Source organism: Danio rerio, chromosome 4 (assembly GCF_049306965.1).
Source record: "Danio rerio strain Tuebingen ecotype United States chromosome 4, GRCz12tu, whole genome shotgun sequence".
NCBI lineage: Eukaryota > Metazoa > Chordata > Actinopteri > Cypriniformes > Danionidae > Danio > Danio rerio.
In genome coordinates, this window is record NC_133179.1 from 35,469,240 (window position 1) to 35,613,418 (window position 144,179).

General features: G+C 38.0%; 5 protein-coding genes, 1 long non-coding RNA gene, 8 other non-coding genes and 1 pseudogene across 18 annotated transcripts; 6 read left to right on the forward strand and 9 right to left on the reverse strand.

The window, feature by feature from the left end:
• Positions 1–14,156: 14,156 nt before the first annotated feature.
• On the reverse strand, positions 14,157–21,255 carry LOC110439402 (uncharacterized). The gene is made up of 8 exons (XM_073947456.1): positions 21,117–21,255; positions 20,673–20,756; positions 19,687–20,170; positions 19,197–19,522; positions 18,278–19,079; positions 17,972–18,181; positions 17,110–17,507; positions 14,157–16,933 (listed from the first exon to the last, which is right to left on the reverse strand). Exons 4-8 carry the CDS (start codon positions 19,212–19,214, stop codon positions 15,716–15,718), a joined length of 2,646 nt encoding a protein of 881 aa, XP_073803557.1. The 5' UTR covers positions 19,215–19,522; positions 19,687–20,170; positions 20,673–20,756; positions 21,117–21,255; the 3' UTR covers positions 14,157–15,715.
• A 1,929-nt stretch (positions 21,256–23,184) lies between these two features.
• trnal-uag (transfer RNA leucine (anticodon UAG)) lies at positions 23,185–23,266 on the forward strand. The gene has a single exon. It is a non-coding gene; the product is annotated as a tRNA-Leu (tRNA).
• Positions 23,267–23,689: 423 nt separating this feature from the next.
• On the forward strand, positions 23,690–23,772 carry trnal-uag (transfer RNA leucine (anticodon UAG)). Its single transcript has one exon. It is a non-coding gene; the product is annotated as a tRNA-Leu (tRNA).
• Positions 23,773–42,305: 18,533 nt separating this feature from the next.
• On the forward strand, positions 42,306–46,441 carry LOC108184004 (uncharacterized; annotated as a pseudogene).
• Positions 46,442–53,645: 7,204 nt separating this feature from the next.
• Positions 53,646–53,718, reverse strand: trnak-uuu (transfer RNA lysine (anticodon UUU)). The gene has a single exon. It is a non-coding gene; the product is annotated as a tRNA-Lys (tRNA).
• Positions 53,719–54,219: 501 nt separating this feature from the next.
• On the reverse strand, positions 54,220–54,291 carry trnah-gug (transfer RNA histidin (anticodon GUG)). Its single transcript has one exon. It is a non-coding gene; the product is annotated as a tRNA-His (tRNA).
• A 155-nt stretch (positions 54,292–54,446) lies between these two features.
• Positions 54,447–54,528, reverse strand: trnas-uga (transfer RNA serine (anticodon UGA)). Its single transcript has one exon. It is a non-coding gene; the product is annotated as a tRNA-Ser (tRNA).
• Positions 54,529–55,156: 628 nt separating this feature from the next.
• Positions 55,157–55,238, reverse strand: trnas-uga (transfer RNA serine (anticodon UGA)). The gene has a single exon. It is a non-coding gene; the product is annotated as a tRNA-Ser (tRNA).
• A 2,774-nt stretch (positions 55,239–58,012) lies between these two features.
• Positions 58,013–58,084, forward strand: trnae-uuc (transfer RNA glutamic acid (anticodon UUC)). Its single transcript has one exon. It is a non-coding gene; the product is annotated as a tRNA-Glu (tRNA).
• Positions 58,085–58,172: 88 nt separating this feature from the next.
• Positions 58,173–58,258, forward strand: trnay-gua (transfer RNA tyrosine (anticodon GUA)). The gene is given in 2 exon segments: positions 58,173–58,209; positions 58,224–58,258. It is a non-coding gene; the product is annotated as a tRNA-Tyr (tRNA).
• Positions 58,259–62,852: 4,594 nt separating this feature from the next.
• On the reverse strand, positions 62,853–76,483 carry LOC110439401 (uncharacterized). 4 transcript variants are annotated; one of them, XM_073947825.1, is made up of 3 exons: positions 76,454–76,483; positions 75,448–75,597; positions 62,853–65,209 (listed from the first exon to the last, which is right to left on the reverse strand). In XM_073947825.1, the coding sequence occupies exons 2-3, from the start codon at positions 75,530–75,532 to the stop codon at positions 64,236–64,238; spliced, it is 1,059 nt and encodes a 352-aa protein (XP_073803926.1). In that variant the 5' UTR covers positions 75,533–75,597; positions 76,454–76,483; the 3' UTR covers positions 62,853–64,235. The 4 variants fall into 4 exon arrangements, with proteins under 4 accessions (XP_073803926.1, XP_073803928.1, XP_073803927.1 ...); XM_073947827.1 differs by having other exon boundaries at positions 75,448–75,629; XM_073947826.1 differs by having other exon boundaries at positions 75,448–75,791; positions 76,084–76,483.
• A 4,865-nt stretch (positions 76,484–81,348) lies between these two features.
• On the forward strand, positions 81,349–90,924 carry LOC108184001 (uncharacterized). The gene is made up of 3 exons (XM_021475732.3): positions 81,349–81,404; positions 81,949–82,098; positions 88,797–90,924. Exons 2-3 carry the CDS (start codon positions 82,014–82,016, stop codon positions 89,888–89,890), a joined length of 1,179 nt encoding a protein of 392 aa, XP_021331407.2. The 5' UTR covers positions 81,349–81,404; positions 81,949–82,013; the 3' UTR covers positions 89,891–90,924.
• Positions 81,949–84,460, reverse strand: LOC141381761 (uncharacterized). Its single transcript, XR_012402414.1, has 3 exons — positions 82,720–84,460; positions 82,169–82,379; positions 81,949–82,123 (listed from the first exon to the last, which is right to left on the reverse strand). It is a non-coding gene; the product is annotated as an uncharacterized lncRNA (long non-coding RNA).
• Positions 90,925–102,798: 11,874 nt separating the features above from the next.
• LOC110439608 (uncharacterized) lies at positions 102,799–121,401 on the reverse strand. The gene is given in 6 exon segments (XM_073948051.1): positions 102,799–102,933; positions 102,935–102,986; positions 102,989–103,935; positions 109,959–110,577; positions 119,616–119,763; positions 121,362–121,401. Coding segments are annotated over 5 exon segments (1,785 nt in total). The 5' UTR covers positions 119,701–119,763; positions 121,362–121,401; the 3' UTR covers positions 102,799–102,851.
• Positions 121,402–136,923: 15,522 nt separating this feature from the next.
• LOC141381668 (uncharacterized) lies at positions 136,924–142,161 on the reverse strand. Of its 2 annotated transcripts, none has more exons than XM_073947726.1 (6): positions 140,481–142,161; positions 140,073–140,284; positions 139,609–139,922; positions 139,249–139,511; positions 137,997–138,288; positions 136,924–137,889 (listed from the first exon to the last, which is right to left on the reverse strand). In XM_073947726.1, the coding sequence occupies exons 1-4, from the start codon at positions 140,939–140,941 to the stop codon at positions 139,293–139,295; spliced, it is 1,206 nt and encodes a 401-aa protein (XP_073803827.1). In that variant the 5' UTR covers positions 140,942–142,161; the 3' UTR covers positions 136,924–137,889; positions 137,997–138,288; positions 139,249–139,292. The 2 variants fall into 2 exon arrangements, with proteins under 2 accessions (XP_073803827.1, XP_073803828.1); XM_073947727.1 differs by having other exon boundaries at positions 137,997–138,709.
• Positions 142,162–144,179: the final 2,018 nt, after the last annotated feature.

Genomic DNA, 144,179 nt, shown 5'->3' on the forward strand with positions numbered 1-144,179 from the left:
CTTGCAGAAAAAGAATAGACACCTAATTGATTAAAATGAAATAGGTGTTATGACATTTCCATGGAAATAGATTTAAAGGAAGTAAAAATTATAGGTGATTAGATGACACACCTCAATATTAGGAAAAGTCAGATCACTAAATAAATAAGCCATTTCAAATAACTGTAAACTGGTGAATGTATAACACATGGTAATTAGACTAATATGAATTATAGACTTTAATTATATTTAGAGATATCAGAAACTGCAAGAGAAGAATGAGGGTGAGGTTATAATTGATTATCTAGATAAGGGAGAACAGGTGAATAAAAATATATCTGCTAGTCATGATTAACAGCTATAATGAATGGCTGGAGGAGTGGCCAGCAAGCAAGGAGGACAGTCAGACAGTAATGAAGTGTTTAATGAAAGACGATTTAGAAACAAATACATGTTGAGTAAGAATTAGATTGGATAATGATAAACACTGAAATAATGAATATTTGAAATTGCAGCAAGTAATGGGCCGGAAGCATGAATTTAGGGATGATGTAAGACTAATAATTACAGGGAAAGGTAGAGAAAATTGATACAAATTTAAACACAATTGGCAAAATTCTGTGCACAGACCAAACTGAATTGGATAAAAATCATGTTGAGGGGTATTAGTTTGTTATGGAACAAAACAATGGAATTAATGACTTTTGCATTGTTTACAGGACTGCAGTTTTGGGGACCTGGTGCAGCTTGGACGTGCAGTAGCTTACTTATGTAGAGATTAGAATATGACAAATTAACAACTTTACTTCAGACTTTTCTTTTTTTTTTTTTTTTTTTTTTTTTTTTTTTTTTATTGGAAGAATATGTACAATTACAGAATGTTTGCAAATATATAAAAAAAGATCCTCCACATTTTACTTATGCAAAAAATAAATAAAAAAAATTTAAAAGAAATTATAACAAAAAATTTCCTTCTATAATTATTGGGTACAAGTGATTATATTACAACTACATGTCCGTATGTATATATACACACACATACACATATATACACACACACATACAATTTTCCCCCTTGGTCTACTAACACAATTTACAGAGTCTACATATGAATATGTAAACCATTATCTGAATTGACGGAGGAAAAAACTTATCATTACAGAAGGAAAAAACGAACAAAATATATATGCACTCAAACAAAATAGATCACAGTATGCAAACGAAAATAATACCCTATAATACCCCCCCACCCCCACCCCCCGTCAGTTTCCGTCTGTAGTGCACACCCTTAAGAAAGATTACTGAAAATGGGAGCTGCCATATGATTTAACAATATCCCCATCAAACAACTGTTCCATTTCTCCCTTCCAAGTACCTTATGAAAGGTTCCCATATTTTTAAAAAATTAGGCTTTTTATTCTGTAAATGGTACCGTATTCTTTCTAAATGGAGTGTGTTTGTGAGTTCACTGAGCCATAATTTGAAAGAGGGAGGAAGTTTATTTTTCCAGAATGTCAGAATAAGTTTTTTGGCTGTTAAAAGGCCATAAGAAATTATTTGTTGCTGAGACTTGGACAATCCAAGCTCGTGCTTTGAAACCCCAAACACAATTAAAAATTCATCTGGATCAATAGTTTGCCCTGTGATTTCAGAAAAAACTTTAAATATTTTGCACCAAAAGTCCTGTAAGCTAGAACATAAGGCATAACTATGAAGCAGCGATGCGTCAGATATTTTGCATTTGTCACATTTTGGAGAGATGCTTTGAAAAATTTTAGAAAGCTTTGTTTTTGAGTAGTGCAATCTATGTAGAATTTTGAATTGGATAAGTTGGTGTCTGGAGTTTATGGAGCAGTTATGTATTTCTTCCAGACACTCTGTCCATGTTTTATTAGGAATCTCTGATCCTAGCTCGTCTTCCCAAAGTTTTTTGATCGTGGATGTTGTGGGCGATTGGTGCGTTTGAAGGGTGTTATATATGCGGGAAATCATTTTCTCCATACCAAAATGGTCCTTCAGACAAATGTCAAGACAGGAAGGATTGATTGTTGTGGATTTCAAGTAAGAGTGTACATAGTTCCTGACTTGCAAGAACCTAAAAAAATTACTTCTGTGAAGCTTATATTTTTCTTGGATTTCTTGAAAGGTGGCGAAAGCACCATTCTGGTAAAGATCACTAACTGTGTAAATTCCTGCATCTTTCCATTGTGAAAACCCTTTATCTAGTGTAGAAGGTATAAAGGAGGGGTTACCGGCTATTGGCATTGATAAAGATAGTGGTTCCACCTTAAAATGAGATTGGATTTGTCTCCAGGTGCGAATAACACTGTTAATAACAGGGTTGTTTCTATAAATTTCTTTTTTAGATCTTATTGGTGAAAGAATGACAGCACCAAGATCGTAAGGGGTACATTCATCCTGTTCTATCCCGAGCCAATCCAGCTGTCTAGAGTTATCATGTAGTATTATTGATATAACTCTGAGATTAGCTGCCCAGTAATAACAGCGGAAGTTTGGGAAGGCCAGACCCCCCACATTTCTAGCTTTGGAAAGGTGCACTTGTTTAATTCTGTGATTTTTGTAATTCCAAATAAAGGGCAAAGTAATTTTGTCAAGTTGTATAAAAAAAGATTTAGGGATAAACACTGGTATGTTTTGAAACAAATATAGTAGTTGTGGCAGGAAAATCATCTTAATGGCATTTATTTTACCTATTAATGAGAGGGGGAGGGTCCTCCAGAACTGAATATTTGATTTTAATTTTTCTAAGAGAGGAGTAAAGTTAGCTTCTTTTAAAAAGCTAAACTTCTTTGTCACGGTTATTCCTAAATAAGTAATTCTATCGATGGCTAATTTAAAACGAAGTGGGTAGATTTGTGAGAGGTCCTTAAGACCGACTGGCATGAGTTCACTTTTATTTAAATTAATTTTATAACCTGAGAATGAGCCAAATTCTTCAATAACTTTTAGTAAAGTTGGAATACTATTTGCAGGTTTTGTTACATATAAAAGAACATCATCAGCATACAATGAGATTTTGTTCGTTGTGTTTTTAGTGTTAAGTCCATAAATTCTCTCGTTCGTTCGAATTCTTTCCGCTAGGGGTTCAATGGCCAGGGCAAAAAGAAGCGGGGAGAGTGGGCAGCCTTGACGTGTACCCCTAAATAAATCAAAAGGATGCGACAAAGTTCTGTTTGTGAGTATTCGTGCCCTAGAGTTTTTATATAAAGTTTTTAGCCAAGAAATGAATCTTTCCCCCAGTTGAAATTTATGTAAAAGGGCAAATAGGTAAGGCCATTCTACCCGGTCAAAGGCCTTTTCGGCATCTAAGGACAAGATCACTAGGTCAGACCGGTCTGTTTGGGAGGAGTATAGTATATTAAACAATCGACGTAGATTGTTAAAAGAGTTACGGCCTGGGACAAAGCCAGTCTGGTCAGGTTTCACTAGTTTTCCTACCAATGTGTTCATTCTGATAGCTATTGTTTTGGCTAATATTTTTTGATCCACATTAATGAGGGATATTGGCCTATACCCCTCAACCTCTTCAGGATCTTTTCCTTTTTTAGGTATAACTGTAATTACTGCTTCATTAAATGACTGGGGTAGTTGTCCCTCCTCCAGAGCTGAGGAAAACATATCAAGCATATAAGGTGTTAACAAATTGTTTAATAATTTATATACCTCACAAGGGATTCCATCAGGGCCGGGGGCTTTACCTCCTTTAAGTGACTTTATTGTATTCTTTATTTCATCTAAAGTAAAATCTGCTTCTAGAAATTCTCTATCCTTTTGATCTAGCGTTGGTAAATTACAGCTGTTTAAGAATGTTTCTACAGCCTTGGGATCCTTGTAATCACTTGAATATAGAGATTCATAATATTGTTTAAAACGATTATTAATGTCTTTGGGGGATAATGCGTAAGTCCCAGATTTTGATTTAATTCGATGTATTGCACGGTCATTTTCAAGCTTTCGTAGCTGTCTAGATAACAATTTATGTGGCTTATCACCAAACTCAAAAAATTTTTGTCTCATAAACATTATAGAATTTGAAAGCTTTTCAGATATTAATTTGTTATAGTGATATCTCAGTTTTAATATTTCTTTATATAGATCTAAAGAAGGCGTAATAGCATTCTGCTCATCCAGTTGTTTAATTTGTTTTTCCAAATCTATTAAGGTAGCTTTGTTTTTCTTATTCTTTGCCCCTTTAAATGATATAAAACAGCCTCTTAGATATGCTTTAAAAGTGTCCCACAGAAGTGAAGGAGAGATGTTTGGTTGGTTATTAGTTTCGAAAAATATTTTAAGTTGTGTTTGTAAATACTCACAGAATTTTTCATCCTTAAGTAGATAGGGGTCTGCCCGCCACAATGGTTGAGTATTACCAATTTCTGACAATTTCAGGGCAAATGTAATTGGGCTATGATCTGAGATCAGAATATTATGATAGGTGGCCTTAAAAGTGAACGGAATTAGTTTTAAATCTACCAAAAAATAGTCTATTCGGGTGTAAACATTATGAACTTGTGAGTGGAAGGAGTAATCTCTTCCAGTTGGGTTTGCTAACCTCCACACATCATTGATATTATAATTTTTAATATATGTTTTGAGCAGTTCTCTAGATTTGGATGGGGGAGCACGCTGAGTTGACGATCTGTCTAAATATGGATCTAAAACACAATTGAAATCTCCCCCTATAATTAAATTTGTGGATGAGATATCAGTGATGCGAGAAAACACATTTTGAAAGAAGCACGGATTATCAAAATTTGGTCCATAAATGTTAACCAAGGTTATTGGTGTTGAGAATATTTCTCCTGTAACAATGATAAATCTTCCCTCCTTATCAGTAATTGTGGATCTATGTTTAAATGGAACCCCCTTTCTTATTAAGATTGCAGTACCCCTGGCCTTAGATGAAAAGGAAGAAAAAAAAGACTGACTTATCCACCTGGCTCTTAGCATCGGATGTAGATCCTTTTTAAAATGTGTCTCTTGTAGGAATATAATGTCTGTGTTCATAGATTTTAAATGACAAAGCACTTTACTACGTTTAATAGGATTATTTAAGCCCTTAACGTTCCAGGAGGCAAAATTCAGAGCTCCCACTCCCTTATCTGGCTTCATACTCAGAGCAGCTGCCATCCCATCAAGTATCTATTATTGTACCTATTTCCCCAAGTATGCACTCCCAGACGGAACCCGATTTGCCATCCCCTCCCAAAGAGAACACTTAAAATAATATAAAAAAACAAAACAAGAACATACCTGAAAATCCAGGTTTGAGTATACATCAAACAGAATTTAGTAAAATAAACTTGGTATAAGACACGCCCAACTGGCCTTAGCTGACTAACAGGAGCTTAAGTGAACAGTTCCTTTGGTTATAATAAATGTTCGTCTGCACACGCAAACAGCTCGATTTTTAAAAGTCCATAAAGCGAAGCGTATAAACCTTGTGAAAAAAGATTGCGTATATAAAGTATGTTAAAGGTAGAAAAGTACAGCGTTATCGATCAGCCTTGCACTGATTGCACAGTCTCCAAGGATGTTACGGTACGTTACCCTCACCAAAATGCCGTTCTGCGTATTCAATCGCTTTGGCAGGGTCGGTAAAGTGTTTTTCTTCTCCATTGTGTGTGACCCGTAGTTTCGCTGGGTACAGAAATCCGAAACGGACGCCTGGTTGATCTCGCAGTAAATTTTTCGCTTTGTTGAAACGGGCACGCTGTTTCAGTATGGCTGGTGGGAGGTCAGGAAATATTAGAAGCTTTTCTCCCCTGAAAGTGATGATTTTTAGCTGTGCTGCTTTTCGGATGATGTCTTGCCATTCGTGACAATAATGCATCTTGACGACAAATGCCCGGGGATATGGAGTGTTATCGGAGCGATTCCTCAGGGATCTGTGAGCACGGTCGATCAAAGGCAGAGTTTCCAGAGAGAGCGCGTTCTTCAACAGGTGCGCGATAAAGTCCGTTGTTTTGTGCCCATCCTCTTCTCCTTCTTTAACATTAAGGATTCGCAAATTTTGCCTTCTACTGCGACTTTCCAGATCCGTACATTTTTCCGTAAGCTGTGTCAAGCTGCTTGTTAACCTTTCGACCTCTTTTTGTAATTGGGAAACCGCGTCGGAAGAAAAAGTTGCGCTGTGTTCAAGTTCAGCGATTGTTTTAGCTTGCTCGCTCATAGTATCTTTCATGGTGGAGATTGAGACATCCACTTCTTTCTTTATAGCCGTCAATTCTGCTCTGATAGAGATCGAGAACTGATCGATTTTTTTGTCGATAGCCTCGACTATTTCTGACTTGAATAGTACGAAGTTTGATTGTAGCTTAGCAATCCCTTCTAGAACTGCGTTGTTAGCCTCGGTGCTAATCTCATCGCTGCGATGAACTTGTATGTCCCTCGGGGTTTCGGTCGTCTGCTCTGTATTTTTTTTATTCCTGTTTGGCATCTTAGTCGAATATATCAAACACAGCTGTGTTGCAATAAAGTATTAGATAGTTTAGCTCGCAAATATCTTAAAAGTTGTGGAGCTGTTTTCACATGCGTCTTGCACTCACATGGCGTCACCCGGAAGTCTACTTCAGACTTTTCTAAACAGGTTGCTGAAGGTGTGAGGCTGGCCGGAGTAACTTGAAAGTTAACATAGGGGTGTAAAAACGGCCTGGAGCTAGGCCCAGGCCGAAAGGGGGATAAAACACAAAAAGGGGATATCTGATATCTAATTGGAGTGTGTAAGCATGTATTGGTGTGGGAGCTGAACACGCTGCACCACCAATGCATGAGGCCAACTGTATATTAGATACAGGCCAACACAAAAAGGGGAACCGAAAACCACATTAAATTCTAAAATAGAAAGAGAAAATAAGACTGATTTACTAGCATATGACAATCTGACAGAAAGTGTGTGATTAAGTGTGTATGGATGTTTCCCAGAGATGGGTTGCAGCTGGAAGGGCATCCGCTGTGTAAAACATATGTTGGATAAGTTGGCGGTTCATTTCACTGACAGTGGGGACCCCAAATTAATAAAGGGACTAAGCTTTAAAAAAAAATTAATGAATGAATGAATTGGACAAATTAGACTGGAGAAATTTTTGAAAAATTTAATAAAACACAATCACATTTTAAAATTATTTTATTTTACACACATTAGTTTTTTGATTTTTAAAAAAAATATATTTTTATACACACATTATTTTTTTATCTTCTATGTGAAGACATTTTTAATGATTTTTTATCTTTTATTTTAAGAAATTTTTATGCTTTTTATCTTTTATTTTAATGCCTTTCTAATGCTTTTTAAATCTCTTATTTTAAGACATTTGTATGTTTTTTCATAATCTTTTATTCTAAGACATTCAATGTTTTTTTTAATCTTTTATTTTAAGAGGCTTTTTGAATCTTTTATTTTAAGACATTTTAACGATTATTTAGTTTTAAACACATCATTATGAGTTTAAGATTCTTTTATTTGAAGACAATTTTAGGATTTTTTATTTGAACACATTTTTGAAGATTATTTTAGTTTAAGCTATTGTTGTTTTTAAATATTTCATTTAAAGACATTTTAAGATTTTTATTTTCAGCCATGGTTGTTTTTGAACCTTTTATTTAAAGAGATTCTTAAGATTTTTATTTTATTTTAATCACATTGTTGTGTTTTTGATTTTGCCATTTTAAGACATTGAGAGAAAAAAATATGTTTGAATTTTGGTTTTAATAATTTGGTGACAAGTTTGAGTTAATTTAATAACATTGTTACGATTAAGCTCTGAATCTTTCATTTTAATAATTGTTTAGTTTAATCCTACTTTGAAGCTGTTTTCATCCTAAATCTCAATTGTAATTTTGGTTCGATAATGAATTTAAAATGTTGAAATTCAGTTTGAACTATTCATGGGGATTATAATTTTGTATTAGTGAATTTCTAATTCCAATCACAAGTGTTTTCACAAGTTTTGATCTTTGATCTTATTATACAGAGGGATTTTTAATTAGAGCATATCTTTATGGGTGTGAATTTTCTTTTAATCAGATTTTTGTTTTTTTTTATGTTGGAGTTTTAAAATTTTATTTACATTTTTATTATTGTGATTCTTATTCTAATTTTGGTGGGGAAGAAGAAAACAAATTACCTTTATTGATAAAGTATATAAGAATGGAAAATTTTAATTATGGGATAATTGGAAGTTAATAAGAGTATTGGGAGTATAAGCCTGAATATAGCAAGTATAATCCTTATTAAAAGAAGATATCGGAGTGACTTCAAGAGGGAAGAGACTGCACCACCGAAGAGGAGAACCAAGAGTGTGAAAATTATAAACTGAATCCAGAAAAGTTAAAGAAATTGAGTTAAAAGGGGTTTTGGGCATTATCTAACATAATGAATAAGCACTATGATGTTAATGATTATTTTGAATGAGAGGGAAAACCAAGATTTAGGAAAACGCCTGTTGTAATGACAATTGGAATTTTTTGTGGGGATTTGATTATCTGTTTTTGTCTGCTCCAGAGAGGAGCAGAAAAGGGGAATTGTTGGAGAAAAATAATTTATTTTCATTACTTTTGTGTTTTTTATTAGGAAAATGTTTAGACTAACAACAGATTAATCAATCTTTTCTATTGTATTATAAAACATCTTGACCAGACAAACTTCCTCTTTTTTACTGTGCTGCATACTTTTTAGAAGAACTGCTGACAAGTGGAAACAGCAGAATAAGAATAAATTTAGGTTTGTTCCAGAAGTCTAGACATGTCACAAGTTGTCATGATGCTTGATCAAAAGTACTGTCTTAGAATGACATGTAGTGGAATGTCCTGGGATGCCGTTGATTTTTAAGGCAATGGGATTCGCAGGACTTTTCGTCAAATCCTCGCACAACGTTAATTCATGACATTTGACAGATCCACGCCGAACGTCAAGCGACAACGTGATAGGAATGGGAGCATCTTAACATCATTGCTTCAGACTCAGGAAATGTTCTTGGAACTTCACACAGCCAGGCCTCCAGAGGAGCTATAGCTTTTTTTGCCCCGGGGAAGCATGATCCACACGGAAGGGAATAAGAAATGCTGCCCAGTCATCTAAGCGCTTCCAAGTGCCAAAAGGTAGCACTTTGCCCCCTCTGAGGCTCAAACGCACAACCTGCAGATTATTAGACTGACGCGCTGCCTACGGCGCCAACGAGGCAGACTGATGGACCTGGGCAAACTGTGAAATACCAGCTTCCATGTCACGGTGCTTCGGTGTGGATACTAGGAGACAGCCCGGGATAAGCAGAGATGTCAGGATGACCAAGCGGTCTAAGGTGCTGCGTACAGATCGCAGTCTCCCCTGGAGGCGTGGGTTCAAATCTCACTTTCGACAAACCTAATCTTTGGCTATGAGTTCAGGCTAAAGTCTTTAACTCTCTGCCACCTTGTCAGAGTGATACAGTAACACTGACAAAGCACCGCTTCAATCTCTTTGCGCCAAAGTTTATGCAGCCTAGCAGTGTCCCTGGCAGCCTTAATGGGCTCTTTAGACTGTAGGTTTAAAGGCGTTTGCGATCAAGGTATTGTCCACAAAAACTCGGAAAAGCATGTGAACAAAACAATGGACGAGGGCTTTAATGCAAGTGAACCAAAAGGGGATCAAAAGTACTGTCTTGGAATGCCATGTAGTGGAATGTCCTTGGATGCCGTTAATATCTAAGGCAATGGGATTCGCAGGACTTTTCGTCAAATCCTCGTACAACGTTAATTTATGACATTTGACAGATCCACGCCGAACGTCAAGCGACAACGTGATAGGAAAGGGAGCATCTTACCATCATTGCTTCAGACTCAGGAAATGTTCTTGGAACTTCACACCGCCAGGCCTCCAGAGGAGCTGTAGCTTTTTTTGCCCCGGGGAAGCATGATCCACACGGAAGGGAATAAAAAATGCTGCCCAGTCATCTAAGCGCTTCCAAGTGCCAAAAAGTAGCACCTTGCCCCGTGTGAGGCTCGAATTCACAACCTTCAGATTATGAGACTAACGCGCTGCCTAATGCGCCAACGAGGCAGACTATTGGACCTGGGCAAACTGTGAAAGACCAGCTTTCATGTCACGGTGCTTCGGTGTGGATGCTAGAAGACAGCTCAGGTTGAGCAGCGATGTCAGGATGGCCAAGCAGTCTAAGGCGTTGCATTCAGGTCGCAGTCTCCCCTGGAGGCGTGGGTTTGAATCCCACTTCTGACAAACCTAATCTTTAGCTACGCGTTCAGGCTAAAGTCTTTAACTCTCTGCCACCTTGTCAGAGTGATACAGTAACTCTGACAAAGCACCGCATCAATCTCTTTGCGCCAAAGTTTATGCACCCTAGCAGTGTCCCTGGCAGACTTAATGGGCTCTTTAGACTGTAGGTTTTAAGGCGTTTGCGATCAAGGTATTGTCCACAAAAACTCGGAAAAGCATGTGAACAAAACAATGGACGAGGGCTTTAATGCAAGTGAACCAAAAGGGGATCAAAAGTACTGTCTTAGAATGACATGTAGTGGAATGTCCTGGGATGCCGTTGATTTTTAAGGCAATGGGATTCGCAGGACTTTTCGTCAAATCCTCGCACAACGTTAATTCATGACATTTGACAGATCCACGCCGAACGTCAAGCGACAACGTGATAGGAATGGGAGCATCTTACCATCATTGCTTTAGACTCAGGAAATGTTCTTGGAACTTCACACTGCCAGGCCTCCAGAGGAGCTGTAGCTTTTTAGCCCCGGGGAAGCATGATCCACACGGAAGGGAATAAAAAATGCTGCCCAGTCATCTAAGCACTTCCAAGTGCAAAAAGGTAACACCTTGCCCCGTGTGAGGCTCGAACTCACGACCTTCAGATTATGAGACTGACGCAAAAACAGAATCAAACAAGGCAATTGAAGAACTATTATGGTTATAAACTGTATGAACTATAGACATACACATAAATAATAAACAGTTAAATAAAATGTTAACAAAATAAATTATTTTTATAAAATGTGAAATAAAATAGAAACCAACAAGTGAAATAGTATAAATTGAAGAACTATTATGGTAGTAAACTTTATACACTCTGTACACACACATATATATAAATAATACATTAAATAAAATGTTAACAAAATAAATACACTATTTAAATAAATTGCGCAATAAAATAGAAACCAACAACAAGTGAAATAGAATAAACTGTAGAACTATTATGGTTAATTACTATATAAATACACACACATATATAAATAATAAATAAGTTAAATAAAATGTTAACAAAATAAATGATTAAAAAGTAAAATGTGCAAAAAAACAACAAGTGAAATAGAATAAATTGAATTATTATGGTTATAAACTGTAAACACTATACACACACACACACACACACACACATAAATAATATAAAAGTTAAATAAAATGTCAGCAAAATAAATACACTATTTAAAGAAAATGTGAAATAAAAATATAAACTAACAGCAAGTGAAATTGAATGAACTGAAGAACTATTACACTATATACATACCAGAGGTGGGACCAAGTCATTGTTTGGCAAGTCACAAGTAAGTCTCAATTCATTGCCCTCAAGTCCCGAGTCAAGACAGGCAAGTCCCGAGTCAAGTCCCAAGTCAAAGGCAACAAGTCTCAAGTCAAGTCCAAAGTCCTATAGTTTGATTTTCGAGTCTTTTCGAGTCTTTTTAACAGAAAAATAAAATTTAAACAGATTATGTATGGCTGTAAGATCTGTATTTATTAAACAAACCTTTTTTTTTAATGAAAGAACATTGCTTAGATATATAAAGATACAAATGTAATTTTCTGAAAAAGTGCTAAACAGTGCTGCGTCTCGTCTACACAGCCTATTGCACAAGAACGAGTTCCACCAAAAAAAGAGTCCATTTTGCCTCACATCACACAGAAATTGCAGGTCTACTGCTGTCTAGTTCATTAAGTTTAGTTGTGCTATGTTATGTCTTCAGTGATCAACTTGTGATTAACTAAAACTACATAAACAACCTCAATGAGGCAGCAGTAGACCAACAACTCCTGTATGCTGCAAAGTAAAATTGAGTGAAATTGGTATTTTGTCAATTGAATCTCGTGTGTGCTAAAGAGATGGAGATGCAAATCTGTCTAGCAGCAATGTAAAATGGTAGCACATATTCTAAATGAAGTAGGCTACTTTATACAAACAATAACGTTGTTTTCTTCACATAACGTTGAAGAACTTTGCTCTCTACCTTGTGTGACGCTCGTGCACCGATTTCCTCTGTGGACAAAACTGCTTGCGAGCTCTCAAATATACGCTGCTCACGCGCAAATTTTCTCTTGCTCTCAAATATGCACTGCTCACGCACACATTTTCCTGCGTGCTCTCAGAAATTATATATAGAATTTGTGTCTTGTGTTACCTCTTCCTTTTGTGCTTTTTGATATGATTTATATTGAGGCACTATTTATTAACAATAACCAGAATACTAAAATAGACTTACATATTAATTTTTTTATCTAATAAACCATAACATTTTGGCTGTATGTTTTATGATGAGATATTTCCAGTTTTAAACACTTAAAGACACAGAGAATAGAGGTTGGATGTAAAGAATGCATTTTGTTTTACAAACATTTATTAAACATCCAAAAGGTTCACCATACTAATCAAATAAAAACATTTAAACAAAAATATAACTAACGCAAGCAGAAATGTAACTGTGATAAAAATAAGGAAAAACATGATTAGGTATTATAGCCTACTGTACTATTCACTCTTTAAATAAATCTCACTATCAATCCCATTTTATCATGGCAACTAAAATAAAGTGAACTAGTCTCTGCTGTCTTCCACATTATTGATGAGATTGTGGAGGACATTTTCCATGTCATCCTCTTCATTTTGAGGAAAAGCTGTTCCACAGGTTCCCTGAACACATCTATTGGCATGGACAGTGTTTTGAACAGTACTATAGTAAAGTACTTTAATTGTTCTGTTGGGGTGATATTATAGTTGCTATGGTAACACAAGTGTAATATAAACAAATGACCCAGTGCTGTAGTTTTTTTACAGTATTGGGTATATTATACTACAATTCACCACACTTTACTGTAGTAAAACTACACTCTGTATTTCATTTTATTACTTCACTATTCTCAATACTACAGTATGCTGAAGCATTCATTAACAACTTGTAAATAATACTAGGCTTAAACATAGGCAGTATACCTAACTCTCAAAAACACTAGTATTTATTATAGAATTTACCTTAACCACATAGTTTTTCGTGTATTGTTACTAAATAGTTTAGCAATATATAAACCATATCAACATTCTGGAATAATCAATTTATCAGGAGGATCTCTGGAGAGCAAAAGCAGGAAAATTATGAAGCGCCAGTGTGGACAAAACTCAAGCAAACGCCGAGAGACTGACTATGCGCGTGAGAGACCAGCAAATCAGATTGAAGTACCTGCCCACTGGTAAAAGTAATGTCAGAGCCAATCAGATTTTTCTTTCTTTTCATAAAGAACAGGGTTCGAATCCCACTTAGGCACTTGTAAACAATCATTTTAGAACATTTTGTCAAAAATCCCTACTGAAAAAACAGCTTAAACCAGCCTAGGCTGGTTGGCTGGTTTTAGAGGGGTTTTGGCCATTTCCAGGCTGGTTTCCAGCCATTTCCAGCCTGGTCTTAGCTGGTCAGGCTGGGAGATGACCAGCTAAAACCAGCTATGTCCAGCTTAAACCAGGCTGGTCAAGCTGGTTTTAGCTGGATTTTGCTGGTCAGTTTCCAGCCTGACCAGCTAAGACCAGGCTGGAAATGGCTGGAAACCAGCCTGGAAATGACCAAAACCCCTCTAAAACCAGCCTGGTCGACCAGCTAAAACCAGCTTACCAGCCTAGGCTGGTTGTAGCTGGATTTTTCTGCTGGGATATTGTTATGTTTAACCATTTATTAGAGCCACAAAGTGTCTAAAACTTGTTTTCATGTTTGAATAGCCAATAAATGTGCTAAATAAATTAAAATAGAAATACCCACAGTGAAACAGTTATATAAATTTAAATATTAGTTTAAATACATTCATAGTGGTTTTAAATATCTTTTAATATGTAAAGTAGAAAAGTTCACATTCAACAAACTGAATAAAACATATCTTCGTTTTTAGTTTATTTAAAAACAATTACAAATGGAGTAATTCAACTCACAATTACATGATCTCATTGAGTGATGGAATAATAAAGGTAAAACTTTAATTGAATGATCAGTCAAGTGTTTCCAAATGAAATCTGTTAAAATAAGAGTCCTACAAAACAGGAACAAAGACACTCATAAAACAAAATGTGATTGTTAATTGTATTTTTTATTAGATGGTTGGTTTTAAGTACTTTAAAAATAGTAGATAATCCTAAAATATAGAGTGGGAAATACAGAAAAACAAACAAACAGAAATTCAACATGCATTTATAATATATAAATATATGCATTACATTACATTCTCGCAATAAAAAATTTAATTAAAAACCATATAGAGGACTAAAATATTGCTAAGAGGCATAACATCAACAATAATAAAAATACCTTTAAGGTTTTAAATACTAAATAAAATTAATAGAATTAATCCAAAATATGAAAAAGGTAACACTTTACAATAAGGTTGTATTAATTAATTAAGTTTATGCATGTACTAATGTGAACAAACAATGCAGTGCAGTTCATTACAGTATTCATTATTTTATGCTTTAATTAATGGAAATAAAATTATTGGTTAATTCTTGTTAACTCACAGTGCATTAACATTAATGTTAACAAGCATAACTTTAAATTGTAATAATGCAATAGTAAATGTTAAACTATAATTAATAAAGGTTTAGAAGTATAGTTCATTATTAGTTCATGTTAGTACATAGATTAACTAAAGAAACCTTATTGCAAAATGTCACCAGAAAATAACAAAAAACTTTTTTTTTTACAGTTTTAAGAGCTTTAAAAATAAATTATATATCTAGTTATTATGGCATGTAATCAATGTTACTACTAATTAAATAGTTAGAAAATACTGTCAGAGGATGGGCAAAACACAAAGATAAAACATAATATGCGCATTGACACAAACGACCAAGTGCAAAAACATAAATTACAGCCATGTTCATTCATAATTATATGATATAAATCACGAGAGGGTAAATTTGGTTTAAAAAAACTGAAGTTCATTGACTTATACACAACAGTAAAACAATGCTTTTGCACAACAGTAACACATTGCGAGTAGTAAAGTCTCTTACCTTTGACAGATGTTGTAAATCCGCTGAATAAAACAAAAGGAGCAGATCGCGGATGTGTTTATTTCACTCTCCGAGTCAGAATGAAAATGGCATCTTCAAATTTCCCGCTGGTGCAAAAACACGGAAGTGCGCCACAAAGCGCTAGTGGTCGAAAGTATGCGTGCATGCTCTCTGTCACACACGCACACACACGCAGAGATAGAGCTTTCTGTGTGTCAACATACTTTTTATCTTTGGGCTTTTTATAGAAAGTAGCAAGTCTTTACAAGTCAATAGGCGCAAGTCCAAGTGAAAGTCTGAGTCATTTATGTTCAAGTCCAAGTCGAGTTGCAAGTCTTTTTATATTTTGTCAAGTCGAGTCTGAAGTCATCAAATTCATGACTCGAGTCTGACTCGAGTCCAAGTCACATGACTTGAGTCCACACCTCTGATACATACACAAACAAACAAACACATTATTTTGGATTGGTCCTTTTCATTTCCTCTAGCCACTCTTCTTTAGTTAAAGTTTCAGTCTGTGGGCAGTACACCCTGCCCCTGAGTTGGCTATGGCCTGTGGCATTTGTTTTGAACTGCCCACACTTTTTACAAGTGTTCGCTTGAACAGTTCTCCGGTACGGTCTTTTGGGAATGGCTCCAGATGTGGACGGTGATGCAGCAGGCTGTGAGCTGGTACTGGACATTGTTGGCTGAAGGGGTGGCTGTCTGAGTGGCATCCCCTGCACCATTGGGATACCCTGGGCCATCTGCACTCCTTGCATCATCGGGATACCCTGGGCCATAGGGATTCCCTGGACCATTGGCACAGCCTGGAACATTGGTACACCCTGAAACATCGGCATACCCTGGTACCCTGGTGTAGCTGGGATGTATATGTTGGGTACCATCTGCAGCGATGCTCCAGGTGCTGGTGGTGTAAATATGACCTGGGTCTGTACTGGTGCCTTGGGTCTAAGTGGGGGTCGTCCAACAGATGTCTGCCTCTGCCTTGCCTGACCTGCTGTGCTCTCTGGCAACACATACTGGTGCTGCTCTCCTGGTTGGTCTGGCTCTGTCCGAAGACTTTTGGCAACTGGGAGAGGTTCCTGGGCTTCTGGGAGGGGTTGAGGCAACTGAATACCCTGAACCAGCACAGACAGCTCCTGCTTCTTCTGTCTGTTATTAAACCACTGAATCAGGGTATTCTGGTTTACCTCAACCAGCTGCATGGATGTACCTCCCATTACCAAGCTGTTGCCCAGTACGAGTTGCCTAATCCTGCGGTAGTCTTGCAGGATCAGAGACCATCTTGAAAGGGTTCCCTTGCCTTTTCGCTTGGGACTAGGGTGGATGGTACAAAGCCTAATAAAGATGGTCTCCACAAGACGGCAACAGTCAGGCCACTGAGCAGGAGCACTGCTTGCACCCAGCACACATCTGGTAGTGCTCTCCACGCCAGGGGTGTGAGTGGGCTTCTTGGGTGTTTTAAATCGCCCACTCAGCAGTCGCTTCTGGTGTCGAGCTGCATACACCACCCGCTTCTTGTCTTGGTCATGCAGGCTTTGCCAAAGACCAATAATCTCGTTGGCCTCCTGGCTGGTGAGGCTAAGGCTTTTGTGGGTCCGGAGCTCAACCAGATATTCAGCCAGCCTGTCCACATGCTGGAAGGCCGGAATATTTTGGTAGTCAACAGCCTAATGAAAGCACAACAAAAAAAAAATAGCACATTAAATTGTTCAATGCATAATTCCATAATTGATTCTGTTATCATGTTGAAGCTGCACTACGGAAATAAACCTGATGCGTGTTTGACACTTTATTTTTTAAATTATTCTACATCATTGTAAAGACAGAAATTAGTGGGACTTACAGTCTCTTCATCACCATCATCATCGTCGTCATCATAATTATCTTCGTCATCATCTTCCGTAGCCTCTTCTGGCTCTAAGGGCACAGGTGAAATTGGTTCTTCAGGCTGCACAGGTGGGTCAGGGACCAGTGCAGGGCATGTGGAGACTGGCAAAGAAGCGACACTGCTGGTGACTGCAGTGGAGGAACCCGATCTCAATGTGGAGGAGGATGGTGACAGAGCAGCCTCCGGATCAACAATAGTGTGATCCTCACTGATGTCACAGAAGCCCTCATCTTCTTCTCGCTCATCCACATTGAGATCCTCAATGAGCTCAGCAGTCTGCTCACAGTCTGGGTTCATGTTCTGCAGTGCCTGACCAGTCTGCTGGAACAGATACTGCACTCCAATGAGCTCACCTGAAAAAAATAAATGAAACATAAATAAACAAATTTTAAGAGCCATGTTTGATTGGGTGTTGAAGTAGCAAGTAGTTTTAAAAGCTCAACGTCAAGGAAGAAACAAACAAAAACATACATTTTAATCAGAGATCCAAAACATAATAAATATTCTGGACAAAACATCTAATGAAATGCAATGGAAATACAACGAAGACAGAGAAATGTACAAATAAATTTCCCTCAAAGCTTGTAGCATTATGTTTGATAATGACATGTAATAATAATGTAATGATAACTTTGTATCTTGCTTTACTTTAGTAAATAGTCATGAAACAATACATTTGTTCTTACAAATATTTAAAGACAAGCAAAGATTTCACAGCACAAAGCTCATGAACATTGACCTACTGTATCAAACTGGATACAGTAGATGGAGAGAACACAGAAATTGCAGGTTTATTAACAATAGCAAAATCTCTTACCAGTGTAACGCGCAGGCGGACAAAAGTTGGGCACCACTTTTCTCCCAAACAGCTTTTCAAAGTTGCAGTTTACACAGTGAACAAGTTCTCCTGTGTAGCTGCGTAAAGCTGATGGTTCAGATGCCAAGGAAGCAGCCTCCCGGTCCTGGTTCCACCTGTTTAGTCCCTCCAGCAAATAAATCTGAAAGTTCAGACTATTTGCGCTGTACCCTGTAAATATTAAAAACAATGTTTAGGACTTAATTAAAAAACAAACACACAAAGACATTTAATGCGTTTTTACACAATGTTTGTGCAGAATCATACCTGGGATGAAACGATTGAGGTGTAAATGAAAGGACTCGAGAGACGTGGAGCCCCTGGCACATCTGTAGGTCCGTAGCAGAACACCTCCCTTGGTTATGCTCCCCGTTTCAGTATAGAGCACGACACCAGGGGGATCCTGAATGCATTTGATATGCTTTTTTTGGACACTCCAGATGTGCTCCATCCTTTCCTTGTCTAAAAGAGGAATGCCCAGCGAGTCATTGCCCTTGTTGCTCATGAGCTCAGTAAGAAACTGTTCAAGTAGAAGGATGGTAGTCTCCTCCCCACGGGTCCTCCTCCGGCAATGGAGAGCCAGCTCCTCCCTGGTGAGATGCTTGTTGACATCAGCATCTGTCAACGCAGGCCAACCTTGGGACATCAACAGTGCTCGCTTTGCTAGGCGTAGCAAAGAAACATCAGCCGCATCCCATTCAAAAATGCACGCAGAGATCCGTGACATGAAGATGGGATACAGTTGATGAGCATCAGTTGTACATCCCACGGCAATCCTGCGCATAAAGTGCCAGATGTCCAATTTCACAGTCAACTCCGGCCATCCTCTGAACCTGGCTTTGAGTTTGGTCTTACCCACATCAGCGCAGCACCCACAGTCCACATACAAAACAGCAGGTGGATCCACATCAGCCTGCTGGTATCTTCTGACCAGCCCATCCACCATCCTGTCCAGTCCTGCTCCTTCCTGGGCAGTGAGCACACTTATCAGCACCTGACCAAACTCATTGCCAACAGAGGTGAGCCAGAGTCCTGTTCCTCTTGCTGTCCCAGCCAGCTTTTTTGTGATCTAGATTAGACAAGAGAAGAACCATGGTGTATCGTCAGATCAAGCAGACTACACAAAGGGTTTTTACCAATGCTGGAATATAATAAAGAAATTATAAATTGATGAATATCCACTAACCTTTTTAGTTGAATCCATCTTCAAGATGGACCCATGGGTTGATGTTATCCTGGCATGGATTTCATTCAACCTTGTCAAGATGTCCTGGCTGTAGACAGTGAGGAGCCACTTGCAGCTTGGCACAACTGTAGGTGCTGGGGGCTCCTGGAAGGTGATCGGCAACACCCCAGGTCCACTGAGGAAATCCACACACAGTGGTGTAGCGGGCCAGACGCTGGAGCCACTCTTCACTGTGGTTTTCCTTCAGTTGTTTGATGACCCTTGTGGGGCTGTTGCCTAGTCCACGCTCACGCAGTAGGCGAATGACTCTTATATCACAGGCGTACCTTAGGAACAGAAGAATATTAATATAAATAAATATATATATATATATATATATATATATATATATATATATATATATATATATATATAATTTGTAAAGTATTTTTATATATCTGTGATGATAGGTTAACAACTGCACGAGGAATAAAGGTGTTCAATTACTCACTTCTGTGTGAGAATGACCCGAAACTCTGAGCGATGGCCAAGATCCAGCTGCTGCAAGACAGTCTGACTCCAGGACACATGCGAGGCTTTGCACTTGGTACAGATGAGGGTTTCTGTAACCATGTTGTACATCCTGTCAATGTCCAGAACCTGCCGTGCCCTTTTGTGCAGACCTCCACCTGTCAGCTGATGCTGTCCACATGCAGGATTAGGACTTTGACCCTCCACAGCTTGTATGGCATCCACAGCAAAAGTGAATGACAGAAAAATTTGTCTGGAGCTGGAGCCTGATTGTATGTAAGTGCAGGCTGTGGAGGGTAATACCAGAGCTGGAGGTTGTCTTGAAGCTCTGGCTTTCCTTTGGACCCCATTTTAAAAAGCCTGCTGGCAATCCACTTGTGGTCCTCTGGTGGCAAGGTTTCAGCCCAAAGGCGCGGAAGTGGAACAGCTGATGGAGCTTGCAACAATGACCCAGAAGGTGCAGTCTGTGAAGGAAAATAGATAAAACCTTTAGTCTGGTAATGTAAATGCACCTTACATATTTGAGTGAGTACCCTCACATGATATCATGATTATAATCTAAATACCTTTGATTTTAAGTGATTGTTTTTAAATACCTTATTATGTATTTCAATTCCAAAAATCATTAATAGAATTTCACCAATAAACATTTTCTTTAAAGAAGCAAAAGTATTTTCCAATACAGTTATTTCTCTTTTTCCTTTCTACTTCTTTTCCATCCATTTTCTTTTCTTTTACTACTGTGAACATAAAATATCAACAGCAGAAGGCGTCATTTTTGTGATTCTTTGCTTTATTTTTTCCTCTCTTTATTTTGTTAACATTTATACATATATCAAGCTTAGTTAATTAACATCAAGTCAATTTAATTGGCTGGTCTTAAAACCACTTTGTGTGAATTCAGCTGGGGCAGCAAATATGCAAACCAAATTACTTTTTTTGGACAGAAAATATGAAATTACTTACTGAGACAATGCCGGACGGCTCTGTGGAACTGGTCACTGCCGTAGTGGATGTGAGGACGGGGGCAGAAACTTGAAGGTCCTGTGTCTGTACAAACAAGCAGTATAACAAAGTGCATTTTGTAATTATATATCTATAAGTAACATTAACTAATCAGAATTTTTTGCAACCATTACTTTATTTGAACATTAATGTATAAAATACATTGGGAATGAATGATTGCTGCTAAACTGTAAAATTTTGTCACAGCGCTTCTATGCAGAACAAAAAGTTTAAAGAATGGTGCTTATTTTTAATATATATGTTTTTATGCACTAAAAGAATACTACAGAGATGTTTTATTGAGATTTAATGTGACTGTACTTAACAAAAATACGAATTTACGTATAAAAAAAATGCTTATACCTAATTCTCTAAGAAAGCTATGTGGATTATGACAATACTTACAGCCGTGCTTGGTGTAGAAGCACTACACACTGCTGAACTGGGCTGAACGTCAACCTGTGATGGTCTTCTAGCCACACTAAGATTTGGCTTTGCTGCAGCAATGTGGGATCTGGAAAATCTTGGTTTGGTGAACTCAAAAAGGGCAAGACAAAAAGCATTTAATTAAAAACACTGTGTTCACAATGGCGAAATGTACACTACTGTTCAAAGGTTTGCGATCTGCTCAATGTATTTTTTTAATGTTTTAAATATGTTTATCAAGGCTACATTTATTTGATCTAATATTTAGTAAAAACTGGAATAATGTGAAATAATAATATAGGCAAATTAAATAAATAAAGAATAATTTATTCAAACAATTCAAATCAAATAAAATCGATTTAATTTATGAGCAAATCAAACACAATAGAATTCTTGTTATATATGATTAATATTAAGCTTTTATATTTTAACAATAATAATTTTTTTGAACATTAGTGTATATCACATTAAATTTCAAGCAATTAGAAACTACCACCTAATTTAAACTAATTTACTCAATTTATTTTAAGCAGGTCTCTAGCAACACCTCAACTTTTTTATTGCTTTTTGTTCTTTTCTCTCCTATGTTTGAACTTTGAACTGAACTTTGAACACCTTGAACACTTGAAACACTGAAATTGTCATTTCTTTTGATTTTTAAAAAAATGTACCATTGACAATTGCGGTGAAATTTTTGATGCCACTGGTGGAGTAGATGGGGGCTGGGGCTGGGCCTCAAGTTTTCTCGTCTCCATCACCTCCTGAGCAGGTACAGTAGGGGCAGGTTGTTGCACCATTTGTGCAGGAGCAGCAGAAGCAGTATTCTGCTAAAAATAATCACAAAAATACATATAATCACAAAAAGGACAGCCATTCTAGTAAATAAAAATAAACACATATTGATTCAAAAATTTACCTTTTGAGTGTGAAAACCACATGTGCATTTCAGCACACCTCCAACCAAGGTCCTCTGCCCACGAGATTGCAATGGACATTTCTCAATCTGAAAAAATCATGAAAAATATAATAAATAATTTTACAAAATACAAAAAACTTTTATAACTAAACAAGAATTTTAACTCAATGACTCCCTTAATGAAGCACACAATAGCTCTGTAAATTAATTTATCACTGTTTTTAGGGTGTGCAATATTTATTTATTATGTAATTGTACAGTTTGTATCTCTAAAAACGAAAAGAAGAATAAGAGGAATGCTGTGTACTGTACACTCATAATTCATTCCCTCACCTGTTCAGATCTCTTTCATAAACGGTCAAACTTACTAAATTATTCGACGTAAATCTCAAAATACATGAAATTTAAAACACTTTAATATTTAAAAACAAGTATGACATATTTTACACAGATACTTTACTGAATGTACTGAAGCCTAACAAGTTAACGTAACTCTGTTAAGCAAATTTCAACAAACGTTATATCATGTAAACGAAATACACACCCTTTGATAAATCTCATGCCACTTTCTTTGTTGAGGAGCTGGCCTGTTGCCCTCATTTGATGGCCAAACTCCTGTGCTTGCAAACTTTTTCAGACGTGAAATCCAGTCAGCGTCTGACATAGCTTTATGAGATTTTTCAGACATTTTTGCTCCTATAAATAAAAGGTTTTGAATTAAAGTATTCAAATTTGAAATACAACACACTAAAACATTAACAGTTACCTTGTAATCAGGTGCAAGAATGACCTCTTCACTAGGAAGCTCGGCGTCCTCGCTGCTTCCGTAAAGTTGGGCAGAAAAGGGACCACTGCACGGAGGGATTTTAAGCGCTGGATTTAGGCTCCAGTCTCTTTGTGGGTGTGTGTTCGAATCCCACCACTGCCAGGCAGTCCTTTTAGGATGCTTGAGAATGACCTCTCTGCTTGAGCAAACAGACTTGCAAAGTGATACTGTACACATCAGCTCACATCCAAATGTAGACTCCTTGGCCAAAGTTTAAGGGCTTCACTAGGAAGCTCTGCGTCTTCTCTGCTGTTCTGCTTCCGTAAAATTGGGCAGAAAATGGACCACTGCATGGATACATCTAGGGTAGTGTGGCCGAGGGGTCTAAGGCATAGGATTTAGGCTCCAGTCTCTTCGGGGGCGTGGGTTCGAATCCCACTGCTGCCAGGTAATTCTGCATGCTTCCACTCACATCCAAACGTAGACTCCTTGGCCAAAGTTGAAGGGCTTCACTAGGAAGCTTGGCGTTCTCTCTGCTTCCGTAAAGTTGGGCAGAAAAGGGACCACTGCATGGAGTTATCTGGGATAGCGTAGTCAAGGGATCTTAAGCGCTGGATTTAGGCTCCAGTCTCTTTGTGGGTGTGGGTTCGAATCCCATCCGCTGCCAGGCAGTCCTTTTAGGATGCTTAAGAATGACCTCTCTGCTTGAGCAAACAGACTTGCAAAGTGATACTGTACGCTTCAGCTCACATCCAAATGTAGACTCCTTGGCCAAAGTTTAAGGGCTTCACTAGGAAGCTCTGCGTCTTCTCTGCTGTTCTGCTTCCGTAAAAATGGGCAGAAAAGGGACCACTGCATAGATACATCTAGGGTAGTGTGGCCGAGGGGGTCTAAGGCGCTGGATTTAGGCTCCAGTCTCTTCGGAGGCGTGGGTTCGAATCCCACCGCTGCCAGGCAGTCCTTTTAGGATACTTGAGAATGACCTCTCTGCTTGAGCAAACAGACTTGCAAAATGATACTGCATGCTTCTGCTCGTAGTGGTCTAAGGCGCTGGATTTAGGCTCCAGTCTCTTTGGGGGCGTGGGTTCGAATCCCACAGCTGCCAGATGTGGTTTTAAACGTGGACAAACTGTTTGAGTGTGTGTGTGAGTCTCAGTGAATGCTGGAAATGAGAGAGTACATTTAAGTTGGCAACTAGTCAGAATAATGTGTGCTTTGAAACTCACGGCAGACTTGTTGGTGTGACAGCAACACATCCCCAAGCTCGAATCTGCTCAGGAGCAAGTGTCTTTCCCACGATTAGATTGCAGCATCTTAACAAAGTCTGCACTGGAAGTCTTTCTCTGCCATTGCTCCTTGTAGCAAGAGCACCCTGTTTAAACAGGAACAGTAAAGATTCACAATTACAGTAGTAATACAGTGGGGAATAAACTAGAGTCAAGAGATGTGTTGATTATGTGAGTTAGTGTTGGTATGACTTTCTGACACAGAAGTGAAAATAGCCTCACCATTTACTTTCCATTGTGTGGTTTGATGAGTTTCTTGATGACCTTGATGAGTTTCTTGATTCTGTTGAGGACAAAATAAGATATTGTGATAAAAATGCTGGCTTACTTTGTGTTCCAGAAGACAGGAAATGTTTAAAACCACATGATGGAGAGTAAATGGTTAGCTCATTTTAATATTTAGGGTAAACATCCATTTCATGCTTGCCACTTAAAGCCTTTATACTAAAGTTCACTTTTTTGTTCTTTTTTGAAGACCTGATAGTGCTGAAAGAAGAGACACATCAATGGAATGAAATGGAAGAGAAACAACAAGAAATAACCACTGATGAAAAACCCACACTCACTAAAAAGACTTCATCACACGGAAAACCTCGGAAATCCAAGTCTAGGTGTGATTTCAGCTGTAAACAGAGTAGAAAGAGTTTTAGTCAAAAGCCAAACCTTGACCACACTAGGGAGAAACCTTACACCTGCAAACAGTATGAAAAAAGCTTCTATAATAAAGGAAACTTAAAAGTGCACATGAGAATTCACACTGGAGAGAGGCTCTACTCTTGCCGTCAGTGTGGAAAGAGTTGTAAGCAAAATGGCAACCTTGAAGTCCACATGAGAACTCACACTGGAGAGAGAAGCTTTATTTGTACACAGTGTGGGAAAGGTTTTTCTCAAAAACAAAACCTTACCATCCACATGAGGATTCACACTGGAGAGAAACCTTACACATGCACAGAGTGTGGTAAAAGGTTCCCACATAAAGGCTCACTCAAACACCACATGATAACTCACACCGGACAGAAGCCGTTTGCATGTGCTCAGTGTGGAAAGAGCTTCACAACCAAAGAATCATGAATCACACGAATGGTCACACTGGAACCACAGTGTTTACATGTGATCATTGTGGAAAGAGTCTTTCATGCAAAGACTCCATTAAGCAACACATGAAGATTCACTCAGGCGAGCGTTTTCGATGCAGTGAGTGTGGAAAGGTCTTCAAACATAAAAGAAGCCTCGTCAATCATATGAAGCTTCACAATGGAGAGAAAAAATGAGGCCTTGTCCAGCAGAGCTTAAGGCTTTCCCGGGATAGCATGGGATAGCATCTCGGGACAAGTGTGAACTCTTGAATACATCTCAAGTTACTGGAATGAAACCCTTTGAACCTGAAGATTTAAACTCAATAACTGAAGAGAGGTGAAGATGTGCCAGGTTGTGAGAGTTTCTACAGGGCTGCAATAAAGCAAAATAACTCTATATGTGTTTCAAGTTATTATGAACTGAAAACCAAATTTTTGCACATTGCACACTACAATCAAATGGTCTGCACTCAAAAGAGAATTAGAAAGATTAGGGAGGAGAAAATGTTTAAGGAGATGCAGAGAAAACTGTCCTACACCCTTAGATTGTGTTTTTGATCATTCGCATTGTTTGATTGTCACTCCCTTGAACAAACACAGATTGCCTCCAGTTTTTGGCTTTTGTCTGCAGTGTCACAAAACTTGGTGGTGAATAAAAATCCACCTAAACTCGGCTGGTGTGAACTTGCAATGACAGTGAGAGATGGATGCAGACTCCATAAAGCCCTGATCAGACTACATAATGCCATTTGCCATTTACAACAGATCAGATTTGTGTCAGATTATGAGATTTTGACTTGATCAAATCTTGATGTGTTGTGGGTAACAAATGAAGACTTTGGTTTCAAAACACTACACATTTATTTTGATGGACTGATTTTAGAAAAGAAACTAGTTTTCTTCATGAAGACAATTAAACTTTCTGTAAACAACTGGTTTCCTTTGAAGAAATGTTCATGTGAAAACTCCCACATTACTACAAATAAATCTGTGTATGGGAAACCCAGTATCTCTATTGTGAATGAGAATATGAGTGATTTGTTAGCTTACATGTTAATTCCAGTACTCAACAGAGACTTCTGAAGCACTTCAGCTATCTGTTCATTCAAATTACACACACATATATATATATATATATATATATATATATATATATATATATATATATATATATATATATATATATATATATATATATATATATGTGTGTGTGTGTGTGTGTGTGTGTGTGTGTGTGTGACTACTATTACTAACAGCAATGTTAGGTGGGCAAAATAAAAACTGAAAAAATATATTTTTTTAAACTAGTATAGGTCTATTAATCTCATTGTCACCCTTTAAAAGGTTTAAAAACCAACATTTATAAATTTATCTATTTATGAATGAAGAATTTTTTGCAAAGCATAAACGGTTATTAACTACTTAATGCTGTGTACAATTTTCTTTAGTCACATTAAATTTAACTTGTTTATTGCAAAAAGGGTTTACATGGATATTGACATGAGACATGAGTATATGCAATTATAGAAAACATGCTCAGTGTTTTCAATATGACTTTCACAAAATTGACAAGATCTCCTTATTATCAACTTTTAATCTCAGGAATTCTTTTGATGGATACACATTATTAATCATTTAAACTGAAGTTCTTTAATTTTGGGGAGAATTGAATAAGAAATGTAACTTGTTGTCTTATTTTTCTAATTCCTGTGAATTAAAATCTTTAAAAAATAAATGAGGTCTGAGCTAATTAGGACGAAGCCTTTGGATAAGAATATTCCTTTAAAACTTATTATTACATTTTGGATCTCTAAAAAATAAAGATAGAAGAGAGAACATTACAGAATAGTGTGAAAGAAAACCTCTGATCAATACTGTGATGTTTTTAGGGATAATATTAATTATTGTTTTAAACTCTTTAGGGTGACAAGCAAAACCCTGTTTAAAGAATGGGTTGAATACTTTTAATATAGCAAAAAGATTGTCATTTCAAGTGGAAAAAAGTCACATGCGATTATAATCTATTTTAACAAATATCCATTTAATTTTGATGAGATGACGAGGAATCTGGACCAGCACCAAAGCCACTTCCTCCACCTGCTTCATCAATAGAATATCCACCTGTTACCTCAGATGCCACTGAACTTTTACTATAGTTCACACTATATTTGGACACAACCAGCACCAGCAGTACCACCAGCTCCACCGACAACATGTACAGAGATGCTGAAGCACTGGGAGCCACTGGACAATGTACCACATGTCCCCTTAAACTACTTAATACAGTGATCTTTTTTTTTTTTTTTTTTTTTTAGCTCTGCACAGTTGCCAGACATTCAGAATCGCTCCCCAGCAAACATCAGAAACAGGTGGGTTCAACAAAGGTTTCCACCCATGTAAAAAAAAAAAAAATGTTGTACAACAAATAGTTGTAAATACCATAATATACAGACCCAGTAAAAATGTTTGGAATATTTTATAATAAGCTTATTCTGCTCACTAAAACGTTATTGCATTTTAATGTTCTTTAAAATATAATTTATTCACGTTTAAGCCTGAATTGTACGCATGATTAGTCTTCACTGTCATGATGATGGAGGATCAGGAGTGCTAGTTAGAAAAACAAAGACTTAAATGATCAATTTAATTATTGAAGCATAAAAATGTCATAATTTTCTAGTCGGCTTAGTCTCTTTATTAATACGGGGTCGCCACAGTGGAATGAACCGCCAACTTATCCAGCAAGTTTTTACGCAGCGGATGCCCTTCCAGCTGCAACCCATCTCTGGGAAAAATCTACACACACTCATACGCTATGGACAATTTAGCCTTTACCAATTCACCTGTATCACATGTCTTTGGACTGTGGGGGAAACCGGAGCACCCGGAGGAAACCCACGCGAATGCAGGGAGAACATGCAAACTCCACAAAGAATCGCCAACTGAGCCAAGGCTCGAACCAGCGACCTTCTTGCTGTGAAGCGACAGCACAACCTACTGCGCCACTGCTTCACCCAGCATAAAAATGTACAGAAATAAATCACAATTTAAATGGACAAATAAATAGATATGTTTGAATTGTGTTTTTAAATGTCATTTAATTAAGCAATAAAATAATACTTTGCAAAAACATTTTAAATATATAAATAAATAGACACTTTTATTACTGTATTATTATTTAATCCATGTTTTAAAGGCTGATTAACCAAACAGTAAAATTTTTTATTAATAAATCACAAAACACATTTTAAACAGTTTTTTAAATAAGCATTTGGCAAATGCTTTTCTCCCTATTTGCTGTTTGGTTTTCTTTTTCTTTTGCCACATGCTTTTCTCAAATTAAAAATGAATCGAGTTAAAAAATGGCTCTGCTGTAATGAGCTATTGTATTCCTCTGTTAGGAAAAAAGACAGTTAACAGTTTTATCTAGATTAAATGACCTTGGTGATAAATATTTTCTTGGAGATATAGAACAAAATGAACTTCGTATTTTGCAATCAGAGTTGGATGATTATTATACAGAGAAAGCTAAAGGAGCTTTACAATCTAGAGTGAAATGGATAGAGGAGGGGGAGAACAATTCTTCATATTGTTTTTAAATTTAGTAAAGCATAGACAATCTTTAAAAACTATGAATAAACTTAGCATAAATAACAATGTAAGTGAAGAGAAAACTTTGATTGATGATCACATCTATTCATATTATTATATAAATCAAAATTTAATGAGAGTGATTGTGACTTTTTCTTTTCCTTTTTAAAAGATAAAGTTTCTATTATGACAGCTTCCGTGAAATGATGGAATCTGACATTGTTATCTCTGAACTTGATGTTGCTATTTCTAAAATATCCAATGGAAAATCCAGGCATACACGGAATTACAGTTGAGTTTTATAAACATATTTGGCCAGAGATTAAATTTTTAGTTTTTGAAGCACTTAAGGAAATTAAAGACAAAGCAGACTTCTATGAAGCAGAATTTAATCATTTTAGTTCCAAAGCCAAGCAAATACAAATTATTTTTAAACAATTGGAGACCCATAACTCTTTTGTCCAATGATTTTAAATTGCTCTCTCATGTATTTGCTAATAGACTCAAAAAAAAGGTATAGGCGAGATAATTAATGAAACACAATCAGCTTTCATTAAAGTGAAAAGTATTCAGACTGATAGTTGATATGCTCGATTATAGTTATTTAATTCCTCAGATAAGTTTATTTCTATTTCTAGACTTTTTCAAGGCAGTTGATACCCTTGACCATCCTTTGTTGTCTTTAGAAAGTCTTTAGAAACTTTTGGGTTTAGTCCGAGCTTTTGTAGGGTAATTTCCATGTTCTATACTGATATATTCAGTAGTAAATCCCTGAATTCAGGATCATCTCCTGGAGTTTACATCAAAAGAGGAATCCATCAAGAATGTCCCATCTCACCTTCACTGTTGTTGAATTTATGTCATTATATTTAAAAAATTCAGAGTACACTATAGGTATTGATATACTTGGTAGGACTTTTAGTTTAAGTCAGTTTGCAGATGACACTTTATTATTTCTTAAAAATAAGGAGGTTCTCCCTTTAGCTCTTGTCAAAATTTCTGTTTCCTAAAACTTCTAAATTGACCTTAAACCTAAGAAAATATTAATATTTTATAAATATTAACTATTCAGAATTGTACTTTAAGAGAGTTAGAGTGTATTCTAGTAAAAGAAGAAGTTGAATACTTGGGAGTTACCAACACCAAAAATTCTGTTCATAGAGAACGTTCAAATTTTAATATCAAAATGGAAGGGATGAAAAAATCCCTAAATCATTGGCTAGCTAGAGACCTTTTTATATAGGGTAAAATTCTTTTGACTGGGATTATCTAAAATTATATATTTAACTTATCCTTTATATACTCCTCTCAAAATAGTTAAATCTATAAATTCAATATTATTTAAATTTATTTGGAAAAATAAACACATTATTTACGTAAGAATCATATGATCAAAGAGTATGAATATGGAGGTTTAAAAGCAATCGATTTTAAATGTCTTCTTAGCACTTTTAGAGTTAAATGGTTGAAAGAGTGTTTAGCTAAGCCTTATTCAATATTGTATCATATCCCAAATAATTTGTTTAAAAAAATGGTGGCCTTGAATTTGTATTAAGATGTGATTATGATTGTTCAAAACTTCCTTTGAATCTGTCTAATTTTCATAAGCAAGCACTACTTTTTTGTAAAGTGATATTTACCCATAATTTTTCCCTCATAAATCCACTCTTTGGAATAAAAGGGCTGTTAATATTAACAGAAAATCACTGTTTAAAAGTGACTGGTACAATAAAGGCATTATATTTATTAATGATTTGTTAGACAAAAATTGACTGCTACTATCTTAAAACGGATTATTAAAAAAAAATATAGAGTTAAAATCACAGATAAAGGTTATACTGAAATTTGCGAGGCTATACCTATTGCTTTATTTAGGTTAATTCAAAGTAATTGTTTTGATCTCCCATTTATACTTATAACTTTTCTTCCATTTTTAAAAATATCAAATGTTGATATTTTCGATTGTAAATGTAACATCAAGCTTATTTACAAAGAATTTAAACGCTTATCATTGGTGATTTGAAGTGTGATCATCTAGGAGTTGTTAAACCCTTAGTAGAGGATAAAGCTTTTACCTTTTATCTTAAATATCCTGTAGCACCAAAGGTTAAGGAAACTCATTACAGAATTGTATTCAGGATATATCCTGTGAATTAGTTTATTCAAAAAAGATTTAACTTTGATGTTGACAAGTGTAGATCTGCTCCAGAAACACTCGATCACTTATTTTTTTCTTGTGAAATTACTTTTAAATTCTGGTTTAACATCCATCCTTGGCTTTCATTACAGATGATTTCAGTCCCCCCTATTGTTCTAGAAGATATTTTATTTTACAAAGCTGATTTACATTGTTCTTTCTCTGATGTTGTAAACTTTATTTTAATGGGTAAATATCAAAAGTGCTGACCCTCTTTTAGGTGTTTTCTTTCTGAGGTAGAGAAAGTGGCTCAAAGCTTCAAATACTTCAGAAATCAAAGTAAAATAACTGAAGCTCTCTGTACTTTATTTTTAAAACATTTATTGTCATAATGTTTTGTTTTTCTTTTGATGTAGATCTTTTGTTGCAGTTGTAACAAATTAAATTTTTTTAATGTATTTTAATGTTAAATATGCCTTGCGATGTCGATTGTTCCCTGTTTTGTGCTGTAAACGTTTTTGCAACAATAATTAAAAAAAACACTTAAACTTAGTGGATTAAACAAGTTTTTCAAAATTGTTTTAAAATGTTTGGATTAAAAGTTTTGATCAACTTCAAATTCTAAATGTCGATGTATATGAGAGACAGCAGCTATGTTGTGTAAAGTGGAAAACGAGGGAGAAATTGATCATGTCCTAACTGCAACAGTAAGTGGCCTGTTATATATTTACGAGGCAAACACACAGAGATGCCATCAAGCGTGCTTTACTTAGATATAAACAACGTCATCACAACAATACATCACATGGCTTAAATAGTTGTCAAGAACCAATCAATAGCGAGACCAACACCCAGATCATTACACACACACATTATCCCAATATACCACATCACCTTCCCTCTTAAGATAATCATCACATAAATCAAACATTACAAAATACAATTCAACATTACTATGTTTCCACTTAGTCTCTGAAACGTTGTGGTAACTTAATAGTTCGTTTAGATCGACGTGGCCCCACTGGGCTTGCAGGCCCCACTGGGCTTGCCGCCCCAGATACAGGAAGTCCAGATTCACATTCAACAGCTGGAGATTCCGTCAACCCTGAATTTTGGCTGCTTGAATCAGTCAACTCTTTTTCAGAACTTGGTTTCTCCAATGAGCTGTACGAACTCAACTGATCAGTTTCTGATGAAGAATGACGTGGCCTCAACTGATCACCATGCCGTCTATACATAGTGGTTGATGATGAATCACACACCTTATATGATACTGGTCCAGTCTGCTGCACCACCACTCCAGACAACCATTTTGGATCTCCTCCAGCTGTATTACGCAAGAAAACAGACTCATCAACAGCAAAGGACCTTTCCTGTGCCTTATGATCGTGTAAGTGATTTTGCAAATATTGCTTCTTGCGAACAACTTCATGAATATTTGGTTTCAGGAAATCCAACCTGGTACGGACATGTCTCCTCAAGAAAAGATCAGATGGTGATTGGCCAGTGGTACAATTAGGAGTGGTGCGATAGCGCAATAAAAATAAAGATATTTTATCTTCAATGCACATCTGCTCGTTTTTCAGTATTTTCATGCCCACCTTAAAGGTCTGGACATATCTCTCTGCCAACCCATTGGTGGCGGGATGTCTAGGTGCCCCAGTAGTATGCAAAATACCATTCCTTCTTACAAATGTCTGAAATTCATCTGAAGTAAAAGTAGTTGCATTGTCAGTCACAATCTGTTCTGGTAATCCATATGCTGAAAACAATCGCTTCAATCTGGTAATTGTAGCTTGAGATGTAATGTGTGACATTCGGAAAACTTCTAACCACTTTGAATAAGCATCCACTACAATCATAAACATATTGTTCAGGAAAGGGCCAGCAAAATCTATGTGCAGACGTTTCCAAGACTCACCCGGAAACTCCCATGGATGAAGAGGAACTTGACTGGGCACTCGTTGTTCTTGTTGACAAATTTCACACTCTTTGCAACATTTTTCCACATCCATATTAATTTTCGGCCACCACACATACTTGCGAGCCAAGGCTTTCATTTTAACAATGCCGGGGTGTCCTGCATGAAGTTCATACAACACTGATTTTCGAAGTTTGAAAGGTACAATCACCCTTGTTCCCCATAGCACACAACCCTGTTCCATCGATAACTCGTCTCTTTTAGTCTGAAACACCTCCAACTCTTCTGCCACTTCACTTGGCCAACCCTCCATTACATACTGGGCAACTTTAGACATATGTAGATCTCTTCTAGTTGCTCTAGCAATCTGTGATGCATTTATCGGGGCCTCATGTATATGATTAGATAGCAGGGTATTAATATGTGCTGACATGGCTTCTGTACCCACATCTGTAATTTCAGGCAATGGCACTCGTGACAATCCATCAGCATTTCCATGCATTTCTGCCTTGCGGTAACAAATGTGGTAATCATAGGCTGCTAAAATTATTGCCCACCTCTGGATACGGGCAGCAGCCATCATTGGGAAATGTTTATGTTCCCCAAATAAAGTCACAAGAGGTCTGTGATCAGTCATCAGCTTAAAGGATCGTCCCCACAGATATTGATGAAATTTTTTTACACCAAAAATAATGCTTAATGCTTCTTTCTCAATCTGAGAATATTTATTTTCTGCGGGTGACAAAGTGCGTGAAGCATAAGCAATAGGGCGTTCCTCACCATTTGGCATTGTATGCTGCAACACTGCTCCGATTCCATAAGCTGAAGCATCACATGCTAGTGTCACAGGTAACGTTCGAGGTTACTAAAGTAACCCTTCGTTCCCCGAGGAGGGGAACGGAAGCACTATAAGTGGATTTGATTTGTAAAATCCACGCATTGGGAGGATTCGGATCAGAAGCCGCTTGTCTGGAGAGTATTGAACGGGCCAATGAATGAAATTAATTGGCAGCGTAAGCTTGCGCAGGTGTGTGACATCTGCAATTATCTCAGCATATAAGCACACCTGAAGCCAGCAGACTTTTAAGCTGAAGTCAGCTGTCTGCTGACTTTTAAGCAGCAGACTTTTAAGCTGAAGAGACTTTCAAACAGCTAAGGGACAGTCATTATGGCGACGGAGTATAGTGCTTCCGTTCCCCTCCTCGGGGAACGAAGGGTTACTTTAGTAACCTCGAACGTTCCCCTTCGGGGGGAACTTCAGCACTATAAGTGGATTTGATTTGTAAAATCCACGCATTGGGAGCCCATTGAAAGCGCCATAATGACTGCACCTTACCAACACCCCCGATGAGGAGATAGTCAAGCAAGCGTGACGCACCCACATCATGGGGGGCGCGGTCCTCCAACGTGTCCCTGGCCCTAATTTATCCTACTTTAACAGAAGTTTTACGGATTTAGATATATTTTTTGGGAAGTCGTGAGCATCTAGATAATTCTAGGAAATACGACAGTACGTTGGGAAGCGTGCAATCCCGATAGGGAGGACGCTGCGGAGGCCATCCGTTACCCAAGGGGGGGATAGATGGCAGAATTTACATATGGACTAGCCCTAAAAAGGGGGAGTACGCATAGCAAAAGAGTGGTTAGCGGAGAGGGAAGACACGGGTCCGCCCAGGGGGGGGACTTAACCGTGGCGGAATAAGCATATGGGATCGCCTAGTGGGGATCACGCATAGCAGGCACCTATACCCAAAACGCGGGCTGACCAGCGGGCAGACCTACAACGTAGTGGGCCAGCAAGTGACTCCTCCGCTGAGTCAGTGCTGGGGGCCACGGAGGAATCTGCAGGGCTCACCTGACGGGGAACTTTACTGACAGATAAAAAAGGCGCACGTACCTCCGTGTTAGGGAGAATGGCGCAGCAAGCGTGTTTCAACACCCTACCGAGTTGTCTCCTCAATCACCAAAGGGTTACCTAATACCCTTGAGGAAACCGGCTCCACTCGCAGGTTGTAAAACCTTGCAAATGTGTTGGGTGTCGCCCAGCCCGCAGCTCTACAGATGTCTGTTAGAGAGGCGCCGCGTGCACGCGCCCAAGAGGATGCAACGCTCCGAGTGGAGTGTGCACGAACTCCCGGGGGACACGGCTGACCTCGACTCGAATAAGCGAGTGAAATGGCATCCACAATCCAGTGGGATAATCTTTGTTTCGATACGGCACTTCCCTGCTGCCGACCGCCATAACAGACAAAGAGCTGCTCAGATGATCTAAAATCCTGAGTACGGTCCACATAAATGCGCAGAGCGCGAACTGGACAAAGTAAAGAAAGGGCTGGGTCTGCCTCCTCTGGGGGCAGCGCTTGCAGGTTCACTACCTGATCTCTAAAGGGGGTGGTAGGAACCTTGGGCACATAACCGGGGCGGGGTCTCAGGATAACGTGAGAGTAATCCGGCCCGAATTCCAGGCACGAGTCACTGACCGAAAATGCCTCCAGGTCCCCGACCCTCTTGATGGAGGCCAACGCAACCAGCAGAGCTGTCTTCAGGGACAGAAATCTTAGAGATACTGATTCGAGTGGCTCAAAGGGATCGGATCGCAGACTCGTGAGAACGAGGGCGAGATCCCAAGAGGGCATGAGAGGGGGGCGAGATGGATTAATTCGCCTAGCACCCCTAAGGAACTGGATGACCAGGTTATGCTTTCCCACGGTGCCGCCAGCTACCGCGCTATGATAAGCGGAGATGGCGGCCACGTAAACCTTGAGAGTGGAGGGCGACAGCCTGCTGTCCAACTTCTCTTGAAGGAAAGAGAGCACAACACTAATCTGGCAATTTCGGGGGTCTTCTCTGCGAGAGACGCACCATTCAGTGAATAGACTCCACTTCAGGGCGTAGGCGCGCCTCGTGGAGGGGGCTCTAGCCTGAGTGATGGTATTAACCACCGCAGTCGGTAGGTTACCTAAGTCTTCCTCGCATCTAGGGACCACACGTGGAGGTTCCAAAGATCGGGGCGAGGGTGCCAGATGGTGCCCTGTCCCTGAGAGAGTAGGTCCTCTCTCAAAGGGATCCGCCAGGGGAGGGCCGTCGCGAGGAGTGAGAGCTCTGATATCCAGGTCCGGTTGGGCCAAAGGGGCGCAACTAGCAGAACCTGTTCCTCGTCCTCCCTGACCTTGCACAGAAACTGCGCGAGCAGGCTCACTGGGGGAAACGCATACTTGCGCATGATCCGAGGCCAGCTGTGGGCCAGTGCATCCGTGCCGAGAGAGCCCTCGGTCAGGGAAAAAAACAACTGGCAGTGAGCGTTCTCGGGGGAAGCAAACAGATCGATCTGGGCCTCCCCGAATCGCGCCCATATCAGCTGAACAGACTCGGGGTGGAGTCTCCATTCTCCAGGACGTAACAGCTGTCGTGAGAGCGCATCGGCTGCACGATTGAGTGTGCCTGGGACGTGAATGGCGCGCAGCGATTTCAGCCGCGGGTGACTCCAGAGGAGCAGACGGCGGGCGAGCTGAGACATGCGGCGAGAGCGCATACCCCCCATGCGGTTGATATACGCCGCCGCCGCCATACTGTCCGTCCTGACCAGCACGTGTTGCCGCTCCAGCACCGGTAAAAAGCGGTGGAGAGCGAGGAACACTGCCAACAGCTCTAGGCGATTGATATGCCAATGCAGCTGGGCACCCTTCCAGAGGCCCGCAGCCGCATGCCCGCGACACACGGCCCCCCAACCCGTGTTGGAAGCGTCTGTTGAAACAACAACATGGCTGGACGCCTGTCCTAGAGGCACACCGGCCTGTAGGAACGAGGGGTCGTTCCAAGGGCTGAGGGCGCGGCGACACAGCGCAGTAACCGAGACCCGGTGTGTGCCCGCGTGCCATGCGCGTCTGGGGACCCGATCGTGAAGCCAGTGCTGAAGTGGTCTCATATGGAGCAACCCGAGCGGCGTGACGGCGGCTGCGGATGCCATATGCCCCAGGAGCCTCTGAAAGAACTTCAGTGGGACCACTAGTTTGCTGTCGAGCTCCCTCAGACAGTTCAGCAACAGGCGAGCGCGTTCCTCGGAGAGGTGCGCTACCATGGTGATCGAGTCCAGCTCCATCCCGAGAAAAGAAATCCTCTGCACGGGGGCGAGTTTGCTCTTTTCTCGGTTGACCTGAAGCCCCAGTAGGCGGAGATGCCGAAGCACCTTGTCCCTGTGCATAATCAATTGCTCCCGCGAGTGGGCTAAAATCAGCCAGTCGTCGAGATAATTGAGTATGCGAATGCCCGCGAGCCGAAGGGGCGCTAGGGCACCCTCCGCGAGTTTGGTGAAGACCCGCGGAGACAGAGAGAGCCCGAAGGGGAGGACCTTGTACTGCCACGCTCGACCCTCGAACGCAAACCGCAGAAATTGGCGGTGGCGTGGAAGAATGGAGACATGGAAATACGCGTCCTTCAGGTCTATGGCTGCAAACCAATCCCGAGGACGAACGCATTGGAGAATGCGCCTCTGCGTGAGCATTCTGAACGGCAGCCTGTGCAGACAGCGGTTCAAAACGCGCAGATCTAGGATTGGCCGTGACCCACCGCTCTTTTTGGGTACGATGAAGTATGGGCTGTAAAACCCACTCTCCATCTCGGCTGGAGGAACCTGCTCGATTGCACCCTTCGCCAGGAGGGCAGCAATCTCCTCTCGCAAGACAGGGGCGGACAGGGGGTTGACCCTGGAGAAATACACGCCCGTAAACTTGGGGGGCCGTTTCGCGAACTGAATCGCGTAACCGAGTCTGATTGTGCGTATGAGCCACCGCGAGGGGCTGGCCCGCGCTAACCAGGCAGGCAGAGCCCTCGCTAATGGAGTCATCGCTACAATCGCTGACGTACCAGCGGTGGGGCAGCGCGGAGTGGGTGTGCTGATCCGGGAAGCACGAGGGTCCCGCGGAAGAGCTGGAGGACAGCGATTCGCTCTGGCTCCGCACCCTGACTCCGGAGAGGGGGCTGGAGGGCTGAGGGAAGGGAGACCGTCCCCCCAGCGCTCGTGAGCCACTGGCGAAGCACGTAGAGTCTGCGAGCCGGAAGGCAGCGCGTCCCGGACTGGCAGAACTCGTGCAGTCACATCCGGGGAAGGGAAAAAGTGCTCTTTTACTGATGTTTTGGTGGCACTGAAAAGTACCGTTGTTATCGGGGCCCCGCCCTCCAGCGGGGAAAGAGCAAGTTTCCTCTTCTCCGGATGGCCTGTCTCAGGGACGCTTCGCGGTCCGTTTACCGGACTTAACGGCGCCCTGGGCAGGAGGGGCTGCCTGCTTTCGAGGTGAACGCCGCGCCCGCTTGGCCGGAGGCGCAGGCGGGGGCGGGGCAGCACTCGTTGGCGGGCGCCCTCGGCGAGGAACAGCGGAGGTGGATGGCTCGGCGGGCGGAGCGGGCTTACGGCCACGCCGATAGATGACATTGCCCATCGCATCCGACTGCTCTTTCACCGCCTTGAATTCCTGGGTGAATTCACCGACGGTGTCGCCGAACAGGCCAGCCTGGGATATGGGCGAGTCAAGAAAGCGAACTTTGTCAACGTCGCGCATATCGGCCAGGTTTAGCCAGAGGTGGCGTTCCTGAACCACAAGTGTGGACATCGTCCTCCCCAGCGCACACGCGGCGGACTTAGTAGTCCGAAGAGCATAGTCGGTCGCGGTGCGCAGCTCATGTAATAAGCTTGGGTTGGACCCGCCCTCGTGCAGCTCGGCCAGCGCCTGCGCTTGGTAGCGCTGGTAGGTGGCCATCGCGTGCAAAGCAGAAGCAGCCTGGCCCGCAGCCTTATAAGCTGTGGCTCCGAGGGAGGCAGACAACCTACAGGCTTTGGACGGGAGGCGGGGCAAACCCCGCCACGTAGAGGCGCCGCGCGGACAAAGATTGACCGCGATAGCGCGCTCCACTGACGGGATCGCCTCATACCCCCTGGCAGCTCCGCCGTCAAGGGCGGTGAGGGCGGAGGCACACGCAGCACGGGCAGAGAAAGGTGCCCTCCAAGACTGCGTGAGCCTACTGTGCACTTCCGGGAAGAAGGGGACGAGAGGCTTCGAAGGCTTCGCCTTCTGGTCCTCTACGTAGCACCCATCTAGTCGGTCCGGCCGCGGAGCTGGGGGATAAACCATCTCCAACCCCACGGCCGAAGCAGCCCGGGAAAGCACGGCTAACATGTCCGCTTCAGGATCCGATTTGACAGCGCTCACCTGCCCGGAGGGGGCGAGCGGGTCCGGATCTTCGTCGGACAGTGAAAGCCCATCCTCCGATGCCGCGGAGGACATCTGATCTCCGGTGTCAGCGAGTGTGAGAGCTACCATCTGGTTAGACGGATCACTCTCACCACCCGAAGCTTGGATGGAGCGCCGTGAGGAGCGAGAGGTCCGCGAGCCCGTGGGCGGCGGATTATCTCCCGCTGAAACCCTCAGATCTGCCCGAGCGCCCGCTGCTTTTTTAGAACAGGAGGCAACTGGGGTGGCTCGCTCTCTTGCGAAAGTTAGCCGCGATCTTAGCTGTGCAACGGTCATGGCATCGCAATGACGACATGAACCGCCCGCGAGCACCGCATTAACATGCTGGACCCCCAAACATGCAATGCAGTGATCGTGTCCATCATCCGGAGCCAGGAAACCCCCGCATCCAGAAACGCACAGTCGGAGCGCCAACCTGAAAAGGACGTGCTGCACGACTGTGTTGCTCTTTTAGGAAAGTTGCAACTATACGCACCGCTCTGGAGGACCGGACCCAAAGAACCGCAGGCAAGGGAGTAACCCAGCTCGACCGTCTGCCACCGCGAAGACCCACTCTGGACCGGGAGACACACTCGTTCGCTCTGAAGTGCTGATCAGCAAGAGGAACCCTCATCGACTCACTCAGAAAGGATCTGAAGCGAAAAGGATGCTGCTTCAGGTGTGCTTATATGCTGAGATAATTGCAGATGTCACACACCTGCGCAAGCTTACGCTGCCAATTAATTTCATTCATTGGCCCGTTCAATACTCTCCAGACAAGCGGCTTCTGATCCGAATCCTCCCAATGCGTGGATTTTACAAATCAAATCCACTTATAGTGCTGAAGTTCCCCCCGAAGGGGAACTCTGGATTATAGTGTACTAACACTTTATCACTAGTCAACAGCTCTTTGCACTTCTCAAATGCACTTTGTTCTTTCTTCCCCCAATACCAGATCACTTGCTCTTTTAGAAGTCTATACAATGGAGCCAACACTGTGCTCTGATTTGGTACAAAACGTCCATAATAATTAACCAAGCCTAAAAAAGCTCGCAATTCCTTTACATTTAAAGGTGCTGGAGCATCCTGGACAGCCTTCACCTTGTCCTTCGTTGGATACACTCCTCCTCCATCCATCACATGACCCAGATATTCAATTTGAGTCTGGCCCCACTCACATTTACTTTTTTTTACTCTTAATCCAGAGTCTTGTAACCGCTGGAGAACTTGGCTAACAATTGATAGATGCTCTTGTTCATCTTTTCCCACAATCAACAAATCATCCAAGTATACCACAACTTTCAGGTCCTTCATCAAATTTTCCATAATACGTTGAAAAATAGAGGGAGCTGAACTAATGCCAAAAGCCAGACGATTATAGACATAAAGTCCCTTGTGAGTGTTGATTGTTGTGTATTTCTTTGAGTCATCATCAAGCAAAACTTGCTGGTATGCCTGAGCTAGATCAATTTTAGAAAATACTTTTCCTCCACTTAAAGTGGCCAGAACTTCTTCAATTCTTGGTAACGGGTACGTTTCGGTGTTAGCAACTTGATTTACAGTGACCTTATAGTCTCCACATAGCCGAATTGTTTTATCTTTTTTTACCACAGGGACAACTGGAGCAGCCCATTCACTGTACGTAACTGGAGATATAATATTTGCTTTCTCCAATCGCTCAATTTCCTTTTCTACCTGTTCTTTCATGGCAAAGGGTAGTGGACGACTCTTGAAAAATTTTGGCTGCACATCTGATTTTACTGAAATTGTAGCTTTAATATTCTTCAAAGTTCCCAATTCATCCCTGAAGACTTCATTGTATTTCTCAAGAACTTCTTGAATTGATGTAGGCTGTTGCATATGATTCACATAGTGAATTCCTTTCCAATTCAACTTAATTTTATGCATCCAATTCCTACCACACAAATTAGGTCCGTTACCTTCAACCACAAGCAAGGCCAACTCGTTTATTTGGTGTTCATACTGAACAGTGGCTCTGAATTGTCCCAGAACTTTAATGCTTTCACCAGTATAAGTTTTTAACTTTACTTCAGCTCTTTCCAGTGGTACATTAGCAAATGACTGTTTGTATGTTTGGTGGGAAATTATACTCACAGCAGCTCCTGTATCAACTTCCATCAGTACATCTTGCTGATTCACAGTAAAATTCACTTTAAACTTCTGTTTTTCCGAATCACTCAACAGAGAAAACATTTCCAATTCTGGCTCTTCGGCATCCATATAAGCCGTCACGTTGCTCTTTCTCTCATGCTTACTTTTATTCGGGTAAGGCTTTTCTTTTTCTCTACACGCTTTCTTTAAATGACCAAATTTTCCGCACTGATGGCATTTAGAATTCTTAAAATAGCATTCATGTGCCTTATGATTGCTACCTTTACATCGATAACATGCATACCTCTGGTGATGCGTAGTTTTCACTTTATGCACAGCCGCCGCATCCTCTGCTTTCCTCAGCTGTTGCGTATCCCGATCAGCTGTTTCCATACTGAGAGCAATTTCAAATGCTCGTGCAAACGTGAGCGCATCCTCTGAAAGCAATCTTCGTTGGCATGCTTCGCTTTGTATTCCGCTAACAAAGCGATCACGTAACGCTTCATCCAAACTTGCACCAAAATCACATTTTGACGCACATTGTTTGAGTTCGGCAACATACTGGGACACAGTTTCATGAGGCTTTTGTATGCAGTGCTGAAATCGGAAGCGCTCAGCTATTATTAGCGGTTTGGGTTCAAAGTGTGCTTGCAGGATCCCGACAATTTCTCTAAATGTCTTATCCTTCGGCTTTAAAGGTTGAACCAAGTTTCGCAATAGCCCATAAGTGGAAGCACCAACAGCACTTAGTAATGTCGCCACTTGCTTTGTATCATCCACATCATTAGCAATCATGAATAACTCCACTCGCTCAATATATGCTGACCAGGACTCATTTTCTGGTTTATACTCATCTAATCTTCCGATTTGGGCCTTATCCACACAATTTTCCTCGTCGCCAGTTTGTTATATATTTACGAGGCAAACACACAGAGATGCCATCAAGCGTGCTTTACTTAGATATAAACAACGTCATCACAACAATACATCACATGGCTTAAATAGTTGTCAAGAACCAATCAATAGCGAGACCAACACCCAGATCATTACACACACACATTATCCCAATACACCACATGGCCCAAAAAAAAATACTGAACAAAAAAGACTTTTATTTTGGCGTGGTGTGTGACGTCATTAGGCTGCGCCGCTTCCGCGCTGCAGTTCAACTGGAGGAAGGTTTGTTTCACAACTTTACACAAATATAAACCGATTGATTAAAGTTTCAGGTTTTTCTTCCAATATGACATACCTGCTGTTGACTATAATTTTAATTCTTTATACAACGAAGTACTATTTTAATAACAGTAATCGAGGGCTATTGTTTGAACAACAGAAATGTGTTTTAATGAAGGTTTTATTTATTTACTAGTATAATGTCATTCTAATATAAGTATACAATATTATATATATATATATATATATATATATATATATATATATATATATATATATATATATATATATATATATATATATATATAAATAAATGGAGAACTAGTTTTTATCAGGTCATTTGTTTGTGGATATTGTTTCTTGCTCAGACTTACCTGATTTATTTTTGTCAATCACTCTCATATAAAGAAACTGTTGAAGCAAGTGTTGAAGAGAAGTTATTTTGTTTCTGTTCATTGTTTTGTTCATTTTAAACAGAATAAAGTGTCCAAACACAGAGAAAAACTCCTGCTGAAGCAACATCTCCACACTGTTATAAAGATGGCGTTTATTAAAGAGGAGAGTGAAGATGTGAAGATTGAAGAAACAATCACAGTCAAACAGGAAGATCTGCAGGAACAAACGGGTAATTTTCATTCTCAAAACCAACTCAGTCATTTGATCCTCATTCAGATACATTTTAATAATAAGAATACTAAATTAAATCTATCTTGCAGCCCTGAGTGTGCTGCCTAGTTCTCTTAAATGCACATAAGCACTTATTGAAAGACAGGAATGAGTTTCTTTTGTTACTTGTTCTCAGGTCTTTTGTCATTATTTTATGTATTATTAGTCTCCCATTTTCTCTACCTTCTTAAGGTTGTTGCTTTTTTTGTTCTCCTACTGTTTGTAAGGTGTCCTTGAGCACTAAAAACGTCCTTGAGCACTAATGTCATTTTAAAATTATTATTGAACGAATCCTTATATTTGCGCGTCACACTCACTATACAAATTTATCAGGTCTTTGATAAAATGAAAATGGAAAGGATTGGAAGGAAATTTGCTGTGCTCTATCATTGATAGGGAAAAGGAAACTCTTTGCTAGATTGACTTTGTATCCAGAAGCATTTCCAAATTCTGAAATTATTGTAAAAACTTTTGTAATACATGTATCTGGATTCGACAGAAAAAGAAGATCATCCGCATATTATTATTAATATAGTCAGTCGTCGACTGAGGTGGGCCGGTCTAAGGCTTGAAATTCCAGAGCTAAAAAGGAGTCCCACTCCGGTCCTGTTCCCTGTCTGCTTTACACATTTTAGAAAAACATTTTGTTGTAATTATGAATATATACAAATAAAAATTCCATTTACAGCTTTCAAATCTGTCTTATTAATATGACCAAAATTACTTTTATGATCAATTATGTAAGAAAGTATGAAAACTGGACTGACACGGTTTCAATTTACTATAACTTCTATGTTAAGTGGCTTTGACACAATTTACATTGTAAAAACACTAGATAAATAAAGATGAATTGAATTGAATCTGCTTAAATGTGTACACGTTAATGGACCAAACACAATATGATCTGATTTATTTTACATTTACCATGCATCAAAATTGCAGTGTGTGTAGCCAATATTTCCAGTGTCTTTTCACTTTTCAGCTTTTGATGAGAGTTTTTAAGACTTAATGAAAACTAATGTTTTATCTATTTCAGACCTAATTGAAGAGAATGAGGGGAGTAAAGAGGAGGAACATCATGTTAAAATTGAGGGAAAAACTCATTTACAGACTGATGGTATTTTGAAAAGGGGAGACAAAAATAGTTTCACCTGCACTCAGTGTGGAAAGAGTTATGGAAGTAAAGACTATCTTAAGATTCACATGAGGATCCACACTGGAGAGAAACTATTCACATGCCCTCAGTGTGGGAAGAGTTTTGGAAGAAAAAGGGAACTTTAGATTCACAGGAGGATCCACACTGGAGAAAAACCATACACATGCACTCGGTGTGGGAAGAGTTTTAGCCAATCATCAAACTTAAATCAACACATGAGGATCCACACTGGAGAGAAACCATTCACATGCACTCAGTGTGGAAAGAGTTTCAGCCGATCATCATCCCTTAATGAACACATGATGATTCATACCGGAGAGAAACCATTCACATGCACTCAGTGTGGGAAGAGTTTTGGAAGAAATTTCGATCTTAAGATTCACATGATGATTCACACTGGAGAGAACCCATTCAGATGCACGCATTGTGGGAAGAGTTTTAGCCAATCATCATATCTTAATCAACACATGAGGATCCACACTAGAGAGAACCCATTCACATGCACTCAGTGTGGTAAGAGTTTCCACCGATCATCATCCCTTAATAATCACAAGACGATCCACACTAGAGAGAAACCCTTTACTTGCACCCAGTGTGGAAAGACCTTTAACTACTCATCACACCTTTTTGAACACATGCGGATCCACACTGGAGAGAAACCATTTACATGCACTCAGTGTGGGAAGAATTTTAACCAATCATCAAACCTTAATCGACACATGAGGATCCACACTAGAGAGAAACCATTCACATGCACTCAGTGTGGGAAGAGTTTCATCTGCTCATCATCCCTTAATCTACACATTATGAGCCACACTGGAGAGAAACTTGCACTTAAGCAGCGGTCACAATGGACTTTTTTCCCCATGGATTTCCATTCATACGCACGGGAATGTGTCAGACCGGAAACCAAGTTTGTGTGTCAAGTTTCGCAGTTCACTGCATTGCAAAGTTCAAGCTTGGTGAACTCTGACCTGCAAAATCGCATCACTTGACTGTGTGAGACCAATCAAAGATCAAAACATGACCTTTCTGGACAGAAATGTAAAATATGGACCAATAGCTCGCTTTTTATGTCTAATAATCTTGTTTAATCCCGCCGCTTTTCACAGCGCCAAACAACAGAATTTTGCATGCTCAAACTCTAGTGTGACCGCAGCTGCGGTGTGGGATGAGTTTCAGCAACTCCTCAGACCTTAATAAACACATGAAGACCCACACTGGAGATAAACTATTAAATGCACTCCGTGTGGGAAGAGTTTCAACCGATTAGCAAACCTTAATGAACACATAAAGATCCACACTGGTGTGAAAGAGTATATGTGCTTCAGTGTGAGAAGACTTTTAATTCAAAATTTAAACTGCACCAGACGTTTCACACTGGAGAGACCGTACAAGTGTTCACACTGTGACAAGAGGTTTAATCAGTAACACATCTGAAAACACAAAAGAGGATTCACACTGGAGAGAAACCGTACAGATCTGATGAGTGTCTACAGAATTGGACAAAAGTTGCACACATGAAATGAATGCAGCAAAACATTTTCTCTGTGCATAATGTTTGAAAAGGCTGAGTGACGATATACTGTTTTCCAACACTCCTACATTGCAGTAGGTGGGGTTGTAAATGTGTTGCGCTCCTCGCGTTTACCGCAAACACAATGATGGTGGCTGAGATAGGAACAGTTTCATAAACATCTGACAAACAGCATCTCAGAAGCTTAAAATCTCTCTTTGCAAGTGATTGTACAGGTGCGGATACATCTGTACTCCACTCTCCAGTGTATTCATGTAGCTAGTGTTGTTTTGGATGATGTTCTCTGTCTGACTACCTGAATGAGTAGCATCACTGGAAAGACACAAATAAATAAAGATGTATTGTATTATGAATATTTGATGATTTAGGCAGAGCGACAGGTATTAAGTTTTACAATATTAATACACTTTGATGATCCCAAGACTCCAGATTGGAGTATGTGGTAAATCCTGATTGGATGCCTGCGTTACTCATCAATGGGTATATAAAAGTTGTTGTGCTAGGCTGCTAGCTAATCCAGGACGCTGTGGCTACTCAGGAGTCCTCCTGTCAAGACCTGCCATCTCATTAAATCTTTAACCTTAAAATTTTGTTTTGCATTGCTTGTATCATGTAGCTAAACTGTTGTTGTGATTATATCCTAAGTTCTTTATCTTCATTATTATCCCTAGACATTTGCTGGTTGCTTTGATTGATGGTTTTATGAGTTACATTTTATAATAAATAATTTGCATTCAGGCTATTTTGTTGGCTCATCTCTCTTTTATGCTGCAACTCAAACAAGCAGATCATAACACTTTGTGAAATGTGTCCGGTTGTATTTAAGATCTTGTCCTTTCAGTCATGACCATAGGTGAGAGTAGGAACCTTGATTGAGCGGTAAATTGAAAAAATTGCCTTTCATCTCAGCTCGTTCACCACAACAGACAATCACATCAACTGCATTACTGCTGCCACTGCACTGATCCATCTTTTAATCTCACATTCCATTCCTCATGAAAAAAACGCAGATACTTAAGCTACATTTGAGTTAAGGACTTTCCTTCAAATTGGAGATGGCCACCTTTTTCCAGTCGAGCACCATGGTCTCTGACATAGAGGTGCTGTTTCTTTCCCTGCCATGTCACACTCAGCAGTAAACAGCAGTGGTGGGAGTAACGAATTACAACTACTCATGTTACTGTAATTAAGTACATTTTTGGGGTAATTGTACTTCCATGGGTAGAATTTTAAGCCTTTACTTTTACTTGTACATGAGTACAAATTAAGCTGAGTAATCTACTTCGTTACTTTTAAAATCACAATTCGTTACAGAGTACTGTAAATAAATTAATATTTCAAGCACGCACTGACCAGCATTTCGGTAGCCAATAAAAAAGTTCATCTTAATGGACCAATGAAAAGCCTGGTATATTATTTGAACCGAAAAACAAGTTCAGGCTACTGCAGATTTACGTGAGCTGACCGTCATCATCATACAGTCACAAAGTTATCAATTGACATATGGAGATTTAAGACAGAAGAAATGAGGAAGAAAAAGCAGAGGATGAATGCCCATGGCCACACCCGGAGGAGCTGTTCACCTACAGGTACATAGGGAAGAAAGGGGACAGCTGTGCTGATGCAGTGTGAATAGCTATGTTATCATCTAAAATGCTAATTAAATGTTTGCCCAAAACTAGAATATTGCATAAAAGACTATGCAAATAAAGCAGCGTTTCCATCCAACAAGTCAAAGAGAACAAAATCCACCTTCTGATTAACTGGAGACAAACATCAAAAGTAAAAACAGAATATGCATCGGTGGGAGCAGCTGCAGGAATATATTATCTTTATTTAATAAATGACTTGCGCCTCAGAAGGCAATCCTGACACGCAGTGAATGCGCACTGGTGTTTGAAGGCGCGAGACACGGAGTGCAAACACTCTTGACAATATTGGAGGTCATTAAAATATTAATATAATAACAATACTGAAATGGTTGAGGCGGTTTAAAATGACCAAAACAACACTTTAGATGTTTTACAATGTGCTTAGCCTGCTGTTTTGTTCATTCACACACATTTTCCAATAATATGCGCATTATAGAGTTTCCATCAACCGTTTTTATGTGCATATCCAAAAAGCGCATACAATAAGTGGATGAAACCTGCACTCTGCTGTGCCATCTGGCTTACACAGGGTTTCCGTGGGGTCTTAAAAGGTCTAAAATATAAACATCTAAATTTTAGGCCTTAAAAAGCCTTAAATGCTGTTCTAGGTCTTAAATATGTTTGCACAGGTCTTATTTTCCGATGTACATGTAACGCTACTCCTAATGCTCATTTAAATAATTTTTTGTTGTTGCTTGGTTTCGTGGTGGTGTAGTTCTTTATTTCACTAGTCCTAATGTAATTTGCGGTATTAAAACTACAAATAAGACCAGCATGCAATAGCTCAGTGCACGCGGTATATGTGACGTCATTGCCGTGTTTGCGGAGGTTCATTTTGGAAGCGCACGACATGTTTTTGGGTGAAGAGTTCATGCGGCGCCACATTTGATTTGAGTTGAATATGTCACTTTGAAGGGATTTTGTCTGAAACAGTACGACTGTACAGACATCTTAACGATCCGACCATGCATAATCACCATAGAGATAACCTGACCAATATTTCTTGGATAGAAATAGTAACAGCCGTGGAAAGGAAGTGTTTTGTTAAAAAGTTTGGAAAAACCTGGGGGATAAGTTTGTTACAACAAAAAAAGAGGCCATGGCAAAAGTGGAGACCCAGGTGGTTTTAATATTACAGAATATGTTTTTCCACCATTTGTAGGTTTTACACTGATGTATATTTTTTAAGTTAAAACAATGTAACAAAAATTAAGTAACCAATTAAGTCTTTGATAACTGGAAAAGAATATATGAACCTATCGGCTTACAGTAAACTGATGCCCAATTTCTAGGCTTTATTGGTGATGATGGACAGGATTGTTGGAACATTATTGCCTTTTCAGCTCATAAGTAGAGGACAGAAACTAGCCAGACAATAATGTGTCAATTGTTGAGTGGGCAAAATAATTAAAAGTTTCTTTTGCTATTATTCTTGCCAGAATAAAAAATATAATTGTAGAGTAACCCATGTTCTGTTGTCACTGATATTTAACTTTAATAGGTAGAACTGTCTGAGATATAAACAAAAGTGAGTGATGCATCACAGTTTGATTTAAAAAATCTTGAATAGTTATAAAACTTTATAATCATTCATTAATTTTCTTTTTGGCTTAGCTCCTTTATTAATTTGGGGTCACCACAGCGGAATGAACCGCCAATTCATCCAGCATATGTTTTACACAGCGGATGCCCTTCCAGCTGCAACCCGTTCTCATTTACAACAACAGACAATTTAGCTTACCTAATTCACCTAAAATGCATGTGAGCACGAACATGCAAACTCCATAAAGAAATTCCAACTGACCCAGCCGAGGCTCGAACCAGTGACCTTTTTGCCTTGAGTTGAGAGCGCTACCCACTGCGCCACCCCTTCACCCAACTTTGTAATCATAATAAATTATAAAAGTAATAAAAAATTATAATTTTAAAAATCTTGAACAATATTAATGATATAGTTCCGGAAACCTTCTACTTCTCTGTTCATCCATCTGACTTTATGGTGGGTTTCTTTTGACTGGCCCCTCATGTTTTAAAGAATATCACAATGACGAACGCGTCAAGTATTAAAGCCTCGTCCATTTCGTGAGGTGCGCGCACAGTCAGCGGAGGGGTGCAATGTGGAGCCAGGCGAAAGTATAAATCAGCCTCAAAAAGTTTGTTTCTTTGTTTTTTTGTTTTTTTTTTGTTCCTGCACTTCAATGGTGCATCTAAGCTGTCTTCAGTACTGTTCAATGTAAATAATTTTATTTAAAAAAAAATTTGTGTTTTTGCATTTTCTCTTGCGTGCTTTTGATATTGCAATATAGGTCTTAAATTTAATACTTTATGGTCTTAAAGAGGTCTTAAGAAGTCTTAAATTTGACATTATGATATCTGCAGAAACCCTGCTACAAGACTTCAGTCTATAATCTGAAAAAAAAACACATTATGGTAAGAAGACAAATAACTTAATTTGTGTGATATTTAATTTATTAATAATATGTTTAGGCACTTGGCAGTGTTGTTCTGTGGTTTCTGACGGTTCAGTTCACGAATTAGGTAATTAACAAAGTTTCTCCATAATTTGCAAGTGTTTTTTTTTATTTATATCATCATCTATTGATCGTACAGATAAAAGAGGCATCATTTGAAATGATAAAAAGTCGTGCATTTGTGCATATTTCTGTTGTCTTTATACTCAAAATAGCAAAACATTGTTTTTGTAAAATAATCATGGTGCGCAGTGGGTATTGCTATCGCCTCAAAGCAAAAAGTTTGTTGGTTCAAGCCCTGGCTGAGTCAGTTGGTGTTTCTGTGTGGAGCTTCCATGTTCTCCCCATGTTGGCGTGGGTTTCCTCTATAGGTGCTCTATAATTATAATCTATAATTAATGCTGTTTACACAGTTTTAAAAGTGTTTATAGCATCTTTAAATGTGTTATGTAAAATGTGTTTTACTGCCTGGATCTTGTCTGACTCTGCATTTATGGATAATTCCACCAATACCGCCAAGCTAAAAAAGTAATTTGTAATTTTGTAATTTGAGTAGTTTTTACAAAGAGTAATTTGTACTTTTACTTGAGTACTTTTTAACCAGTACTTTTACTTGTAATTGAGTACAATTTCAGCAATGTAACAGTACTTGTAATTGAGTACAATTTTTTTGTACTCTTACCACCACTGGTCCTATGTGATCTTCAGCTACTAGATTGCTGGTGATCATGACAATAGCACACACACACACACACACACACGCAAAAGAAAAGCTAAATAACAGTAGCCATCAATGTACACGGTTTACACTCACAGAAACTATGCTCTTTATTATTTTACTTTTTAATGTTTTTTCTGCACTTTAATGCTTGTAATGTTTTATGTAAAGCACTTTGAATTGTTTTGTATCATGAATTGTGCTATACAAATAAATGTGCCTTGCCCTTACATGTTTACCAGGGGACGCAGTGATAGTGTCACCATGCAGAATATGAGGGGTGAAGCGTGCTCAGTTATGTGTGATAGTGCAAGCGTAACAGTACGTTGCACACACAGAACAGGCGGAGATTTCTGGTGGCACCATAATTTTGTTTTTATTGTTGTCACGCTGCGCAATCTGTAATATGAACAAACACAGACATTGAGAAGATACTGTGAACATTGGCTGTTTCTCAATTCCAAGAACGCAGAAAACGGACTTGCGTTCTTGTGGAGACCGGTTTTGCCAGGTGTCCTCTGAAGAACGAATTTAGGAGACCGCGAGGGCAGAGAATGCGTCCTTTGAGAAATGGGATGCTGCGTTCTTCCTGATGGTCATGTGACCTTCACGCGTTTTAAATGGAAATGATTAAAATATTACAGCACTCATACAGCGATTTATTGTTTTTCCCCTTTTCAAAATATATACTTTGCATAAAAACATTATAAATATACTCTGCACAATATAAATAAAACACATTTTAATACGAATTTCAGCAAACAAACATTTTCACCGTTTCATTTTGGGAAACTCCTGAGGTAAATAAATGATATCTCTGAACTTTAATAATAAATCTAAATAAAAATGCTATGCTTCTCACCTCTAGTCACAATGACTTCTGGGACTTCCAGAGCGAGTTCGGTGCTCAAGTCTGCATCAGTGCGTCCTAGATATCAAGAACACATCCAGGAAGTTTCACGCGTCCTCCGTACTTGCGGTCTTGAGTATTGCAACTGAACTTGGGCAGCTGATGATGACGTAGCACGAGAACACGAGGACGTAAGACCGCTGAAGAACGCATATTGAGAAACAGCCAATGTTTCAGTGCTGGCAGTGTGACTTCTTCATGAATGCGTGAGACCTCCTGCGGCTCACATATTGCTCACTAATCGCCCCCTAGCGTCACTCACCAGGACATAGAGATTGAAATGATGGCCATCAACACATTATAACTAACCTGAACTTAATAAAACACTAATAATGAATGATGACTAATCAATGCATAACAGCTATAAAAAAATTAAATGAAACACGGGACTGTCATAACTCTATACTTCTATACGTATCCCAGGAAGGCCAGGAAACCCAGTACCCTGGCCAGCAGCAGCAACCCCATGGCACATGTCCCCTACCACCACACCACAGAGATGGACATGCTTCCACCCAGGTAGTGGAAGACAAAGCCCCCCGCCAGAGCCCCTCATAGCTCCATAGGGCAGGCCCCATCGGGCCGAGAATGCAACTGCCGACAACACCATGCAGCCAGCCGCCTGGGACAGGCAGAGCGTGGAGCCAAGGGCCTTACGGGCCCAAGAGCAGCCCTTCCCCCAGTGCATTTCCAGTTCCAGTTAATGCCACTTTGCTCATAAATATGCCATGTAGGATCCATATTTGTGTTCTCAGTTCAAACCCATGCCCACTTGGCCCATAAATATGCCATGCAGGACCCATATATGCATTCCCAGTTCAAACCCATGCCCACTTGGCCCATACATATGTCATGCAGGACCCATATGTGCATTCCCAGTTCAAACCCATGCCTAGTTGGCCCATGAATATGCCATGTAGGACCCATATTTGTATTCCCAGTTCAAACCCATGCCCACTTGGCCCATAAATATGCCATGCAGGGCCCATATATGCATTCCCAGTTCAAACCCATGCCCAGTTGGCCCAAAATTATGCCATGCAGCACCCATAAATGTGTTCCCAGATCAAACCTATGCCCACTTGGCTCATAAATATGCCATGCAGGACCCATATATGCATTCCCAGTTCAAACCCATGCCCACTTGGCCCATACATATGTCATGCAGGACCCATATGTGCATTCCCAGTTCAAACCCATGCCCAGTTGGCCCATGAATATGCCATGTAGGACCCATATTTGTGTTCCCAGTTCAAACCCATGCCCACTTGGCCCAAAAATATGCCATGCAGGGCCCATATATGCATTCCCAGTTCAAACCCATGCCCAGTTGGCCCAAAATTATGCCATGCAGCACCCATAAATGTGTTCCCAGATCAAACCTATGCCCACTTGGCTCATAAATATGCCATGCAGGACCCATATATGCATTCCCAGTTCAAACCCATGCCGACTTGGCCCATAAATATGCCATGCAGGACGTATATATGCATTCCCAGTTCAAACCCATGCCCCATGCCATAAATATGTCGTGCAGGACCCATATGTGGGTCCCCAGTTCAAACCCATGCTCAGTTGGCCCATGCCTGTCCCTTATGGCGCCCATGTAATTAGCTCATATGGGCTTCCTATGTGGGACTCATTCTAGAAAACCTACATGGGACCTTCTGATTTCACCCAGCCAAGGCCCATGCCCACACAGTTCCCATGGAACCCTTAGTTAGTCCATCTGGGCCCGACATATCGTTGCTGGCTGGGCACCTTCCATTAAATGGCCACAACGCAGAGTACTAACCACTATATGATCACGGCGAGCTACGGGAAAGCCGCTGGACGTTCATTCTCTGTCATATGTCTTTAAAAATGGAAAGCCCCCAGGGCAGCTAGCTGGTATCTGCTGCCGTTTTGCTTTTCCCTTCTAGCACATCCCTTTTCCCAAGAAACAATGGAATTGCAAACAATCAAGGAAGGTCGCAAACTAAGTCCTGCGCATAGCCTGGACATAGTCGGCAGGATTCAAACATGCGCAGGGAGACCCCAATGGATTTCAAGTCCATCACCTTAACCACTTAGCCACGACTAAAAGACTGCAGCCATGTCCTCATTCCCAGTACATGTGTTGTGCATCCAGATATAACTTTCAGCAAGCGATAGCTCAACGGCAAAAGCTGTGGTTCCACAAAAAGTCTTATACGCCCAAACAGGGACTTGAACCCTGGACCCTCAGATTAAAAGTCTGATGCTCTACCGACTGAGCTATCCAGGCTCCATGTCAAGGCTTTACAAGTAGGTAATGTTTATGGTTGTGGTCGGCGCAGACCTTTACGGTACAAAAAGGTTTACCGTGAGGTGGGGTTTAGGCTTATGGTTGGTGTAGATGTTGCTAAAACACAACAGATTACTGTGACGTTGGGTTTATGGTTGTTGTAGGTGTAGACATCAGTACAACACAATAGATAGGACTCCATGTCATGTAGGAGACATTAAATGGATCAATAGCAACTGCAGAAGGTCTCTCTGTTGTTGTGGCTATGAAAGGAGACTTAACAATTGAAAAGATTCCTTCCATGCCTTAGAAGCGTGACTTGATCAATGCTTATCCACACAGCACGCTGGCATCAAAGGTCCCGTTGCTCATATCGAATCCCTAGTCTTCCACACTTTAGTAAACATTCAGGACGTTCCAGTAGCACAGCCTGCACTAAAAGAAGGCTGGAGATTAAGGATGGCGACACAGAGTGCAACGCCAATGTCACCTTGAAAAACCTGCCGTGACCCGGATTCGAACCAGGGTTACTGCGGCCACAACGCAGAGTACTAACCACTATACGATCACAGCGAGCTACGGGAAAGCCACTAGAAGGTCCCCAGGGCAGCTAGCTGGCATCTGCGGCCGTTTTGCCTTTCCTTTGCAGCACATCCCTTTTCCCAAGAAACAATGGAATTGCAAACAATCATGGAAGGTCGCAAAGTAAGTCCTGCACACTGCCTGGACGTAGTCGGCAGGATTCGAACCTGCGCAGGGAGACCCCAATGGATTTCAAGTCCATCGCCTTAACCACTCGGCCACGACTACAAGACTGCCTGTACAGCCAAGTCCTCATGCCCAGTACACATGTTGTGCATCCAGATGAAACTTTCAGCAAGCGATAGCTCAACGGCAAAAGCTGTGGCTCCACGAAAAGTCCCATACGCCCAATCAGGGACTTGAACCCTGGACCCTCTGATTAAAAGTCTGATGCTTTACCGACTGAGTTATCCGGGCTCCAATGCAAGGCTTTACAAGTAGGTAATGTTAATGAATGTGTTCAGCGCAGACCTTTACGGTACACAAAAAGTTTAAAGTGAGGTGGGGTTTAGGCTTATGGTTGGTGTAGATTTTGCTAAAACACAACATATTACTGTGAGGTTGGGTTTATGGTTGTTGTAGGTGTAGACATCAGTACAACACAATAGATAGGACTCCATGTCATGTAGGAGACATTAAATGGATCAATAGCAACTGCAGAACACAGCGAGCTACGGGAAAGCCGCTGGAAGTCATCCTCTGTCATATGTCTTTAAAAATGGAAAGCCCCCAGGGCAGCTAGCTGGTATCTGCTGCCGTTTTGCTTTTCCCTTCTAGCACATCCCTTATCCCAAGAAACAATGGAATTGCAAACAATCATGGAAGGTCGCAAAGTAAGTCCTGCGCACTGCCTGGACGTAGTCGGCAGGATTCAAACCTGCGCAGTGAGACCCCAATGGATTTCAAGTCCATCACCTTAACCACTCGGCCATGACTACAAGACTGTCTACACAGCCATGTCCTCAGCTATAACAGCCATGCATCCAGCTATAACTTTAAGCAAAAGATAGCTCAACGGCAAAAGCTGTGGCTCCACAAAAAGTCTTATACGCCCAAACAGGCACTTGAACCCTGGACCCAATCATGGAAGGTCACAAACTAAGTCCTGCACACTACCTGGATGTAGACGGCAGGATTCGAACCACGAGTTGCTCTATTCTCATCCATTTCCTGTGACACCTTAGTTGTTAACTCAGGCTTTCTCCCGGTCTCTTCTCATCCAATTCTTGTGACCCGTAGTTGTTTACTCAGGCAATTTCCCCTTTCTAACTCTACATAGCACCTTAATTATTTTAATGGTATGCAAGTCTACAAGCAGACCACACACACAACCCAAATATACAGATCAACCTCACACCCCAAAGAGCACAAAATCCACCTCAATATTAAGTAAAATATTATTTACTGTCATCATGACAAAGAGAAAAGAAATCAGTTAATAGAAATAAGTTTTTAAAAGTACTATGCTTAGAAATGTGCTGAAACAATCTCCCCTCCATTAAAAAGAAATTGGGGAAAAAACTAAACAGGGGCGCTAATAATTCAGGGGGGCTAATAATTGTGACTTCAACTGTGTATATATATATATATATATATATATATATATATATATATATATATATATATATATATATATATATATATATATATAATGTATATGTATTACATTTTATGTATTACGACAGTTTAAACTATCGCGTATTGCTTCAGATCTTCTGCTATTCAAATATTTTTAGTTGCAGTAATGTTAAATACACTGGTCATTGCAGACGTTGGTCACATAAACAGCAACAAACAAAAATGATACATCTAATTAACACATTATATGTAAAAGAATTAAAGAACTGTGTCGTTTCATGAAAACATATAAATCTGGATCAATTAAATCAGGGATTGTAAATATTGCCTCAGAAATTAACAGTTTGAGTTTGAATAGATCGCCTTAGCCGTCAACAGTTTACTGCTCACTCATAATTCAAGCGATTCACTACAATGGGTGTAACTAAACACCGAATTCAATTTTCAACTATTTAGGGCTAATTTAATACAGAACTTAAATATTAACTCAGAAATTTGAAAGGCTAAACTTACCTGGTTGATCAGACATGAGACGCAAGCAGCAGCTAAAGCAGAGGTCATTAGCGATGCAAAATTCTTCAATGTCATTGGTCAGAATTTACCACATAATGAAGACGACCAAAAATACTTTATTTGATGCATGCACACACACACACAAATATATATATATATATATATATATATATATATATATATATATATATATATATATATATATATATAATGCTGCAAAATACTGTGAATTAACTACTCTATATTAACTGTAAATTACTTATCTACTAAAAAGAGATACTGTTAATTCATTTATATTTGTTATTAGCAAAACTGAAGAGGCTGATTAAATAAAAGAAAAAATCACAAAAATTATTGTTTCATTAGTATTTTAATTTAATATGTTTATTTATAAAGTACTATATAATGTTTACTGAATTTATTATATCGTAATTTGTATATGTTTATATTATAATCATTGTACTTGAAGAAAAATCATAGGTCAAAAAAACATCCTATACTATTGTGATCTAAAAAAAATATTAATTGACATAATCAAAAATATCTTATGGAAAAAAAAATTCTAATCACAGTCTAATGAATCAAAAAATCAAAATCAGATCCTAAAGACAAAGTGGAAATTCCAGTAAATTAAGTCATATTGCTCCAAAAGATTTTAAAATATAAAGGACAAAGTGAAAATCCTATAAGAAAAATTCTGAATGTCCATTATAATTTTGAAATCCATTGCAGATGCTCATTCTACTATCAGTTATGTTTGAATGTCAAATCTACCCCAATCCTTAACCCAACCTCACAGTTTCCTGCTGTGTTTTATCAACCTCCCAACCTACCCCAACTCTTAACCCAACCTCACAGTAACAAACCTCCATGTGGTTTTCATTGATTCAATGTCTCGTACATGGCACAGAATACAACCTATCGCAGTTTATTAAATTCACACCTACCCCAGCCCTAGGCCCAACCTCACGGTAACCTGTTGTTTTATTCAATTTTACTCCAACCCCAACTCTAAACACAACCTCAGAGTAACCAGTTTTTATTTTTATTTATTTTTATGAATTTCTACTACAGCTACATCAATCGCAAACCCAGTTTACGTGCGGCATAAGTGCCTACCACTTAGAGGTCATCCAGCCAACTTGCAGTGTAATCTCCTCCACTTGTAGGTCTCTGAGCTGCAGCAACACCTAAGGGCTCTGACACACAGACACAAAAAAGAAACCATTGCTTTTAACCTCCTCTTGGAGAGGAGAGAGTCTCCGACCCTGGATCTCAGGTCTTCTATGGAGGAACTGTCAGGAATCCTGTAAGAGCATCCCATCCACACAACCTCTTGCCATAAAAACAAAGCAGAATGTGTGGTGAAGGAACTCCGGGTTGACAGAGCCTTGTCCTTGCTCCAAGCAATGTGCTAACAAGGTGCTGAACAGAGTGACGGTGGCACAAAGGTTAGTGCTTATGACTACGGATCAGAAGGTTCTCGGTTACGGAAACCAAGAAACTGTGTATGAGAGAGTGCGTAAGTGTATGAGTGGCACTTGTGCAAGCGGAGCAGGGCCGTGCCAGCGATCAGAATGAACTGGAGTTTGTGCCAAGACTGGCTTTCCAAAGTGGCAGTTCCCATATGGTCTAGCGGTTAGGATTCCTGGTTTTCACCCAGGCGGCCCGGGTTCGATTCCCGGTGTGTGAAGGCTTGAGTGCTTTTGCTTCTGTCCTTTTTGCCCAGCTGTCGGACTGCAGCTACCTTATAGGATGTGGTTGTGGAAGTAACCTAGAAGCCTTCGATAGCTCAGTTGGTAGAGCGGAGGACTGTAGTTGGGATGTTGGCAATCCTTAGGTCGCTGGTTGACTCCGGCTCGAAGGACATGTTTTGCGCTCAGAGCCGCTTTCTTGCCTTTGCGAAGAGAGCTCAGCACTGCTCGAAGTTCACCATGGAGGTGAAAAGAAGACTCCCGGGCCGCAGCGGTGAGAGCGCCGAATCCTGACCACTTGACCACCAGGGAAGGTCTGGCTAATGGTTGCCCTCAAGTCTAGCTGTGGGCCTCCACCCAGGTGTGCTGCAGCTGCTCCAAAAATAACTCTAACATTTGCAACCTCCTCCTGGAGTAGAGAAAGTCTCAGAGCCTGGATCACAGTTCTTCTTGGGAGGGACTGTCACATGCTCTGTGTAAGAGCATCTTATCGACACCACAACTTGCCATGACAACAAAGCACAGCAAGCGTTGAAGGAACTCTGTTCACCGAGCCGTGTCCTCTTTCCAAGCAGCATGCTAATGAGCACTGCTGACGCAGACTGGGCCAGTGGCGTATACTGCCACCTGTAAGTCGTGGTTTTTCTTGGTTACATCGGCCAATCACGTTCCGGGTTGGAACCAAGATTTTTTTAAATTCTTGGTTACGCTGGCCAATCACGTCCCGAGCTGGAACCAAGATTCACTTTATTCTTGGTTATGGCAGCCAATCATGTTCCGAGTTACAATTAACGCTATGGCCAATCAGAGCCCTTATACCATTCATGATTTGTACTGTAATAACAGATTTTGTTGCAGATTAATTCGGACAGCAATTACAAAGTAAGTATTTTTATAACAAGTTGGTTTAAATAACCATTACAGTAACATTAATTACTACAACACGATTATTAAATGATGGTTATAGATGTTATATAATGTTATTTGGTAAGATTAACGTTAGCCGACCAAGCACACAGTACAGTTTTACTACAAACATTTTAATGCAGTTATTATACATTACAACACTCTATATTATTATTTACTACCATAGTTACAATAATGCCTGTGCATTATTCTAACACATTAATGAATCCCTTCACTAATAATAAATATAAGGCTAATTTCATCAGTCACTGATTATAGACAAACATTATATTAACGCTCACATATCACTACATCACTAATCATAAACTAATCTAATAACGCTCACGCATAATACATCCCTAATCACAAAGCAAAAAACAATATGGATCACACATGATTGCATCACTAATAATAAACCAAGAATAGAATAATGCTCACATTAATTCATCACTAATAATAAAGCTACAATATAAGGGTCACACATTAATACATCACCAATAATAAAAGAATAATATAATAATGCACACGCATTAATTCATCACTAATTATAAACCAGTAACAAAGTTAACATTAATATTCTTCTTTAATTTTCTATTTCACAGGCATAGATTAAATTTAGTGACAGACTAAAATGTAAGTAACTTCAATTTAAAGTAATAGTTTGAATGCACTGCTTTTACATGTAATAGAACAGTAGTTTTCAAAATGTAGAAAATATTTTCTTTTTGAAAATGAAAATATTGTCTTAAAAAATTGACATTACAAAGAGATAGAATTTCACTTATTCGCTGTCTCAACTAGGACAAACATTGTTATTAATGGTATAATTATTTTAATTTCTCACCACCCGTTTACTGCCACAGTATATCTTTCTCCAACTACGGCTGTAAATAGTTGGCTAAAATCTGTTTGTCTGCTGACATTGCTCCAAATATCTTCTTTGTGTTCCTCAAAACAAAGAAATTTAAATGTATTTGGTACAACTTGAGGGTGAGTCAATTTTAATATTTGTGGAACCTATGTATTACTTTAACCAATGTGTTACTAGATGGAACCTCAATTCAGGAGACGGAATGATGGCAGCCTGAATCTGACAGATACAGTGGAGGCAACAAAAGTGAAGGAAGCTAACAAAGGAAAGCCCTACAGAAAATCATTGTCCCCAGAGGCAGTACTGGACAAGGTCAAAAAAAGCTTAAATGAGCACCATGGAGATGTGACTAACAGAAAACATCTGCTGGGTTTCTTTGAAGAGGGCCCCCACAGGAGTAAGTAAAGGCTCCAAAGAACATGCCCACAATAAAGTGAGTTTTATAGAACATATTGAGCTTTTTCCTTCTCGCAGAATTGCCTTTGCCATGAAGGAAGAGCAATATGATGGGAAACCACCTAGCAGTCTGCCACGGCCTAGCACTCCGCCATGACCCAACACACTGCTCCTACCAAGCATTCTGCTCCTACCCAGCACTCTGCCCAGGGTACCCTAGGATCCTCAAAATTAAATGCAAGGTTTTTTAAGATCTTTTCAATAACATTTCAAATGAAATTTAATGCCAACTTTGTACCCATTCTGGCAAAAGTATGAGGGAAAATGTCAAATCTGTATAAAGTTTGTGTGATGTTTATGTATTTCTGTGATGATGACAATAGACTCGCATGCTGGAGGAAACATAGCTCTTTTTTATTCACTTGCACACTAACTTCCTTACATGCGCCACCTGCATGTGACATCAACTCACGTGACTTCACAGATACATCCAAATGCATATGTTACAGTTTGAACCTTAGTAAATAATTATGTACAATTGGGCTACTTGAATTAAGTAAAGCATTTTATTTCAATTTTCTGTTATATTTAATACATATGCAACAGTGTGGTCAGCACCCAGTAGTGAATATGAAGGTCCAACGGAAGGTCAAACATGACTGAAAACCCGTTGTCACATGTTGCAGTGCCCTTTTTTGGACACTTGAGGTCACTAGCTTGTTTTGTAGTTTAACTTCATTTCCTATTATCCTTTGCACTTCTGATTGTATTCTGTTACAGCTGTTTCTTGTTTGTTAATTTAGCCCTGTATTTATAAACCCTTTTGTCTTGTGTTTTAGTTGCCTTAGGATTTTGTTTATTCCTCACGTCCGGTATGTTTGTTTGGTGATCTAGTTTTGTATTGGCTTATTCTTAGATTCTTGTTTGTTTTTGTTAGCACATATACCCAGTTTTGTATTTGCTTATTTTTGTATTTTTTGTCAGTTCTTTTGTCTGGACTCATTTCTTGAAGATTCTGTGCAAGATTGGGAAACTCCTTTTGTCTTTGTCTAAATAAATTGCTGCACATGGATTTTTGTGTTTTGTGATTCTCCATCTCATGACACCCGTTGGCCTTATTGACCTGGTCAGTCAGTTCTTTAGTTATAAAAGGATCTGAATTAAGTAATATATGCAGTTTTGTTGCTTCCACTCAAAAGTGTAACTGCAACCTCAGAGTCAGAAAACATGGTTTTAAAAACCTCTGTAATGTTCTTATTCAATGTGAAAGAGTGGTGCTCAGGGATTGTTTTAAAGACCCACATCACATCTGCCTGCAGAGCTGGTGTTGAGCCAAATATATATTGTATATATATTTACAACTCTTCATTAATGAATTATACCCTAATCTAATCTCTCTCTGTCATCTTTCAATCAAGCAATTTTCTCGTGTCAGCCCAATGATTGTTTGGTGACATCACCAACCAGAGCGAGAGGTGGCAGTAATGCATCAAAAACTTTGTTATCGACCACCGTAAAACAGGAAGAAGAAACTGTCATTCTTCTAATTTAAAAATTTCTTCATTACTTAATGTTAAAGCTGTTACAGTAATCAAAGAGGTTCCCGCTGCACAGAACTGCACAACAGGTGGTTGGCACTGACAAGCAGTACTACACGCGGTGTGTTTGGCAACCCCCCATATGGGAGTCCAGGGCCGTAACACCCATTGTCGCTAACGTTAGCTTAAAAGATTTCCGGCATCAACAGCAATAGGCGTTGCGGTCATTTCCTGGCACAGGCTTAACCCAAAAGCAATTCGGATTCCTTGGCCACAGCAACACTTTCCCATTTTAGCCGACAAACTGGGCTAGCCACTATCTTGTTCTGTGCCTCACCTCAAGTAACCAAATGACGGGTGCGCACGCTTTCACGCTTTCTGCTATGACGTGGAGCGCGAGGTGCACTCAACGTTACGCTGCATGAATTTTTAATTAGCCTACATTAGTAACAGTTCATTTTGTTACGGTATGAACTTAATCTTAGGAAAGGTAAAAATAAATGAAGAAAATTAAGACCTTTGTAATGAAATTCAAGACTTTATTTACAAAATTCAAGACTATTAAGGCCTTCATTTGAAATTATGAAATTTAAGAGTTTTTCAATGCTTTTAAGACCCCACGGGTACTTTGGACATGGACCTTCAGCATGCAGTGGGACAGTTTGCTGCTAAGTGTGACATGGCAGGAAAAAAAACAGCAGCTCAGAAACCATGGTGCTTGACTGGAAAAAGGTGGCCATCTCCAGTTTGGAGGAGAGTCCTTACCCCAAATAGAGTTCAGGTATCTGCTTTTTTTTTCATGAGGAATGGAATGTGAGATTTAAAGATGTTTCAGTGCAGCAGCAGCAGTAAAGCAGTTGATGTGATTGTCTGTTGTGGTTAAGGAGCTGAGATGAAAGGCAATGTTCTCAATTTACCGCTCAGTCTAGGTTCCTACTCTTACCTATGGTCATAACTGAAAGGACAAGATCTCGGATACAACCAGACACATTTTACAAAGTGTTATGACCCGCTTGTTTGAGTTGCAACATAAAAGAGAGATGAGCCAACAAAATAGCTTGAATGCAAATGATTTATTATAAAAGTAACTCATAGAACAATCAATCAAAGCAACCAACAAATGTCTATAGATAATAATAAAGATAAAGAACTTAGGATATAATCACAACAAAACTTTAACTGCATGATATAAGTAATGCAAAACAAAACTATAAGGTTAAAGAGTCAATGAAATGGCAGGTCTTGACATGAAGACTCCCGAGTAGCATCAGCGTCCTGGGGTAGTTAACACAACAACTTTTATATACCCATTGATGAGTAATGTAGGCATTCAATCAGGATTTACCACATACTCCAATCGGAAGTCCTGGGATCATTACAGTGTAGTAATATTGTAAAACTTAATACCTGTCGCTCTGCCTAAATCATAAAATATTCATCAAGTTCGTATTCTACTCAAACAAGTAAATGTATTAAACTAGAAAAAATCTTAAACATAATAGTAAAGAAACTTTACTAATAAAAGCTGCAACACAGGACAATTGAATGGGCTTTTTAAACTTGAGGTCCTGGTATACTGCTAACTAACCGTCCTGTAGGTCCACCTTCTTTGGTGTGCGGTGTCTTTCCAGTGACTTGTTTCTTATTCAGGGAGCCAGACAGAGAATATCATCCAAAACAACACAAGCTACATGAATACACTGGAGAGTGGAGTACAGATGTATCCGCACCTGTACAATCACTTGCAAAGAGATTTTAAGCCGCAGAGGTGCTGTTTGCCAGATGTTTATGAAAGTGTTCTTCACTCAGCTGCCATCATTGTGTTTACGGTAAACACGAGGATCGCAGCACATTTACAACCCCACCTACTGCAGTGTAGGATGTTGGAACACAGTATACCATCACTCAGCCTTTTGAAACATTATTCAGACATGAAAAATCCTGTGCACATGAGAAAATGTTTTGCTGCATTCATGTCTTCTGTGCACCTTTTTGTCCATGTGTTTCTTAAGCTGTGCCGAATGAGTGAAACTCTGTAGACACTGATCAGATCTGTATGGTTTCTCACCAGTGTGAATCCTCTTTTGTGTTTTCAGATGTGTTAACTGATTAAACCTCTTGTCAATTTGAAGACTTGTATGGTCCAGTGTGAATCGTCTCGTGCAGTTTCAATTTGAGCTGTAATAAAAGTCTTCTCACACTCAAAGCACAAATACTCGTTCACACCAGTGTGGATCTTTATGTGTTCATTAAGGTTTGCTGATCTGTTGAAACTCTCCCCACACTGAGTCCATGTGATTGGTATCTCTCCAGTGTGGGTCTTCATGTGTTTATTAAGTTCTGATGAGTTGCTGAAACTCATCCCACATCGAAGCTGCAGTCACACTAGTGTTTGAGCATGAGAAATTCTGTTGTACGACGCTGCGAAAAGGAGCGGGATTAAACAAGATGATTAGACATGTATAGTTTCTCTCCAGTGTGGCTCATGATGTGTAGATTAAGGGATGATGATTGGCTGAAGCTCTTCCCACACAGAGTGCATGTGAATGGTTTCTCTCCAGTGTGGATATTCATGTGACTGTAAAGGTGTGATGATTGGTTGAAACTCCTCCCACACTGGGTGCATGTGAATGGTTTCTCTCCAGTGTGGATTTTCATGTGTTTATTAAGGGACGATGATTGGTTGAAACTCTTCTCACACTGGGTGCATGTGAATGGTTTCTCTCCAGTGTGGATCCTCATGTGTTTATTAAGGTATGTTGATTGGCTGAAACTCTTCCCACACTGAGTACAAGTGAATGGTTTCTCTCCAGTGTGGATTTTCATGTGATTGTTAAGATGTGATGATCGGTTGAAACTCTTCCCACACTGAGTGCATGTGAATGGTTTCTCTCCAGTGTGGATCCTCATGTGTAGATTAAGGGATGATGATCGGTTGAAACTCCTCCCACATTGTGTGCATGTGAATGGTTTCTCTCCAGTATGAATCCTCATGTGTAGATTAAGGTATGATAATTGGTTGAAAATCTTCCCACACTGAGTACATGTGAATGGTTTCTCTCCAGTGTGGATTTTCATGTGATTGTTAAGGTGTGATGATTGGTTGAAACTCTTCCCACATTGAGTGCATGTGAATGGTTTCTCTCCAGTGTGGATCCTCATGTGTAGATTAAGGGATGATGATCGGTCGAAACTCCTCCCACAATGAGTGCATGTGAATGGTTTCTCTCCAGTGTGGATCATCATGTGAATCTTAAGATAGCCTTTTCTTCCAAAACTCTTTCCACACTGAGTGCAGGTGAAACGATTCTTGTCTCTCCTTTTCAAAATACCATTAGTCTGTAAATGAGTTTTTTCCTCAATTTTGACATGATGTTCCTCCTCTTTTCTCCCCTCATTCTCTTTAATTCGGTCTGAAATAAATAAATAAAACATTAGTTTTCATTAAGTCTTAAAATTTCTCATTAAAAGCTGAAAAGTGAAAAGACACTGGAAACATTGGTTACACTCACTGTAATTTTGATGCACATTAAATGTAAAATAAATCAGATCATATTTAATCCAAGATGGCAGCGCGTGCACAATGCGAGGCTCAGGGTCTCTCCAGTTTCTGCATTTTTGCAGTATTATTCCTGCTCATTTCGGGTCTGTTCGTGCAGAACAGTGGTGCCTTTACATTGTATACCCAACAGGAGCTCTTGGATATTGGTTTGTGGATTCCGGACAGTTTTATTAGCAATCTTCGACTCATCCATGAGATTGCCAGAACACCCCGGGCTGGGCGCCCTGCCCGGCCGGGCGGAAGTGCTCACAGACCGCGCAGAGAACGTAAACAAAGACGGGGGAAGCGTGGCGGGCTAAGAACTAAGCTAAAGCTAACACCACACCAGCTCTCTTTACCCAGCATCTTTCTCGCCAATTTACGGTCACTGGTGAACAAAATGGATGAGATTCGACTGTGCATCAACCACAGCAAAAGATTATGGAACTGTAACATCATGATTTTCACAGAAACATGGCTAAACAGCGGGGTACCAGACAACGCTGTATCGCTAACGGAGCATCACACATTCCGAGCGGACAGAACGGCGGATGACTCCGGTAAGACCAGAGGCGGAGGATTATGCATTTATATTAACAAAGCTTGGTGCACAAACTCTATCGTCGTTGGGAGACATTGCTCTGCTAACCTGGAATTCCTAATGGTTAAATGTAGACCTTTTTACCTACCACGGGATTTCACTTCCACCATAATATCTGCTGCTTATATTCCTCCCGACGCTGATGCAAAGCTGGCTATGAACAAACTTCATGCAGCCATCAGCAAACAACAGACTGCTCACCCGGAGGCTGCTTTTATTGTTGCGGGGGATTTTAATCACTCAAACTTAAAGACAGTGCTCCCTAAATTCCATCAAAACATTCTCTGTCACAGAAGGGGAAACAAAACATTGGACCATGTTTACACAAACATAGCTGAAGCCTATGCTGTGACCTCCCTCCCCCACCTGGGTCAGTCAGATCACCTTTCTTTGTTCCTTCCCCCCAAATACTCACCCCTCATCGACCATGTGAAGCCATCAGTGAGGACCATCAAAGTGTGGCCAGCAGGGGTAGACTCCACACTCCAGGACAGGTTTCAACACACAGACTGGGGTATGTTTGCTTCCCAGGCCACACATGGCTCTCACACAGACACTGACAGTTACACTTCCTCTGTTCTGGAATATATTAACACCACCATAGACAGTGTTACAACCCAGAAACAAATCACCACATACCCAAATCAGAAGCCATGGATGAACAAGGAGGTACGCCTCCTGCTAAAGGCACACAACACTGCCTTCAGATCAGGGGATGCACAGGCCTACAGCACTTACAGGGCTAATCTGAAGAGGGGCATCAAAAAGGCCAAGCACTGCTACAAGCTTAAGCTAGAGGAGCACTTTTCCAACTCTGATCCTTGGCGCATGTGGCAGGGCATCCAGGCCATCACCAACTACAAACCCAGCCAGTCCACACCCACAGACGTCTCCTTCCTGAATGAGCTAAATGACTTTTATGCCCGCTTTGATAGAGACAATAAAGAACCCTACACCAGGATCACTTCCTCCACCAACCACTCAGCTATCACACTCACCTCCTCAGAAGTACACATCGCACTGAGTTGTATCAATGGGCGTAAGGCTGCTGGACCAGACGGTATTCCTGGGCGTGTCCTCAAAGTATGTGCAGAACAGCTCGCTGGGGCATTCACAGACATTTTCAACCTGTCGCTCAACCTAGCAGCTGTGCCAACATGCTTTAAAACCACCTCTATTGTGCCAGTGCCCAAACACTCCAGCCCAACATGCCTGAATGACTACCGCCCTGTAGCACTCACACCCATCATCATGAAGTGCTTCGAGCGGTTGGTCCTGGCACATCTAAAAGACTCTACCATTCACACTGGACCCACATCAGTTTGCTTACCGTGGCAACAGGAGCACAGATGATGCAGTCTCTATAGCACTGCACTCTGTACTCACACACCTGGACAATAAAAACACTTATGCACGAATGCTGTTTGTGGACTTCAGCTCAGCATTCAACATTGTCATACCCTCCAAGTTACTGATCAAACTCAGAGACCTGGATATCGACACATCACTCTGCAACTGGATTATGGACTTTCTGACTAACAGACCTCAGAATGTTAGATCAGGCCACATCTGCTCCACCACCGTCACACTCAACACTGGTGTACCACAGGGCTGTGTGCTGAGCCCCTTCCTCTACTCCCTTTTTACCTTTGACTGTAGGCCTGTTAATAGATCCAACACCATCATCAAATTTGCAGATGACACCACAGTGATTGGTCTAATCAGCAACAATGATGAGATTGCCTACAGGGAGGAGATACAGCATCTGGCCACTTGGTGCACCGACAATAATCTGCTCCTTAACACCAACAAGACCAAGGAGCTCATTGTGGACTTCAGAAAGGGACGAACAGGCTCACATAATCCCATCCACATCAATGGGATGGCCGTTGAGCCTGTTTCATCCTTTAAGTTCCTGGGGACCCACATCTCAAAGGACCTTTCCTGGACCACCAACACCTCTAGCCTGATCAAGAAGGCTCACCAGCGCCTATTCTTCTTAAGGCAACTGAAGAAGAACCAGCTTTCATCAGCCGTCTTGGTGAACTTCTACTGCTGCACAATAGAGAGCATCCTGACAAACTGTGTCACAGTCTGGTATGGAAGCTGCTCTGTTGCTGAGCGTAAGGCACTGCAGCTGGTGGTGAAAACTGCCCAACGCATCACAGGGACCATACTGCCAGCCATAGAGGACATCCAGAAGAAACACTATTTGCACCGAGCACGCAGTATTCTGAAGGACACCTTTCACCCCGCTCACAGACTGTTTTCTCTCCTGCCCTCCGGCAGGCGCTTCAGGCTCCCCCGGACAAAAACCAACAGACTGAGGAACAGCTTTTTCCCCAGAGCTGTCTCCCTCCTGAACTCTGCCCCACATTGACTCTTTTGCCCCCCCAATACACCCCCCACTCTCCTCTAACTTAAACTCCTCGCAATAACTGCACTGTTTAACATTTGCACATTTAAAATTTGCACATATTCACTGCACCATATTGAACTGTTTACTTATTGAACTGTACATATCCACTGCATATGGGCATTTGTAATTATGTACACACCCACCATACATATACACTTGTAATCATGCTTATTTATCTGCATACTACTGATTATTAATACCGACCTGTACATATATTCATATATTGTAACATATACACTTGTAATCATGTTCATCTATCCCTGTACATATATTCATATATTGTAACATATACACTTGTAATCATGTTCATCTATCGCTGTACATTAGAGGTGTAACGATTTATCGTTGTATGATTTATTGCGATGCAAAAATGTCACAATATGCATCGTGGCGTTATGACGATTTCATTACGATACGACGTCCGTTTTCTCTTATTAGTTGAGCTGTTTGCATGTGAGCTACGTTCCACCTGCTGTCGCACGTGAGTTCAGATTGCAGCAGCAGTAATGTGAGCAGACCAAGATGAGTGGAGCTGAAATAGAGGATGGCCCATCCTCTCAAAATCAGACGTCTGGCAACATTTCGGTTGTACAGTCATTGCTTTAGACTCGTCCGCTTTTGACACGCTTACTGGGTCAAACATCCTAAGTTTTAAAGTCTTCACAGTGATTTACATACTTTGGACAGCGACAGGGATACCTCCTAATGGTGTTGAAAGAGTCACATACTATATTTATAAGGTACAATTCACCCTAAAATATCATTGTCTTCATATAATGTTCCCGCCGCAAAATCACACATGACGTGAGCTGTTACTACAGAGGGCGGACTTTGATAGAGGCGCGCGTATGGCAAGCCGTTTTAGCATTTAAACCTTTGTTCTGACTATCCATAAATATATTTAAAGATATCTCTAATTATATTTTGACTAGTCATAATTATAATTCGACTAGTCACAATGACAATTAGAGATATCTGCAATTACAATTGTACTAGTACGAAATCAGATTGGAGATATCTGCAAATATATTATGACATATATGTCATATTCCTCCATTGACTTCCATTGAAAAATATTTGCGGATATCTCTAAATGAGTTTTGACTAGTCACAATTGTAATTAGAAATATCTCTAAATGAATTTAATTAAATATGAATTAAATACCTGGAAATGTGGATTTATTTTTGCTCACACAAAAAACACAAGTGACCAAGCAAAGCCTTAAGCTCTTACTGTTAAATTCAATTAAATAGAAAGCTTATTTTTTTGCACCTTTACTTAAATTGTTCCTTAATTTTGTCTCTGTCATTTCAATAATATTTTTAAAGAAGTTTTTAAATTGTTTTATTTTCCAGAGACAGGCCTGTTTAATTTATTTTCTTAAAGAAGGTTCAGTTTAACAAGTACAAAGAACTACAAAAAAAAATAGTTTACTTGGTAAAATTAGCATTTCAGTTTAATTTTCAATTTTTATTCCAAATATCGTGATACATACCGAATCGTGAACATTATATCGTGATACACATCGAATCGTGAGCTGAGTGTATCGTTACACCCCTACTGTACATATATTCATATACGCTTGTAATCATGTTTATTTATCTGCACACTACTGATTATTAATAGCAACCTGCACATATATTCATATATTGTAAATCTACTCATAGCTTATCCAACCTGTATAAAATTTTGATAGTACATCCATCTGTAAATATCCCCATAGTTTTTCTATAACTGCACTTTATAACTTATTCCTGTATCCTGCACTTGCTGCTATTGCACTGCTGGTCAGACCTAAACTGCATTTCGTTGCATTGTACTTGTACATGTGTAATGACAATAAAGTTGAATCTAATCTAATCAAATCTAAAAACATGTAGTATATCTTTTGTTATTAACTACAAAATGAGAAAGAAGCCTTTAATGGGGTAGAACATGTACATGTTTGCTCACCTGGGTTTAAAGGGAATTAGCCAATTCTCCTCAACGTTGCTAATAAACTAATTTCTTTCTGTATGAAACGTCAAACAGACACGGTTGCTCTTGAGTCCTGTCAAACCTCCATTAGTTTTTCCTCCATTTTGTGGGTCCAAATAAACCGAAAAAGAGCGCTTTTAACTTCTCCCCCAGCCTCCCGCTGGCCTGCAGCAGGTATACACACATGCACACACAAGTGAATGTCGCTCTCTCATTGGCTGTAGGTGATCGCCGATGTTATTTTCAGTCAAAACTCATTTCACACGGCATGATTTGAATCGCCGACAGCCCCAGATATTTAGCATGCCAAATATCTTGCGGGCATCAGCGACTCATCGGCGATTCTCTCAGATCGCGTCTTTGATAGTTCATACTGTGTGATTGTCACTCATGTGCACGAGCACCGATTTGCCTATGATTTCAGGCATTTGTCAGCGATTTCTCAAAACCTGTCGGCGAGCCAAAATCGGGGCTAAAATCACGCAGTCTGAACTAGGCATTAATGACCTCAGGACAAATCTGTTTTGCATTTTTCTATGCATTTCTAACATTACTAAACATTTGTTAACAAAATATTTGCAGAAATTTCCTGCCGCGTTTGCCAGTCATGTAGACAGAAGACACTATCCAATTGTTTCAATGAAAACTAAAAAGTCACTGTGGCCCTGTTTACGCAGGTATTCAGGTTAGTTTTCATCAATCTGATGCAACTTTTATTATTTATAAGAAAAGAAAATGCAATTAAAAGGTTTAGAATAACCTCAATTTATAAAAAGACTTGCCTATTTTATGCATTGAATAATGAAATAGATTAATTTACTAATTTACTTTATTTCCGATTAACATGCACTTTATTCAGTTTTATTTTTTTTTTTAAATATATAATTATTTTTTAGGGGTTTTCATCTTTATTTGGATAGGACAGTGGAGATTTTACAGACAGGAAAGTGTGGTAATCATAGATAGGAAACGGATCAGCAAAGGACCACAAGCCAGGAATCAAACTCGGTCGCCGTGAGCACCTTGGTGCTATGTTTCAACGCACTAACCACAAGGCTTTTGGCGCCGACAGTTTTACACTTTAAATAAGTGTACAAGCTTTTTTTAAAATAATCGTTTAACAAATATTTAGCACATTGAAAGTAATTAAATTTTCTTGTCTTTTGTTTTAAAAATGTGTGCAAAGGATCAGGAATTGATTGCACGTGCATTGCTCTCATGCCACGTTTTTAAGGATAAATTTGCGTATGTGTGCTGCTTTGAAAAGAATAAAATTATTAAAAAGCACATTATAAAATAAAACAGTCACAAAGGTGTATCTTATGGAAAAAAACACCAATTGACGGGGACTGCTTTTGGTTTTTAAAGAATCAAGCAGATTTTAAAAAAGTCTAATTTGCAGAAAAGAAATGACAAACATTTTGCAAAAGGACAAACTTAAACATATCGGCACTGTTAAAAGAACATTCTACTTTATATATTCTTTCGACTCCAATACAACAGCTAAAGCCCCGGTCAGATCACATGATTTTTACTGTCGTTTAGTCACTACGTCAGATCATGCAAATTTTTTTTTTCTTTTTAAATCTTGACTTGTCGTGGGTAGCAAATGTGCCAGACTACACGTTCCTTCACAATCAGTCATCCTGTGATGTCTACAATGATGGTTATTTCCCAAAGCAGTCACATAAGTTGCTATATATATGTGTGTGTGTATATATATATATATATATACACACACACACACACACACACACACACACACACACACACACACACACACACACAGTTGAAGTCAGAATTATTAGCCCCCTTTTAATTTTTTTTTTCTCTTTTAAATATTACCAAAATTATTTTTAACAGACAGGGGCGCCCCCAAGGGGTGGCCATGGCCACCCCACGGTAAACTCTGGCCACCCCTGTGGCCACCCAAATATAATTTTGCTGTTGACATTATTGATTTATTATTTTATTTATTATTGATAAGTAAATAAATAAATAAATAAAATGCAGCCACTAAATTATTATTGGTGTTAATGACGTAGCTCTCCCCCTCTGGTTCAATGCTGGTGAAAGCAAACTGACGCATGCGCGCAGAAAACCATTCCAGCGCGCCTCACGCACTCCTGTGTGAATCCCGATTGGTTGTTTCCATGCACGCCAATAAAATAGGCGCCGCTCATGTGCCGTGAAACCGGAGTAACAGCCTTTTGCGCAAAGATGTGTCGGTACGCAGCGAGTTTTGAAAGTCGACTAAAGTTTATATAATATGATGATTATGATGATGAAGATGTTACTTTCACTAAGCATGGCTTTAAAGCACAAAGGATGGATAATGAGTCAGGGAGGTAAGACTTCATAACATGATTTCTCAGCCATGATCTGGTCTAAGACCACAGATAATTCTTTAGAATTGTCATAATTAATTTTCATGCAAAAGGTTAAGTGATCTTGGCATATCACTCCAGCTGTTGTTTTCCAGTAATATTTGGGATTGATTTCTGTTATTTATTTAGAATAATAATTGTATAATAATATTAATTGTATTTATTTAGAATAAATATAAATAAATTGTTATGTTTATTAAATAACAAATCTAACAATTTAAGGGAGGTGGGGTAAATAGGGTGGTTTGCCAGGGTGTCATTTAAACTAGAACCGCCACTACCCTCCCCGATCGTCGTTGACAGCATGCACACACCTTCAATAGACAGCAATGGCAATTTAATATTTACCTTAAGGTACAGTATATCAATAGAAGAAGCTGCATAATAAAATGGCTCAAAAAGCAATATGGATAAATTATATTATTAGGTATAGTGAGTGTGTATATAGTAATGCCTTTTGTTCAGTTTGTTCATTTGTTTGGGTTATTAATAAACTCATTATTCTTTCATTTTCTTTTGGGCTTAGTCCCTTTATTAATCCAGGGTCGCTACAGCGGAATGAACCGCAAACTTATCCAGCACATTTTTACACAGCGGATGCCCTTCCAGCTGCAACCCATCACTGGGAATAATAAACTCATTAATCTTCATTAATTTTAGACTTGGCATATACCGTATGATGTACAATAAAAGCACGTAAAAATTATATTTATACAGTATATATATATATATATATATATATATATATATATATATATATATATATATATATATATATATATATATAAAGTGTTTTTAAACTAAACATAGAATTTTATTTGGTTTGCACATGTACTTCCTTAATAATTTTAAGGAATAAATTGCAATATTTCAAGAAGAATTAATTAAATGAATAAAAACTACATTATTACATTTACCAAAAACAAAAATATAACATTACACTGAATTCATTATTTTTTTTAGTGTGCCACCCCAAGATTTGGTGCGGCCTCTTCTGGCCACCCCTAAGAAAATTTTCTGGGGGCGCCACTGTTAACAGAGCAAGGAAATTTTCACAGTATGTCTGATAATATTTTTTCTTCTCGAGAAAGTCTTATTTGTTTTATTTCGGCTAGAATGAAAGCAATTATTAATTTTTTAAAACCCATTTTTGAGACAAAATTATTAGCCCCTTTAAGCAATTTTTTTCCCGACAATCTACAGAACAAACCATCGTTATAGAATAACTTGCCTAATTACCCTAACCTGCCTAGTTCACCTTATTAACTTAGTTAAGCCTTTAAATGTCACTTTAAGCTGTATAGAAGTATCTTGAAAAATATCAAGTAAAATATAATTTACTGTCATCATGGCAAAGATAAAATAAATCAGCTATTAAAAAATAGGTTTTTAAAACTATTATGCTAAGAAATGTGCTGAAACAATCTTCCCTCCATTACACAGAAATTGGGGAAAAAAATAAACAGGGGCGCTAATAATTCCGGGGGCTAATAATTCTGACTTCAACTGTGTGTGTGTGTGTGTGTATATATATATATATATATATATATATATATATATATATATATATATATATATATATATATATATATATATATATATAATCATCTCATTTTCAATTTGTTTGTTTTTTAAATATTATTTTAATCTCAATAAACAACTTGCAGACAATAAAAATGCATTTTATTTAAAGGCGCCTTTCATGACGCTCAAGGTCACCGTACAGGACAGCTAGAACAATCAGTTCAGGTAAAAACACAATAAAAATAATAGCAAAAACTAAACAATACAAACTTAGCAAATTTAGCATATTTAAAATTGGGGGCTTCCACGATTTTTGACATTTTAAACCAGGGTTTCTGCAGGTTTCACCAAGTTAGATTAATTAAACCTTTATGAGAAATAGAGTTAAAATGACCTTTTTGAATGAAAAGTTTAAAGTTGTATTGAGATGGATTGTTGGTGATTGTATGGGTTTTGGCCAGATTGAGTAGGAAAACATGAACAAAGAAAAATTAAGACCTTTAAAAAGAAAAGGTTTAAGACCTACAACACAACATTTCAGTAAATTTAAGACTTTTTAAGGCCTGAAATTTAGATTTTGGAATTTACAACGTTTTAAGACCCCATGGAAACCCTGTTTAAACACAATAGCCCTGGTAATTAGTTATTATAATAATGATGTAATTCTAACTCAGATACTATCTGTGAGAACTAGTAACAACTACTAAAAACAAGTTTAAACCCATAAAGTTGATGAAAAAAAGGGAATTGTGATCACAGTGACATATTAGTACAAAGTACTAAGCCAACATTATCACTGTAATAGCAGATATCTTCTATGAGAATACTGTAGGTCAAATATCGTCAGCTCAATTAAACTTCTCTAAATGTACTGTTTTTGTTTATTTTATTTAGCGCCAGTGCTCAAGGATGCTTTACAAACAAAAGGAGAACTAGAAAAGCAATAACCTTAAGAAGGTAGATAAAATGGAAGACTAATAATACATAAAAATAATGATAAAAAAACATGAGAACAAGTAACAAGAAATAAACTCATTCCTCTTTCAATGAGTGCTAATGTGCATATAAGAGAACTAGGCAGCACACTCAGGGCTGTAAGATGGATTTAATTTAGTATTCTTATTATTAATCTGAATGAGGATGAAATGACTGAGTTGGTCTTTGAGAGTGAAAATCAGTATATATCATTAAGATATCCAACCTGTTTGTTCCTGCAGATCTTCCTGTTTGACTGTGAATGTTTCTTCAATCTTCACATCTTCACTCTCCTCTTTAATAAACGCCATCTTTATAACAGTGTGGAGATCAGTCACTTTAGCAGGAGTTTTTCTCTGTGTTTGGACACTTTATCCTGTTTAAAATGAACAAAACAATAAAAATGTCCTGTTTAAAATAAATAAAACAATGAACAGAAACAAAATGACTTCTCTTCAACACTTGCTTCAACAGTTTCTTTATATGAGAGTCATTAACAAACAGAAATCAGATAAGTCTGATCAAGAAACAATAGCCACTGATCAGCTGATTAAAACTAGTACTCCATTTCTTATATATAGTGATAGAGGTAAAGTTGGTTTTATATTCGCACATTCATTCGTTCATTTAGAAGTCTCTATATTGTTTACTATGTTACTTTGAATTTTCGATTGGAATTAGCATGCAAGTTTGACTTGAAAACAACATTAACACTGTTTATTTGACTGTAAACAATGTTGTACTTTGATAGTCATTTGCTGCTAATATGATTTCACTACTTTTCCAAATAAAGAGTTTGCAAATAATACTTTTATGAAATTATATTATTAAGGAAAAAGTGCGAATATAAAACCAACTTTACCTCTATTATATAGTGATGTATATTTATAATGGAATGACATTATGCTATTCAATCAATTAAACTTTCATTAAAACACTTATTACACACTTTTACTTTATTCAAGTATCTTCTTAATTGTTTTGTTTGTTTTATTTATCTCATTGTCTGTTTATAGCACTTTTTTGCACAAGACAAATTTCCTCTCCGGAACAATAAGTTTATCCTATCTTTATTTAAAAAATAGACCTCATTACTGTAAGTTTTAGTAAATAGTACTACGTTGTATAAGGGTTAAAATAATATTGTCAACAAGTACATAATTTAGCACTGAATGAAAACACTGAAACTTTAATCAATCGCTTTATATATAGCTAAATGATTTAAAACAAACCTTTCTCCAGTTGAATCACAGCGCGAGAGCGGCGCAGGCTTATGACGTCACAAGTCACGCCAAAATAAAAGTCTTTTTTTTTCAACCTTTTTTGCCACTTACTCTTAGTCATGAGTCATGACTTATTATATATAGTTTTTCTCTGCGTTTGGGCATTTTATCCTGTTAAAAATTAACAAAGCAATAAAAATGTTCTGTTTAAAATAAATTAAACTATGAATAGTAACAAAATAACTTCTCTTCAACAGTTTCTTTATATGAGAGTAATTAACAAAAATAAATCCAGTAAGTCCGAGCAAGAAACAACAGCCACAAATGAGCTGATTAAAACTAGTACTCCATTTCTTATATAAAGTGATGTATACTTAGAATGAAGTGAAATTATATTATTTAATCAATTAAACCTTCATTAAGACACTTAATACACGTACGTTGTTCAATAGTTCTCTTTACTTTGAGTAAAATAGTATTACGTTGTATAAAGGGTTAAAATAATATTGTCAACAGCAGGTACATCATTGGATGAAAAACCTGAAACTTTAATCAATCCCTTTATATCTGTGTAAAAGCTTTAAAACAAACCTTCCTCCAGTTGATTCACTTTTTTTTTACAATTAATGCTTGAACTGACAATCAAGAACATCATAACAAAGTCAGACAGATCTTTAAAAAGAGCAATAATTTACATAGTCATAAGAAAAAATATCTAAAACCACATACAAATAATACAAGGGGAAATATAAAGGGAAAATATTAATACAATTAAAGTATTAATAATAATAATAATAATAATAATAAAATTACTAAATTAAACAAATGAATGAAATTAGAATGACACATTAACAAATAACTGTAAGGAAAGCAACTAAAATCGAGAATCTTCTTTAAATACATCTGCATAATATTTCAGGAATCTTAGATTTTTTTAATTCTTAATAAGATAAAGTGATTTTAGGAGGGAAATAAATTCTATTCTAAAATGAACAAAGGGTGGGTAATTATTTGTGAATTTTTGTTTGTGAATGTAAAATTTGCCATATAAGATAAAAAAAAAATGTATGATGTGTTCCAGATATTTAGCTTTTGGGTTATTATAATAAAAATTGTCTTTTAGATTAAAGCAATTCACAGCATTGGCAGAAGCAGATATATGAGAATTTAGAAGTGACCAAAATTGCTTGGATATTGGACAATCAAAAAACATGTAGTAGTGCAGGTGTGGCCAACCCTGTTTCTGGAGAGCCACCTTCCTGCAGATTTTAGTTGCAACCCATATCTAACACACCTGCCTGTAATTATCACGTGGTGTTTAGGTCTTAGTTAATTGCTTCAGGTGTGTTTGATTTGGGTAACACCTGAAATCTGCAGGAAGGTGGCTTTACAGGAACAGGGTTGGCCACCCCTGTAGTAGTGTTTCCTCTACTTGTTTGCAGAAAGAACAGGAGCTGTCGATGTCCAAAAAACTGTAAATACTAATTTTTACAGGTTAGATTTTATGGAAAATTTTAAAATGCATTTCTTTTGCCTTGTTGGAAAATACAATATTTCCCAGGTAAAAGCCAGTTTCTATTCCAGTCTATATCCTTAACCAAAGACCTCCAGTAAAACTTTCCTCTAGACGAAATTTTCCTTTTACATTGGAAAATTTGTCGCACAAAGCTATTGTTACGTTTCTTATCTAACAGACTAACACCTTCTAAAAGCAAATTTACAGTTAAATGTACAGTGACTTTTAACTAGGTGAACTAAACCAGGTGATATTGCCTTAACAACTTTATTAAATTCATTAGGAGGAGTTGGAAAACAGTGGTAGGTTATAAATGGTTCATGAAAGAATGTTTCCTCCATCATCAAACAAGCAAAGGATCCATTTAATATTATTTTGAAACCAACTTTGGAAAAATAATGATTTGTTTCTGATTGTATTATCTCGGTTATTCCATAAGAATAATCGGTGGGGAGAAACATTGTGAACATAACGAAGCTTCCAAGCAAGCAGACATTGCTGGTGGAATTTAGACAAAACTAAAGATGGCTTGTAGGGAAGATAATTAAATTTAAGAAGAAACAAAATACTACAGATTTTGTAAAAAAAAAAAGTAGTTGGGAATAAAAAAAACAAATAGACGTTGGATTGGTTAGGCATCTCTTTATCCAATTAATTTTAAAAATATATATGGTGTCAGAAAAATCTAATAAATTTACACCCCCTCTGCTTTACTTTTAGAAAGAACTACCTTTTTTAATTTAAGAGGTTTGTTCTAGATAAATTTCAAGAAAACAGTATTAATTTCTTTGGCCACTTTGTTTTCAACAAATAAAGATAAAGTCGGATATACAAAATGAGAAAAACCCTCTTCCATATAATGACAGGTCCCATTGTAGCCAGCAATTAAGAATATTTTTAGTTTTGCTGATCCTAGACAAAAAAAATTCAAGTGCTGTCTCACTAAAAGATTTTTAATAACATAAATAAATAACCATTTAATTGTGGATTTAACAAGGATATCTTCTATATATTCCTAACTCAAATTTTGAACAGGCATTATCTCACATTTGGAGATATTCAGCTTTAGACCAGAAACACTTGAGATATCAGAAATTAAATTTAAAACCTTTCATACGTTTGAGTCATCTTTTAGAAATAAAGTGGTGTCATCTGCCAATTGTGAAATCTTAATCTTCCATTCAAAAACAGAATTTTTTTTCAAATCTTGATTTTGCACAATGCTTAAGGACTAATAAAAACTAATAAAAATGAAAAGGAAGAGATTGGAGAATCCTGCCTAATACCACACAAAATATCAAATCCATTAGAAGTATTAAAATTAACAATCACTTAACTATTGATTCCTTAGCCATAGTGTTAACAAAAGTTTCCCTAAATCCAAATAACCTCAATGCTTTAAACAGAAACTGGTGGTCAACCGTATCAACGGCTTTATAAAAATCAAGAAAAAGAATGAGACCATCTGAATGAATAGAATCAGCATAATCGAGCAAATCCAAAACTAATGTTATGTTATTAGAAACATGGCGGCCTTTTATAAACCCAGACTGAGTTTCAGAAATAATAGAATCAAGATTTGTTTTTAATCTGTTGGCAAAGTCTTTTTTTTTTCAGTATTTTTTGCCACTCACAGTTGCAGTCATGACATGATAAATTTCTCCTTCATTTTCCACCTCACACCACATTTTGTTTTCACACCAAATTTTCACATTCACACCAAATTTTGTTTAATTTATTTAATCCACTAAGACTAAGTGTTAAAAGATTGAATCACTCCTATATGGACGTAATGCGAAATAACATTCTGATGTTTTGCAGTAATTAATAGAGTTCACATACTCTGTTAGACATATTATATTAAAATGATGGGCAAATCTGTATATTTCAATTGGGTTCCTGCCCACGTAGGTGTGGAAGGCAATGAAAAGACGGACATTCTGGCCAAACAAGCTCTCAGAATTAGTGAAGTAGATCTAGAAGTCCCATTGAGTAAAGCAGAAGCTAAAATCAAATTAAGAACAATCAGTATGGCAATTTTACTGGGATAACAATGAAACAGGCAGACATCTATAAAATATACATAAACAAGTCGTTGCTGGAAGGATGGAGAACAGAAATCATAGAGAAGTACGATTATAACTCAGATGAGAATAGGTCATACTGGACTCAACCATATTTTATATAAAATAGGGAAACACCCAACTGGGCAATGTATACACTGTAATCAACAAGAAACAATATGACATGTTTTATTCCACTGTAGTAAATATAATAAAGAACGAAACAATCTTATTCAATCAGTTAAAAAGAGCAAACTTCAGGATTTCACATTGGCTGGTTTATTAGGGAATAAATCTATTGAGGTATATGACGATATAATTAAATTTGTTTAAGAAACCCATTTAGAGAAAAGAATATAAAGATAATATAATCTAAGGAATTAATTGTTAGCCCACTCCACCCCACATTTTTTATTTATTTATTTATTTTCATTTCCTCCCCCTCTTCCCTTCCCCTCTATTTTTACACTTCAGTTATTGTTCAACCATTCCAGTCGGAGGCGGTAATGCACCTACAAGTCTGGTTGCCAACCGCCAGTAAAACCCAAAGAAAAAGAAGAAACCGATTAATTAAAGTTTTAGGTTTTTCATCTGATACTAAATTATGAACCTGCTGTTGACAATATTATTTTAACCCTTTATACAACAAAGTATTTTACTCACAGTAATGAGGACTATTGAACAACGTGTGTGTAATAAGTGTCTTACTGAAGCTTTAATTTATTAAACAGTATAATGTCATTCCATTATAAGTTTACATCACTATATATAAGAAATGGAGTACTAGTTTTAATCAGCTAATTTGTGGCTATAGTTTCTTGCTCAGACTTATCTGATTTATTTTTGTTAATTACTCTCATATAAGAAGAAGAGAAGTTATTTTCTTTCTGTTCATTGTTTTATTCATTTTACATTTTTATTGCTTTGTTAATTTTTAACAGGATAAAGTGTCCAAACGCAGAGAAAAACTATATAAGTCATGACTAGTTTGAAGAACTAAAACATAAAGTAGTAATGAATACTTTTTTACATGAAGGACACCTATTTTACCTCCTTTTCTGTAAAGTTTCAGCTCCAAACACTCATTAAATTATTTGTTATACCTGTTAGAATGTTGAGATTTTTGCTTTAAACACTTAGTCTTAGTGGATTAAAGAAGTTTTTTTAATTATTTTAAAATGTTTAGAGTAAAGGTTTTGATCAACTCCAAATACTGAATATATGTGCGTCTGTGAGAAAGTGGAAACGAAGGAGAAATGTATCAATAAGTCAAGACTGCAACAGTAAGTGGCAAAAAAGGTCTAAAAAAACTTTTATTTTGGCGTGGCGTGTGACGTCATAAGCCTGCGCCGTTCAAGCGCTGTTATTCAACTGGAGAAAGGTTTGTTTTAAAGCGTTTACACTTATATAAACCGATTGATTAAAGTTTCAGTTTTTTTTTCATTTAGTGCTAAATTATGTACCTGCTGTTGACAATATTAGTGTCAATATTAGTATAGTACAAATGTTTGAATAAAGATAGGATAAACTTTTTGTCCTCAAGAGGAAATTTGTCTTGTGCAAAAAAAGTGCTACACATTGCTGTAAGCAGACAATCAGCTAAATAAAACAAACAAAACAATTAAGAATATACATAAAAAATAAAGTTTAAAAAAAAGGTTACAGGGATGTGTGTAATAAGTTTAATAACTTAATTGAAGGTTTAATTTATTAAATAGTATATTGTCATTCCATTCTGAGTTTACAACTATATAAGAAATGGAGTAATGTTACTAGCCTTAATCAGGTCATTTGTTTGTGGCTATTGTTACTTGCTCAAACTTACCTGATTTCTTATTGTTAATCACTCTCCTATAAAGAAACTGTTGAAGTAAGTGTTAAGAAGTTATTTTGTTTCTGTTCATTGTTTTATTTATTTTAAACAGGATAAAGTGTCCAAACGCAGAGAAAAACTCCTGCTGAAGCGACTGATCTCCACACTGTTATAAAGATGGCGTTTATTAAAGAGGAGAGTGAAGATGTGAAGATTGAAGAAACATTCACAGTCAAACAAGAAGATCTGCAGGAACAAACAGGTTGGTTTTCATTCTCAAAGACCAACTGAGTCATTTAATCCTCATTCAGATATTTTAATAATAAGAATACTAAATTAAATCCATCTTGCAGCTCTGAGTGTGCTGCCTAGTTCTCCTAAATGCACACAAGCACTCATGAGCTATGTTTCCATCCAAAAATGCAAATAAACTTTATGCACAAAACTGGATTATTGCATAAAAGATATGCAAATAAAGCTCAATGATTTCCATTCAAATGAAATCAAATCACTTTTATTGTCACATCATCAGCAGCACGTGTGCTATGATGAGTGGAAAGCTTAGGTGCTGGCTCCAGACAGTACAAAATACAGACAGTACAAATACAACAACAGTGCAAAATACAGACAGTGCAAATACAATGACAGAGTCAAAGGGAACAAAATCATCACTTCCTGATTAACTGGTGCCAAATATCAACAGTAAAAATGGAATTTGCTGCGATAAGAGAAGCTGGATCAATAGCTGCGTTTCCACTATCTCGTCTAAAGCAAGCGAGACAGGGCGAGCCAAGGCCAGTCGCGTTTCCACTGTCACTTCCTGGGCCTAATCGAGCCAAAGCGGGGCTTTCTCGGGCCCAGCGGCCGGCCTTTTTTGGCCCGCCGAATACCTTGGGCCAAAGAGGGCCAGCTGGGGCTTCGGGGCGGAGTGAAAGGAGAGGCAGACACTAGTTTTCCGATCGCACACGAGTACATGCACCAAACAAATAACCAAATAAAAAAATAAGGGAAAGAAAACATCTAGCCTTTTAGTCTGGGGTCTTTTTGCGTATGATCACCCTTATGTTTCCCTTTTAAATGTAAGGCTGTTGCATAAAATAATAAAGTTTTCATTTATAAGTGACTTTGCTCCTTGATGTTTCAATAACACATAATAATATTTACACCATATTAAAGACACAACAGACAGTAAAGGTTTTTGAGAGTTTTTGTCAAGTTTAAAAGGTGTTTGTGCGTGTTTAGATGCCTGTATGTGAATGTTAGACCGAGCAAAAGAGCGCTCTCTCACAGCTCTGTTGATGCTGCGAGCGGCTTCTGTTTTTATTTATTTTGAAGATAATACACAACATAAATACAACAGAAAAACATGAAACTTTACAAATTTCGTGTCCATTTTTGTAGACTCAAAAACAATAGTGTCATATCCTAATAAAATAGCCTAAGATATATTGAAATAATTTAAATAATTACAAATATCAGATATAATAAAATCACATAAAATAAATAAACCAATATAAAACAAATAAAATCTATTTATAATAATTTAGGTAGCCTATAAACAGTACATAAATCAAACCATTTTAAAGCCATATTAAACTTTCATTTTACAAAGGCCTATCTGAAAAAAAGATTTTAGATATTTTCTAAAACAATAAACACCGGAGGAGGTTTGAAATATTATTTATAAAGTATATGGATACGATGATATTAATCAAATCATGTAAACAGAGCATTTAATGGGTGAATGAAAGCAGAAACTAGGCTACCTTTTTTTTCTTTCATGCATGCATTATCCGCCTGATTCCGGCTGAAGTGGGCGGGTTGTGTGACGTTTGATTCGGGGGAGATTCTGGGGGCGGGGTTTGCATGACACGCTGCGAGGTACTAGCCCGACAGTGGAAACGCGACATGATTTCTGCCTCACTGCTCAACCCCCCTTGCGATTGGCCCGGCCCTGCCCGATAAAAGCCCTGGCTTGCACATGCCCGACAGTGGAAATGCGGCTAATCTTTTCTTCATCTAATAATTGACTTGCGCCTCAGAGGGTAATCCTGAAACGCAGTGAACGCGCGGTGGCGTTTAAAGGTATCAGACACGAAGATGCTCTTAATTCTGGAGGTCATGAATAATATAATAACACTAATACTTAAACTGTAAGGCGTTAAAGAATGACCAAAACAAGAGTTCAGATGTTTTATAATGTACTGAGCTGGCTGGTTTGTCCATTCATACACATTTGTATCATCACATGATCTCTTATAACAAAATCACATGACCTTTTTAATGCACATACTGGAGTTTGTATCGTGTTTTCCATCGTGATTTTTCATCTTTTCTTATGGAATAAAACGTTTATCCAACTCAGTTATGCGCATACGCTTTTTTTTTTTTTTTTTTTGCATCATGGTGTTTCCATAAACCGTTTTTTTATGTGCATAAAAATAGGTGGATGGAAACATAACTATTGAAAGACAGGAATGAGTTTCTCTCTTGTTACTTGTTCTCGTGTCTTTTGTCATTATTTTATTTATTATTAGTCTCCCATTTTCTCTACCTTCTTAAGGCTATTGCTTTTCTTGTTCTCCTACTGTTTGTAAAAGTGTCCTTGAGCACCAGTGCTATATAAAATAAATAAAAACTTAAACTGAGCTGTCGATATTTGACCTACAGTATTCTCATAGAAGATATCTGCTAATACGGTGATAGTGTTGGCTTAGTACTTTCCATTTGCATATGTCACATTGATCCAAATTAACTTTTTTCATCGACCTCTTTATTGGTTCTAACTTGTTTCTAGTAGTTGTTACTAGTTCTCACAGATAGTATTAGAGTTAGAATTACATTATTATTATAATAACTAATTACCAGGCCTATTGTGTTTAATCAGGGTTTCTGCGGGGTCTTAAAATGTCTTAAATTCCAAAATCAAAATTTTCGGCCTTAAAAAGTCTTAAATTTACTGAAATGTTGTGTTGTAGGTCTTTAATCTTTTTAAACAAGTCTTCATTTTCCTTTTTTATGTTTTGCTGCTCAATCTGGCCAAAACCCACACAATCACCATCAATCCATCTCAATAAAACTTTCAACTTTTTTAATTCAAAAAGGTCATTTTAACTCTATTTGTCATAAAGGTTTAAGTATTTTCCTCACGATAACATTTGTTTAAATGTGCACCATGTATTTACTGCTGAAGACATCGAGGACAGATTGTTGTGTAGATTTAGTTTGTTATAGTTTTTAAAACATTTGTTCATTTTTAATTTTTATTTAAAGAAAGTTTATTTAGGAAAAAAGTGTGTGGATACAAGTAAAGCTTGCATGTTATTACACACAATTTAAAATCTTTTGCTAAGAAATATCTATAAGATATATTTTTTTATTAATTTATTATTGTATTATTAAATGTATTAAATTATCATTTTTTTTAATAGGGCAAATTAAAATCTTTTTCATCTGGGGTATTTGAAAAATTCATTAGCCTTTAGCCCTTTATGAGTCTAAAATTGTCATATTGGTATTAAAATTGTCTTTAAAAGTCTTACATTTAACTTGGTGAAACAAGCAGAAACTCTGGTTTAAAGTATAAAAAAACATGGATGCCCCCAATATTAAATATGCTGAATAAAATGGACACTAAAATAATTAATTATTATAAAACATTGTACAGAATTCTAAACTATATGATGTTGCTGCTGGGCGACGTGAGACTAAATGAACAAACTATTGTGGAACAATAACGTTAAACATTGCGCTGACTACAACTGGCCAACAAACTAGTCTAAAAATGACTTTTGCTGCTTAAGAAATGAATTACAGTATGCTGATGATATGCAGAGATTTGAGTGTAAAGTTTGTTAGTATTGACCATATTCTTCACGTACCAGCAGGCGCCGCCATTTGAATCTTTTTGCTCTTGACTTTTATTAAAGAATTAATTTTAGTTACTAAAAACAGTGTTGTGCTGCTGAGGCATGGGACGGTAACCATTTTCAAGGTATAACACAGTTTGAAAAAAGACAAGGTTTTAAAACCGCCAATATTTTCTGCTGTACCATTCATCGCTATATGTAAGTTTGTTTTTTTTACATTTTGTTTTAAGATTTTCAGGACAACAGTATCTCCAGCAGAAAAAGATCTCCAAAGATGCCATTTTAAATTGTAAAGAAATCTGTGTTTATGAAACAAATGAAGACAACAGAAGTCAAGTATTCAATTGAGTGATTCAGCCTGACATGTTTACTGCTCCAAAATACTTTAAAAGTTTCTCAAAAGAAAATGTTTTGTGTTCTAAGAGGAAAAAGTGTCTGTTTACCCAGACATTTAAAGGAGTAATCACAGTACTATGAAACTGTGATATTTTTTATTCAAGGTTATCATACTGTCAGAATCTTATACTGGCCCATGCCTAATGCTGCTTGTTGTAGCAAAGTCATATTTTCTGATTTTATTGTTTTTCTTTGTATGTATTGTCATGAACACACTTGTTTGCAGAGCAAGAGAGCCTGTCTCTGAAAGAGAGTTTTCTGTCGGTCTCCTCCCTTTATAAAAGATAAAGCGGTATTTCTCACTTAGCCTTACATATTCAGCCACCTATTTTTATGTGCATTTTGGATAGGCTATGAGCATAAAAAATTGGTTGATGGAAATGTCATGATGCACATAACTTTTGAAATATAAGCATAAAGACACATGCGCATAACTGAGTAGGACAAACTTTTTATTCGATAAGAGAAGATAAACTCACGTAAACAACGCAAGCACTTTTACTGAACAAATTCCAGTATGTGTGTTTAAAAAGGTTTGTTATAAGAGATCATATGATGATGAAAATGTGTGTGAATGCACAAACCAGCAGGCTGAGAACATTATAAACATCTGAAATGTTGTTTTGGTCATTCTAAAACACCTGAACCGTTTCAGTATTCATGTTATTATATTATTAATGACCTCCAGAGCATCTGTTCTCTGCGTCTCATTGCTTCAAAAGCCAACACGTGTTCATTGTGTGCCAGCATTGACCTCTGAGCTGTCATTTAAAGAAAAGATTCATGTAGCTTCTTCTACCGCAGTAAATTCTGTTTTTACTGTTCTTAATTGGGGCCTGTTAATCAGGAAGTGACGATTTTGTTCTCTTTGATTCATTGGATGGAAACGCAGCTTTATTCGCACATCTTTTATGTAACATCCCAGTTTTGCGCATAAATTTAATTCGCATTTTTGGATGGAAACATAGCTATTGTCTACATTTCAGTTACACAAAGAACAAAGTCACATAGCAGAATGGCTTGTCCTTTCTTAATGAATAATTAGCTTAAATTCACTAACCTTCAACAGACATGTACTGTAACTAGATTAATGGGATTATTACTAGTTCTAAAAAGATTTTTTTTAGTCCTGCTTACATTCTAAATGTCATTTCAACCTCTACCACTTGATAGGGCTGTGCAATTAATCGAAAATCTGGTTTCAATTTCGATTTTGGCTTCTAAAGATTATGAAAAACCATTAATCGAGATAAACGATTATTCCATCATATAGAACACACACCTAACGGCATCTTAATCTGAGCGCTTCAATGGTCAAATGCATGCAAATTTGGGTCAGAGTGCTGTGTTTAGTGAATATTCGTATTAACCCTTATTTGTGTAATAAACAAACAAGTTGAGAATCAAAAGACATGTGAAAGAGAAACCATTATTCTTAAAGTGACAGTGCGCAATATTCCTGCTGCCGACTGTTTTTAGCATTAATCAAACAACAAAAAGAGAAAATCCCTCACTGCTCTTGACTGAAAGACTTTTGTAGCTCAAATGTTTTTCTGAAATTGAAAACTCTTGAGTATTTAATCTCTCGGTAAATCAACTCAGAGTTCAAGTTTAAACTCTGAGTTGGTTGAACCTCCTTACTGAAACAGGCCCCAGGTCATCATGACATGATTGACAATTGTTGCTGTTTGTCATTATACTCTGTTTATCCTGAGAGCTGATGCTGAGTATTCTTAGGGCTTTTCAAACTTCAAATTGTTAACCCTGGGTCAATCTATACCTGGAAAAATTCTGGGTTATCTGTAGTCACCTTCCACACTGCTCATGCTATACCTGGGGTTAAAAAATAATCCTGGGTGTTCATTAACAGACAGTTCACATTCATAAACCCTGGGTTATCATTATTATTTTGTATATTTATGTTGTCACTGTCCCTGATTGGATAAACCACAAGTAACCTTTTTAGATGGCATTTCTGCATCTTGTCTGGTATATACAATGTCACCAAGTAGGTCTTCAGCCAAGCCTCAGGGCATACACAAAAGCAAGAAAACAAAGACAAAAGTACAAATAAATGAAAACAAGTAACAAAGTATGTCATCTTGCCATCTCCTCATCACTCCTAAGTTTTATACAATAATGCAAACTTGCAAATATAAGCGTGAATTATGCATACTTGCTATGGACTTGCAGGACTTGTCTCAATCGGGTCTTCCAAGCAAGCGGGAACACAACATGAGTAATCTAGAGCACTCGCATTTGATCATTTGCTTTAAAAAAAAAAAGAGCTTGGTTTTCCTCTGACCCCTAAATTAAATATTCTACAAGGTATATGATCTGATTTTGAGCTGAAACCTCAGACACATTCTTGGAACACCAAAGACTTATTTTACATCTTGTAAAAAATGGGTAATTGTAGGAACCTTTTAAAGGGATAGTTGATGCAGAAATGAAAATAGCCTCACCATTTACTCTTCCTCGTGTGGATTTAAACCTTTATGAGTTAAACACAGAAGATAAAAAAATAAAAATAAAAAAAACGCTACTGGCTTACTGTATTCCACAATAAAGGAAAGTTCGAAACCACATGATGGAGAGTAAATGGTAAGGTAATTTCATGTTAAGACATTCAACATCCATTTCTTGCTTGTCGCTTTGAGTCTTCATACTAAAGCTAACTTTTTTTTTTTTTTAGACCGGATGGTGCTGAAGGAAGAGACACATGGACAGAATGAAATAGATAAGAAACAGCAGTTTGAGAAACCACAAGAAATAACGACTGATGAAAAACCCACACTGACTAAAAAGACTTCATTACACGGAAGACCTCGGAAATCCAAATCTGGGTGTAATTTCAGCTGTAAACAGTGTAGAAAGAGTTTCAGTCAAAAGTCAAACCTTGATGTTCACATGAGAGTTCACACAGGGGAGAAACCTTACACCTGCGAACAGTGTGCACAGAGTTTTAGTCAAAAACAATGCTTAAAAACTCACATGAGAATTCACACTGGAGAGAAGCCTTTCAGCTGCAAGCAGTGTGGAAAGAGTTTTAGTCAAAAGCCAAACCTTGATATTCACATGAGAGTTCACACAGGGGAGAAACCTTACTCCTGCGAACAGTGTGGAAAGAGTTTTAGTCAAAAACAAAGCTTTAAAACCCACATGAGAATTCACACTGGAGAGAAGCCGTACACATGCCAACAGTGTGGAAAAAACTTTCGTCATGCAAGAAATTTGGCAGCGCACATGAGAACTCACACTGGAGAGAAGCCTTTCAGCTGTAAACAGTGTAGAAAGAGTTTCAGTAAAAAGGCGAACCTGATTGCTCACATGAGAGTTCACACTAGGGAGAAACCTTACACCTGCGAACAGTTTGGAAAGAGTTTAGGTAAAAAACAAGACCTTTACATCCACATGAGGATTCACATGGGAGAGAAACCTTACACATGCACAGAGTGTGGTAAAAGTTTCCCACATAAAAACACACTCAAACACCACATGAGAACTCACACTGGAGAGAAGCCGTTTGCATGTGCTCAGTGTGGAAAGAGCTTCTCAACCAAAGCTAGCCTCAAGAACCACATGAAGGTTCACACTGGAACCATAGTGTTCACATGTGATCAGTGTGGAAAGAGTCTCACACGCAAAGACACCATTAAGCGACACATGCAGACTCACTCAGGAGAGGATCGTTTTAGATGCAGTGAGTGTGGAAAGGGCTTTAAGTGTAAAAGAAGCCTCAACACTCACCTAAAGCTTCACAATGGAGAGCAGAGTCCGCAAAATTGAGGCCTTGTCCACACAAACACGGGTATATACAAAACGGCAGCTTTTTCATGTAGTTTGGCTGTTCGTTCAAGTGAAGTTTATTTAAAAACTACTTTCGAGAGGATCACATGCTTAGCTAAAACATGATTCACAAATTAGATCATCCTTTGTTATAAATTAGTGTCTCACTGACAGTACTTTGGTTTAAGTTACTTGAAGACGGACAAGTTAACATCACAGCTGAGGAACTGCACTATTCATTGTCTTCAATAAAGTCTTCACCCCGTAAGACCTTTGGTCAGCTTACTTATTTGATGTATTAAGAGTCCATCTATACAACTGTTAAGCCAAATACAGCAAAATCTGACAATGTGCTTTAACTTATTATGAACCGATCACCATATTTGTGCAGGGTTTTACACAATTCTTTCATGTTGTCTTAACACAAATTAAGGTAACTTAACACTTTTACCAAATTATTTGGACTGAACATTAAGTTGTCCCAATGAAATCTCAAGAATTGTGTTATTTCAGCACATTTTAGTTAAGTAGTTTGAACAAGTAAAAAAAAAGGTTGTTTTTTCCCCCGATTTCTGTTTCATGGAGATAAGACTTTTTCTGCACATTTTTAAACATTATAGTCTTAATAACTAATCTCTAATAACTGATTTATTTTATGTTTGCCATGACAGTAAATTAGACTAGTAATTGTATAAGGATGGTTTGTTCTGTAGACTATCGGGAAAATTAGCTTAAAAGGGCCAATAGTTTTGTCTTTAAAATGGTTTAAAAAAGAATAAAAAAACTGATTTTATTCTAGCTGAAATAAAACAAATAAGACTTTCTCCAGAAGAAAAAAATCAGACATACTGTGAAGATTTTCTTGCTATGTTTAACATAATTTAGGAAATATAAAAAAACATGAGGGGCTATATATATATATATATATATATGCTTTACATGCATAAACAAGGAAGAGGTAATACAATTACAACAATAGGCAGACACAAATATAGGAAAAAACAGTGTTTAGTAATGACAATTGTATTTAAAGTAAGAAAAAAAGTAAATAAATACAAATTAAATTAATAATAAAACAAAAATAATTATATTATAAAAGTTTATGCAATATAAACATTCAAAGGGTACAGAATTTGGGTAAAGGGTACAGAATTTGCTGAAAAAAGTAGCTGCTTTATATATATATATATATATATATATATATATATATATATATATATATATATATATATATATATATATATATATATATATATATACACACACACACACACAGTACTGTGCCCTGGTCAGTTGGCATTTCTGTGTGGAGTTTGCATGTTTTCCCAGTGTTCACGTGGGTTTCCTCTGGGTGCTCCGGTTTTCCCCACAATCAAAAAAAAACATGTGGTACAGGTGAATTGGGGAAGGTAAATTGTCTACTATATGAAAGAAAAAGAGAAGGGGGGGGGTGTTAATAGGTTTAGATCTGGAGAAGGCTTTTGACAGGGTAGAGCATGATTTTTTATTTGCAGTTCTTAAGGAGTTTGGATATGGGTAAAATTTTAGAAAATGGGACTTCCGGTTATGGTAGCGTTAGGGTAGGACGTGGTGTGGAGAGCCCCCGAATAATTTCACTTAAATAACACACCGTAAAGACCTTTACCGTAACAAAAGTACTTTATTTAACATAATAAGTTGATGCACTTCGAACATTACAACAAACATGCCGAATCCAAAGAAAACTGACAACTAAAAGGATGATACACACGACACGAGGCAGCCACTATCTGAACCCCCGCCCTGGTTCCACGCAGAAATGGAGAAAGGATTTCTCAGAATCCAGGAGTTAATTGACGGACGCCTGAGTAAATTTGCAGAATCCGTGGAGAAAATGGGTAACGGACTACAATCAATGAATCTGAGAATGGTGGAGGTAGAAACTAAACAGAAGGAGACGGAAGAAGCGGTAATGAGCCTTCACAAAGATGTCGCGGATGTTAAATCGGCTGCTGACGACGAAATCAAACTGCTGAAAGATAAAATTGATGAACTCGAAAATCAATCTCGTTGCCAGAATTTACGTCTTGTCAGTTTCCCAGAGGGAGTGGAAGGTAGGAATGCTGTGGATTTTTTGAAGGAATGGCTACCTAAGATTCTGGATCAGGAGGACGAGTTCTATGAAATTGAAAGAGCTCACCGCACTTTGCAACGACGACCGGCTGAAAATGGCAAACCGCAGGCCATTCTGGTTCGATTCCTTCGGTACGGAGACACACTTAAGATCCTCAATGCGGCCAGAGAAAAGGGCAAGCTCACCTATGGCAACTCTAGCATTATGATTTTTCGGGATATGTCATCCACCCTGTTTAGAAAACGACAAGAATTCAGCGCACTCAAAAGACAGCTACGCAATAACGATGTGTCTTACGCCGTACTTTATCCTGCGACGCTGAGGATTCAGCTGCCTGAGGGACAAAGATCTTTCAACTCCAAAGCATCGGCAGAAACTTATCTTCGACAACATCATCCACATCTGCTTGTCGGATAAGACACTAAAACTATATCGACGAATTCCGGATCATCCAACTCTAACGTAACCTGAACAATCACACTAAACTGCTAAAAATATACGGTGGATCACTTTTCTCTCGGATGAACATGTAAGAACTTAACGTTAACTCTGTCAAGAGTGATCTTTATATTGAAAAGCTGGCAAAAGAAATGTGTTCATATTTTTGTTCAAATGTTTACTAACTTGCGTATTTCGGATTTATCACTTGTTCGTAGTGATTAATATGTTGTTTAAAGTACATAATATAAGTATTTGTGGGGATATACATAACTTGTTAGGGAGCTTTTAGTTTGGACAAGAAGTCAAGGTCGACTGTATGATGCAGTGCACACTCAGTCAAGGGGGTTTAAAGTTTCACACTTCGTTTGGGGAAGTGTTGGTAGGGGGGATTGGACAGAACACATATTCGATTTATTTAGGTGTTGGGCTGTTTAACCATATGTTCTCAAGGCACTCAGGAAATAAAACATTAATTTATAGTTAATGTCAGATACACTGAAATATAAATATGTGACTTGGAATGTTAACTGTTTAATTCAAATACTTAAAAGAAAAAAGTAATATTATACCTCAGAAAGCATAATATTGGAATTGCCCTTCTACAAGAAACACACTTGACTGATCCCGAACATCTAAATCTTAAAAAGCAGTGGTCTGGACAAGCTTTTTTTCTTCCGTCACATCGCAATCAAGAGGGGTGGTCATACTTATTGATAAAAACATTCCCTTTAAAATGGAATCTGTTGATAAAGACAAAACAGGCAGGTAGATTATTTTAAGAGGAACGATTGGGATGCAAAGAATAACCTTAGTAAATATATATCATCCTGAAATGGAAGGTGTCGATTTTATTCATAATATATTCTTTAAATTTGCTTGCCCAACTGCAGAGCTGATAATTAGAGGAGACTTTAAAGGGTCACGAAACACCAAAACACATTTTTTGAGCTTTTGACAGTCGTATATGTGTCCCACACTGCTAAAAACACTATTAGGACACCTATATTTCACTAAAAAGTGTAAATTGGTTGTTTTTGCGTTATTTCAAGCAAATTCGTACTTCCTGTTTGAAACGGATTTTTGAAGCTGCGTCACGGTCATGAGATAATAGCGTGTATTCCAGCGTGCAGACTGGACGTCTGTGCCAGAGTGAGTCTTATTACGTCTTACAGTGTGATGCATTAATGCATGAGTAAGGCTTGGTTCAAACCAATCAGTGCGCTCTATTGTGCAACTTCATTAATATTCATTACTGTCACAGTGTAGACGGCAAAGACGCCACGTTGTGTTGGCAAAACAAGCGTGAAGTGTTGCTTTTATAGTTTGCTGCAGTTAAGTTTCGTTTTCATTTTCTCTCTGTGAGAGCTCATCTGGATCACGCGTGGATTAACAGTGTACGCGACGCGCGACAACAATAACTTACGTGTCTAAGGAGGATTATTGTTTACCTGAGAGCTGTTCTCATCTGCAAACGCTGAGATCCAGTTTGTAGTCTCCTCTAAATAAAGACGCGGCTCTAGTTGCTGGTGATTGTCCTGTCTCTACAGATTTGGTAAGTGAGCGACCAGTGCTCTTTGTTTATTCAGTTCGTATCAAACAAACTATTGCACCGAGTGCAATAGTTAGCACTAACAGTTACAACCAAACTATTACCTCGTGTTGGATTGTGTGACCGGAATAACACACGCGGCTTTCTGACGCTACCTGTCGTGTGTATCTAAGTTTCCAGGAAATGCTGAGTTTTTTTTTCTCTCATTCGCCGTGCGGTATCAAACATTGCATGAAAAATACACGCTTAGAGCAGCGCCTCGAATCAAATATCACGTTTGTCAGGAGGGACATTAATGAATTCCCTGAATGAAAGAGCCAAACTGCAGTTAAAGTCCAACATTTAATAATTTGGCAAATAATTCGACTACAGATGTCCATGTAAACACAGTCACATTGTCCGCTGTGGGTGTGTGTTTTGACTCTGAAATTCAGCGCGCCCAAATAGACACTCCCATACCAAGCCGCTTTTCTTCCTCCGACACTCCCCCCTAAACAGAGCTGGACACGCCCACTTTTCTGACTTTTTCCAAAGTAGAGGTGTGAAAACACACTGCTGAAACGAGGGGGTTTCATGGCCCTTTAATGTAGTTTTGGACCCAGTGTTAGAAAGGTCATCTACTAAACTGTTACCCTTAAGTCAAGTTGCTAAAGCTCTAAAGTACAAAAGTACAAACAAGTTTTAATTTAATAGATGTATGGAGATTTAAGAATAAAACAAAAAAAGAATATTCCTTCTACTCGCATAGGCATAATAATTACTCCAGAATTGACTATTTTTTTGTTCCAAAAGCGAAGGATTATTTAATTGAATTGTGTGAATATTTACCAAGAATATTGTCAGATCATGCCCCGTTACTTATTTCAGCGCAATGCTCTCTGGAAATGTCTAATTATAAGCTTTGGAGATTTAGTGGCCATTTACTAAATAGCTCTGACGCATTAAGCTTCATAAATAATAATATAGAAAATTTTATTAGTACAAATAAAAGTTCTGCTTCTTCGGGTGTAATCTGGGAGGCCATGAAGGCATTCTTACGGGGTCAAATCATAGCTTTTTCTTCCGGTAGAAAAAAAACAATATCAAAAACAGTTACAATCACTTGAAAAAGAAATCTCAGTAATGGAAAGGAAACATTTCAAGAATAAAGATGATCAGCTGCTTCAACAATTGCAGTCAAAAAAAATGGAATATAATATTCTATCATCTAAAGAAGCAGAAAATGCACTTCTCAGATCCCGACAGAAGTATTACGAACATGGAGATAAGATCGGGAAAGTGCTAGCATGGCAAATAAGAAAAGAAGAAATTAGTAAATCTATACCTAAAATATATTCATACGAAAATAAAATTATTAAACACCCCAAATTAATTAACCAAGAATTCTTAGATTTTTAAAAGTCACTTTATAAATCTCAGGGAATAGAGGAGGCAAAGATTAAAATGTTTTTAAGTAAATGGGATATACTAGTCTTAAGTGATAATGATCAAGAAGAACTTGAAAAAGAAATTTCGAAAAAAGAGATGCAATTTGCAGTCACTGCTCTAGCCGGGGGTAAAACACCTGGGTTAGGCGGGTTTTCGATGGATTTTTATAAAACTTTTTTTTCTAAATTAGCAGACCCGCTGTTTTCAATGTATACAGAGGCAATTCATAAAAAAGAATTACCAGAGACTTTAAACTAGGCTTTAATCACAGTTCTTTTAAAACCTGGCAAAGATCCTAATCTATGTGCTTCCTATCGGCCAATTTCACTGCTTAATTCAGATTATAAAATTCTTACCAAAATGATTGCATTACGTTTAGAGCGGGTTCTGCCTAGTTTAATTCTCATGGATCAAACTGGATTTATCAGAAATAGATCCTCTTTCGATAACATACGGAGGCTAATGAATATTATTTATTCAGCAAAACAAATAGATTTTCCGGTGATTGCTCTTTCTTTAGATGCAGAAAAAGCCTTCGACCGAGTGGAATGGTCTTATCTGATTGCGGTTTTACAAAAAATGAATTTCGGTCCAAACTTTATTGAGATGATTAAGATGTTGTATAGGAATCCATCGGCAGCCATCTGACTAATTCTGATGTATCTGAACATTTTTATTTATCAAGAGGAACCAGACAGGGATGTCCCCTCTCCCCGCTACTCTTTGCTCTAGCGGTAGAACCCCTGGCTATTGCAATACGGACACATAAATCAATCTTTGGATTAGAAATAGGAGGTTGTATACACAAGATATCATTATAAGCGGACGATGTGATGCTATATCTAACTAATCCTGATTTATCTCTATCTAATTTGTCTCAACTCTTAAAAAACTTTAGGGACATATCTGGCTATAAAATTTATTTTAATAAAAGTGTTATGATGCCATACTGAAAAAATTGTTTATTTAGGACTAAATATTCCTACGAAATTGGAAGAAGCATACTCTTTGAATTATTCCCTACTACTTAAAAAGGTAATTAGAGATCTGGAAAGATGGAATCCACTAGCATTATCACTAATTGGCAGGATAAACTGCATAAAAATGAATATTCTTCCTAAATTTTTATATTTGTTTCAGACCCTCCCTATTTCTATCCCACAAACGTTTTTTTTAGGAATCTCAACAGCTCAATTAGAAATTTTATTTGGAATAAAAAAAAACTCCTAGGATTAAACTTAGGACATTACAGATGACATCCAAAAAAGGTGGACTACAACTTCCCGATTTTTTGTTTTATTTTTGGGCAGCACAGATGAGAGCAGTGTGGTTTTGGCAGATGGAGGGTACATTGTTACCCTCATGGTTACAGATAGAAAAATATCATGGAAAGGAAATACCTTTAGATAAGGCCTTATTCATTCCTTTGAATTGTGTTATGAAGGCAGTTAGTAACCCATTCATTAGGCATACTTGCAAATTGGGGTTTGTAATCAAGAAAAAAAATAATTGGCTACTTTCAGTGTATAATAATACTCTGTTTCACTGTAACCCATCTCTTCCTGAAGCATTAAGAGATGGAATAACAAAATACTGGTATAAAAAGGGAATACAGATGTTTGGAGATTTATAAGAGCAGGGCGTACTAATGAAATTTGAACAATTGAGATTAAAGTTTTCCCTTCCTGTTAAACATTTTTTAAAATATATTCAGGTGAGACACTAATTATCACAATGCAAAAGGGTAATTTAGGACCTCTCTCTTCCCTCCCAATAGATGCTATTATAAGAAAGAGAAAAGAACCCAAAGTATTTGTGTCTTATATGTATAGCAACCTTAACGATTTGTATGGTATGGAAGTGTCATCTTCAAAACTTAAATGGGAGAAAGATTGAGAATGCATTTTTGATCAAGATACTTGGGAACATATCTGTAAAAGTGCCTTAACATTTTCATTTAATAGTAGACATACATTAATACAGTTTAATATTTTACACAGGGTATATTATACACCTGAACGATTGCACAAAATAAGTGATTCATATTCAGAACATTGTTCTAGATGTAAGATTGAGGTTGGTACATTATTTCATATGTTTTGGACATGTTCCAAACTTAAAACCTATTGGAGAAATATAATACAAACTATTAGTAAAATTGCCAATGTTAACCTTTTACCTGATCCAAGATTTATGTTGTTGGGGGATGAATCAGTTCTTCTGTTCGGTCAAAGGAAAAAATTACGTTTAATTAAAATGGCTCTGATAGCAGCAAAGAAATGCATTGCTATACATTGGAAATCAGTAGAACCACCAAGTCATATTGTATGGCTTAGAGAACTTTCTTCTTATGTTCCTGTTGAAAAAATAATGTTTAATCTTAAAAGAAAAAACTCTTAAATGTTTGAAAAGACTTGGGGTAAATTTATTGAATACATGAATAACTTGGATGTTACATTGACTGAAAATACTGATGGAAAAGTATGACACTTCATTGCTTTAATTCTGTATTTGTCATTATTGTTTGTTTATTTCCTCTTAATTTACACATCAGCTCGATGTCTCACAAGTATGTCTGTTTAAGTGTTCTGTCTTGTGAGGGTGGGAAAGGGGTGGAGGGTGGTTAGAAAAGAATGTTTACATGTATACTGAAATTACTCTGTAAATTATTGATGTGAAAATAATAAAAAATATATTGATTAAAAAAAATCCATGTTGTACACTGTCATTCAAATATCAACATGTGAGGCTTCCCTGGAGCAGAAAAAGAAATGCTCCATATTTACACATAAGAGCAGACTGCACATTTTCCTCTTGCCCAGGCAAATACTCATTCACAAAGCAAAGGAAACCTCATGAACGGGGCAGAAAAGTAAAAATATTAGTTCAACAAACTGGACATGTACAACACAAACTTTCAGAAGCGAAGGCTAGGCCAGTTACATACCTTAAAAGAGGCAAAATAGCAAAGTCAATTATGCATGGACCCAGTCAATAATTCTATAGCACACTTCAATCAACACCTACAGAGCAGCATCTGTCTGGGAACATGAGTAAATGCCTGAGTAAAAAGTATTAAAAGTGATAACCTCGGAAGTCCGCAAAAGGGAAGCCATTCACTCTGACATCCTGAAAGAAGTACACATAATACAATACTCAGAGAATGTGACAAATTACTTCAAATTACCAGGGTACATACAGTTTTCCAGTACAGACCACTTCTCTGTTTATTTGTACACAGAGCGTGTTATCAGCTTTCTTCAACATCATTTGCGATTCAGCCCGATCAGCCGAATCGTGTGTTATACTATGCACTCGTTCTTCCAGGAAAGGATAGAAATGCACCACCTCTGCTCATGAGCTTTCAATTAGATTTGTCAAAATACACCAAAATCAACATTCACCACATCGAGAATAATTACAGCTGGGCTTTGATGCTGAGTGTGCTTCATGCTTTCAACAAAGAGAACATGAGCTGTTATCTTGACAGAGCATATCAGTTCTGCACGGGACAAAAATCATGGAATGAAATTAAGTCATTTACTATCCTGCACATTTGCTCACCGCACATTTTGAAAGCTGTCAGACAGTCAATCCGTAGGCAAACAGATGACAAGGGTCTGGGAGACTTTGCCACCTATGCTTTCGCCAGACTCCAAAATGCCGCCAACATGACACAAGCAACAATTGTGTTCCGTGCACTGTGTCCTGCTCACAAGCCCACAAAACACAAGCTGTGTTAAGGAAAGTCTGTCTCTTTTGGAAACTGTCATTTCAAAGGGCAAAGACAATCCACTTGAAGAAAATATGCAGCCTAAAGACTGGGAAATCTATGAGAGTAAAGAAAGGAGAAATTCATTGACCATCATGGCCAGATCACCATTCGTAGCTTATTTTAAGCAAGTTATGGAAAAAGTGAAGAAGGAAATATCAGATGGTCTATCAGAGTTGCCACAAGAGGACAACCCATACTTCTGTCCAAGCATCATCACTATCCTTTTTCACACCTAGGATAATTCCTTATTTGTAACTTTAGATGCCATGGTTTCTTAAACAAAATCTGTCAGTGTTATCTTCATTCTCATCTTCAGCGCTTTACAATTTTTAGCGGTAGTAGCTCTCTCTGTCATCCCAAGCCAGAAGGCATTGACTGAGTGATTGACAGCTGATATTTCAGTGCTAGAGCAGGGGTGGGCCAATAAGAAGAGCACGAAGGCGGGGAAAACATTACGGACTTGGCTTTGGTTACTGCAGCAAGTTGACATGACAACTGTTTTAAACCATTCCTGAGCGCTGTGTTTCGCGCTTTAAGTGCAGGGATGCATTCTGCGTGAATGTCTCCCAAATCCGCGCATGTGGTGAACATTTTGCAGTAAAAACTGGTCGCACACAACAATTTTTGCACTCGCACAAATGCTCCCAAATATATTTTGAGGTCGCATATTTTGGGGGCATATGCGACCAAAATGGTCGCAATTTCGAGCCCTGTTGTATTTCCTCCAATCTATGACATATCTTTTTAATTTTGGGATCTTTGATTTTATTGATAATCTACTCTGCCTATTGTTTCCTTATTCTTGCTTAAACTTATTTGATCATATTAAAATATCTGGATCTTTTTATTACCATATTTAGTCTCTATATCTGGCAATATATCTGGCAATATTATATTCTTTTATTTCCAGCTAGGTTTTCAAGTTATATATTTCTACTAATTATAGCAAGGGATTTTACGTGTATAAAATAGAATTCTTTTATGTTTTTCTACCAGTATGTTACTCAATGACTCGAGTCTTGGTGTGTCGTTGGTAAGTTCGGTTAAATATCATTCTTTCATGTAAATCATGTAAATGTCCATCATCTGTAAATAAAGTCAAGAAGTTTTACCAGCCTCTCAGAGTTCTTTGTTAGGATCTGTCAGGTTTTACTCTTCTTTCAAACAGCTAGTGTTGTCCCTTTAAAAGTCACATAGTTTTCTCTTCTTCGATGTCACTCCAAACTTTGCCAAAATCTTTGTTTCTCTTTCCCAGAAATTCCTATAATGGTTTCTTCTTCGTTGTTTATCAGTTCTTTTTCTTTCAGATCTCTTGATGCCTGTCATCAAATTGTACCGTATTTTCCGCACTATAAGGCGCACCTAAAAGCCTTATATTTTGTCATAAAATGGCCGTGCGCCTAATAATCCGGTGCGCTTTATGTGTGCACGGAGTTTAAAAATCTGTAAAAATGTTGTTGTGTGATTTCGGAAAGCGCTCCGCTTGATTGGCTGTCGGAGCATTTCCCGCCGACACGGAGACGTAAAACGTACACTCCGTACGCAGCAGCAATAAACCAATCAAAACTACATATGTTTGTCTAATGATCCCCGAAAATGGCACCAATGAAGAGACATGCTTACGAGGCACAATTCAAACTACAAGCTATCAGTTACGCGGTTGTAAATGGGAATAGAGCAGCTGCGAAACAATTCCAAATTAATGAATCTATGGTTCGGAAGTGGAGGAAACAAGAAAATGAACTGCGCCAAGTTAAGAAGACGAAACAGAGTTTCCGCGGGAACAAAGCAAGGTGGCCACAGTTAGAAGACCAACTTGAGCAATGGATTATTGAGCAGAGAACAGCCGGAAGAAGTGTCTCTACAGTCACCATTCGACTGAGGGCAACAAAGATAGCACAAGACATGGGGATCGAACACTTTCAAGGAGGCCCGTCTTGGTGCTTTCGTTTCATGAAAAGGCGCCATCTCTCTATCCGCGCACGGACTACCGTGGCGCAGCAACTGCCAGCAGATTACAAAGAAAAGCTTGACATTTTCCGCACTTACTGCAGTAACAAGATTACCGACAAAAAGATCCAGCCCAAACACATCACCAACATGGATGAGGTCCCTCTCACTTTTGACATCCCCGTGAATCATACTGTGGAGAAAAAGGGGGCCAGCACAGTCTCAATACGCACCACGGGCCATGAGAAGTCGGCTTTCACTGTTGTTCTTGGTTGCCATGGTGATGGACAGAAACTACCACCTATGGTCATTTTTAAGAGGAAGACACTGCCAAAAGAAAAGTTTCCAGCCGGAGTCATCATTAAGGCCAATCAAAAGGGGTGGATGGATGAGGAAAAAATGAATGAGTGGCTGAGAGAGGTGTACGTAAAGAGACCGGATGGTTTTTTCCACACATCACCGTCCCTGTTGATCTGCGACTCCATGCGCGCCCATCTCACCGCTACTGTGAAAAACCAAGTGAAGCAAATGAATTCGGAGCTTGCTGTCATTCCGGGAGGACTAACTAAAGAACTTCAGCCGCTGGATATTGGTGTAAACAGGGCGTTTAAAGTGAAGTTGCGAGCTGCGTGGGAGCAATGGATGACAGACGGCGAACACACTTTTACTAAGACTGGTAGGCAGCGCCGGGCGAGTTACGCCACCATATGTGAATGGATTGTGGATGCCTGGGCTAAGGTGTCTGCTTTAACTGTTGTCCGAGCTTTCGCAAAAGCCGGCATCATTGCTGAACAGCCACCCGGCAATGAGACTGACTCAGACAATGATGAGAGAGAACCCGGCGTGTTTGATGACGAAACTGCCCAGCTGTTCAATTCAGACACAGAAGATGAGGACTTTGATAGATTTGTGGGAGAAGACTGATTAAAAACATAATGTGAGTGTATTGTTAAATAGTACAATAAAGTTCAACTAAACTATGTTAACTGTTTTGCTTCCATTACCTTTTTTTTGCAGACAGTGTATTTTAGCGTGCGCCCTATAATACGGTGCGCCTTATGTATGGGTTAAGTACAGAAATAGACCCCGTAATTGAGACTGCGTCGTATAATCCGGTGCGCTTTATAGTGCGGAAAATACGGTACATGACCTGCCCGTTTTCCAGAAAAGATTCTAAGTTTCGCCGGCGGTGGTGATTGGAACTTAATCCCCTTTTCTTTAAGAATTTTTCCTATTGGAGCAAAAGCCCGTCTTTTCTGTTGGAATTCAGGTGGGTAATATTGGTCAAAGAAAATCCTTTTTTCGTTCCACTGTATTACTTTCTTTATCCATGCAAAGTGGAAAACCAGGTCTTTTGTTTTGTTTTCCAGTAAGAATACCAACGCTGATCTAGGGTGTGCGTCAGCAGGTTGTTTTGGTCCGAGTACCCAGTGACACCATTGGATTGTAAGGTCCAATTCATCAAGTGACAGTTCGTTTTGCAATGCAATGCTAGCTGACGGGCTATTAGCTATCCTGTCCGTCTCTAATTTTTAATCTGTTGATTTCTCGTTTTTTTCAGGTTTCAATGGTTGTTTTGTCCTAGCCTTTTTGTTTTTGTCCCCCTTCATGTTATTTAAATATGGTTTTGGTTATTACATATGATGTAAAAAGAAGGATTAATACCAGTGTGTATGGGAGCGCTCTTTCTATGCTGCTACATGTGTTAACGCCATACTGGAAACCATCCCATGTGTTTCTTAAGCTGCCCCGAATGAGTGAAACTCTGCACACACTGATCATGTCTACCGTTTTTCTCCAGTGTAAATCCTCTAATGTGTTTACAGGGTTCCTGAGTGATAAACCTCTTACTGCAGAGTGAACACTTGTACGGTTTTTATCCAGTGTGAATCCTCTGGTGCTGTTTCAATTCTGCAGCAGTAATAAAAGTCTTCTCGCACTCCAAGCACATTTACTCTCTCACACCAGTGTGGATCTTCATGTGTTTTTTAAGGTGTGATGAGTGGGTGAAACTCTTCCCGCACCGAGTGCATGTGAATGATCTCTTTCCCGTGTGGATCCTAATGTGTTTATTAAGGTATGATGATTGGTTGAAACTCTTCCCACACTTAGTGCATGTAAATGGTTTTTCTCCAGTGTGGATCTTCATGTGTCTATAAAGTGATGATGATAGGCTGAAACTCTTCCCACACTGAGGGCATGTGAATGGTTTCTCTCCAGTGTGGATCTTCATGTGTCTATAAAGCGAGGATGACTTGCTGAAACTCTTCCCACACTGAGGGCATGTGAATGGTTTCTCTCCAGTGTGGATCCTCATGTGTTGATTAAGGGATGATGATTGGCTGAAACTTTTCCCACACTGAGTGCATGTGAATGGTTTCTCCCCAGTGTGGATCATCATGTGTTGATTAAGGTGTGATGAGTGGCTAAAACTCTTTCCACACTGAGTGCATGTGAATGGTTTCTCCCCAGTGTGGATCATCATGTGTTGATTAAAGTGTGATGAGTGGCTAAAACTCTTCCCACACTGAGTGCATGTGAATGGTTTCTCCCCAGTGTGGATCATCATGTGTTGATTAAGGTGTGATAAGTGGCTAAAACTCTTCCCACATTGAGTGCATGTAAATGGTTTATCTCCAGTGTGGATCCTCATGTGTAGATTAAGATTTGATGATTGGCTAAAACTCTTCCCACACTGAGGGCATGTGAATGGTTTCTCTCCAGTGTGGATCCTCATGTGTAGATTAAGATTTGATGATTGGCTGAAACTCTTCCCACACTGAGGGCATGTGAATGGTTTCTCTCCAGTGTGTATCCTCATGTGTTGCTTAAAGGATGATAATTGGCTGAAACTCTTCCGACATGGAGTGCACTTGAATGGTCTTTCTCCAGTGTGGATCCTCATGTGTTGATTAAGGTTTGCTGAGTGGCTAAAACTCTTCCCACAATGAGTGCATGTGAATGGCTTTTCTCCAGTGTGAATCCTCAAGTGAATCTTCAGTTTGCTTTTGCTTGCCAAACTCTTTCCACACTGAGTGCAGGTAAAACAACTCCTGTCTCTCACTTTTAAAATACCATCAGTCTCTAATTGAGTTTTGTCCTCAATCTTGACATGATGTTCCTCCTCTTTACTCTCCTCATAGTCTTCAATTAGGTCTGAAAAAAAAAGTTAAGTTTTTAGTAAATCATTAAAGCTCATCGAAAGCTGAAGTAAAAGGGCTCTAACACATTGGCTACACAAACCTTAATTTTAATGCACATTAAATGTAAAGACATAGCAGATCATATTTAGATTAATCTTGTCACATCAACCTCCTGGGGTCCATTACACTGTCACCAACTCGGTCCCAGTCATTCCCCTCGTTGGCCAGCAGAGGCCGCCATCCCCAGACTTCTAGCATTACATCATCCACCTAGACTGATTGTGCACACACCTGAACTGAATCTCGGTAATGACCCACGCCACCTATATAAGCCACACTCAAACCACTGTTCAGTGCGAAGTCTTGTTTAGCCCCGGCCAGCATTACTGAGCGGTCTTTCCTGCCTGATCTACTGTACATTACCCCGGACTGTTTCTGACTCTGAATTGCCTTCTGCCTGCCCACGACCCTTGGTTGTTACACGGACTCTGAACCACGCTGCCTGCCCACGACCTACGCCTGTCATTAGTGGTGGGCAAAGCGAGGCTTCGTGAAACACTGAAACTATCGAAGCAAATGTGTCGAAGCTTCGAAACGTTTCGAAACACCACTCTACGGTGACACCTAGTGGTCATTGTATTAGTATTTCACTGAAACAGCTTCAGCGAAGAACAGTTGAGCAAATTAAGGTATCAAACCCCACTTTGTAGCCAGGAGTCATCAGATGGTTTAGTCGAGCGGTTAGAGTTCATGACAACCATGCGGGAAAAATGGGTTCGAATTCACACTGACACAATTGTTTTGAAATGCTTTAATACCAGTTGGTAATGCTTTGTTATTGTATCGTTTTGTTTCAACATTGCTCTGACATCCGAATAAACACCTTGTAAATAAATTTGTATTGTTTTGTTCATAAAACAGGGTTGTTACTAGATCAGATACAGTTGTGGCCAGAAGTTAACAATAATTATTTATATTATTAATTAAATTTCCCATTGTATTTTATTAACGTCTATCCAAAACCTAAACCCATCACAGTACTGTAAAACTATGAATTATTGTTTTACAATGTTACAAAAATGATGCTAAATTGATGGCATATCCACAGCTGTATCCTATCTAGGCTACACCATAAAACAGTAACATGATTAAAATACATAAAAACATGATTTTGGAGTATTTGTACTAGTCGAGATTCGAACCCAAAACAAATTTGACACACAGCACCATTGTGCACACGCACGGTCCACTAGGCCCTACTAGACAGTGTCAAATCAAGATCATGTCAGTCAAATGCAGATTCTCCGGGTCTTGAAACGCCTCTGAAATGATCGATGCTTTGAATCGCTTTTGTCACGTGACCAAGTGTTTCGAAACACTTTAGTCACGTGACCTGGGTGTTTCGGATCATGCTTCGGTGCAGTGTTTCGAAACACTTGCGCTTCGGGATCTCGACACTGTGTCGAAACGTCAGATTCACGTCAGCCATCCCTACCTGTCATAAGGACTCTGAGCCACGCCGCCTGCCACTGATCTATGCCTGGTAAATCACTCTGTCTGTTAGCCGCCAGCCCCACAACCTTTATTGATTACTGTTGATGTGTGTTCGCACTTTAGTGCGTGTTGGATGTTTGTGTTTGACTGTGTCTAATAAATACTGCAAAATGGATCCCTCCATGTCAGTCTCCCTGTTACATACACACATGCACATTTAAGTGTATTCTTATATGATTAATCCCAGATCATTTTTGGTCATATTGATGAGACACAAATTTGAAAGCTGGCCAGTTTTTTCATTTTGTATACATTCGTAATCACTCAAAACAACATGTTTTTGTAAAACTTGTAAAGCAGATAGGGAATGTTTTTCATTCTGTGCCTGAATGGTAAACCTGTCAAAAAAAACAGCTGAATCTCTGAGTATTTGCCTCCATAGACATGAGACATATCTGCATAAAGCCTGCACCTTTGAATGACAAATGTTCTAAGGGTTAGTAATCTACAGTGCAGAATTCTAATACTTAACAGTCTCAGATCATCAAACAAATGTGAATATTGATTAAAGAGAACACAATTAAACACATTGTGCAGTTTTTAAGGTTTTTTTTCTTAAAAGGAAGACAAAGTACTAAACTACATAGCCTTGTGTGAAAATGTTTTTCCCCATTAAAACCTAACTTAACTTTTTCACACCGGCTTCAAGTTCTCTAGCCACACCCAGACCCGATTACTACCACATGTTTGCAATCAATAAATCACCTAAATAGGATGTGTCTGACAAAGTGAAGTAGACCAAAAGAGCTTCAAAAGCTAGACATCATGCCAAAACCTAAAGACCTTTAAACACAAATGAGAAAGAAAATACTTGTGTCACAAGGAAAAAAGAAGTGAACTCAAATGCAGAAAAACAATGTGTTTGGGGAGTGAGTCCTGGAATAAGCAAAAGTCAAAGTAAACATCTGGTCGGGTGAGCACTGAGAAAGTGCCGTGGGAGAAAACAACCAGACACTCACTCACTAGCATTCCTGCACACGAATACAGGGTGAGTAACAAAATAATATGCACACAAATGATCGATAACATACTGACAAACATGAAGGGAAATGATGTTGTATAAACAGGAAAAAAGGGAAACGAGAGCTCCTGTGACCCAGAACAGGAGAAGAGAGCAAATCTGTGAGGCATGGTGACAGTACCCCTCCCTCAAGAATGCCCCCTAGCATTCCCTTAAGACTCACTGTGGACCTATTTAAACTGATCAATGAGAGAGCGGTCCAGAATATCCAAAGCCGGAATCCAACATCTCCCCTCTGGACCATAACCCTTCCAGTATACCCGATACTGATAATCTTTCTACCTCTCCTCCTCACATCCAGGAGCCAGTGCACTGTGTATGTGAATGCACCCTCAACCAGTCTGGGACGTAGAGTAGCAGAGGTTATGGGCTGCAGGGGGGAGAGAAGAATGGGCTTGATCTTAGACACCTGGAAAAAACGGATGAATGTCTTTAAACTTAGAGCTTAATTTGAACAAACACTAGACTGAGCACCTTGATAACAGAAAAAGGTCCAATGAATTTGGGTCTCAATTTATGTGAGGTAAAGCTGAGAGGAATGCCTTTGGAAGATAACCAGACTTTCTGACCACACATATATAGAGGGGGCAAACGCTGAATTTCTATTGCTAGTCCTTTTCTGGTGATCCTTCATGTCTAGAGGCATCTCTGAATGAACAAATGCATGAGGAAACAATGGCATCTGGTTCTTGGGAAGAGAATACGCTTATTTCACATGGCCACCATTTTAAACGAAAAACCATTTTAACGAAAGCTAGGCTGAGGTGGGAAAACACATGGAAGTATAGGATCAGCACTGTAAACATTGCAACAACTTGCAGTGGACTACAAACCTCCAGCTGTTGCCGTGATTTCAAAATGCAGATGATGTAAACATCACTTTAACATCATTTAGTTCAGTTTAATTTAAACACTTAAAAGCAAATTAAGCATCAAATAAAATTACAATCTCTTTAAGAGTAATACGCTTAAGTGTCCTCCTAGGATTCAGTTCACGGCACCAGGTAAACACTGTGGGGACGATTCCTTGCTTCGGCCTAAGTAACTGGGTGAGCGATATAACACCCTCGTGTTGAATTTAATAGAATTGTTCCGGTACTGAAGTTTTAAAAAATGGGATTTTAAAATGGGATTTTAAAAACATTTCCCGCTAACGTTTAGGTGCCGCTGAGCGTGTTCTTAAACAGCGCTGATTTGCCATAGTGTTCACTGGTGCCCGTTAAAAATGACTGTGATTAAGATATACAGCCAGGTACACAATGATCCTGTGCGACTCCAGGCGATACTTCCAGGTTTCTTCCCAACACAGCCTTGACACTGCTTTTAAAATGGCAGACAAATAAAATCAGTCTACACAGAGGAATGGTAGTCTAAGCAGCACTGATAGGGAGACAAGCCCATAGACAAGATAGGAAGAGAGTTTTATGCATATTTGACCATGGTTAATCTAGACCTACAAGATAAGGGTTCCCTGCATGCAACGCAATGCAGGACCCTCTCCAGCTGCAGACTAGCTTGCTTGGCCTGGCCATTGGTCTGTGGGTGGTGCTCATGAGAGGCTAGCAGTCGCCCCTAGCTGTCGGCAGAATTCTGCCCAAAACCTAGATACAAATTGCAGACCCCTGTCTAGAACCATGTCAACTAGGAGGCCAAGAATACGGAACATGTGGTCCAAGACAATGGCTGCTGTTTCCCTCGATGAAGATTATTTGAGGAGTGAAATAAAGTGAGCTGCTTCAAAAATCTGCCCAATACAGTGAGGACTACTGTGTTGCCACTGAATGGTGGTAACCCAGTGACAAGCCAACAAAAACTGACCAGTGTTCCACACCATTGAGAGCCACCAGAACCATTAGCCCCATTTCCACTATCGCACCAAAAGCGAGGGAGCCCAGGCCAGTCGCGTTTCCACTGTCACCTCCAGGGCCTGATCAGGCTAAAGCTGGGCTTCTTTGGAGCGAAATATAGGCTATAGCCTATTTTATTACTTGCCCTTATGTCCTGAAACACTTAACACTCTCCTTTCCTTTCGTTTTTAAATAAATTGCTCTTAGTCATTATATTTTCTAAACTTGAGGCCCTGGTATACTGAAAACTAACTGTCTTGGAGCTCCACCTTCCTTGATGTGTGGTGTCTTCCCAGTGATTTGTTTCTCATTCAGGGAGTAAGAAGGAGAACATCATCCAAAACAACACTAGCTACATGAATACACTGGAGAGTGGAGTACAGATGTATCCGCACCTGTACAATCACTTGCAAAGAGAGATTTTAAGCCGCTGAGATGCTGTTTGTCAGATGTTTATGAAACTATTCTTCTCTCAGCCGCTAGCAATGTTTACGGTAAACGAGATGAGCGCAACACATTTACAACCCCACCTACTGCAGTGTAGGAAAACAGTATACCATCACTCAGCCTTTTCAAACATTATTCAGACATGAAACATCCTGTGCTTGTTTTGCTGCATTCAGGTCATGTGTGCAACTTTTTGTCCAATTGTAAAGACACTGATCAGATCTGTACGGTTTCTCTCCAGTGTGAATCCTCTTTTGTGTTTTCAGATCTGTTAACTGATTAAACCTCTTGTCACAGTGTGAACACTTGTAGGGTCTCTCCAGTGTGAATCGTCTGGTGCAGTTTAAATTTGAGCTGTAATAAAAGTTTTCTCACATTCAAGCACATATACTCTTTCACACCAGTGTGGATCTTCATGTCTACATTAAGGTTTGCTCATCAGTTGAAACTTTTCCCAACACACTGAGTGTATGTGAATGGTCTTCAGTGTGGGTCTTCATGCGTTTATTAAGGTCTGATGAGTTGCTAGAACTCATCCCACACCAAAGCTGCAATTACACTAGAGTTTGAGCATGAGAAATTCTTTTGTACGATGCTGCGAAAAGGGGCGGGATTAAACAAAATGATTAGACATAAATGGTTTCTCTTCAGTGTGGCTCATCATGTGTCGCTTAAGGGATGATGATTGGCTGTAACTCCTCCCACACTGAGTGCATGTGAATGGTTTCTCTTCAGTGTGGATCCTCATGTGTAGATTTAGGTCTGATGAGCAGTTAAAACTCTTCATACACTGAGTGCATCTGAATGGTTTCTCTCTAGTGTGGTTCCTCATGTGTTGATTAAGGTTTGATGAGCAGTTAAAACTCTTCCCACACTGAGTGCATGTGAACGGTTTCTCCCCAGTGTGGATCCTCATGTGTTGATAAAGGTTTGATGAGCTGCTGAAACTCTTCCCACACTGAGCGCATGTGAATGGTTTCTCTATAGTGTGGATCCTCATGTGTTGATTAAGGTGTGATGAGCAAATAAAACTCCTCCAACACACAGTGCATGTAAATGGTTTCTCTCCAGTGTGGATCCTCATGTGTAGATTAAGGTACGATGATTGGCCGAAACTCTTCCCACACTGAGTGCAAGTGAATGGTTTTTCTCCAGTGTGGATTTTCATGTGTAGATTAAGGTGTGATGATTGGTTGAATCTCTTTCCACACTGAGTGCATGTGAATGGTTTCTCTCCGGTGTGGATCCTCATGTGAGTCTTAAGAATGTCTTTTCTTTTAAAACTCTTTCCACACTGAGTGCAGGTGAAATGATTCTTGTCTCTTCTTTTCAAAATATCATCAGTCTGTAAATGAGATTTTTCCTCAATTTTGACATGATGTTCCTCCTCTTTACTCCCCTCATTCTCTTCAATTAGGTCTGAAATAAATAAATAAAACATTAGTTTCCATTAAGTCTTAAAAACTATCAAAACTGAAAAGTGAAAAGACACTGGAAACCTTGGCTACACACTGTAATTTTAATGCACATTAAATGTAAATAAATCAGATCATATTTTGTTTGGTCCATTAACATGTATACATTTAAGCAGATTCAATTCATCTTTATTTATCTAGTGCTTTTACAATGTAAACTGTCAAAGCAGATTAACATAAAAGTTATAGTAAATGGGCTCTATGCACTAACTCTGCTGACGTGTTTCCGGTAGAATATCAGTCAGGCTCTTCCGCATAGCGAAATCTGATTTCGTTCTACAGTGAAATCTAATAGCGGCGAAACCTAAACAAATCAGAGCATGGCAAAGAAGGAAGATTGAAGGATCTAGTGCCAGTGGATGCTCAGCATCTGAAACATCATTATTGTTGATTAATACACCAGATCAGACTGATAATCACAGTGAAGAGGTGAAGTAACTGAAAGGAGACTGCTTCAATGCTACTTTTAGTGATGTTAAAAGGATCTAAAGGTACAGTTAAAAATGATGTACTAGAATTTAACCCAGATAAAAGTAGTAACAAGTTGTAATTTTATTTAATATAAAATATTACATTTTTAACAATATTATAGTAAATTATATTATACTGTATATACTGTATACATGCATATACACACCCACATCAAACATTCTAGTATCATGTAAGAGGCAAATAACAAACTAAAACAAATATGTTAAGTACAAGTCTTTATACTCAAAACCTAATGCATTTCTATCTGATTTATTCATTTACATCATACAACATCTAGAGTAACGCGTTCAGAGTAAGAGCAACTGTGAGGGAGAAGCCATCCTTCACAAGACTATAGGTTCACACTGAGCATCTCATCCACAGGGTGAAGCAACAAGCTGGACAGTCATCATCTCTTTCTATTACAGCAAGCATCAACTAGATTTACACAATGGCTTGCCTTCTGCTCATCAGTAAAAGCTTAAGCTAAAGATTACAAACATAAATAACAGAACAATTTGAGTGAACATTTGCTCTGCACTAATGTAAATATATAAATCACTTTAGATACTTGCACTAATGTAATTATGCAGAGTTTATTGTGCAGAATTATGTGATGTACCACCTCCGCCTTCAAGCAAAAATCAGGCAGGCAACTTCTGTCAGACCCCCAGTGATGCTCAATAATGCAAAATGCATTTGTTTCAAGTAGCAAAAATGTAACAAATGGGATACCCTCTTAAACCAATTTTCAACAAGTAAAACACCGAACTATCTAAATATAAGTAATTAGACATTTGCACTGCAGCATAAATATAAATACATTTTTTGACACGTGTAAATTTGACAATTTTAAACATAAAAAAAAGTTGTGTGAGTGTGTTTGTTCAAATCTGCAGTCATCTTGACAGGTAAAAGTTAAAAAAAAAAGAAAAAAAAAGGTTGGCTTCCCCTGAAACAATTTGATGTTATTGCAGATGAGCTGGATCATCATGTCATCCCGAGTATAAATAACCTTTCACTCAAACTATGCAGCTTATCTGACTTCACTATCGACCTGAAATGCTGATCTCCCGTCACTCCACCCTTATAGGACAGTGAGAAATAACCCATAGTTAGTAACGTTTATACTAATGGATATTGACGACATAATGTACACATACATGTAAATAGATAGACAGGCAGATGGATAGAAATAATACAGGTAATTAAAACAACATAAAAATCAATATGAACTATGAGGAAAAAAAGATATGGCTAGCATTTAATTGCTTTTCTTATATATAGCATAATAATACTCACCCTCAAACTGATCGATGCAACTCGAAATGTAGAATTTTAACCCCTTTTCTTCTTTGCTGTTTGGTGTGACAGCTCTCTGTCTCGCGATTCCATTATTGTCCTTCATGGTAATGCAAGGAAACTTTTATAAACAACGAGTGTAGTCTATCATCATCACCTGCGCCATCCGCTCACAGTGATCGTGGTGCTGTACCAGAAGTTGACATGAGGGCTAATCACAAACGCGGAAGAGATCTTGCATAGAGTCCATTAAAACTGTGTCAGTCGAGGGGGCGCTGTCGAGCGTGATGGAGTAAACACGTGTTTTCAGCTCTCCTATAAAATCTTTAAAAATTGTTATATTAACAGCTGTTTAATGTCTGAGAATGAACAGTATTTGTTCTTGCAAACGAACAGAAGACCACGTTGATTAAATACAGTCAAGGATGGCAGCGAATCTCCATAAATACAAGTATTCTGGCCCTATCACCGTAAGGCCCGAAGCCTTGGGGCAGAGTAGTTCCAGTGAGCCTGGATCTCCTTCTGGACGGCCTGACGATACAAATACTGTCTTCGAGAAGATAAAGGCGGACATTCTCTGCTCCTTAAGAGTGGACAAATAATCTGTAATAACGAAAAAATTAAAGAACGCATTGAAAGAGGATTTTGATGCACTTAAATCTGAACTACAGGCTATGAGACCCGAAATCTTGATTAATGCCACTGCTGTGCGTTCTGAAATTGACCAAATAAAAGAGAACATAAAGGATTTCGAGGGAGGACTCTCAACTTGGTCAGACGAGATGGTCACTCTCCAGGCAACTGTAACTAAACTCACAAGACACGTCGACGACTTAAAAGAAAAATGTGAAGATATGAAAGGGTGCATAAGAAGGCGGAAATATGCGCGTTACTGTAATCTCCGAGCTCCCGGGATCAAAACTACAGCAGTATTCAAACTGCTAAAAAAAACTGCTTCAAATGGACAGAGATGTCAAAATTGACCACTCACATCATAGCCTTGTTCCAAAAAGGCCAGGGGACAAGCCTCGTACCATAACCGCAAAGTTACATTACGATGGAGATGCCGTGGAGATCTTACAAAAAGCCAGAGAACGCACACTGCTCATTCACAACGTTAATCAAATCACCATCTTTCAGGATTACGCCGCCAATGTTGCAGGGGCAGAGCAGTCTTCACTGATGTCAGGAGAGCTCTTCGGGGGCGACAGGACGTGCAATATGGACAGCTTTTTCCAGCAAGGTTCCGAATTTCACACAATGGAAAAGAAAAGTGGTTTCAGATTGCGTCCGAGGCAATGGATTATGTGAAAAAGAAAATCATATCTGACAATCAATCTAATAGTTGACACTTATTCTACCTGAAGATTACAACACTTAACGATGAGTATCCTGCCTTCAAACTTATTAGGTGATAATCCACTCTCGACTCCTTACGTTGGATTTGACTGATCATTACAATTGATTTCCCTGAGGTATTTGTTTTCTTCCATGGAATGAACGGATTAGCTAACTTTATACAGCAGTTTTTATGCTTGGAAAAACACGTCTCTGTTTATGAAGCTGTTAATTTTGAGTTTCAAAAATTATGGTTCTGTAGGAGTCTGAAACACTGCATACGCCGAATAACACGCATATTCTCGTACGTTCGAATGAACGTGAAACTGAGCGCAACATGGAAGAGCGCAAAACCCCTCCTTGCCTCCTCTCCCGAATGAATATGCTAATGACTCTACTTTGGCAAAACCCAACAAAAAAGCAACAGCAAAAGCAAGCCAAATGAGAAACTTTGAATAGAATGTTAATTGGAGGTGCTGCTTTCGGAGGTAGACCAGAGAAAACTTGTTATCTGCAAGTTTGTTCTCCGGAATTAATAACAAAAGAAAAAAAAATAGAGTGGAACAGTTGAGCTGATGCTGTTAACACAGTTAAGTTTGAACATAGCACTGAGTGGGTTTAAAAAGAGATAGTGTGATTTATAGGTTTAAAATTTTGCAGCGTCTTTAACAGTGTGAGTGGCGTAGCTTGTAAAACGCATGGTAAAATGTTTTGACACATTCGAGCAAGAACTCAGTTCGAATCCAGATTCTGATAAACTCATCCCCCCCCAATGTTCCAATGTCTTTTTATTTCATTCTATTTTTTTCTTTTATTACTTAATTTTATTTACTTAAATATTTATTGTTTCTTTAACTGAGTAAATATCCATAAAGATCTTGAGCGTAGATTTATATTGCTAAATGGCTCTATGGATAGCATTGAACTATCACTCATGAATATATATGCTCCAAAGGAGGATAGACCGGCTTTTATTAAAAAAAGTTTTCAACACAATTATACAGCATAGCTCAAGAATATTAGTAATTAGAGGAGACTTCAATTGTACTATGTCACAACACTTAGATAGACAACCCATATCCAATACCCCATGCTCGTGAATGAGTATAATAAAATCTCAATCTTCAGAACTTACGTATGACGTATGGCGAAGCAATTTTCCAAATCCCAAAGACTTCACATTCTATTAACATAGCCATCAGTCTTACTCCATAATAGATTATTTTTTTACTTCCAGAGATGAGCTGCACAGAATAACTAGTATGAAGATATTACAGATGGCCACGTCGGACCATTTACCAATAGAAATATTATGGGACTTAGGTAATAAGCATACTTCCAAACAATGGAGACCTAACACTTCGCTCCTCAATGATAATGAATTCATTTCATTGATCACAAGTGAACTTAAATTAAATTAAGTATAAATGACACCTCAGACGTATCTCCACTAATCGTATGGGACTGCGCAAAAGCATATACTAGAGGTAGGATGCACGTGAAGTTGCTGAAGTAAAGGATCAAACTTTGATGCATCACTTGCTTTTGTTCATATCTCGGACAGTTCTACCTATTATAATTTATTAAAATATTAATGACAGCAGAACATGGGTTGCTCTATACATATTTTTATTATGGCAAGAATAAAAGCAAAAAAAAAAAGTACACCTTCTAAAAAAAATACATGTTTCTTTAAATTTAGCCCGCTCCACAATTCACACATTACTGTCTGGCTAGTTTCTCTCCTCTTCTTATGCTAAAAGGCAATAATGGTTCAACAATTCTGACCTTTATCACCAATAAAGCCTAGAAAAACAGGGCATCAGTATATTGTAAGCCCATAGGTTCAAATAATCCTTTCCAGTTATCTGTGTGTTTTGTTTTCTTGGAGTTTCAGTGCACTTTACTGATGCGTATCTAAAAACAGTTCGCGGAGAGAGAAAAGAGAGAATGCTTTTTGGCATTATAACATTATACAGGTAATGACGATATGCAAGAGTCTAAATGTTGTTGTTCTGAGTTTGTATGTTAAGCGGTCTACAAACTTTTTGCGAGTGTTTAAGCTGGCCTCTGCTGATGAAACTGCAAACTATCTACAGTAAACTTTCTTTTAATTGAATCTCTGACTCCTGCTCTTTATCTGATAGACTTGGTTTCATGGCTTTGCTGTTAAAAAATTGTGGTTATAATGAAAGTCAATGGGTCAAAAACAGCCAAGAACATAATGAAAGGGTATAGGGCTGCACAATTATCATATTAGTATCATGATAACGATATTTGTGGTTCACAGTCAATAATTGAATATAGTCATGATTTTACAGTATAAACACCCAGCCATTATTTTAATGAGTGGAGTTTACAGATTGTAGCACAACACAAGCATGAGGTGACTGCGTCTAGATTGCAAGTGTTTTTTTCGAGGAATGTAATGGTGATCAGGTAGCCTTTGCTTCTGTTCAATTCACCTTTATTTGTATAGCGCTTTTACAATGTAAATTGTTCAGTCCAAACTTCCCAAGGTAACACAACAAACCTCATTAACCACCTTAAAAGCCATCACAAAGTGGCTGTCATCAGTGTGTCAAGTGTAGGAGAATTTTCCTTTGCAGTATTTATGCATTACTAATATCACTAAACAAGACAACATTTGTTTTATAAGTTACCAAATATTCACAGAGATTCAGCAGTTTCTTTTTCAGACGCATTTGCCAGTCTATAGACAAAAGACACTATTCTATAGTTTCAATGTAAAAAAATTAAAATAAAAAAGAAGTCATTGTGGCCCTGTTCACACAGGTATTCAGGTTTGTTTTCATCAATCTGATGCAACTTTTATTATTTACAAGAAAAGAAAATGCAACTAAAATTTTCAGATCAATTAACTAACTTAATTAAAAGACTAGCCTTTTAATACATGTAATAATGGAAATAATAACTAATTTCCTTTATTTCCGATTAGACGATGTACTTTATTCAATTTTAATAGATATATATGCTTTTTTTTAAAGTAACATTTGTTTAACAAATATTTTAAATGGCATTCAATTGCAACATTTAATTTTTTTTTCCTAATGCTGATATTGGTTGGGTAATAAAGCATGATTTAGTTTAGCTTGCATGTGTGGACATAGTTTGACGTCTTTACATAAAACTTTAAACATTTATTTAAAATAAAACTGAAAGAAAAAAGGAGACTGACATTTAATTTAAACCACTTGTTTGGTTCTTAAGCCATGATCTGTCTGCATTAATTGAAACGGTATCGTTGCCTGACCTTCATTGATAAAATTGAATTATGAATTATGACATCCTGTCGCCGGGCCTGCTATAGCGATACTTTATGGTTTGAGAAGAAACAAAAGTGGAAACTGTGGATGAAAACCTGTTTGGGAAGACGGGAATAACATGAATTATCTATTCTTCAACGAGAAAAGATCGCAGACACGACACCATGACGGCATTTATTATACAACGCAGGTCGTGTTTATGATCATTAATTTTAACAACTAATATTAATAACATATCAATAACTCCTCTCACTTTAAACTTTACCTTTTAGAGCTTGTTCTTGTTGGCGCAATATGGGTTTATTACATGTAGGCTATGAATCAGATTATGAAGAATGATTAAAAACATGCTTTTTCTTTGTTGCATCCTATCGGTCAGGTGTTTTATTTATTTATTTATCTATTTTTAAATAAAAAAACAAGCCCTGCAAATTGTTTCATCCAAATTATTGGTTCGCCTTTCTCGTACGCCACAAATCCAAAATGTTCCCAAATAGGCAATGTAACAGGTTTTCCAACGAGTTTCATGGCTGAATTTGAACTCGCTGAATCGCCTCTAACGTTATATTCATAAATGTAGTCCTTGGCAACATCTGTAACAAAAAAAAAAAAAAAAGAAGCCCAGTGCTCTATTTTTATGTCACTGGAAAACGACTGAATCAGCTGGTGTGCGTGAGTCGTGTTGCTGTCGATGTTATAATTGTAATTTTAAAAATATTATGATATTCAAGATCTGTAAAGTAATACAGCTCTGGATTGAACCAGCAACCACAAGTCTCCTCCATCATTAAAAGTTTGCCATAGTCACCTTGACAACCCAAACACTGCTGTCACCCCACAGAAACCCTGCAGTGCTTTCAGTTGATTGAAGAATAAAAAAGACGAGACTGAGGTTATACGCTTTTTCCCGCTCGAGCACACAGCACGCAACAGCAAAACACTCGCGGTCGTTAGTAACTATTCAACAGATGCCCCTTATGCAGCCAAACTTTAAAAATATATAAAGTATTTTTTTTTTTATTGTTTAACTGATAACATTAATCGGTTACAAATGCACTCTTTCGGTTAACGGTTAATCGGTTATTTTGAGGATTCCTATAATTAAACTGCATGTGCAGGCTCTGAATTTTTTTTTCCCCTCAGGGCCGCACGCCGGAGATCCGGCATGGTGCCAGAATACTTTAAGCAAACAGTCACACTACTTGTTCTACATACAGGTGTTAATGACTATACATACAAAGAAAAATAATAAAATTAGAAAATATGACTTTGCAACATCAAGGATTTGGCATGGGCCAGTTTAAGATTCTGATGGTATGATAAACTAAAATATATTTTCTTCTCAGAAACTTATAAAATATTTTGGAGCAGTAAACATGTCAGGCTAAATCATTCAAATGAATCACAGATTTATTAAAAAGGCACAGCAGAAAATGTTGGCAGTTTGTAAAACATTGACTTTTCCAAACAGCGGTAAACCTTGAACATGGTTATCGCCCCATGCCATGCCTAAGAAGCATAACTCTGATTTTAGGATCTGAAAATTAATTCTTTAAAAAAGTCTTAAGCAAAAAGATTCCAATAGCGCTGCCTGCTGGTGTATAAAGAATGCTAAATAACTTTTCAAAATACCCAGATGAAAAAAATACTTTTTATTTGCCAAAAAAACATTATAATTTAATACATTTAGTAATACAATAATAAATTAATCATATTTTTAATATATATTTAGATATTTCTTTGAAAAAAAAAATAAAATATTGTGTAAAAACAAGCAAGCTCTACTTGTATTCTAACATAAATGTTCTTCATAATAATAAAAAATGGACAAATGTTTTAAAAGTTAAAAAAACTACAATAAACTAAATCTGTGCATAACAATCTGTCCAGGTCGAGCAGTAAATACATGGAGCACATTTAAACAAATGTTATTGTAGGGAAAATAATTAAAACAGATAAAGTAGAGTGAAAATGACCTTTTTTAATAAAAAGTTTAAAGATTTATTAAGGTGGATTGTTGGTGATTGTGTGGGTTTTGGCCAGATTGGGTAACAAAACATGAACAAAGGAAAATGAAGACTTGTTTAAAAAAAATTAATTGTTTAAAAAGATTTAAGACCTCCAACACAATATTTCAGTAAATTTAAGACTTTTTAAGGCTTAAAATTTTGAGTCTTCTATGAGAATACCGTAGGTAATTAGTTATTATAATAATGATGTAATTCTACTGTAGGTCAAGTATCGCCAGCTCAGTTAAACCTTTTTAAATGTATTGTTTTTATTTATTTTATATAGTGCCAGTGCTCAATGACGCTTTACAAACAGTAGGAGAACAAGAAAAGCAACAACCTTAAGCAGGTAGAGAAAATGGGAGACTAATAATACATAAAAGAAAGACAAAAGACATAAGAACAAGAGACAAAAGAAACTTTTTTCGGTCTTTCAATGAGTGCTTGTGTGCGTTTAGAAGAACTAGGCAGCACACTCAGGGCTGCAAGATGGATTTAATTTATTATTCTTATTATTAAAATATATCTGAATGAGGATCAAATAACTGAGTTGGTGTTTGAGAGTGAAAACCAACCTGTTTGTTCCTGCAGATCTTCCTGTTTGACTGTGAATGTTTCTTCAATCTTCACATCTTCACTCTCCTCTTTAATAAACGCCATCTTTATAACAGTGTGGAGATCAGTCACTTCAGCATGAGTTTTTCTGTGTTTGGACACTTTATTCTGTTTAAAATGAACAAAACAATAAAAATGTCCTATTTAAAATTAATAAAACATGAACAGAAACAAAATTCAACACTTGCTTCAACTGTTTCTATTAATGAGAGTAATTAACAAAAAGAAATCAGGTAAAACTTTCTTTAAAACAGTGGTTCTCAAAGTGAGGGGTCATAGAGGTATTGTTGGTTTTATATTCACACATTCGTTTATTTAGAATTCTCTATATTGTTTACCATGTTACTTTGAATATTCGGTCGGAATTAGCATGCAAGTGTAACTTGCAAACAACATTAGCACTGTTTATTTGACTGTGAACAATGTTGCACTTTGATAGTCATTGGCTGCTAATATGATTTCCCTATTTAGAGCTTGCAAATAATACTTTTCTGAAATTATATTACTAAGGGCAAAGTCAGAAAACCAACCTATCTCTATGAAATGGAGTACTAGTTTTAATCAGCTCATTTGTGGCTATTGTTTGAATACTTTTCTGAAATTATATTATTAAGGGGGAAGTCTGAATATCTGAATATAAAACCAACTTTACCTCTATAGATAATTGAGGTGAAGTTGGTTTTACATTTGGGTATTCAGACATTCCCCTTAATAATATAATTTCCTAAATGTATTCTTTGCAAACTCTAAATATGGAAATCATATTAGCAGCTAATAATTACCAAAGTACAGCATTGGTTACAGTCAATTAGATAGTGCTAATGTTGTTTAGAAGTCATACTTGCATGCTAATTCTGACCGAATATTTTCAGTAACATGGTAAACAATACAGAGACTGCTAAATAAATGAATGTGGGGGTCGCAGGTTACTATAGAAGTAAAGTTGGTTTTATATTCACACAATTAGACTTTCCCCTTAATAATATAATTTCATAAAAGTATTATCTGCAAACTCTAAACAGTAAAATCATATTAGCAGCAAATGACTATCAAAGTACAACATTGTTCACAGTCAAATAAACAGTGTTAATGTTGTTTTCAAGTCATATTTGCATGCTAATTCCAATCGAATATTCAAAGTAATATGGTAAACAATATATAGACTTCTAAATGAACGAATGTGCGAATATAAAACCAACTTTACCTCTATCAGGTTACTGGCATTATAGAGGTTAAAGATAGAGGTAAAGTTGGTTTTATATTTGCACATTCAGACTTTCCTTTTAATAAATTAATTTCATAAAAGTATTATTAGCAAACTTTTAATAGTAAAATCATAATAGCAGCCAATGACTATCAAAGTACAACATTGTTCACAGTCAAATAAACAGTGTTAATGTTGAATTCAAGTCATACTGGCAGGCTAACTCTGATGACATATTTAAAGTAACATGGTAAACAATATAGAGACTTCTAAATGAACAAATGTGCGAATATAAAACCAACTTTGCCTCTATTTTAAAACTCGCATTACACACTTTTCTGTTTCAAACAAAAGCCCTCGGTTACTAAGAATAAAATAGTACTACGCTGTATAAAGGGTTAAAATAATATTTCCAACAGCAGGTACACAATGTAGCATCGGATGAAAAACATGAAACTTTAATTAAATCGGGTTATATCCGTAAACATCTCAAAACACAAACCTTTCTCCAGTTGAATCAAAGCGCTGAAGCGGCGCCGCCTGATTACGTCACACACCACGCCAAAATAAAAGTCTTTTTTTTTGTTTAGCTTTTTTGCCCCTTACTGTTGCAGTCATGACTTATTGATACATTTCTCCCTTGTTTTTCACTCTATACTATTTCTGCTCTCTCTCTCTCTCTCTCTCTCTCTCTCTCTCTCTCTCTCTCTCTCTCTGTGTGAGTGCATGCTGGGAGTGTGTGGACAGATTCGGGTGAGAGTACCTCTCTGTGAGAGTGAAAATTTCTGTTTCTTTACTATCCCTTCCCTTCTAAATTATAGAGCTAGATTAGAGTTGTTGTTTTTTCCCTCCTTTTCTGATCCCTGACATCGGTCAGTGAGCGAGGAGGAGGATGAGTTCAGATGCGAGAGATTTCTCGCGTTTAACACTCAAACATGGGTGTAAATGTATACCTGACGCCCAGGTTTCAGTGGAGGACTGTCTCATCGCTGTTAGTTTGGCGATCGGTGGTACTAATATCAAATCAGCCTCCCGTATGAATAAGGCAATCGTGTTCTTTCTGAGTGAAAGTCAAATGGTAGATAACCTAATTGAATCGGGGCTGATAATCAAAGATGCATTCGTACCGGTTTTGCCTTTGTCAAGTCCATCCAAGAAAGTTGTTTTATCAAACGTACCTCCGTTTGTTAAAAACGAAAAACTAGATCAAATACTCCAGAAGTATGGTAAAATAGTAAGTCCCATCAAAATGATTCCACTTGGATGCAAAAACCCTGACATTAAACATGTGATGTCTTTTCGGCGTCAGACCTTTATGATTTTGAATTCTCCGAATGATCCACTAAATCTGTCAGTGAAACTAAGTATTGATGGTAAAGATTATACAATTTTTATCACCTCAGATTCTATGAAGTGTTTTGTCTGCGGCGGTTTTAATCACGTTAGACAAAGTTGTCCAAATCGAGACAGACCTGTGGCCGCTCCTGCGGCTCCGACTGCAGATGCGGAGAACAGCGAGGAGGCGCTCGGTACAGAGGTTGTTTCGGCGGCCGGGGCTTCAGAACCCCGACCGGGTGAGGCGAATGAGGTGCCGGGCGACCTGCCCGATAACCCGGTGCTAGTCGCCTCTAAAGACGGCCTGGAAGGGGCTCCTGAGGAGGTGGCCGGACCGAGTAATGCTGTACCGCAGGCAGAAACGAGCCTGGAACAGATTTGCTTGGAAAAAGCGTCTGAGATCGATCCACTTTGTTTTGATAAACAAACCGACGCGGATAAAACTGAGAGTGATATAAATGATACATTGGATCAAAGTCAAGATGATATTTCATCTCAAGACTTTGCGGATTTAAATGTACAAATGGATTGTTCTGACAAGGAAGATGAGGATGTTGCAACATTAATGGAACCAAAAATGATGGATTTACGGCCTACTTCTGGAGGTAAGACTAAACTTTATTCAGTTCAGCAGATTAACAACTTTCTTGACTTTACAAAAGGACTTCGCAAACCCAAAATAGAATCTTATTTTCCTGATTTAAAACTGTTTCTGCTGTCTGTTACAATGGCAATGAGAAAAGCATCTATATATGAACTTGACAAACCTAAAAGATATCGTTTGAGAAAACTCATGGGTAATGTTAGAAGTACTTTAAACGGACAAGATTAAAATGAGCATGTCTTGGTTATGGAGGTCTTATTCTAATGGATTGGTATTATTGAAGGCCCTTTTTATACTTATTTTCATGGCACCTTTGAGACTCAGCTCATTAAATATTAATGGAGGTTGTGATGCTATGAAAAGGGCTAGTCTTTTTGATTATATTATGATGAAGAGTGCTGGTGTGGTTTTTCTGCAGGAAACACATACAGATGCTAACAATCAAATACAGTGGTTGAATGAATGGAAAGGGCAGGTGATTTTAAGTCATGGCACGAGTGTTAGTGCAGGAGTGGCTATATTGCTGGCACCTAATTATAAAGAACAACCCTGTAGTGTTTTTGATATAGTTTCTGGTCGCTTGTTAAGAGTTGATGTGACTATTCACGGAATTGATTTCTCCTTTGTTAACGTTTATGCACCCAATATTGGGTCAGATCGTGTCTCTTTTTTTGAAAAACTTAAAATAGCTTTAAGTCACATACCTTTTGACAGGACCATTGTACTAGCTGGTGATTTTAACTGCACTTTGAATCATACATTAGATCGAAACCATGAAGAACCTCACAGTAAATCAGCAGATGTACTTCAGTCCTTGATTATTCATCATAGCCTTGTTGATGTTTGGAGAGAATCTTTTCCCCAGACTAGACAATATACATGGATGAAAGTAAACCGCAACATGGTTTCTGGAGCTAGGTTAGATAGAATTTATGTTCAAAAAAGTAAAAGAAGCCACTTCTATAAGAGTTGTATAGTTCCTACTGCTTTATCTGATCATCACTTCATATCTACAGATATCACCACTGCAGAGAGCACTTCTAAACATGCATATTGGAAGTTTAATAGCAGATTATTATTAGATCACAACTTTGTGCACTCTTTCACTTATTTCTGGGAGATCTGGAGAGAGAAAAAAACACAATATAAGTCCCTGAGTCAATGGTGGGACATTGGCAAAATTCAAATCAAAATGTTTTGCCAGCAGTACACTGGTTATTTTAAAAACTCTCTAGCCAATGAGATGGCACAGCTTGAGCAGGAAATTCTTCAACTTAATTTTGAAGGTGACATTGTTGATTCTGTGGAGACTTTGGAGCGTAACAAATTTCTTTTGCGGAATTTATTGAAAGAAAAAGCTCAAGGAAAACTTGTCCGTGCAAGATTTACGACTTTTAATAATATGGATGCCCCTACATCTTTTTTTTTCGGCATGGAGAAGAAGGTTGTAGATAAGAAGATTTTAAGCTGTTTAAAACGTCCAGATGGAAAAAGGATTATTGATGCTCATGGAATCATTTCACACGCTTTGTCCTTTTATGAGGAATTGTACAGTGCTGAACCATGCAATGAAGAAATGGCTGATGTTCTCCTTCAGGATTTACCACATTTTTCAGATCAAGAGAAATCCATGATGGATAAATTATTGACTTTTGATGAACTCTCTACAGCTGTTCAGGAGATGTCTTCTGGCAAAACTCCAGGACTAGATGGACTTAATACAGAATTTTACAAACAGTTTTGGCCGATTATCGGAGAAGATTTGTTTGCTGTTTTTATAGAGAGCTTAAAAAGGGGCACACTTCCTATGAGCCTTCGCAGAGCTGTAGTCACTCTTTTACCAAAAAAAGGTGATCTTGAAGACATCAGATGCTGGCGTCCAGTCTCACTACTAGGAGTTGATTACAAGATACTTTCAAAGTGTCTTACGAACAGGATTAAACTTTACATTTCCTCAATAATCCATGCAGATCAATCATACTGCATTCCAAGAAGGTCTATTTTTGATAACATTTTTTTAATTCGGGACTTAATTTCTTTTGCTAAATTACACAATCTCGATGTTGGTTTTCTTTCTTTGGACCAAGAGAAAGCATTTGATCGGGTAGATCATGAATTTCTGTTTAAGTGCCTTAAGGCATTTGGTTTCGGGCCATCTATTATTGCCCATATAAGACTCTTGTACACGGACATACACAGTATGCTAAAAATTAATGGCACTTTAACAAGACCCTTCAGAGTGAGTAGAGGCATACGACAGGGGTGTGGCCTCTCAGGAATTCTGTATGCCATTTCAATTGAACCTTTACTGATTGCACTAAGAAGTAAGTTGAGTGGCATATCAACAGTTTGCTCATCCCCCTTGGAACTAGCAACAACCAAACTCGCTGCTTATGCAGATGATGTGACTGTTATCATCAGATCAACTCAGGATGTCAAGGACCTGAGTGCTACTCTGGAGGTTTATCAAAAAGCCTCCTCCTCTCGAATTAATTGGGAAAAGTGTGCTTCCTATTTGATAGGAGAATGGGACGATAGAGACCACCCAGTACTCCCCCAGAACTGTTTGTGGAGTCGGGAAGGGTTTAAAGTGCTAGGTGTTTTTCTTGGGACTGATCATTATATTCAGAGGAACTGGGATGGTATTTTTGAAAAAGTTGTTGGACGTTTGCAAAGGTGGAAATGGATTCTCCCACAATTATCTTATAGAGGAAGAGTGCTTATAATTAACAACTTGGCAGCTTCTATGTTGTGGCACCGCTTAAATGTACTTGAACCACCAAAAGACTTGCTGCAGCGACTTCAGAAGATTTTTGTAGATTTTTTTTGGGATGGATACCATTGGCTTCCCCCTGCAATCCTTTACTTGCCAGTTAATGAGGGGGGCCAAGGAGTAATTGATTTGGTAGCTAAGGTTAAAGCTATGAGGCTAAATGCAGTCCAAAACCTACTCTACTCTGTAGATGCTAGACCTTGGGTGTCTTTTGGTCGGGCTCTGCTCAGGTCTTTTGGTGGTTTTGGCCTTGATAGACATCTGTTTCTGTTGTCTTCTTATGATGGACATTTTTCAACTGATTTAAAATTTTATGCTTCTGTGCTAAACATTTGGAAAGGGTTTAAACTGATTAGACATGAAAACAATCATTTAGGTCTTGAAGAACCACTTTTTAATAACTCACTTTTAGAAGTAAATGTTAGCACATACAATACAATTGTTAAAACTTTTATGGAGAAGAAATTGATCAAAGTTTCTGACTTGATAAATACTTCAACTAAAACTTGGAAGTCAGAGGTTGACATTTGCAGTCAGGCCGGCTTCAGATCTGTTAGAATGGTAAAGCAGCTCATTGGTGGGGTGAAAGCCGCTTTTCCCTCTACACTTCTTCTGTTTGTCAACTGTTTCTTGTCTGGAGGTCCTTCTAAAGTACCTTTTCCTAAGTTATTTGTGTCTCCCAAGTGCTGTGTTGACGATGATTGGAAAGAAAAACTTCTGAAATTTAATAACTTACAAGAAATTGACTTTCAGGTGGCAGGAAAGAGAGATCTCTATCAGATTTGTGTTAAAATAGCTTATTTTGAGCAGATCAAAGACAGAGCTGATACAAAGTGGAGAAGATTTTTAACCATCCCTGCTGAACTTCCTCCCTCTTGGAGGCTTTTTTATAAAGGTCCTCTGCCTAAACGATCTGGAGATTTGCAGTGGAGATTATTACATTGTGCATTGCCCACTAATTCTCACACTTCTAAATTCAACCCAAACGTTTCCCCGTCATGCAACTTCTGTTCCTTGCCGGAATCTGTTGTTCATGCTTTTACTGAGTGCTTCAGATTGGATCCATTATTCACTTTATTAAAAGTCATACTACTGAACTTAGGTTTTGTTTTTACCAAAACACTCTTTGTTTTTGGGTGCAAATACTCAAGAGTGCACAGACAAAAGTGTACGGTAGCAAATTTCACAATTGGACAAGCTAAATTAGCCATCTGGAAATCATGTAGACTAGCTGCTGAGGGGCGAAATGTAAATCTTCTTCAACTTTTCTTAGCTTTGGTGGAATCCAGAATAAGAACAGAACATCGATTCTTTCAAATGACAAATAACTTGCTTGAGTTTGAGTTCAAATGGTGTGTTAATGGGGCCTTAGTGTCAATTTGTGAGGATGGGAAAATAATATTTAATTGGTGATAAATGATTAATTTTTTGTGTAATTATTTATTTTTGTGTATAGCTTATTATTATATATATTTTTTATTTTATTTATGTATATATTTAGATTTTTGTTTTTCCACCTATTTTGTCTCCTGAACATTCTTCAGTGTGACTTTGTGTGAGGTGAAATGTAATTTTTGGTTTTAGATGTTTTAATAAAGTGAGTGTCAAAGTCTCTCTCTCTCTCTCTCACATTTCACATTTTAGGTGCTTTATTGGCATGACAAATAACTGTACATTCATATTGCATACGTACAAACAAGACAGTAGTGCAAACAAATATGGATATAAAATATAATACAGAAAAAACACAGAAATAAATAAAATAAAAATAGATTAAAAAAATAAAAAGATTGATAAAATAAAAAATATGAATAAAAATTTAAATAGATTAGATCTCTCTCACAAACACACACTTTAGTATTTAAAGTTGATCAAATTTTTTAATCTAAACATTTTAAGACAATTTTGAGAAACTTTTTTAAATCCAGTTCATGATGGCTTGCATGTCTACAACACATTACTTCTTATTAATATATGAGAGTCCAAATCTCATCCTCATAATTATGACCCCTTATTTTCTTTTCTATTTTTACAACTTTATAGGCCTATATAGTGTTTCTTATTGTTTCAAATGAATTGTCATCTCTTATTAGCTGTGTTCCACGTTTTCTGCCATTCTTTAGCAATATCTTCAGTAATAATATTTCATTTACCTTTACTTACAGAAGCATTAAAGGGGTAGTTCACATTAAAAAAAAAAAAAAAACATTTTTACCTGTTTGAGTTTCTTCTGCTGAATGCAAATGAAGAGAATAGGCTACAGGGTCAAGAAGCAGCCACTACATGGTTTAACAGCTCCTACTTTGGACATGGCTGCTTTTTTCAACATTTTCTGGCACTCAAAATGTTCTTGGAACTCGATTACAATTGAACCACTAAAGTCACGTCACAGGTTTTGACAATGTTTTTGGTTACTTTTCCAGAAAAAACACTGTCAAAACCTTTGAGCATCTCTGGACTCTTGCTGTCTATGACAGATGAGGGAGCTCTCTGATTTCATCTAAAGTGTCTTCATTTGCATTCTGAAGATGACCAAAGTTCTCAGGGGATTGAAACAAAAGGTAGAGGGACAATCGTTCTCGAGAGCCACATCGCACTGCTTTTTTAAAATTTATTTATTAATTTTTTATTTCAACAACAACTGTTCATTACAACAAATAGAAATACAGAAACTGATACTCGTGTGATATTACTCATATATTCATTGATTTTCTTTATAGCTTAGTCCTTTTATTAATCAGGGGTCGCCATAATGAAATGAACTGCCAACTTATCCAGCAGCACATGCTTTACACAGCGGATGCCCTTCCAGCTGCAAACTATTACTGGGAAACATGCAAACACACTCATTCACACACGCCGCATGTCTATGGACTTTGTGAAAACCAGAGCATCCAGAGGAAACTCACACGAACACGGGGAGAACATGCAAACTCCACACAGAAATACCAACTGACCCAGTTGAGGCTCGAACCAGCAACCTTCTTGCTGTGAGGTGATCGTGATACCCACTGCACCACTGTGACGCTTCACATCTGTGTCTTTATTTGACGTATTAAAATGGTATTGGTGAAGAACTATGCTTACGAAAAGGCACCATTCAGATGTAATGATCTGGGCAATCAAGCATGTATTGTTATAGACACTATGCTTATTTGTCTTAAGAGATGTTAGGTCCTGTTCATGTAATTTGCTTTATGTTATCAAGTTGGTATTGGCATGAACAGCTATACCTGTTAACAGGTTTTATTTATGTAAAACAATACTATTCAGTTAATGGTCTGGCCTATTAGGCAGCTATTAATATAGACAACTGCACATGATGATGAGCCATTTATTTAAATGAATCTGTGACACAGACATTTAAATTTCATTGTTGCAAACAAGTTACAGGAGTAAGTGCAGTTGTTGTTGTATGTGATGTTCACCACTGTAATTACACCATAGTGAAAAAGAAATCTGAGAAATGCTGTAGTTGGTGTAGGTGGAGCAGGTTGATCACATTAAAAGTTCTGCATTGTGTAGATATGAAAGTGAACTCTTGTCATTGAATTACCCTGTATAAACTGCCTATACAATAATTTAACTTGAGACGTAATTATCTTCTAATTATAAATATATAGCTGCATGACAGATTTAATAGTGGACTTCACAAAGGTAAGACCAAAGCTTGAAATCGCATCATGTGCACTGCAAATTTTAGATAGTAGATTTAACTACCTTGGAGTTAAAATTAACACTCCCTCAGAGTTTATATGGGAACCACTATAAGTGTTAAAAATAACACTTTTGAAAGTGTTAACATTGTCAACACCAAGAGAGTGTTAATTAGCAAACTCTTATTGTGTAAAATATCTGTTAAATTTCCGAAAAAATACCAGCAGCTGTGGCTGCCAGAATCTTTCTGTGAAAAACATGGAAGTTTAATAAAACTGTATAAATTTACAAAAAATAACCATATTTCATGAACTAATACATTGTTTATTTTACAAAATCATAGCTTAGTGCACAAAAATGTAAAATCTTTAGATGCAATAATGTTTTCATGTGTGATTGCAATTAGCAAACAGATTTTGACTGCATTAGTAACTACACAGTTACCTTTAAAGAAAAGAAGATGCAGCACAACATCAAATACTCTCAGTTCATCTTGGACTTGAACAGAGACGCTATTATCCTCCACAATGGTGACACAAAAACCGTTTTGCTGTTTTTCTTTCTTTTTTTTTCATTTTTAGATTTTACGGAAAAATACCAGCAGCTGTGGTTGCCAGTAATCTGCTGTTTTTAACATTCATAAATTCAGTTTACATAATATTTCTGTTAAAAGCACATTCAACAGTCTGTATTTTTTATCGATCTTACAATGCAAATTTTAGATTTGGTAGATTTAACTACCTTAGAGTTAAAATTAACACTCCCTCAGTGTTTATATGGGAACCACTATAAGTGTTAAAATAACATTTTTGAAAGTGTTAAAATTTTATTTTTAACACCCAGAGTGTTAATTTGCAAACTCTTATTGTGTAAAATATCTGTTAAATGTATGTCAAAATACTGGCAGCAGTGGTTGCCAGTAATCTGCTGTTTTCAACATTTTACATTCATAAATTCAGTTTCCAGAATATTTCTGTTAAAAATACATCCCATAGTCTGTATTTTTCATTCGAACACACTTAAGCCTTAAATTCCAGAGCAGAATCCTAACTAGTGTCCTCACTACAGAGGGCTGAACACTCAGACAGTGATGAAGTTAATGAGACAATTAAGTGTCTAATTAAAGGAGGATTGAGAATTGTTGATGAACAACTGTTAACAAGCAGAATCACTGAAGGACAGAAAAACACAAGCCAAAACCAAAGATGAAATCAACTGAGAAAAAACAAATTACACAATAAAAAATGATATTTTTCAACATCTTTAAAAAAACTCATCACATTAAACAACTTATCATGGAGCTTCACCTATTACTGACCAGTGACTTTATTTCTGTCATGTGAACAAAAGCTCTTAATGAAATTTCTGTTGTTCATTTGAAGTCACCATGATGGAGGACAGAGTCTGCTTTAGTCAGGCTCTTCAACTTCTTACTATAAATGTATTTTATTTTGGCTGCTATAGATAATGTTAATTACACTTTATACATATAGCATGGAAAGCTGAAAGAAAATTAAAGTGTCAGTCTGAAAAAGTTATTTACGATAATATAGCCATCTTTTCCTGCTTGTTTTTTAATTTTTTAATATTTTTAATAGAAAATATAAAACTGTTCTTTGTTAAATATTCTTATAGAAATGAAGCCAAACTGTAATCAGTGAAGCTGCTTATACTATTATTTAATGGAGTTGTTTAATCCTCTGTTTTAATTCAGTTGGTTTGGTGTGAGGCTGTGTCTGTAGTTTTATTTCTTCCTTCTATTTCTTATTCCTTCAGTGATTGTGCTTGTTAACAGCAGGTATTCAACAGCAGGTGTCTCAATTCACTTATTTGTGGTCATTCCCTCTGTCTAGTGGACTAAACTAATTGAGTAATTTAAGGGCCAGGTGAATGAGGGTGTGGCGAGATTTCAGACACTCTGATTAGTTTCTCAAATACAAGGGTTTTCTACAAAGGTAGATACATGTTACTCTGTATTACAAGGAGGCAAATCAGCTTCTAACGCCGAGAGGGTTATTTTACCTTTATCTAACTCTAGAATTTTAACACTTTACTCTGAATTACCACAACACTTGAAATTTAACACCAATGAATTTGCTGTGTGCAGTTGGTGAGGACAGACCCTTACTCACTAATGGTCATATTGATATGTTCAGGGAATAGAATCGAATTGGATGATCATTACAATGTACTTCATACTATTCCTACTGTTAGTTATATTTCCAAAGGTTACTTTACATTTAGCAGTGTTCCTAGTTTAAAAAGGTTTGTGGACAAAATCTTAGCTGTTCTCTGGCAATAATACATAGGATTTCAGGCATGACTCTGTCTTACCTTGTGTTACATTGTTTTCTGTGACTTTCCATTACATAAAGTGGCACTACTTGCTTGCAGTTCACACATAATTGCTGCAAATGCTCCCCTTGTCCCATACTGTCTTCCTAAAATGTAATGCACAACACTAAGGAAAAATGTACACATAATCGACAACAAAAAGTTGTTGACATTACCTACCTTTTGATGATCACCGTTCAAAGGGAGGTTACATTGCAGGGGAACAATGTAAGCCACAGCTTTGTTCAAACTGCTATTGTTTTTCAAAAAGTTTACAGAATAACCTTCTGGTGGCATAAGAATGTCAATTAGTTGCTTGCTCCTGCAGCAACGCATTATCTTAAAGCCTCCAGAATGTTTGAGTGGAGGGAAGGCATCTTCAATAACTTCTATGAATTTTTGTGCTGTGCAATGCACATCAGAAAACCTAATTTTTTTTTGCCAAGTCCACTGGCCTGGAGGCACATACTTTCTTCCACCCTAGGAATTCCTGCTGTGTTTATCTGAGCACAGCAAAAAAAGTTGTGCTCCCATGACTGGGTTGCATTCAGTTTATTTTTGGAGTCTTTTCTGTAGGGCTGAAACAGTTTGCTTAAAGAACCAGCAACTTTATTTGGCCGGTTAGCTGAAAAATTACGCAGGGAGGGGAGGGGTAGCTGAACAGTTGGAGCTAGTGGGAAAGGCAGTCCACTTGTCCCAGCAGTCAGTGTACTTGTCCCAACTGCCAGTCCACCTAGCCCATAAGTCACTCCACCTGTCCCAGCATTTAGGCCACTTGGGCCAGCAGTCACTGCACTTGGCCCATAAGTCACTCCACCTGTCCCAGCAGCCAGTACACCTGTCCCAGCATTTAGGCCACTTGGGCCAGCAGTCACTGCACTTGGCCCATAAGTCACTCCACCTGTCCCAGCAGCCAGTACACCTGTCCCAGCTTTTAGGCCACTTGGCCCAGCAGTCACTCCACTAAGATCATCACCCAGTCCACCCCGTCCAGCAATTGGTCCAGCTGACTGCTGCAAAGACGGTAGGTTTAAAAATGCTGAGGACGTTTCAGCTTGCACTCCTGTTTGGCCCCTAAGAAGCTGGCCCAGCTCCATTATAAGTGCAGTTGCCCTGTTAAAATTGGCATAAAAACTAGGGTTAAAATTAAATTTCAAAGTGAATTGATATGACTGGATGGACATACAGTTAGGGATGGAATAAAATATTGATATGCTGATTTATCAATATATATATATATATATAAACTGACTTTATCTATCATGTTTGATATCATTTGAAATGTCTCAGTACGACTGGTACAATAGTCTCATTCTCTCAGAAATAGACATAATCAAAACCATAAATATATAACTTCAGGTATCTTTTGAACCACTGTGAAGGGTGTGACTTTCCAACAGGCAGCACTAAATGCAAATGCCTTTTGTTATGCACACACCCCTTTCCTTGAGGGAATTCTTGGATTATTTAAGGTAAGTTTTGAGAAAGGCTCAGGGCGATTCTGCCTAACCAGATCAGCCCATAACATGTAGCTTATGCTCTACGTTATGTAAAATTTGAAGTCAGGTATGCATCTTTTTCATCTTGGATTTATCTTTGATAATTTGATGTTTTGTATTGATCATTTATGAATTGACTGATTGAATTGGCATAATACATTTACCTGACTAATAAATTGTAATGTTTGACCATATTTTGCTCACTCTGTAATTATTAATTCAAGTAGATTACGCTGTATCCTTGTTTCCGCACGTCTTGCGTCAGGTCAGTAGACGGACTTGAATCCAGTTGAGATGGAGCATTGGCACACTAATTGTGTTTTAGGGATCCGGCTGACTCTTGATATTGATTCAAGTGTACTTAGGTGGAAAGGGCGATAACTTCCGTCTAGGTCAACAAGGTGTTGCACGACTAACCTAGATTGGGTACCCGACCTTTGTTTGAAGGTAATATTATTCTAAATTAAGTTCATATGGGAAACCATGGGCTTGGTGAAAACCAAAGTTACTATAGAGTCCAGTAGTCGGGTACATTTATATTAATGCCCTAACCTCTAATTAGAAATGATGATTGTCTTAACTCAAAGGTGTACATCTAAGCGGGACTAACTAAAGTATTTTAGAACGAGCGCGCTGGTAGCTGCCATCTAAAGTATTAGTCAATTACCTCTGTTTAATATTCAAGACTGACCAGATTGTGACCGTGAGGGACGCCTTCGGCCGAGGCGATTTCTCTGAGCGACATGAGCACCCGAATGAACGGATGTGATAGTTACTAGTGAAGACAAAAGGTTCAAACATTTATCTAAATGATATATTGATATAATATTCTTAATGTTTTATGATTGGAGTCAGATAAAATTAAAGATAAATATATTAATATTCTAAACCACCTCATACTAAAATTGGAGTCAGATATGAGTTAAAATTAAGGTAAATCAACATTGTGCACTGGAAAGACCGAACAGGCATTGAACCTTTATTCACCAGTGGACACATTGGGCCAATTGGGTGGACCTTACAACTAAAAACTTCACTAGTATAATATACTGATATGATATAATAAATAATACTGCTAATCATAATAACATTATACTAATGCAAATTGTCATGAATAAACTAAAAAATTCTTCCGAGATGAAGGCATGGAGGCAGTGGTATTTATGTAGAAAAAAATAATGTTTGTAATAATTTATTTCTTTAGTTATTTTACATATGTAAAGATATTTGCTTAGTGCTGTACATCCTGTGTGTATCAAGCAATGTGTAAGCTAGACACACAACTAAAGAGCTTGGCGCTGGACTTCAGACCTGCTTTCAGCTGGTCAATTGTATAAAGTTAGTCTATTTTAGTTCCTAAAAATAGCAAACAATGCACCTTCGTACACCTCTTTTCTAGACTGGAGCACCCATGAGTCTATAAATTTGCGCAAATGGATTTGCCATTTAAACAACGTTGCGGAAAACTGTAAAAATTAAGATTATGTTGGTCTGAAAATATAAACAGGTTGGGGCAAACACGTCTTGCGTCTTATTGTGCTGGGTGTATGTTAGGGCCCTTTATGTTGTGATTATGGGCAGGGCCAAAAAGAATCTGCAGACATTTTTTGCTATTTCTGCAAAGAATTTTGACAAAAATCTGTGGATTTCTGCAGATTTATTTTGGGAGTATCATAACTAAAACCTTAATATGTTAATAAAAAATAATACATTTTTAACTTTTATTTAATGTTTAAAATGTAAATCCAATTAGATCCACTTCATTGGTAAACGTAACAAGTCTCTCATATAATATCTCTACTAAAAGACTGACTTTCTAAAATATGACTTAACAAACTGCACTGTACATAAATAAGATGAACATTTTCGTATTATTCAATAATATTACTTTAATTATTTTAAAAACTGAATGAATATAGATTTACACACAAATACCTAATTAAATAAACAGAATTAATGATGGGGTAAAAATCTGCGGAATTGTGCGCGCGCATATTTTGTGTGGGCCTATGGGCCTAATGTTAGGTGTAGCATAACAGGAAACTTGTTTATAAATCACAATTCTGACTTTATAACTTGCAGTTGTGACTTTATATCTTAGTGTTGCGCTATATAAAATCACAACTGTGACTTTATAACTGTAAAAAATAAGTTAAGTCAGAATTCATTGTATTTTTTTATTATTCAGTGGCGGGAACGGGCTCCTATACTTCTGCATATTATGACCCAGGGACAAAAATTATTATTCTCATTTGAAAAAGTGATACTAATAGTGAGACTGTATTTACAGTTTAATTACAATGTTAAAATCCGTCCTGTGCATGTTATTAACTAACACGAGTCAACTTTTTTCCCCCGAATTTTGTTAGTTTGCAAACTTTCAAGTGGCACAATATTCAACCATATTTTAAAATTGAGACAACACATCCCAATTAATTGGACAAATAAGAAAGCATACCTTAAGTGCTGATCCGAAGACATCTTCCAAATGATGAATCCCGCTAAGAGTCGAAATTGCAGTCTGTCAAAAACCGCGAATTTTGTAGTGCAACTTTATTTAAACCATAACGACAGAGCCGCAATAAGTCAAAATCTGAAAGCCACGCCCAGCGAAAAAAAAACACTTGGTGATGTGGGAAGCTGCCTTGGTGTCATTCCTAAAACATAAAAGCAAAGTATAAACCTGATTTGCGACATTTTGAACAGTAAGCAGGTTTATAAATCCAGAACTACGTTTTATATAACAGCCTAGTGCTGAAGGTTAATGGAGTGTCCGGGCGTGACCTAAATTAACTCTGTCGACAAAGTAGGAGTGAAAGCTGTAATGTAGAAATTCTGATTTAGTCGCCTATGGGCGAAATGACTAAACATAATAAACGGCAGAAAACGGTCAAACTACTCGCTCTACAAAAAGGTGTGTTCATGACTATACAAAAAAAAAAGAATATAATAAGAAAATATCACTTTTGCAACACCTAGCAGCATTGCGAGCTGTCTTTAACGTCTAAACAATGAATGGAAGTGAATGAGACGTCTCGAGCCAAAAAGATTCAAATGGCTGTAAGGTCAATAAACATGAGGATTTTTAATGTTCAGTAACCTAGTTAAAGCGGTTCAGGTGAACTGTATGTCATTACAAATTTGCAGCATTTTAAGTGTTTCTGCACTTACCTGCTGATGTCGGTTGTGTGCATATAAACAGCTTTTTATTTCGTTTTACACTTCAACAACTAAATAAATGCTTAATTGTATTTAACTGGTTACATTTAAGTTACAGTACATCATCCATGCTATAATAGGAACCGTATTCAATTTTAAAAAAAGTTACATATTGCTCATAAATGTGTTTGTCAGGAACCCTATAAAGAGCTAATGTTTTAATTTTATTACTTGCATTTTCCCTTGTACAGTTCAAACAAGCTACCATAACCCACAAAGTATAATGTGTGCATAGTTTGGTTATATTTAAACACAAAAACCACCAGCATGAAGTTGTCATACAAAGCAGCCCAGTGTATACAGGTATGCATGTCTTTTAAGCACTTCAAACCAGCTGAGTTCGCATTTTTATTCAGTCTGTGTGATATTTTTGTATTTTTTACAGGTAAATCAAGCCTGTCAAGAGAAGCTAATGTTGGCATTACATATGTGGATCAGTGGTTTCATTCATTTTAAATAATGGCCAATCAAATATTAAAATAAAAAATGCAGTAATTCAATTAGTCAAGACAAGTACAGACCTAAGCATTACTGCCATATCAATGTAATGAGATCACACATAGTGAAGATAGGTGCAATTGAGAAGACTGTGCTGTTTTATATGACCAAAAAATATAATTGAAGTATGTAACAAACAGTCCATGAAGATCCTAATTATTGCAACTTTATTGTGGTTGTTTATTTATATTTTTAACTGCAACAACAGGTTGTTTAAAGTTTACAAAGGAAAAAAATAAGACAACAAACAGACAAAATCAACAAGAAATACATGCACAAGTGATCAGGCATAACAACAGCTCATTGTTAGTCTTTAAAAGATGAGCTTTTCATATGGCTTTGAAAATCAGCTTTCATTTTACATTCATTCATTCATTCGTTTTCTTGTCGGCTTAGTCCCTTTATTAATCTGGGGTCGCCACAGCAGAATGAACCACCAACTTATCCAGCAAGTTTTTACACAGCGGATGCCCTTCCAGCCGCAACCCATCTGTGGGAAAATGTCATTTTACAAATTGAAAAATTTTAATGAGGTCAATTCAGTGTAGAACCAGCTCGATGCTTTGTTTAAATTATGTCCTACAGCACACAGAAGTTGACTCTCAGCCTCAGTGATCTTAAAGGACTGTAAACCACCACCATACTCGACAAATAGCCAGGTACTACATTATTATAATTGACTTTATACAAAGTAGTATCAAAGACTACTTCATAAGCATAAACAGGAACATGGTTTGTTTATTCATTCATTTTCTTTTCGGCTAAGTCCCTAGTTTATTAATCTGGGGTCACCACAGCGAAATGAACCACCAACTTATTCAACACATTTTACGCAGCAGATGCCCTTTCAGCTGCAACCCATCTCTGGGAAACATCTCATTCACACTCCTACATTATGGACAATTTAGCCTACCTAATTCCCCTATAGTGCATTTGTTTGGACTGTGGGGGAAACCGGAGCACCCGGAGGAAACCCACACAAACACCGGGAGAACATGCAAACTCCACACAGAAACTGACCCAGCCGAAGCTCGAACCAGTGTCCTTCTTGCTGTGAGGTGACAGCACTACCGACTGCGCTTCCGCAACGCCCAGGAACATGGTTAATAATCTGAACAAAAAAAAACACTGCATATCAGACAGGCGCCATAGTGGTACAATGTTGATGAAGTTCTAGATAAACTGAACTGAATCTGTAGTAATCTAGTATAAATATACCTGTTGAAGGATGATCCACTTAAGGGCAGCTCCAGCAGTCTCTGACAAGTAAACCAGGGGCGACAGTGGCGAGGAACCAAAACTCCACCAATTGATGGAAGTGAAGAACAAACCCGGCACATCTGGGTACAATCAATTCTTCTCTGATCAAATGTCTTGGGTAGAGCTGCAGTCTGGGTTATGGGGTTTGAAAACAATGGCAATCTGTCCCGGAGAAACATGCAGGTCCCTGTAGCTCACCGGCTGGTGTTCTGAAGGATCAGTGCGTAAACTCATCTGTGACTGAGGCTCTCTGTAAGAATCAGTGTTACACTTTGGACTCAGTGATGACCATGATAACATCTGCTCAGGATACGGAGTGGATTGATGATTTTGTAGAACTTGGGTTAAGGAAAAACAGAGACTAACATGAGTCCAATTGGTCTTTTTTTTGGAAAGTGTTCCTGGCTCCAGTTGCCTCAATTAATGCAGCCTAACAATGCTTTAGAGGGTTTGAATTACGAATAAATTGCGTTAGTGTTTTCAGTGTAGGCCAAAGCAAAAAAATGTGTCTTTAGTCAAGATTTAAACTAATACAGCGCGTCTGCCTCCAATACTGTGCTAGCTTATATGCTAGTTGATGTGCTCTCTTAAAGTGTTGGGCTGTTGAGTTTTTCATAAGTGGAACAAAACCATCTGCTCTGTATATGGGCTGTATCCACGATTATGTGAGCCTAGGGATAAAGAGAGAGACAGACTAATATGTAATATCAAATTGAAGATGCGTTTCGAGTTCCACTTACAATTATTAATGCAGACTAACTATGGCTTAGAGGGCTTGAAGCTTTAAGTGTACCATTTTGTTTTGTGTGTGTGCTTGTGTAAAAAAAAATGTGTTTATTAAGGATTAAATTGAAAAGAGTGTGTCTGGTAGTCAAACTGTGTAGGAATATATTTTATCCTTTTCTTATTGATGTAGTCTTCTATTTTTCTTGTAAAGTGCAGTTTATGTTAAAATCATCCTTCAAGAGTACAGGAATGTATGAAGTGACATCAAGAACATGAGGATTAGAAATATAGTATGTTCACCACTGGTCCTTACAAGGCTTTCAAAAAACATGCAGAAAACAAGTGACTTCTCATGGCTGTGTAGCCATGAAGCCTAAACCAGTGGGAAGTGTAGAGTAAATGTACACACTAGACAACTCAGTACTAATGTATATACAGATATACAAAATATAATCATTAAAAAGACAAAAAAATTACTTCTTACCGAAGCCCTGTTTGCTGGTGTGTTGGAAGTGGACATGTGGCTTCTTATGACTGCGTAGCTATAAAGGCCTGGGCCAGTGATATGGCTTGGAGATAAATGTCCACACCAGAGGACTCAGTGGTTATAAAGGGGTCAATGTTGGCCTTTAATTGCTCCTCAACTCGATGACGCATATCTGGGGAAGGCACTGGAACCTCAATAGCCTCAGAGTCTGGGGCCGCAACAGGCCCATCCCAGTCAATGCCCCAGTTTGTGATATCAATCTGTTGTAAAATGAAGATATTGATCAGACACTGCACAAAGTTTTGAGTCGAGTAGCTTTATGTACACACTTCAACTTAAAAAGTACAGCTTTGACACCTGGTCAGGATATTCCTGATGGCCCAAAAGTAGACCAGCAATCCACAACTGCAGCGGGGACCTGTTTCCCTCTGTGGAAAGTGGATGCCTGTCCCACATTTGAACAAATTGCTTAAGATGCCAGTTGAGTCTAGTCAGGAAGACATAATGGAGGCAGATAATGTACAGATCTTGATCAGGATCCAGCATTCCATTATACTCAAGGAACCTGAATATGGTGTAGTAGTTGCACACTACACAACACCACATGTCACGCCACAGCCTCTCAATCCTCTGGTTGTGTACGCTTTTCCCAGTAATATGGCTTCTTCTATCTAATATCAATCAGTTGCATATTTGGGTAGACAAGACCAAAATGACAGAGAAAAAAATTTATGTATTTATTTATGTATATACTGTATTATTGAAATTTAGATGTGATATAACACAACAACATCACAATATTACCACGACAATGTGAATACCTGGGCCTTTTTCTGGATGTTCAAGCATATATCGGGCAACTTCAACATTTTCTCCTCCCTTGTCACTTCGAACATGGTGAGGTAATCCATGTTGGTTTACAGCAGTGAGAAAACACTGGAGAACAGTTGATGCTCTATTGTTGTTGGCGGCACATAGATACATAATCCGCCGACTGAAACCATCAATTCCACCATGTATTACAATTCTCCATCTGCAAAAAAACAGTATTTGCATAATTATCTCTCTCTCTCTCTCTCTCTCTCTCTCTCTCTCTTTCTCTCTCTCTCTTTCTCTCTCTCTCTCTTTCTCTCTCTTTCTCTATATATATATATGTGTGTGTGTGTGTGTGTGTGTGTGTATTCTCTCACACGCTATTTTGTTACACTGTATGTATGTTCTACACTTACCGGATTCCACAAGAATTTAGATGGCCAGTCACAGTCCGTATTCCAGCATTAGGACAATGAAGAATGTAGTCAGAGACCAACTGAGCAAGTTGGACATCTGTGATTTCAGAATAAGTCTGTCCCACAGACAGTCCATATTCTGTCATTCTCCTGCGGATGGTTCTTACACTTACAGCAAAAATCTGAGCTATGTCAGGTACTTTAAACTGATTCTCCAGGAAGAACATTAGCTGTTCCCTTGACATAATTGTCATTGAGTTGCTTTTATCCACCTCCTGAATTAGCATGTGTAGAACAGTAAACACCCGCTCTTCGTTGGGTAAGTCTCCATTAGCAGCCAAAACTGCCAAGACACTGCTGATGTTCTCTAAGGTAATGAGAACATGGTCAGTCTCAACTTGGGGTGCTTGGAGCGCAGCAGCTAATATGTCCAGTGCATCTGCAATCTGATCCAGCAGCATCTGCTGACTAAAAAAAAAGCATGAAATAAATGACAAAAACACTTCATAAAAGTTAAGCACTTAACTGCCTAATTTAATCATATTTGTTTTCTAGAGCTAGATTCGTTCAGGGATGTAAAGCTTAGAATTTGGGCCATTAGAAACTGCTTGAGTGGGCCAGATGGCTACCACACTACTGCTATGGTATATGGAAAATTAAATAAAATTATGCTATACAGAAAAGCATTATTGTAGGTATATGCATATATTTTACACCAAAAACACAGTATGGGGTCACAAATTGGGAAAAATCGCAAAGAATCTGAACTTTTTTTGATCTCATCCCTGCAACTTGTCAAAGGGTGTATTTTTATAGCTTTTAGAATGAAAACAATCTTAGTCGATTCAGACATTTTCAAATGCATTTCAAGGCATATAGTGTGATGATGGAAAGGGAATGTTTTTAAAAAGCACTGACATAACCATGACTACTTGATAAAATATCTCTGGGGTTGCATTAGAGAATCATTTTATCAAACATATCTGTTATTAACTACTACTCTCCATACTTATATACTCCCTACTTTGCTCTTTCAATAAAAATCAATTAGGTTTAGTTCAACACGCGATGTAAGGTTACATATTTTGGGCTCATATGCTTTCCTGAGTTGGATGTCACATTTTATTATCAATTGTATAAAATATTATTAAACTGCATAAAGTTTTCAATGTCTTCGTCAAGGTATGCACATAATGTAGTTACTACCGCCTTACAAACCTTACAAACTCAAATGTTTGTTTTGCGTTGTTTATGGTTGCTAAAAATTGGTCAGACAGAGAAACGACAAAGACATAACGTTATTACAGATAGTTCTCTTTTGAGATTCGGTCTAAATTATTATAATAAAAATGCAAAACCTTAAGAAAATCGTTATAGGGCTACTCAACAACAATGTATCGCACAATCACGTTACTGTTAAGCAACGTTAAAAGTGCAAACCATGCAATGCTACGATGATATGATACGCATGCTTTTCAACGAACAAGCCTTTATGAATCAGACCTGATGTGTCGGAAAGTATATAACGACAGTGTTGAATGTGAACTTTTATGCAGCATTACAAGAAAACGTAACTGAGTAGGCTATTTTAAGTTGGTTAAATATAGTCCCTGAGTGGCCAACACGGACACAATAACACTTCAAAGCATGATAACTGTCATCCTCATTAAATAGTGTTACCGTTACTAAAACAAACAAAAAAAATAAACAGTATTCTAATGCAGGCTTGAATATGTCGTCATGGAATGTCACTTTTTTTAGAATATACGCTTAACTCGCCGGTTAAAAAATAATTAAGCCTAGGTCTTTCAAAACATCTTTTCATGTACTGCTTTTATAGAATATAAATAAACTCACCTGGCCGTCTGAGTCGTCATTTTCCTGTTTGGTCACACAAAGTAAATGTAATGGTTTTCAATCCTTATTCATAGGTTGTTGATACAGCTACTGCCTGCGAAATCGGCAAACCAATCAAAAGGCTGCATTTTCACCACATATTTGGCAGGAGTGAAAAAAGTTATAATTAATAATTATCTATCTATCTATCTATCTATCTATCTATCTATCTATCTATCTATCTATCTATCTATCTATAATTAGTGATCAATTTAAAGTGTTTAGATAAAATGAGCCATCAGTTACAGTTAAAATGAACCACTTCTTGAGTTAAGCAGAAATGCTGGTGTTTTTCCTTTTAGGATTTTTTTTTATATTATTATATATTGTTTAGCATTTGCTTACCCTATACAGTGACCCAAAGGTCACTCAGGACTGGGAGGAGAACGGTCCGTGTAACGTTACGTTTTGTTAATTTGTTTTCCATTTTCAAACGGAATAAAGGAAATGGAGAAAACGGCTGTTTTTCCGTTTTTCTTTTGCTCACGAGAAAACGAAAAAACGAGATTTTGGCTGAATTTTCGTTTTTTGGTTTAGGGTAGGAAAACGGATAAACGACTTTAAAATTCATTTTACACATGTAGGCGGTGCTGAAACGCCCACTTTCCTCTAATTTGTTAACCAAATCTGCGCTCGTGACGTCACCCTCAAAATAAAAGCCTTACACGCAGGCTTTTAATTATTATTATTTAATTATATATTAACTAACTTTACATATTCTATCATTTGAACCACACACAGTTAGCAGGCTTACATTCATTGCGGATGTATAAATGAAATAAAAACGTATATCAGCAGTATTCTTAGACATTTGTCATTAAAATAAGGTCATAGTTCACTGCCAAGCTTCTTGCTGCTGTGCACCTGATGCTGAGCAAAGCTATTTCCGAGCAGCACCTGGTTTACATGATTGTTTCAGAGCTATTGTAGGCCTAAATAATAGCCTACTCTGTATAAAATAATAATTTATTATTATTATTATTATTATTATTATTACTATTATTATTAGGCCTATTATTATTAGTATTGTTATTATTATTATTTACTTAGTTATTCAATGGTTGTAAGAACACATTGGACCCTGCATGGGGCTATAATAAATGGTACCATTTGTTTCTATTGTATTTTCTCCTATTTTAATTTAATATATTCCTTTAGCCTATTGTAAATATTTATTTGATAATTAATACTTTTTTATTGCAACGTCAAAGTAGGCCTGTCTTATTATTATTATTTTTGTTATTATTTTGTCGTTGTTGTTGTTATTATTATTGTAGCAGGGACATAGCCACAGGTGTGGCAGAGTGTGCTGGTGCCACCCAAAGTGGCATCTTGCACCTGAAAATAGATGCCTTCGCGCTCAAGCGCGCGCAAAAAACTTGCACAGGCAAAAGTAATGATGAATGTGTTGAAGGAAAAAACAAACATTCTAATTATTTGTTAATAAAACAGTGCAACATTATTCTCAGTCAGTGTAGGCTGAAAAAATTAAGATCGCCAGCATTTCAAGGGTGGTTTTATTTTTAGTTCATTGTTGTGACGAACTATATTTCACTAAGGCTGCATGAGACTGCGCATCTTGCTTATTTTCTCTATTTTACATACAGAACATATCATACAGTCCAGGTTCTACCGTTCTAGTGAGTGTGGGGCATTGCTTTACGGTGGTAAAGTGGATTATTTCTTGGCAAATTCATAATGATTCACTTTGTTTAGTAATAAATTTCATAGTTGTAAAATAACTACATTTCAAGAATATGTTAACACTTTCAACTATTTAGGATTATTTATTGCATCAAAAGT

Coding starts and splice junctions, on each gene's coding strand:
- LOC110439401 (XM_073947825.1), bottom strand. CDS start 75,532: ATGGCGTTTATTAAAGAGGAGAGTGAAGATGTGAAGATTGAAGAAACA. Junction 65,210..75,447: donor AGATCTGCAGGAACAAACAG/GTTGGATATCTT, acceptor TATTTATTTCAG/ACCGAATTAAAGAGAATGAG.
- LOC110439402 (XM_073947456.1), bottom strand. Junction 17,508..17,971: donor TCCGCCTGCGCGTTACACTG/GTAAGAGATTTT, acceptor TATTTTTTTCAG/GTGAGCTCATTGGAGTGCAG. Junction 16,934..17,109: donor ATGATGGTGATGAAGAGACT/GTAAGTCCCACT, acceptor TGCTTTCATTAG/GCTGTTGACTACCAAAATAT.
- LOC141381668 (XM_073947726.1), bottom strand. CDS start 140,941: ATGCTGCTGGATCAGATTGCAGATGCACTGGACATATTAGCTGCTGCG. Junction 140,285..140,480: donor CTAAATTCTTGTGGAATCCG/GTAAGTGTAGAA, acceptor GTTTTTTTGCAG/ATGGAGAATTGTAATACATG. Junction 139,512..139,608: donor ATCAGGAATATCCTGACCAG/GTGTCAAAGCTG, acceptor ATTTTACAACAG/ATTGATATCACAAACTGGGG.
- LOC108184001 (XM_021475732.3), top strand. CDS start 82,014: ATGGCGTTTATTAAAGAGGAGAGTGAAGATGTGAAGATTGAAGAAACA. Junction 82,099..88,796: donor AGATCTGCAGGAACAAACAG/GTTGGTTTTCAT, acceptor TTTTTTTTTTAG/ACCGGATGGTGCTGAAGGAA.